Below are 122,538 nucleotides of genomic sequence, written 5' to 3' on the forward strand. Positions count from 1 at the left end.
CACTGCACCTGGAGAACCTGGAGAAGGTGCGGGACTGTCTTCCACCAAACAACAACACGGAGGGAGAAACCACGCGCCTCGCTGCCCGCCTCCCCGACTCAAGACACCAGACTCCTTGGCGCGTGTGCGTGTGTGTGTGTTTGTGTGTGTGAGTGTGTGGTGTGCGGCGAGCGTCTTCCCCTTCCACCCCAAGGTCGTCGTCTCGAGGAATGTGACGTCATGAGCAGCTGTTGAAACGGAACGGGGCTTTTCTTTGCGGCGGGCCCTCAATCAGACACGAGATACCTGGACGGGAGGAAGTCCTGAAAATATACTTGAAAAAGAAGCAAAATCTCGCAGGGCGAACAATTGACTCGAGTTTAATTCGAGTTTACTTTCTCTGCCAACTTTCCGAGCAGCGTCCACGACACGAGCGGACCCACTCGGGACGCGTTCATACACGTTCCACGGGCCAGTATTATTTTTGACAGTGCTCCCATATGTCAACTTGATGGAATTTTTCTGCCCGCGATCGCGCGCGCGCGTCTGTGCATGCGTGTGTGAGTGTGTGTGTGTGTGTGTGTGTGTGTGTGTGTGTGTGTGTGTGTGTGTGTGTGTGTGTGTGGTGTGTGTGTGTGCGCGGCACAATGTACCGAGCGTGCTGCAATGTCCGCGAGGGGTGGAAGACACAGCGGAGGGGTTGGTCGGTGGAGAGCTTGCAGCTGCTCCCTGATTTGTAAAAAGGGAGGGAGAGGGACGAGGGGAGCCCGCTGCCAGGACGACGTACAACCCGCGGCGGAGCGCGGCGCGACGCGGTGCGGCACGGTGGCCTGCTGGCCAGACGTCGCGGCGCGGTGGCCGCGCTGTGTGTGTGTGTGTGTGTGTGTGTGTGTGTGTGTGTGTGTGTGTGTGTGTGTGTGCAGGCCGCCCAGGCTGGCCCAGGCCCGGCTAGTGCGGTCCAGAAAGAGTGGCCCGGGTGGCTCCCCCCTCCCCCTCCCCCTGCGAGAGACGCGAACACAGCAGACGGGGAGACAGGCTCCCCCAGCGTGGTCCACCTCGTGTCTTTGTCCCGCTCGGCCCTCCACCCCTTCCGATTATCTGATGCACTGCCATGCCGCGGCGTGGCGGCGGGGCTACAACTTGATGAGCAACAGGAGAACTGGCAGTGGATGACGCGGACGGCCAGGACGACGACTACCCCGTCCCAATGCAAAAAGGACGAACCAGGAACTCGCACCGAGTGTTTGACACCGCCACCACATCACTCCCTCCCGGTTGTCTGAAATGCAGCCGCGCGCGCGGTGCCGTGTTTTGGCAGCTGCTCCGTGGTGCCGTGTCGCATGGCGTCGCACGGCGCGGGGAGCGGAGAAGCCAAACGCCTTAAGCACATTAAGCAGCCAGGTGCTTCACCGCGGCATCACGGCTTTCTGCATTTTTTTCGGGCGCGGAATAAAATACTTGTCGTGTAGGTGCAGGAAAAAAGTGACGCAGAGGATGGCACAAAATGCCGAAACGACGGAAAAAGCGAAGGAAATCCGCATGGGCGAGAAATAGCCCGCACAAACCTAAACCTACACACACGCGCACACACACACACACACACACGCACACACACACACACACAGACTGCACTCCAGCCGACACGCCGGAGCAGCCCATCGGCAGCCCCCAGCCTCCAGCGCTCTCCAGTCCCCTCCAGCCGTTCCATTAAATTCTTGTGTGGAACAGCTGATGGGCAGACGTCCAGGGGGCACACGCCTGCTTGTGTGTGTGTTTGTGTGTGTGTATGTGTGTGTGAGAGTGTGTGTGTGTGTGATCCTTATTGCCTGCAGCCGTGCCTCCACTGGGCACGTGTCTGGACTAATGGTAATTGTTGCACTCGTCCACCTTCCACCTCTCGGACGCCCCACCGCGCCAGGCGGCCGCCCTGGCGGTGCCCCTGCCCCTGGTGCAGGCCCTGGCCCTCGGCCTGGCCCCTCCCTTCCATTCCCCTTTCGCCGCTACCACACCTGGAGACCGCTGGAGTCCGCTGGAGACCTGGAGGCCCAGCTTGGCAGTGTATACGTATCAGGTCCCCGTCTTATCGCGAACCTTCTCCCATTCACTTTCACACACGCACGCGCACACAGACAGACAGACACACACACCTACCTACGTGCTAATCACGGGGGCCAACAAACCGCATTCCGACGCGCTAGGCCGGAAAGGTCCCCGTTGTTGACACACGTGTGTAGCGTGTAGCGTCGCGTCCGGGCAGACGCGGGGAGAAGTATCAGAAAGAGAGCAGACGACGCGCTCCAAAATTGAAAGCGACGGTGTTTTAATTAATTAGCTTGGGGGGGGGGGGACGCACCGGGCGTGTGTGGGGCTGGGGGTTCCGGGCGCCATCTGCCGCGCGCAGGCCCCTCGCCGCCCCGCCCCGCCCCGCCCCCGCCCTCGCCGCGGCCGAACACCACCGGGCACCTGGCCAGGACCGCTGGCTGCTGGAGCTGGCTGGAGCCTCCGCAGACTGACTCCGAGAGTCGTTTCCTTTCTTCGCTCTGTCTCTCTCGCACCTTCGCGGAACGCCCCGTGAGTGCGAGGGAGACAGCGCGGCGACAACGACTCTCGGAGTCAGTCTGCGGCAGGAGCTGGAGCCGCCACCCCGCCGGCAGGCCGTCGGCCGCCAGGGCGTCAGGGCGGTATCCGGCCGGGACTTTGACCCCTACACCCACAAGTCGAGAAAGGAAAGGGGGGTCGGCAGCGGCGGGGCCCAGCCGACTGATGCCGAACACGGCTTCGTCGCTCTGTCTCTCTCGCACCCGACGCGACGCCCCATGAGTGCGAGAGAGACAGAGCGACGAGAAAGCCGTTCGGAAGCAGAGTGCAGTCAGCAGCTCGATTGGGGATTACGCCGCGTAGTGTCGGCGGCCCAAGGACCGTCCCGTTGCTCCGTCTCTCTCGCACTGGCGGGGCGTCCCGTAGGGGTGCGAGAGAGACAGAGCTAGCCGCGGCCCGCGACCAGCCCCAAGCACGCCGCCGTGTGTCACTGGTGTCACTGGTGCGTCATGCCGCCGCGTCACCCTCGCCAGTCACTGCGTATAAATAGCGAGGGGCGTCCCTGCAGGCCCAGCGGGCCGCTGCCGAACAGTGCCTCGTCGCTCTGTCTCTCTCGCCCCCGCGGTGCCGCGCGCTACGCCCCACGAGTGCGAGACACGCAGAGCGACGAGGTAACCGCCCTTCGGCGCCAGCCCGCTGAAGGCCCTGAAGCTGAAGGCGCGGGGGATTCCCAGTACCAGGAAGCCCCGTGCGAGCGGCGCAGCAGCCAAACATGCTGCTAGTCTGCGGCGCGTTGCCGCGGTACAGTTCGGCCAGGTTCTGGCGTCGGCGCACAGTGGGCCAGAAGACCGGTGGAGGCGGCCAAACCTGTAGACGCGTTTTGGGCTCCAGAGTCGCTAAACAGGACTCGAACCGAGCGTGTGACCCCACCAATAGATTCCTGGTTCAAAGAGCTAGATGGGGTCACACGTTCTGTTCGAGTCCCATTTAGCGGCTGTAAGTTCAAAACGCGTATAGAATTCTGGCCGCCTCCGCCGGTCGTCTGGCCCACTGTGCGGCGAGGCAAAAGTTTGTTTGTTTGTCGAATAAGTGTCACCGGGAAAAAGCAAACCTCTCGACAGAGTGCGCTGGCCGCCGTCCACCCCGCGCCAAAACACGCAGCAGCAGCCTGACGCGACGCGACCGAGTAAAAGGAGAGACACAGGGACAACGACCCTGCAGTGACTGCAGGGTCACGAACTCAGCTTCATTGCGCTTGTGCGGAGTTTTCCTTGTTCAGATTGGAAGCCTCTCGAGCGCTCGGGACAATTGCATCGACAGCGGGAAACGAGTTGCTGAAAACTTTTGGACAGGAAACGCACCGACGCAGTGCCTTCCCTCCGTCTCTCTCCCTCCCCTCCCTGCCCGCGCGTCTGTCCCTATCACGGCGCGAAGCAGCGAGCAAGCAGCGCGCGGCGGGGCGGGCTGGCGGGTCGCACCTGCCCGTCGGACAATGAGGCACCGCGCGGCACCGCGTCGTCGGGGAGTCCACCAGTCCGCCCACCCCCGCGGCCGCGACGCCGACACTGCACACCTGCCTCCTCGCGGACACCGCCGGCCGGGCAGACAGACGGACAGAGTCACTCACACTCTGTCACATAGACACGACTTACAGACATAGAATTACAGACACAGACTTACAGACGTAGACTTACAGACGTAGACTTACAGACGTAGACTTACAGACGTAGACTGACAAACGTAGACTTACAGACGTAGACTTACAGACATAGACTTACAGACACTAGACAGCCAGCCAGACAGACAGAGCGGGGTTTGTCGAAAATTGATCGACCTTTCCGATTCCGTTCCTGCACTGTGTTCGCTGAGTAAAGGCTTCATTATTGCAGTCTTTCGCCAAGGCGCCCCGGTGGCGCCGCGCGGCGCGACGGGGGTTCGAAGTGGGGATCGACGCGCAGGCCGCGGCAAGGCCTGGCAACCCCGCGGCGCCGTGCCCACTACCCTCCAAGCTGCCCGCCAGCCCGCCAGGCTGCCCACCTGGTCGCGCTGGCCGCGCGCGTGACTCATCCAGGTGAAGCTGGCCGTGAAGCTCGTAGGGGTGGCGCCGCGCCGCGCCGCGGGGTGGAGGTCGAGGCCCTCGGCCTGAAGACTGATTCCGAGAGTCGTTTTCGTCGCTCTGTCTCTCTCGCACTTGCGGGAGCGTCCCGTTTCGGCGCGAGAGAGACAGAGCGACGACTCGCGAAATCAGTCGATGCTGGGCGACGCTCATCAGCAGCTTCATTCCGCACAGCGCCTTCGACGCTCTGTCTCTCTCGCACGCCCACGGGGCGCGCCATGAGTGCGAGAGAGACAGCGGACGTCGCGCGGTTGTTATTGACAGGCCGGTTGCGTTGAATACCCATGCGCTTTGCGGCGCCGGGCGCGGCGCTCGAGGTGGAAAAGTTGGCAGTTTGTTACGAGTTTCAGCACATAAACACGTCCACGTACACACCCCCGGCATCTGATAAGGAGGCCAGTCGCCGCCACGCCCCGCCGCGCCCCGCCGCGCCCCGCCGCGCCCCGCCACCCCATGCCTTATCGGTCGGTCCGCCACGCCGCCTCGCATTGCCGCGCCCCACCGCGTCCTTCGCCGCGTCGCTGCCCTGGACTCCCTGTACCAGCAGACTGATTCCGAGAGTCGCTTTCGTCGCTCGGTCTCTCTCGCGCCTATACGGGACGCCTCATGAGTGCCAGAGAGGCAGAGTGACGAAAACGACTTTGGGATTCAGACTGCAGTGTACCAGCACCAGCCCGTCGTGGCTGTGGGGCCCAACAGGCGAGCCAACAGGCTGGTTCTCAACAGTGGGGCGTCCCGCGGGTGTGCGAGAGAGACAGAGAGCAGGGGCGGCACTCGTTCGGGAGGCGTGAGTCACAGACCGCGGTGATTCAACGCGGTGGTCAGCACGGCCAGTGTGGTGGGTCGCTGGCGCTGGCAATCATTCCTAAACGAAACAAATCTATTTCCGCCTCCACCTGTTGCCAGCCCGTCGAGCCCTGGCCGAGCCCCGCGCCACCACAGTCCCACAGTGCAGGCCCAACAGGCGGCGGCCGCCACAGCCCGACGCCACCCTGCGGCGCCCCAGCGAGACATCGCTGACTAAGGGCTCGGCCGCGAAAGGGAAGCCGGTGTTTGAACCCGCGCCGGCCGCTTGGAAGCAATGCAAAAGACCGGGATGCTTGCGGCCTTGCGGTAATCGCGCCCGGGGAATGCCTAATACTTCATCATCATCCATCGCAATGGCGCAAGGGACGCGGGGGGTGTGACCGCCCCGACGGCCCCGACGGCCCCGACGGCGGCGTGGCGCGGAACGAGCTACGGCCGCACACAACACCGGGTCCGCCAGGCCCACCACCACAACACGTGTTCCGGCCCATTATTTAAATCACGGCGCCGATAAGGGGCACCACGGGGCCCAAGCGCCCCGCTCCAAATCGAATTAATCTAATTCTAAATTACATTTTAATTTAAGGGTTGGCGCGTAGCGGCGCGCATCGATACGTACGGGGCTCTGTTTAGCATGCAAGGCGCGGGCCTGCCGGGCCTGCCGGGCCCTGCCTCATTTTGCTGCCGGCCAGCCAGGCCACTTGAGCCTGAGCACGGCGGGGCGACACGGCGATACCGATCTCAGTGACCGCCACTGTACAGTGTACTCACGCGGCCTGCAGTGCAGCGCACGGTGTGCATAGCGCCAGTGTGGTCGATGCGTCCGGGGCCTTGTCGACGTGCTGCACGCCGCAGGGCTGCACCGCCGCCACAGTGGGCCAGCAGACCGGTGGAGGCGGCCGAAATTCTAAACGCGTTTCGCGCTCCAGAGTCGCTAAATGGGACTCGAACCGAACGTGTGACCCCGCCAATGAGCTGCTCTTCGAACGAGGAATCCATTGGTGGGGTCACACGTTCGGTTCGAGTCCCATTTAGCGACTGTGGAGCTCAAAATGTGTCTTAGACTTTTGGCCACCTCCACTGGTATTCTGGCTGCGCCAGAAGGCCATTTCCGGCGGACACGTCTTGAGCTCTGGAGTCTTTGAATCGGACTCGAATTGAACACATGAGGGCACCAATGGAAAGCCCTTTGAACAGGGAATGTACTTGCACCCTCATGTTTGATCGAGTCACGCAACGAGTTATGCCCGCCTCGCCTGCCGCCTACACTGGTCTGGCGGTCTGATCGTCTGGCCCACTGTATACGTGGTAATTCCGCGAAATTCGTTTTCGGGGAAGTGGCTCCGCGGTTCGCGAGGCAGGTGTGTGGTGGCGGCGCCGGGGCCGCGACGCGCCGCCCTCTTCGCCGCCGCGGCGTTGTCTCCCATCCCCCTCTCCATCATGTTCGTCATCTTCGGCGCGGCGCGGCGCAAATTCCTCGCCCCGCTTGTGCATGAATAGGTCGCAAATGAAATGATGCCTCTGCGCGCTCTGCGCCGACGGCGGTGGCGGCGAGGCCACCCGGGCCAGCCCTCCCATCCCCATCTCGGGGCGGCGCCTGCCTGCCTGCCTGCCGGGCTTACAGCAGAGTTTACAGCGCACCAACTTGGTCCTGAGGCCGCCGTCGAGAGCGGGGTCGCCATTCGCCCGCTGGGACCGTCGTGCCGCGGCCGTGCCCCTCCACCGACGAGTTTTATTTTATTTTTTTGGCGCGAGAAAAGCGAGGGCTGGCGGGAGGCCTCGGTGGCCTCGGCGCGGCCCGGCCTTGGCGGAGGCCGCGACGTCCCGGCCGTGCACACGTTGATAGATGAGTCCGGAGATTGAACACGCAAGAATCCAGGCAATCCGGGTCACATGCCTTCCCATGCTACGCGAGTCTTCCGCCCAGGAAATGGCTGTTGTTGGGCAGGAAGCGGGTGGAAAACGTTCCTCAGCAGCGTGGCGGCGAATTTCGTCGCCGGCCAGCCGAGCCATTCCGGTCGCTCTGTCTCTCTCGCACACATCGGGGCCGCCGCACGAGTGCGACAGAGACAGAGCGACGAAACGAGTGTGCACGCGATTAGGCGCACGGCGTGGCGGCGGTCGCCTTTTCCCTCGCCCTTGCGGCCCTTGCGGCCCTTGCAGCGCAGCCCGTCGAGGGCGCTTTCAAAAACGCGTCGCGCGGCGCTCGGCCACGCGGCCGACCAGGACGGCGTCGTGGCTTCGGAACGCGACAAGGCCCCCGCGTGGCGCTACACTGCACGCACGCTCCGCCATTCGGAGCGCGTGCGCCGCGTGCACGCCCGCCGGCCCACCGCCGCATTTGCATCTTAATGTGCAAATTGTGTTGTAAGAGGCCGAGAGGCTCGCGGGCACCGGGTGGCGGCCAGGGAGGCCGGCACGGCTATCAAGGATGTCGTCTGCATGTCGCCACGCCAACCGCCTTTGTGGTCGCGGTCATTGTCGTGGTCATGATTATCGTGTTCATGATCGTGGTCGTTGTCGGGGCCGTTGTCGTGATCATGATCGTGGCCATGATTCGTGTTCATTATCGTCATTATCGTGGTCATTGTCGGGGTCGTTGTCGTGGTCATGATCGTGGTCATGTCGTGGTCGTGGTCCGTCATCCGACGGTATTCCTCCACTTTGTTGTTGTTTGTTGGCGCTGCCGCTGCGCGCACGATTTCCGAAATTAGGGAAACGGCCCGGGGCGTAATAGCCCTTTCCCGCGCCGTCCGCGCCGAAAATGCACTCCCCCTCTCCACTGTATTATCATTTCCATTTTCGCTTTTCCAATCGAATCTAACAGGGGAGGGCGCTGCTTGCCCGACAGTCCCCGCGTTTTTTGTTTTTTTCATCAACCGTTTGTTGATCTTTGTCACGCTATTTTATTCACTCGTTTGGATGTGGCGGGAAGGGCCGCTGCGATTACGGTGCCGTGGAGGAAATCGGGCCGAGTCCGGCAGTCTGTCTCTGTCGCTCTCGGGGGCGCTCGGCAGGGGTGCGAGAGAGAACGAGAGAGAGAGGGAGGGCGGGAGCAAGCCGCCGAGCGGGCCGATAAGCATGGCGATGGGAAAACCACTCCCGCCGCGCGGCAAACACAAAATGGAAACAAGGCGCAACAAGGGACGGTGGAGGGCCGTCGCTCTGTCTCTCTCGCACCCATACGGGACGCCCCACGAGTGCGAGAGAGACAGAGCGACGACTCTCGGAATCAGTCTGCTGCTAGGGCACTTACGCCCCTCCTGCGGGATCCCTCGGGGTGCAGCGTCCACCCTAACCTCGTTGCCGAAAGCGTTTCCCGCCATTTTCCCCGCCGACAACGAAAAAGTGGCTCGCCAAACAAGCCGAGAATGAAGTCAGCGCAACCACCGCCAGCACCGCGCTGGGGGCCCCGGGCCCCGGCCAGCCCAGGCGCGCCGCCCCAACCCTGAATCTCAGGCTGAGGCCCCGAGAGTATGCCAACGCCGCTGAATTGCTAAATTTATAGAATAACAAGAATAAAAAAAATCGAATTTCGGAACAAATTTATCCAAATTTACTGGCAAACGTATTTTTACACTTTTTCTCTGGCTGGCTTTGGCTTCAAGCTTAGATCTCCGTTCCTCCGCTCTCCCTACAACCTCAATGCATGACAGAATTTCAATTCTACAGAGTTGAAACCTTCCCTAAATATTCTAACGTTCGCCGAAACCACCTCAGGGATGTCCTCAAGCCGCGCGTCAGGTATAATAATTCAAGGAAAGGTAAGTGCACTGCAAAGGGGCTGCCGGCCGGCCGGTACAACGCGTCGGTGTTACGACGCTCTATCACGGAAGGACCTCCCGCAGGACACGCGAATGGGACGACGCGGGACGGCGACGCGCCCTGGGCTTGTTTGAAAGGGTACCGAATAGTACGTAGTGTGCACGTCACATTCGTGTCTGTGTCATCGTTGTCATCCCGAAGCCAAACATTTCGGGCAATTAACTCGGGCCGGGCAGACGGTTCGGCTTATGGCCGCCCAGAAACACAGCTTTATGATTGTGTGTGAGTGTGGGAGAGTGAGTAGGTGAGAGTGTGTGTGTGTGAGAGAGGGAGAGAGAGAGAGAGAGAGAGAGAGAGAGAGAGAGAGAGAGAGAGAGAGAGAGAGAGAGAGAGAGAGAGACTGTGTGTGACTCTGTGTGTGAGTGTGTCCGGCGCCGCCCCCCGCGGTCGCGCCATGTCACCCTTTCCGAACGCGTCCTTCGAGCCCTTCGGAGCGCCCTTCGGAGCGCACTTCGGAGCGCGCGGGCCGCGACGTGTCAGGTAGTGTCACTCGGCTCGGGGATCTACCAATCCGCCGTGGCGTGACGTCCGTTCGTTATCCAAAACGCGGGGCAGTCCCGCGGTGAATCGGGCCAACTTTGCGCCCGGCCGTGCCACACCCCGCCGTGCCACGCCATGCCCTGCCACGCTCGGCTACGCAACGCCGCCGTCGCCACGCCACGCCACGCCACGCCGTGCAAACAGTCAAGTGGAATACACATAACGGTAATCAAGGGAGGAAAATGTGAGCGGCTCGTATCGTCGCGGCGTGTAGATGGACGTGTAGATAGGCTGCCTTGTTTGGCGGATGTCATGCCGGGCGACACGGGGGACATGACGAGGAGGCCGCGCGCGCCGCGCCGCCGCCCCACGGCCAGCGCGTTGGCGGCCGGACACGACCCGGACCATATTTACAACGACTCGTGCTTTTGGTCGATTTATTGCTGGGGTGGATCTCGCTCCTTGCGGGAGGAGTAACCTGCGTGAACATGGAACGAGGTGAGTAAAAAGCATGGAAATTGATGAAGATTCGTAGCTTGTTGCAATCTTTCCCCGAAAAGGCGGGACTGTTGTCACGGCTCAAACTGGCCTCGCGCGCGGACGAGGTTCCGCGAGTCGCCGCGAGATGGCGCTGCGCGCGCCGAGCCGCCGCACGCTCGCGGTGGCGACCTAGGTTAGCGCAGTAACTAGTTTGTGACATCGGCAGCGTACCATAAATGGTCTGTTCGTAGTTACGCATACTCTGCAGTGAATCTTGAAATCCGCATTCTGCCAATCTAATGCTGTGCTGGATCTATGTTGAAACAAAATCATGGAGGGAACTCTCCAGTCGCAGGGTTTGAGGACTGCAGCTCTATGGCGTGCTCCGCGTCTGCTGCAGTATGTATCTTCGCTCTGTCTCTCTCGCACCCTCACGGGACGCCCCGCGAGTGCGAGTGAGACAGAAACGCCGTCCGGAATGAGAGTGCAGGTGACAGCGTGAGCGAGGCTCCTCTGATTAGAGACGAAGGGGATGCAAGCCATTAGTCGAGGCGGGGCACTGCAGACTGAGAGTCGTTTTCGTCGCTCTGTCTCTCTCGCACTCGCGGAGAGATCCCTACGGGTGCGAGAGAGACAGAGCGACGAAAACGACCCTCGGAATCAGGCAACTGACTGCAGCGGAGGTGTAGCTCCGGAAGACTCGAAGACTCGACACAAAGAAAGGGTTCTAAGGACGTCTCCGCGGGGGGCGGGGCGGGGCGGGGCGGGGCGGGGCGGGGCGGTCGGCATTGCAGGTGACAGGTCCACAGGGTCTTCTCCCGAAAGCGGTGAAGGGGAAAGGGAGGGGACCTCCACCGATCGGTACCACCACGCCGCCAGGTCGAAACAGCCAGAAAACATTCCAAGGGGATGACTCAGGGATGCCACCAAGGCATGCCAAAGGGTGCCAAAGGGTGCCAAAGGGATGTCAGCGACAGCGGGGGCAATTACGCGTCCTGGGCTCATTACAATTCCTTCACCAGCCAAACAGTATCTCCCTCTCTCTCAGACAGCAGGTCGTGCCCCATCTCACCAAGAATACCGTCTCTCTCTCGTCCCTCTCTCTCTCTCTCTCTCTCCCCTCTCTCTCTCTCTCTCTCTCTCTCTCTCTCTCTCTCTCTCTCTCTCTCTCTCTCTCTCTCGCATCGTTGAGTTTTTACAGCGTCGTTGTCGGAACGTGATTATGTTTTTCTCGCGGAGAGGAGCCGCGCGTCTTGAGGATGCCTAAATTAGCGCGGGAGAAACTGTATTCGACTTAATCACCAACGGACCAGGGCACCAGGGCGCACCAGCAGACTGATTCCGAGAGACGTCGCTCTCGTCTCTCTCGCACTCATGGGGCGTCCCGTGGCGGTGCGAGCGAGACAGAGCGACGGGGCGAGACTGGGCTGCTTGCTGGTATGACTGACTTCGCCGCCTTGATGAGGCGCCTTGTTGTAACGAATCGAGGCGGGAAGGCCGGAAAACCTGCGGGACTTACTGCATTTCAGCGCCAATTACCGCCTGATTTCATTACTCATTGTGAAATTGGAATTCTCCTCTCGGCTAGAGAGCCTCCGAGGCACTGATAGTCCTGGCCGGCGCTGCACCGCCTCGTAGTTCGGGCCAAGTGGCCGGCTGGGAAATAATTACCAAAGAGGGGAGCAGACGCTACCGGCCGAAGCCGCGGCAGCAGACTGATTCCGAGAGTCGTTTTCGTCGCTGTCTCTCCCGCACTCATGGGGCGTCCCGTGTAGGAGCGAGAGAGACAGAGCGACGAAAGCGACTCTCGGAATCAGTCTGCAGCACCCCGGGCGCTACTTCGTCGCCGTCTCTCGGAAGCAGCCCGCAGCGGCAGCGCAAAAATAAATAATCCACTCGAGATGAGAGTATACAGTGTAGTGTATCACACACGGAGAGCGCCTCTGCAAACAGACAATGGGGGATCCACCATCGAGACGCTCCGGCAAGGCGAGCCGAGCGACGCCGCGGCCGGTATGAGAAACTGGGCGGTCGCACGGTGCTCGCCATTGTCCGCCTGGAGGACACCGCCATCGGCTGGAGGGCGCCCGGACCGCCGGCCAACATGGCGGCCAATGTGGAGCAGAGGGTGGCAACTCCACCGGAAACTCAAACAGGAGAGGAGGGAAGGAGCCCCGGTGCCCACGCTTAAGTATTGCCTAAACTGTCAGTCTTGTAGAGCATAAGATACATCAGATTGAAAATTTTATTTCTAAATTCAGTTCAGGATAAGGCCATGTGTAAATCAAACCCTATTCAAAATTGTCCGTCGAAGCAGCCGCAGTTTGATGAGAAGGGCATGGAGTGCAGGGACGAAAACAACGCAGAAACCGAACCGCCTTTACGGCTGAAGTCCCCCCCTCCCCCCACACCCACACGGAGCGAGCAGACAAGTCTCCGGAAATAACTGCGGAGACAGCGATGCCAAACGAAATCGGCAATTGATATGTCTGCTTTCCTTTCTCCCAACCCCTCTCTGCATTTGTCGGTGACCGTGCGTTCTTCCGGTCCGCCAAAAAAATTCTTCTAGCGCACCGTTAACCGATCCAAACTCATTTTTTCTCGTTTTTTTTTTTTCCTTTTTGCTGATCTTTCGATAAGTACCTAGACGCTGCGCCTCGGATGCACCGCTCCCATCATCGTGTAATAAGCCTCGGGGTGGTTTGAATGGCGCGCCGCGACGCACTTGTGCGGCCCTTTGTGCTCCGCACTCGCTACACTGCGAGACCCGCCACCACACTGTGAGCAGGCCCGGTACACTGTGTAGTTGCCCGCAGCGCCGCGCCGCCGCGGTCCCGTCATCAAGCCGACGCACTTCGATACATGCAAAGTGAACGACAGTCCGCGGCAGGTGGCCGCCGCCGGGACAAAGCCGCGACGCCCCGTAACTCCTGCTCCTCCCCCCGCCCTTTTCTCTTCCCTCTCTTCTCTCTCTCTCTCTCTCTCTCTCCTCTCTCTTCTCTCTCTCTCTCTCTCTCTCTCTTTTTCCTCTCTCTCTCTCCCCCTCTCCCCCCCCCCTTTTCGGTCATTATCCGCCAGAGAATATGCAACTGTGGCGGGCCTTGCCCCCCGCGCCAACTTCCCCGCAACCCTTTCCCAGGGCCGCGAGGGCCCACTGGGTCGCCACTCCGCACTCCGTCCCGGCCCACTGCGCGTTTTCACACCTTGTGGTTTTCGAGGGTCGCCGCCGTCGCCGCGTGCTGTAGTGCGGGGAATAACGTCAATAAGGGGCTTTTATCTTCAAAATATGATCGAAACGTTTTTAAAAGGGGAAATCGGTAGTTTAGACGGCCCTGATGAGAACTGGCTATGGAGACATTCCGCCAACCGCCGGAACAGGGTGAAAAACGGGTTGCCTACCTACAGGCAAAAAATTTTATAATTTGGGAACAAGAAGTCGCATCGAACCCGTTCAAGCGGCGGAGTGTTCACACACAGGGAGAAGCTTCAATTAAATTGGCGCGCTTAAATCTTGAGAATTGTGGCGTCCACAGCAAAAAATTGTTTCTAGTTTCTATAATTGCAGTTATTTGAACTTTTTGCTTACACACCGTAAAATATTTTTGTACCACGAGATGCGCTGTTCTCTTGCCCGTCCGTGGAGTGTTCCGGATCGCAAATAGGAGCAAGGTTCTCGATCTACAGCGTTTTTAGTGCCGCGCGGCGGCAGTTCCGCCGCTCTGCCGACGCGCTCGCCTGGCCGGCCGCGGCCGGTGGCGGCAGGCGGCTGCAATGGAGCGGACCGGCCACGCGGTTTTCCTCCGGAAAAGCACCCTAAATTTTAAGAATCAATTTAAAATTTTGGCGGGGGGGTCACTCACTGACTCCCCCATCGAGTCCCCTATAGAGACATGCTGCCAGGCGGGTTGCCTACTTCCAGGGGGACTTGACGGGAAATGGGCGATTTTGACTGCTTTTCCCTCGGAAAACCTTCTACCAAGTGGAATCCCCAAAAAGTGCGCTGTTTTGTCAGCTTTCCATCGAGTGGTCTGCGGCATTGCTCGCCCTAGCGAGGCCCACAGCGCAACGTTCAAAGCGCCGCGAGGTGCGCGGTTACAGGTGCTGGCGGGGTCGCGCATCCTGAGCCGGGAGCGTTCTTTGGCTCCCTCGCAACCGTCGCAACCGTCTGTCATAGTAGACTATCCCTACACTTAAAAATGGGAAAAGCACCTAATCTCTAGATTGTATGCGTGTATTTGAACCGTATTTCGAAGGTTCGATCATCCACGCCACGGGCCCCAAGCCTTTGAACGCTGCTACTCGAGACCGGCCCTGTCTTCTCATCGTTTTGCGTCGGGAAATTATTTTGTCGTGTTCACCACCCAATACTATAGCATGGCGGTCAAAGAGAGGGCCCCTCCTTGCCATAGTACCCGCAAGGCGCTAAAAAGTTGTGCGCTACACTGGAGTAAAATGCCTGTGACTTCAACGGCATTGCGCCGTGCAACCCCGAAGAAGCCGATGGCCGGCTTCTGTTATACACGTCGCGGACGCAGAGTGTCACGGGGCTGCAGCAAGGTGATGGTTCGGACAGTGGACAACCGAAGTCCTTGTGCTGGCAGTCCTCTTTCCGTCACATTATATTTGATAGAACTATGTGCAAACTGGGCAAAATCCTGTGTTGGTATCATCTTGTGGCGCTGTCGGCTCCCATGGACACCCACAGCTCCTCGATGCCCTGAATGTGACGGAAAGAGGACTGCCAGCACAAGGACCTTGGTGTCCACTGTCTGAACCATCACCTTGCTGCAGCCCCGTGACACGTCTGCGTCCGCGACGTGTATAACAGAAGCCGGCCATCGGCTTCGCGGTTGCACGGCGCAATGCCGTTGAAGTCACAGGACATTTTACTCCAGTGTAGCGCACAACTTTTTAGCGCCTTGCGGGTACTATGGCAAGGACGGGCCTCTCTTTGACCGCCATGCTATAGTATTGGGTGGTGAACACGACTAAATAATTTCCCGACGCAGAGACGATGAGAAGACAGGGCCGGTCTCGAGTAGCAGCGTTCAAAGGCTTGGGGCCCGTGGCGTGGATGATCGAACCGTTCGAAATACGGTTCAAATACACGCATACAATCTAGAGATTAGGTGCTTTTCCCATTTTTAAGTGTAGGGATAGTCTACTATGACAGACGGTTGCGACGGTTGCGAGGGAGCCAAAGAACGCTCCCGGCTCAGGATGCGCGACCCCGCCAGCACCTGTAACCGCGCACCTCGCGGCGCTTTGAACGTTGCGCTGTGGGCCTCGCTAGGGCGAGCAATGCCGCAGACCACTCGATGGAAAGCTGACAAAACAGCGCACATTTTGGGATTCCACTTGGTAGAAGGTTTTCCGAGGGAAAAGCAGTCAAAATCGCCCATTTCCCGTCAAGTGCCCCTGGAAGTAGGCAACCCGCCTGGCAGCATGTCTCTATAGGCGACTCGATGGTGGAGTCAGTGAGTGACCCCCCTGCCAAATTTCAAATTGATATCTTAAAATTTAGGGTGCTTTTCCGGAGGAAAACCGTCGTGGCCGGTCCGCTCCATTGCAGCCGCCTGCCGCCACCGGCCGCGGCCGGCCAGGCGAGCGCGTCGGCAGAGCGGCGGAACTGCCGCCGCGCGGCACTCAAATCGCTGTAGATCGAGAACCATTGCTCCTATTTGCGATCCGGAACACTCCACGGACGGGCAAGAGAACAGCGCATCTCGTGGTACAAAAATATTTGTACGGTGTGTAAGCAAAAAGTTCAAATAACTGCAATTATAGAAACTAGAAACATATTTTTTGCTGTGGACGCCACAATTCTCAAGATTTAAGCGCGCCAATTTAATTGAAGCTTCTCCCTGTGTGTCTGAACACTCCGCCGCTTGAACGGGTTCGATGCGACTTCTTGTTCCCAAATTATAAATTTTTCGCCTGTAGGTAGGCAACCCGTTTTTCACCCTGTTCCGGCGAGTTGGCGGAATGTCTCCATAGCCAGTTCTCATCAGGGCCGTCTAAACTACCGATTCCCGTTTGAAAATCGTTTCGATCATATTTTGAAGTTAAATGACGTTATTCCCCACACTACTGCACACCAGACTGATTCCGAGAGTCGTTCTCGTCGTTCTTTCTCTCCCGCACTCGTGGGGCGTTCCGTAGGGGTGCGAGAGAGACAGAGCGACGAAAACGACCCTCAGTCTGCAGTGGCTGGGTCCGTGTGCACAAGCACAATGCCGGCCTTCCGCGACGTGCCAATGCGCGGCGCGGCGCGCGGTGCGCCACATGGTGGAGGCGTCGCGCATCATTAACCCCGTCGCCCTCCTCCGAGCCCTCCGCGCCCTCCTCGCCAGCAGACTGCTCTGTCTCTCTCGCACTCACGGGGCGTCCCCTATAGGTGCGAGCGAGACAGAGCGACGAGAACGACCCTCGGAATCGGTCTGCTGCGGGGCGACACTTTGTGGCTTATGGCGAGTCGAACATGAACATGAATACGAATAGGGCGTCTCATTACCGCCTTGGCGCTGCTTTCTGTCTCTCTCGCACTCACGGGCTGTGGCGCACTGGTGCGAGGGAGACAGCGCCTCGCCTCGGGGTGCTTCGCGGTGCTTCGCCTGCTCCGGGCCGTTCTCACGAGCAGCGCGTCAAGTGCACGGCGACGTTGTTACGCGTTTTGCGGTGGCGTGGGATCTCCAGGGAACCGCGACGACCATTCAAACAGGAGTGTTTCAGTTCAGGTGAACTGGAATGCCATACAACAAGTGCCAAACTCATCCTGTTTAGCGACTCTGGAGCTCAAAACGTGTCTAGACTTTTTACCGCCACCACCGGTCTTCTGGCCCACTGTGTGGTACTCGGCGAGGTAATCGGAGGGCGTGCCGCCACGTGTTTACCTTATCTGGACGGTCTGCGGGCACCCCGAGGTGTCCTGCACGCCGATGTGTCGCCCCACTGCCAAGGCCACTCCGCCACTCGAAGATCCGAGACGAGTACGGTGCCTACGGCGAGCAGCAGGCGGATTCCGCACAGTGCTCTCGCCCGACTGTCTCGCACTCTGACGGGACGCCCCGTGAGTGCGAGAGAGACAGAGCGACGGAAAGGACTCTGGGAATCAGTCTGCTGCCTGCAGCGCGCCTGGCTCCGCGCGCCAGGCAGACCGAGCGCCCGCGCGTCGAAGGGGTTGCCTAACCTGCACACCGCAGGGGCGCCCGCCTCAACCCTAGGCACTGCAGCCTCACTGTGAAAGGATCGTTCCGTCGCTCTACCTCTCTCGCAGTCCCACAGGGTGGCCAATGAGTGCGAGAGAGACAGGGCAGCGACGAAAACGATCCTCCGGAATAGTTTCGCGACTGATGGTGATGGTCCTGCAGTCCGCCGTTCGATACACTGGGACTTACTTCGCGCCCGCGGACCGCGGACCCGCGTGTGTGATGGATCGCCAGTCCTGTTCGTCAAAGGCGTCCGTCTGAGTCCGAGTCCTTTGAATGCGGTGCAGTCGTTGGCCGTCGAGTGCGCGACCGTTCCAAAAAGTGGGCGAGGATTGTGCTAGTGAGCAGTCACACAAGTAAGTACACACACACACACACACACACACACACACACACACACACACACACAGAGAGAGAACATACCCACAGGCACCTACACACCTCACACTCACTCACACTCACACACACACACACACACACGAGCAGAGTGCTATAATGCCGCGACACGGGCCATGCGGGCCCTACACAAAGGGCAATCAAGGTGAACAGCGACACACACACACACACACACACACGTCGAGGGCCCCCGCCTCGCCCCTGCCCCATCAATCAGCCCACCATTTCACGCGGGGCGGCGGCACGGCGCGTGCGTGCACGGTGCAGTGGCGTGCATGGCGTGCATGGTGGGCCCGTGTGCCACTTCTTGTCGTCTGCTGGTATGCGCCCAGCGACCCGCATGTGGACGCCGCATTTGCATAGCAGCGCTCGCTCGCGGATACCGTAGACGATTTTTTTTCTCCTTTTCTAATTTTTGACAATGTGCCTTCTTTCGGTTTGATCTGACGAGCCGTTATATATGGTGCTGTCGTAATGGGGTTTTCGAGGGTTGATTTTGGTTGGTCCGACTGGCTGGAGATAGAGATGAGCAACAGCTATATCGCGCACGTGTGGGCGTTATGGAGTTGGCGTGTGTGTGTGTGTGTGGGTGTGTGGGCGCGTGTGTGTGTGTGTGCGAGTTGGACACGCGGGTATGTTCGATATCGGACACCATAATGGACAGGCAATATATACACTACACTGCAGTGGTCCGGCTTCGACAAACACGGCTAGTGCTCGACCAGACCAGGGTGGACGCTCCTCCATTCCCCGCCCCGCCCCGCCCCCGGCCCGCGGTGGTGGCCGTGGTGGCTCACCGGGAACCTATCCACTCAACCGACTCTTCCAACCCCCAAAGTGCTTGCTTTCTGTGCCGGCGCAAGTTTCCGTTCTCTGCGGAGATATCCTGTGCCTCCCCTCGCCGCCCCGCCCCGCCCCCGCGCGGGGCAACAAGTAGTGCGGGCCGCCCTGTGCTGCTTTGTCCGATTCCGCTTCGCCACCAAAAGGGTCTCGACGGGCACGCTGACGCGCGCTGACGTCGTCGTCGTCGGCGTGGTTGGCGTGGCCGCGCGATAGCGCTCCGCCGCGCCGCCGCGACTTGAATTTTTACACTCAGTGCCCCGCGACACGACGGCGGTGGCGTGGAGGGCGTGGCGTGGGGGGGGGGGGGGGGGTCGTCGGGGCGCGCAGCGGAGGGATTAACGCGAACCTGTTGGCGTTCCAGGTGGATGTAACGGCCCATGTGCACACATTTCCAGGGAAAACGGCATAGCGCTAAGTGCGTGCCGCTGGGCGGGGCGGGGCGGTGTGACGGGTGACGGCGTGAATTTGAATGGGGCACGAGTTAGGGGCTGGCTGAGTGAAACCTCATCAAGCGGCCGGTCGGGGGGCGAGCCGGGGGCCATGAGCCGCCAGGAGCGAGCATAAGGCCACAAGGCTGCAGCGCGAAGGCTTGAGGGAATGCGGGGCCAATGGGCCAACCCGCTCCTCCAGGGTCGCCGGCTAAAACGGTCGCCCGCAGGCGGGCCACCGCCCCCACCCCCACCCCCCGGCGTGAACCGCCGAAGGGGTTGGTCGGACCGTAGGCCGTGAAATGTCGCATCACGCCCCCTGCCTCTCTCCTCCTCCTCCCCCTCCCCCGCGGCGGCCAGCGTGCGGCTATCTAGAACGGGTTAGTCATCTAGAGTGGCGTGCGTACACAGGAGCCGCCGCCACACTGTGCGGGATAGGGAGGTGCCGCACAGTGGGCCAGAAGACCGGTGGAGGCGGACAAAACTCTAGACGCGTTTTGAGCTCCAGAGTCGCTATGCGGGACTCGAACCGAACGTAAGACCCCACCAATGGATTGCTCTTCGAACGGGGAATCCATTGGTGGGGTCACACGTTCGGTTCGAGTCCCGCATAGCGACTCTGGAGCTCAAAACGCGTCTAGAGTTTTGTCCGCCTCCACCGGTCTTCTGGCCCACTGCGTGCCGGGCAGGTGTGAACGCGGCGACAACCCGGCGCACGTGCGGCGAAGCACCTCCTGGAAAAGCAATCGAGTTGTCTCCTCAAACAGAACGACGTCACGGCTCGTCGCCTCAAATCCATAGCGGCGCTTCAAATCCAATATTTACTGCGCCTCGTGTATCGTGTTGTTATGCGTGAACGCAGCTGCGGCGCGCGGCCGCGCCACTCATTCGTGTTGGTCGCTCTGTCTCCCGCTCGGACTCCCGGGGCGTCCCGTCCAGGTGCGAGAGGGACAGAGCGACGAGAACGACTCTCGGAATCAGGGTGCAGGTGACGGTTGCCGGCTGGGCGGGACTGTACGGGACGGGGCGGGGGTTGACGCCTGATAACCGCCCGGTAACCTGTCGCACTCGGCACTCCCCTGCGCCCTATCTAGCGCGCTCCCTCGCACTCGCAGGGCCGCGAGGCCGCGGGGGTGTGCGGCGCAACTGCACAGGTGACTGTGCAAACACGCCCTCGCCTTTTATCGCCCCCAAGTGCAGAGGCCCGCGGTGGGGTTGGGGTGCGTTCGAGTGTTCAGGCGGTGCACAGTGGGCCAGAAGACCGGTGGCGGCGCCAAAAACTCTCGACGCGTTTTGAGCTCTAGAGTCGCTAAACAGGACTCGAACCGAACGTGTGACCCCACCAACGGATTCCTTGTTCAAAGAGCCATTGGAGGGGTCACACGTTCGGCTCGAGTCCCATTTAGCGACTTTGGAGCTCCAAACGCATCTAAAATTTTGGCCGCCTCCACCGGTCTTCTGGCCCACTGTGTGGGACGGGGCATCGCGCCCCAATCGGCCAATCGGTCAGAAATGGTCAGAAAGCTCCGCAATCGGTCAATCCGTCACCGGCAGGATTCTGCTGCGACCTCCTGACGCCGACGCCGGTCGCCGATCATTTCAGGCTTCCTTATCGACCGTTGATACGATACGAAGAATTATTAATTATTGTTTTCGATATATCGAATAGAGCGTTTCTCAGCAGCTACCCCGAATAGTGATGTACGGTCTGCGTGGGTGTTTGCTTTGTGTTTCGAGTCGCGGTGCTTTGTGTCGCTCGCGGGGGGTGGAAGTGGAAGGGGTGGAAAGAGGGGGAGGGGGGTCGCACTGCCACTACGCCTGTCAATTCGATTACCGCGGCGTAAATGAGATTAATGAAATTGGTGCGTCGTGGGAACAATATCCGTTTTGCCGCCCGCACCGCGACGCAGCGAAGCTCTCACCTCTCAGGGATGCAGGTCTGCAGGCCCGGCGGCAGGTACGCGGTGGGAATAACGACTGACCCATTGGTGGGCTATCGGCTCTCACGCTACTCGCGACTGGCGAGGGGTGCACTACCAATGGCATGCGAATCGTTGGAAATCGAGTCTAATCGAAGCAGCCAGGGATATGTGAAATTAAAGATTCGGGGCCGCCAGTACAACAAAAACAGTTGATTACATTTGGAAGCAAAATGGTCTTGCGTTTACGTGTTTTTTAGGCGTGATATGGCTCGACAGATACAGCCTGGAAGGTAGGCAAAAAGCCATGCTTTGCCCCCTGTAAGTAGGCAAAAAGTGCCACTTTGTCCCTCTTAAAGGTCGCCTCTGGACCCACCACTGGCACACTGTGCAGCCGGGTGCAGCCTGTCGCATCGGTGGAGGTCGTGCCCACTGCATTTGCTGCACACTCGGATGGATTACATTATTTTGGCCCGGAGTTTGCCTCAGTGAGTCGGCGGCACGGCAGGGAGGGGCGTCCTCATCCCGACGACGCTTCTGTTCGCGATCTAATAACCCGCACATACACACACACGCACGCACACACACACACGTACACAAACGCACGCAGACACGCACACAGCGCACACAGACTCATCGCCGACGAGCACGGAGGCACGCACTGAAAGATTAATAATTATTGTTGGTCCTCCTAACACGATGAAGCCCTCCACCGCCTGCCTAATGATTGGCCATCTCGCGGACCGTGGGGGAGGCGGGGCGGGGCGGGGCGGGGCGGACGGAAATCAAAATGACCCCCGCTGCGCGGCGCTCCGTCGTGCCGTCAAGTGGACACGGGGCAGCGCGCGGACACATTCCCGACGTAAACGAATTTAGACGAATTTCTCACCCGCGTCATTAATGATTTGCTTTTAATTGGTGCGTCATTTTGCTGGAGGGGAAAAGGATTCCCCGTTCCACGCTGCTGCTGTGGCGGGGGCGTGCGTTTTGTTTACGCAGTGGACCGCGCGGCCGAGGCGTCAGTCACGGCGCGCCGCTATGGCAGACCGAGAGTCGTCTTCGTCGCTCTGTTTCTCTCGCAGCTACGCGGCGCGCTCACGAGTGCGAGTGAGACAGAGCGACGAAGACGACTCTCGGAATCGGTCTGCAGCACGCGGCCCGAGGCACGTCCACCAAGGACGCCGCGTCGCGCCGCGGGCCCGATTCGGCGCGCACCCTTGCCGCCTCGCCTGCCTCGCCCCGCCGCCACTCAGCGTGTGGGAACCGCGGCCGCAGCTCAAACACGGCGCGGAGGCCGGCGTGGCGCCGCACACCCTCGCCAACAACAACAACACCGTCAACAACAAGAACGTCAACAACGCACTGGCAACTGTTAGAGCGGCACCGCGCACCGCCACTGCCATTATTGTCTTCCCGTCCAAGTCCATCCCCCGCGAGTGAGGCGTGGAATGCTTGCGCGGCTCGCGGGGGTGGGTGGGACTGGGAGCGCGGCGGCCAGAGAGAGACAGAGAGAGCGCAGGATTCGTGGGACCGATGGAGTGCAGCCCAACTAAACTAATGAAGCCTCTCTTGGGGATTATTTCTGCTGGAACAGTGGGATTTGAAAAGATTGTAAACATGATGAACGATAGATCATAAACCACACCAACGGTGTGGGATGAAGTAAAACCATTATGATTTGATCGAATTTCACTCTCATGGAACAGGAATTAGAAAAGTAACAGAGGTGCGCCAAAGTCAAGTTCAGGTGCACGAGGCCCGATTGTTTTTCTGACTCGAACTGCTGAGGTCGAAAGCCTAGGACAGGAAGCTGAAACGAGTCTTGTCTCTCGGCATGGCCAACCTCAGCCTACTCGGCCCTCATGTCCGTCCAGGCGAGTGCGGCGGGGCCGCAAGGCAGGCGCAGCCTCCAGGGTGCAGTGCGCCGCGCCCCCGACCGCCCCCGACCGCCCCCGACGCCATTGGCTCTGATTTCCTGAAACTCGGCCGGAGGGGCGTGGCGACCGGCAGCCGCCCCGCCCGGCCCCGCCCCTCGACGCCACCGAGAAGGCCTTGATGATGGCATTCCGAACGCCGGCAGTTTGATTCCGAACCTCTGCCTCCCTCGCACCCCGTGGGTACGCCCCGTGAGTGCGAGAGGGACAGAGGGCCGGCCTCGCGGGACTCTCGTGCCGCCGCCGCCCCATGAGAATGTGCACACATTGAGCCGACCATTACGCCACCGGAAAAAAGTCTCCGCTTCGGCACCAGTGCGCCACCACCGACACACCCTCCCCGTCGAGCTCCTCGTCGTCCTCCCCTCCGCGCGGCCAGCAGGCTGCTGTGTCTCTCTCGCACTCATGGTGCACGCCGTAGGGGTGCGAGAGAGACGTGGTTCGGCTGCCGCCACTCGGGGTTCTCCGTCACCCCGACGCGACGGCCGCACGGCCGTTCGCTTCCTGTGTTATAGTTCCGCAGGAATTCCCCCTAATAATGATGCCGGCCCGCCTCGGCCCGCGCCTTGCCGCGCCTCGCCGCGCCTTGCCACTCCCCTCCTCCGGGCATCCAGACGGGATGACTCTATCACGGACCCAAAATGAACACAGCCGAGCGGTCCGGAAGATCGGTTCGTCACTCCGTCTCTCTCGCACCCTTACGGAGAGCCCCATGAGTGCGGCAGAGACAGAGCGACGTCTGAGTGGCTCGACGGGTCCACGACGATGACGAGGAAGGAGATGGCTATCTCCGGGTGGAAAGAAAAGAACACACGCAGCGTCCGGCCGTTGCGGCAGCCTGGCTCCGACAGGTGCTTCTGTCTCTCTCGCACTCACGGGGCGCTCCGTAGGGGTGCGAGAGAGTGCCACTGTGCTTTTGGCTCCCACGTCGGCGTCTTTTGATGCAGTGGCCCCGCCATGCAGCCACGCCCCCCGCTGGTCTGTTTTGGAACCGGCACGCTGGCCACGACAGTCGCTTTCGTCGCTCTGTCTCTCTCGCACCCATAGGGGCGCGCCGTGAGGGCGAGAGAGACAGAGCGACGAAAGCGACTCTCGGAATGAGTCTGCAGCGCCGAGGTTCGCGTTGCGGCCAGCCCTCCGGCCGTCTCGTCTCCGTGACGGGCGCGTCGTCGCGCGGCACAGATTGCCCACCAGCAGGCCGATTCCGAGCAGCCATGTCGCTGTCTCTCTCGCCCTCATGGCGCGTCCCGTCTGGGTGCGAGAGAGACAGAGCGACGTCGGCGGCCGCGGCGTGCGGTGCGGCCCGCGCGGTGTGGGAGCGCGCACCGCGCAGCACCGCGTGCCCGGGGAGGAAACCTGAGAAGTCCCTCCGCCATCCGACGGTCGACGGCGTCCTCGTCGTCCCGCGGGAGAGGCTGACGACGGCGGCGTGCACTTCCACCATTCCTCTGCCGTCGTTATGGTCACCATCGTGTCCTCCGCGCTGTCCTGCAGTGCTGCAGCACGCGCCGAGTGATTATCCCCGCTAGCATTACGGATTATGGCGGCGAACGGAGGGGATCATCTTTTCCCCTTCGACATGACGCACAACCCCGCTGAGCAATATGCTCATTTTTCTCCTTCTAGAAAAAATATAATCCGCCTTCCAGTCAGCCAGCCAGCCAGCCTGCTAGTCAGCCAGCCATCTAGTCAGCCAGCCTACTAGTCAGCCAGCCATCTAGTCATCCAGCCAACCAGTCAGTCAGTCAGTCAGTCAGTCAGTCAGCACAGTCAAGTTATTTTGCGACGGCCAGAGAACCTGCCCGAGAGGGCGGCCTGCAGGCTGAGTCCGCTCTGTCTCGCTCGCGCCGACGCGACGGAAGGCTCCCCGATACGGTGCGAGAGAGACAGAGACAAGCCCGCGTGCCACTGTCCGGCCCATCAGAGTGCTCCCGAACCTCGTCCCGAGCCCCCGTCGAGGGGTGGACAAGGAGGCGGTCGCTCTTTTTCCGCAAATTGTTTCTGTCCCGGGGAGGAAGAATCCTGTGGCGCGCAAGTGCCGCGCGCAGGGCAAGGCGAGGGCCGCCTACCTTTCAATCTCGTCGCTTCACCTCCGCGGCTCCGCGAGAGAGAGACGGAGACGGGGAACCTTGGCGAGGCGGAAAAGGAGGGGGCAGCGGAAACGACGGGGTGGCTGGCGGATGGGACGGAGCTCCGCCAGCGCGCGGATTGACGGAGTGATAGAGTCCGCGGTTCAATAGCCGTAATACTGTAATACCCACGCGCAGCAGGCTGCTTCCAAAAGTCGCTTTCGTCGCTCCGCCTCTCTCGCACCCATACGGGACGCCCCGTGAGTGCGAGAGAGACGGAGACACGACAACGACTCTCTGAGTGCGGGTGGAGCGCGGACTGGCGGCGAGCAGCTGCCCTCGCCCCGCCCCGGGGAGGGGAGGGAGGGAGGGAGGGGGGGAGGGGAGGGAGGGGAGGGGAGGGAGGGAGGGGAGGGGAGGGGGAGTGGAGGGAAAGGTGTACTCATTTGGGCTGTGCAATCAGCAGCAGCCGGTCGTGGCGGTACACTGCCGCGGTCGCCCCCGCCTCCTCCTCCGAGCCATTCGAGCCCCTCTCCTCGAACGACACAATCAGCGCCTCTCCGAGGTGCCGCCGGTGTCCGCAATGTGCCGGGCGGGGCGCCAGCAACAAAGAAAGCAAACGAAACGCCATTTAAAAGAAAGAAACGAGCCAAGTTTTGCGGTTTCCCCTTTTAATTCACCGGAAACAAGACTCGGAACAGATTTAATTCTGAGATTGCGCGGGCGGCGTCCGATTTCTTGGCAGGTCCGGCACGCTGATAGAGGCGCTGGAAGGCCCCTGTTGCAGGCCGTGTAATTTGTCATTGTGTCGACACACATTTCGTGACCGTCCAGTGCGGCTATACTTGACCACAACGAGCCGAGCCGAGCCGGGCCGGGCCGAGCCGGAAGGGTGAAGGGTCTCGCGCTATTCTGGCGCGGTGACACGGCAACTAACAGTTAATTTTTCAGATGTAATCGGCCAGCCTTCACGTGACATTCCGAGATAGTTCTCATTTTGTGGCGGGCGACACAAGCTGACATTTGGGCGGACGGGGAAACGTGTTCAATAAATGAACAGCCCGGGGAAATGCTACGACACTGGAAAGGCTGGCCGACATCTGGCCGCACTCGACTCGGCGAGGAAATAAAACCAAAGTGTAGGAGCAGCCACGCCCAGCCCATCAGGCGCTCTCTCTCGCACCATCGCGGATGCAATGGCCAATGAATCTCTTTGCATTTTAAGCAGCAGTGCCGTGGCCCCGGGCGCCGCGCCGTGTGTGTGCGGCCGAAGCTGTTGCTCGCTTGAGTGGCGCCTCCAAGCCCCTCCAAGACGGCGCGGATTTTGTAGATAGAAAAATGATAAAAAATGAAGTTTTGGGGAAAAAATGAAATTGGCGAAACCGTGCAGTTTCCATTTTGATTTACATACGCCATAGTATAAGACACAAATAAGACATCCATCGGAAATACTGTATCATTGCACTTTCAGATTGCCATTTCAAAACACAACTCCTAAAAAGGCAATATTGTAATTTAAATATTTTTTTGAAACTTTGAGTGCTATTTAGGGCGCGAAATGGGGAGTGACAACTCACTGACGCTCGATCCAGCGGGACGCCGCCCCGTGCCCTGGAGGTGTGGAATGTGCGGGGTGGAAAGCCATCCCACAATAAGTTTCCAGTCCAGCGAGCACACTGCAAGTGATATTGCCCGCCTGCTCCACTTCAGCGCTCCCCCCGGAGGCCCGGAGGCCCAGGGCCGGAGCTGATGACTGATTCCGGGAGTCGTCTTCGTCATTCTGTCTCTCTCGCACCCTACGGGGTGCCCCATGAGTGCGAGAGAGACAGCACGACGAAAACGACAGGCGGAAAAGGTCTGCTGCTGAAGATGCTGCAGGGCCTTCGGGCACTGCAGCGGGGCTGATTCCGATCAGAGCTTTTGTCGCTCTGTCTCTCTCGCACCGCTGCGGCCCACCAAACGAGTGCGAGAGAGCGACGAACCAGCCCGCTGGAAATTTAAGCGCGACGTAATCCGGCACGGAAGGGGTCCACAGGGTCCACATCGCGGGGCACTTGTGGCGGCAAACAGCCACTGCTTCTTCTGGGAACTGTTTACACGGAAGGAGCAAATATTGCGAGAAATGCGGGCGCCGCTTTTTATACGGCGCTCTCGACAGGCACACTGGAAAACACATGACACAGGAAAACGGTCTGGAAAAAAAAAGGTTCAATCTATAAAACGATTGTCTGGTGGCAAAATGAAATTTAGCGGGTGTTGCTCTGTTGTTGTGTGGAGCACACCCTTCGCTTCGCGGTCCCACGTTGCCCGCCCGCGGCGCCACCCCGCCCCCACCACGCCCTACCCCGCCTTACCCCGCGCCGCCCCCGCACCCCGCCCCCGCGCGCCGCCCCCAGGGGGTGTGTGGGGATAAGAGGTCATCGAGGAAGCTAATGGCCATAATGCAACACCATGTTTATTTCCATGCAAAATGCTCGCAGAGAGAGAGAGAGAGAGAGAGAGAGAGAGAGAGAGGCGCTCCCCTCGCCCTGCCCTCGGGGAGGATTGGCCGGCGAGGATTTCAAATCCGGAATATATTGGCATGTCTGTGGGGTCGGCGTCGTCGCGGTGCAGTAGCGCGTGCGGTTTGTAGCGCCGCGGCACGCGCCAGACAAGGACAGCCGTGCAGCCGACGGGCCCGTTGCCGATCCGAGCAGTGACGAAATGACCGCTCTTCCGGCGTTCCGGCCGCTCCGGGACTCCGGGGCTTGACTCCGGGGCTGTGCTGCGCCACCACTGCTAATGACGCGCTTGTGCTGCCAACACGCTGCTAACTCGATTGCCGGCCGTTTATACCAGGGCCCCTGCCTGCCTGCCTGCCTGCCTGCCGGCTGGTGACTTTGGCCCCCGGCGCCGCCTGCAGCCCGGTTCCGAGCTCGCTTTTCTCTCGTCGCGCTGTCTCTCTCACTCGCGGGGCGTTCCGCAGGGGTGCGAGAGAGACAGAGCGCCGCTCGGCAGCAGCCGGCCGCCGTCGCCGCCCCGCGTAAGCGTATCCGTCAAACTCGATTTGCGCCGCCAATTGTCTGCGAGGCGGAGTGGCATTATTCGACTGAATCAGATCGCAGTGTCGTGCCTCTGTCGTGTCACCGACTTGTAAAGCCGCGCTGCCGCCCGCCTCGCCTCGCCTGGGAATGCTCTCGCTCGCTCCTGCCTCCCACATTCGCTTTCACGTTCGGTTTAGAAGGGAACGGAGTGCCAGCAAGTGTGAACACGACGGAACAAAAATATTTTCACTGCAGAGGTCTGTATTCCTGAAACAATGAGGGTCGCGGTAGTGAATGCGTAGCATGAGGACATTAAGATAAATAATATCAGTAAAAAGCAGCCTTGTGGTGACACACTCGTCTGTTAAAAGGAACAGTCACAGACTTTGGAGTTTTCTTTCGTCAGGTTGGTACTCTTTTTGGGTAGGCCACGCGGCGGGCACGGACGAGCGCCGGGCTACCTCGCCGGTCGCAGGCGCGCCGCTCGCCCGGATCGGGGAGCTCACGGCAGGCAAGCCACGCCGCTGCTGGGCTGCTGCATGAAGCCGGGCGGGGCAAGGCGGGGGCTCCAGGCTGCAATTCCCCATTCCTCTGGCCAGGGATTTCGCTCCTCCTTTCAGCGATATGTATATTTGATGCGATTTTAATGCTCGCGGTTGGCGGGGTTGGCGTGGCCCGGCCCTAAGCAGCTTACGGATTTAGGCCCCATTTCGCCGTGTGCTGCTGGCATCCCGGGGCCCCGAAGGGCCGCCAGGGCCGCCGGGGGGAGAGGCGCGGGGCGTGGTAAGCTGCCTGGCCTTAATCTACGGATGTTGTTCGGGAAGCAGCCGTTAATGACACTTGCCAATTTGGTATCATTAACGAGGGCTTTTTCGGACACTCACGTCAAGGACTGTCGCAGTCAACTATTTTTGTGACCTCGTGCTCGTGGGGATTGAGGTTCATTTTGCTTTTCGCGGCAGTGTATTCGCTCTCCCGGCTCGGTGTCGAATTGCGGTGTGGATCCCAGTCCCGCCTCTCACTACGCCCCACCGCGCCCCACCACGCCCCACCACGCCCCACCACGCCCCACCACGCCCCACCACTCGCATTCCAGAGCGCCAACCAGCCCGAGGGGCGTGGCATCCTCGAGGGGCGCAACGCGGCAGCCAAATGGCGGCGCCATTCATTCCGGACGGCGTTCCGTCGCTCCGTCTCTGTCGCACCTCTCCAGTGCAGCCCATGAGTGCGACAGAGACAGAGCGACCAAAGTTGTCGTGAGTACACAAAGGACGGGGGCGGGTGTTTCTCGGACCCGCCTTCTACTCGGGGTGGCTCTGCCCTCTGCCATGCCGGGTTCATGAAGCGACACGCCTCCAGCCCCCTCGCACTCATGGGGCATCCGTTGGGGTGCGAGCGAGACAGAGCGACGAAATTACAGCTCAGATAATAAGTCACCGTGGACAAATACGGATCCATTGTCCGTCGACCGGCAGCAACAACAAGCAGCTCAATTTTTAATCAAGAGCATCGCGGCCCATCAAAGAGCCATCGCGGTGGTGGAGGTGGTGCAGGGCGTGGCGGCGGCGGCGTGGCCGCGCTCCTCGGGGACGCCGTCGAGAGGGTCGTGGTGGTCGTGGCGGTGGCGGCGCGAGTGGCTCGCGGATTTGATGACTCTCGCCGGGATGCTCCGCTCCGCCAGGCTTCGCTTCGCTTCCTCCCCCTCAACTTGAGCGGAATGCCATCGCCGCTTCTGCGCGATTTAAAATGACAACAAACGAGAAGAACCAAAACAGACTACAAAACGGAATTAATTTTGATTTTTTTTTTCTCTCTCGTTGCGGTTTTGCCAAATTTTTCGTCTTCCTTCTTAGATAAAAAGACCTGTAGAAGACATTGAAGCGGATCACTAGGCAAACAAAATATTTTCCTGATTTTACCTTGTCCTGCACAGCGTTATATCTCCGCTCTCTCTCGCTCGCACGGTACGCTCTAAGACTGCGAGAGAGGCAGAGCGACGAAAACGATGCTCGGAATCGCTCTGCATGGTGTCTGATTTGTTTTCGGGTACGTACTGGCGGTAAGTACAAAACGGCCGTGCGAGGCCTGAGACGCCGCCGTCCGGGGCGGGGCGGGGCGGGGCGGGGAGGGGAGGGAGGCGGTCCTTTGTGTTGACGGATTGAGGGGGATGCGGCGGGGGTGGCGCGGCGGGGGTGGCTGCGGATGAAAATCCGCGTGGGGGAGCGGCTCAGGCGAGGTTCCCACACACTCGCGGACCCCAGGGAGCGGCGCGCCGCGGCCGCCGTGGCGCTGAGCAGCGGGAGGGGATGGGAGGGTGCCAAAAGGATCACCTTGAGGACCAAGATTGAATCCCGGTCCATCCGAGAATTTTTGACCTCTTTCGCAGAAGATCATGCCACGCGGCTCCACTGCCACGCCTCGGCTAGCCTCGGCGAGCCGCCGCCCTGCCATAAAGATACAGCAAAGGTTGCCGCCTAGAGCCCCGCGGCCCCGCGGCCCCGAGGCCGGTACGCTGTAAGCGTGCACGTGGCGGAACGAGTGGCTCTGGCTCGGACTGTACTTTGCACTAGACTTTTCTGGCTCGTATCTTGCTGTGCTTTCCGCACTTCTCGCGGACTTGTTACGGACGTGACTGGCCGTTTACTCAGAACCGCAGTTTCAAAAAGGCAGCTCTCCGAAAAAAAAAACCTTTTTATTTCTGCTCAGTAATTTTTATTGATGAGACACAATCCTTCGGTGAAGTTCTCAGTTCATTTCTCTGGGTTTGTTTTTCGAAATTAGTGTGGACAAATGGGATAAGAGCAATTTTGACACCTTGGAGTCTACCATCACTCCAACTTTCCTGGCAATCGGGGTGTCCGGCCTGAAAGTTCGTCAGACGACGCACTGGCCCTGGGCCTCGCTGAAGGTGGTGCCGGTGGGGCAGACCCCCGGCGTGGGCGCGCTCAGCTTGGAGCTGCTCAGAGCCACGCAGTCCACGAAGCCGTTGCCACCGGCCGCGGCGCCGAGCTGCGAGAAGCGGCCCTCCTGGTCGCAGCGCTCCACGCACACGCCGCTCTGGTCCATGGTGAGGCGCTGGTCGCCGCAGGTGCCGACCAGGGCCTTGGAGGCGTCCTTGCTGGTGCACACGGCGTAGATCCAGGGCGCCGGGGTGTACACCTGGTACTGCACGGGCTTGTTGGGCTTGGGGTCGGTGCAGTGCAGGGTGTAGCAGGTGCCCCTGCTCTTGGGCACGCAGTGCGTGGTGCGCTGGTCGTACACTGTGCCGGGGAAGGCGCTGCAGTCGAAGCGGTACGCGTTGTTGCCCACGCACAGGTAGTACCTGGTGCACGACGTCAGGTCCGGCCAGTAGCCGTCCGCCGAGCAGTTGTACGCGTTGGCGGGGATGGGGTCCGGCGGGGCCGGGTTGCAGGTGGCGCCGCTGGAGGGGGGCGTGGCGGTGCAGGAGGCCGCGTTGCCCTCCAGGGTGCAGTACGGCGTGGCCGCCGGGCACTTGGACGTCACCACGTACTGCCACACGTCCGTCACGTAGGCGCACTTGACCAGCGAGGTGCAGTCCGCGGAGCAGGACGTGGCGCGGCCCTGGCACACGGGGTTGTTGACGAGGGCCTGCAGGAGGCCGCCGAGGGGGCGCGCCTCAAGCGACTCCTCCGCCGGCACCTCCACGTCGGCCTGGCACCGCGCGGCCGCGACCAGCGCCAGCAATCCCTGCGGACGCCCAGAACGGTCAGTTTAGCACACGAGCAAGCACAGGAAACCAACTTCAGATTTCGAAAAAAAAATTTCAAAAACAGTTAAGGCACTGCAAGACCTTTGGCTGCAAAATGCCTTTCATCGTCTGAAGAGGAGCACTCAGGAGTGGATCCAGGGGGAGCGATTCCTTGGGGCACGTGGCACCTCCCCCCCCCCCATATCTCCTAAAGGCTTGCCCCAATAAGTAAGTAGGCAACTTTTGCGACATCGCCCCCTTCTCAACTTGTCTTTGAAACCGCCCTTGGGAGCTCTCACCAAAAGCACTGCTTGTCTCGACATGGTGCTGCAGACTGGACCGACCTGGAGGCGGTGGTGGCTTTTAAAGCTCCGCGCGGGAGGTACATTTCCTCTTAGCGCCCTTATCACGTTTACTGTGCACTAGCGTCAGGCGGTGCTCTGTAACGTTTCTCCTTAGCTGCAGCGAGGTCGAAGTACAACATAGTAGAGCGCCCCGCGCGGCACCCCGGCGACAAACATTTGGCGTCGGATCAAGTTCTACGGCAGACTACGAGGAAAAAGAAGGAATCGTCGAGAAGCGCTTACTTAGAGGAGGATGTCGAGAATTTTTATCCAAATATCTACTCCGAAATGGCAGGCAAACAGTGTAGGCCTCTGCACGTTCCTTCCTTGGCTGCAAATTTCTGACCCAAGCAGAGTCCCCGTCCCCCAGTGACCACTTTAAGTCTGTCTGGGATTCACTTATGAGTTCGCGTTTTCCCGGTATCGGTATCGCAAAAAGTAACTTTGGCCGTTCGAAAAATGCAACTCCTTTCGCTTGTGTAACAAGCACTCACCAGAAGTACTGTTTGTCCCAACATGGCGCTCCTGACTGGACGGACCATGGCGTGGCTGAGGTGACTTACGATGCAGCCGTGCTGAGGTTCTTCCGATTAGCAGATGCCCTTATCGGCTGCACTTACTTAATCAAGCAATTACTTTATTTACTGTGCTCTGACGTCAACCCGTTCAGACTCAAAGCCGGCTGAATTTGCCGACCCGAGCTATCCCTGAGCGGCTGGTTGGCCAAAAGAGGTTGTTTTGAAGTCGCAGGATGATACCACCTCTTTCAAATAAAGAGATATTGCTGTGTTCAGGAAAAGTCTCCAAATAATATCAAAAATTTTAGATTAAATTGTCTTCCATACAGAGGCGCGTTTGGGGTTGCCTGCTAGTAGGCGTTGTAACTTACACTAAAACCATCACTGTTCAGATGACCTCAGATCACTTTTCAAAGACGCCTACGTATGCGTTATGTTTCAGAAATGAGTAAATGTGTAGGAGTTCGTCGCGTAAGCAGTTTTATAGCGCCCTCATTTCACTCAAGACAGGAGCTGACAGAAAAAGTTAATTGAAGCAGTTCACAAGTATGGAATTGAGTGTCCTTCAGGTGGAAAAAGAAGTCAGTGATAGGCCTGTAGTGTTCTCAAGTACAGTGAAACAAAACGGAGTTCAGGGTAAATTTTTGTATATTTCACAGTACAAAAAGAACGGAGGTACACTGCAGTCCACCTAGTCCTGGCAGAGCTGAGTGGTGGCGTCGAATTTGGATTTTCCAGGACAAGTCTTGCGCACGGGAGAGCTGAGCTTGTTGCCGCCCAGGTCCACGCACTCGGTGTAGTTCGTGTCGTCCACCCGGAAGCGGCCCGCGCTCAGACAGCCCGGCACGCACTGGCTGGTCTTGACGTCGTAGGCCTGGCCCTCGTCGCACGTCCCGATGATGGCGGTGGCCGCGGTGTTGTCCACGCACAGCGCGTAGATCCGCGGGTCCGGCGTGTACGACACCAGGGTGTCGGGCTTGCAGGTGGGAACGAAGCACTGCGCGCTGGCTGACGGCACGCAGGTCTTGGTGCGCTGGTTGTACACGGTGCCGGGGTAGGCGCTGCAGTCCATGGGGTAGGCCTCCCAGTCGGAGCAGATGTAGTACTTGGTGCACGAGGTGAAGTCGGGGTAGTAGCCGCTAGCTCTGGGGCACTGGACCGTGTTCACCGGCTTGGGGGTGTTGCATCCGGCGGGTGCCAGCTGCGTGTCGGAGGTGCAAGTCCCGTTCTAGAACAAGTAACCCCAAGGTAGTGAGTTCAGCCTTCCTGAATGCTGTGTTGGCAGTACTGTTTCAGAGAGGGTAAAATTAGCAGTAGTCCTTGGTGCACCGCACAAAATGAAGTAGCGAAGGAATAAGAAAACAAAGTTGCCAAAGGATCCTTCAAAAATTCCACTTACCGTTGGGTTGCAGTAGGGAGAGCTGCCGCTGCAGGTGCTGTTGCTCACGAAGTGCAGGATACTGTTTACCGTTCTGCAGGTGACCTGGACGTTGCAGCCACTGCAGGAATGCTCCACGCCGTTGCACCGGGTGTCGTTGGATGGAGGGGCGCCGACGAAGGAGGACAGCTGACCGAACTCGCCCTCCTCCACCTCGTCCACCCACAGCGACGCCTCGACCGCGAAGACGGTCGCGAGCGCGGTCGCGAACACCACCTTTGACATTGGCGCAAGGATGCGGAGTGGTCACAGGAATTCTAGGAAAATTGAAGCCTAGTTGGATGCCTGAATAATGAGTTCATTGATCAAGCATACAGCTACGTGTGGTCAACCGTAGAAAAGAAATTCCTCCGTGCATTCATATAGGAAGCGAAGGTGGAGGTGTACGATTGGTGAAAGGTGTCATAGTAGGCTTTAGTTCTGCCAGTAGACCAGCGGCCTAACACAGCGGTTCTCAACCTTTCTCGGCTCGCGACCCCAAATTTGAAGCCAAAAATTTCCGCAACCCCCAGGAAAAATTTCGCGACCCCACGGGACCCCTCCTTTAACATGCCACGGCGTCTGATCCGAGGCGGGCATTTTGCTCCCTCAACGGGCAACTGGTCTTTGGACCTTCCTTTAGCATGCCTTTGTTACGGAGTGCAATTATCAGTCTTAGTTTGGGAGCAGTATTGTCTCAAAGTTGGCCAAAACGCTCAGAAATGTCTATGAAAAATCGTGTTTTGGGCTGATTTTAAGCAGCCACAGCGTCTGATCCGAGGCGGGCATTTTGCTCCCTCAAGGGGCAGTTGGTCTTTGGACCTTCCTCTAGCATGCCTCTGTTACGGAGTGCGATTATCAGTCTTAGTTTGGGAGCAGTATTGTCTCAAAGTTGGCCAAAACGGTCAGAAATGTCTGAAAAATCGTGTTTTGGGCCGATTTTAAGCAGCCACTGCGTCTGATCCGAGGCGGGCATTTTGCTCCCTCAACGGGCAATTGGTCTTTGGACCTTCCTTTAGCATGCCTTTGTTACGGAGTGCGATTATCAGTCTTAGTTTGGGAGCAGTATTGTCTCAAAGTTGACCAAAATTGTCACAACGATTTTTCAAAGACACTTGCGACCGTTTTGATCGACTTTGAGACAATACTGCTCCCAAACTAAGACTGACAATCGCACTCCGTAACAAAGGCATGCTAAAGGAAGGTCCAAAGACCAATTGCCCGTTGAGGGAGCAAAATGCCCGCCTCGGATCAGACGCTGTGGCTGCTTAAAATCGGCCCAAAACACGATTTTTCATAGACATTTCTGAGCGTTTCGGCCAACTTTGAGACAGTACTGCTCCCAAACTAAGACTGATAATTGCACTCCGTAACAAAGGCATGCTAAAGGAAGGTCCAAAGACCGATTGCCCGTTGGGGGAGCAAAATGCCCGCCTCGGATCAGACGCAGTGGCTGCTTAAAATCGGCCTAAAACACGACCCCAGCATCGCCGCGACCCCTTAAAAAAATTTCGCGACCCCGCTTGGGGTTGCGACCCTAAGGTTGAGAACCACTGGCCTAACACCACGAAAGTGGACAGTGGCGATTCCAAGTCAGGTTTGGAAATCGGAATAAGACGTTCACGTTTCCTGGGGCTCGCAAGAAGTAACTCAGGCTGTTTGAAATATACGACAGACTTCTTTTCCTTGCCTAAAAAGCACTCACCAGAAGCACTGTTTGTCCCAACATTGCGATGCAGACTGGTTGGACGGTGGCGAAGGTGAGGTTTTATATGCTGCAGCGAAGAGGAAGTTTCGGTCAGCATCTGTGTTCTTATCGGCTGTACTTACTATGTAAGCGCAATCAGTTAATTACGCAGCTTGTCCAAGGGACACAAGGAAGAAAGAAAGATTGTCCCGCGCTGCCTCGCAGAGAGACGAATGTCAGACAAGTGTTACGCCTCCAAATGCGTTGTAAGTTTAATACCTGATTAAATGTTTAGGAGTTTGTTGCGTAAGAAGTTTTGTTGAGCTTTTGATTCAAAAGAGATATAAAAGGACCTGGGCTGTTCTCAAGTTTGGAAAGTGTATAGTAGGGATGGGAAAGCGCAATGTCTCGAGATTTCTCGGGAAAAACAAAACGGAGTGAAGAGTAAAGTATTGTATTTCAAAGAGCGAAAATGAATTGTGGCCCGGTCCGGTGCGTGCTTCTTGGGTGTGTCTAGGGGTCCTTGCAGAGCTGAGTGGTGGCGTCGAACGTGGATGTTCCGGGGCAGGTCCTGCGCACGGGGGAGCTGAGCTTGTTGCCGCCCAGGTCCACGCACTCGGTGTAGGTCTTGTCGTCCACGCGGAAGCGGCCCGCACTCAAGCACGCCGGCACGCACTGGCTGGTCTTGACGTCGTAGGCCTGGCCCTCGTCACACGTCCCGATGATGGCGGTGGCCGCGGTGTTGTCCACGCACAGCGCGTAGATCCGCGGGTCCGGCGTGTACGACACCAGGGTGTTGGGCTTGCACGTGGGCGTAAAGCACTGCGCGTTGTTCTTGGGCACGCAGGACCCGGTGCGCTGGTTGTACACCGTGTTGGGGTAGGCGCTGCAGTCCATGGAGTAGGCCTCCCAATTGGAGCAGATGTAGTACTTGGTGCACGAGGTGAAGTCGGGGTAGTAGCCGCTAGCTCTGGGGCACTGGACCGAGTCCACTGGTTGGGCCGACGTACAGTTTGCGGCCACCAACGTCGCGTTGGACGTGCAAGTCCCCTCCTGGAACACAACCAAATGCCGTGAGCTCAGCCATCCGAACCACATGTCAGCAGTGCTGGAGAAAATTTTTCTAGGCACCGAAGTTGAAAGGATGGCCAACCTCGACCAGCCATAATATGCAACAATTATGCAAGAATTATGTGCGAATGTCGGCCAAAAGTTTAAAAAGGGACTTGGTTTTTACTCACAGCTGCGCTGCAGTAGGGGGTGTTTCCGCCGCAGGTGGTGCTGCTCACGTAGTACAGGAATCCGTTGACCCTCCTGCACGTGATCTGGTCATTGCAGCCGTCGCAGGACAGCTCCGCGCTGTTGCACCGCGCATCGTCGGTCGGGGGACCACCGGCGAGCAGGGACACCCTGTGGGCTATGTCCAACCACACTGACGCCTCCACCGCGCTCAGCGTCGCGAGCACCACCTGTAATAATCACGTATGTTGGCACCTTCCAAACAGAGCTTCGTGGTCACAGCAACGCTGGTACAGTTGCTTCATGAACGGCCTCATTCAAGCACACAAGCCATTGAAGACTTTACGCTAGAAGTAAAGCCTAGATTAGAAGTTCTTCCTTGAATGCGGGTAAGCGGGTGAAGAGCTGTACGGAGAACATCTGCACTGTGAGAATTTGTTGTCACTTTACATCAAAATCGTGGATGACATTTTCATCACTTGGAAATAATGGCACTTTAATCACAAATTGATGACATTTAAATTGAAGCTCCGATGTCATGAACAGGTTTGATGCCATTCTGGCAAAGAAAGTCCTGAAATTGTTAACTAGTGACAACCTTAATTTTCTCAGTGCGTGCGGAACAGAGCACGAACGTACCAGAGCGAATACAGCTGTTGAAGTCGCCATGATACCACCACAATGTACAATGTGCTGGCATTGGGAAGCGTCTTCCTTTTAAAGATGCCTAGCCCACACTTATCAGCGAATAAAATCCGCGGGTAAATGACGCTACTCGCAAGGTCGCTCTCTTATCTGCTTTAGTGGCGGACGGACGGTAAGCCCGAATCAGACGAGCTTTTTCCTCAGGAGGAAAAAACCTGTTAAAGCGTCAAGTAATAATAGCATGTTGCGGCTACAGGGCCATAGAGGACTCATTAATGAACTTTGCTCTGTGTGCAAATCTTTGTTTGTTTTTTTTGTGTTTTTTTTTGCCGTCACAAAATGTGGGCTGGTCTTATGTATGCAACAATTGGTAAAAAAAAATGCACTCCATTCTGAGCGTATGATACTCGATGTCAAACCATTCATAGAAAAGTAAAAACACGTTATTTTTAGGAGAAAAAAATGCCACGATCATAGAATTTATGTAAGTGCATGTGTCCTCTTTTCCTCGTTTGATTCATATTGCCCGAGCCCTCGTCCATGCAATCAGAGCAAAACCGTGCGTACACGAGTGTGAGCCGAATCGGTACGAATTGCAACCGACACAGACTGGCGCAGTGCCGGTTCCTCTTTATCTGCTTAAGTGGAAACTCATTATCTGGCGAGCTCCGAGAACCGCGTTCATTTTCCTGTTTTCGTGGTTTGAAGAGCAAAAGATGAGCAGCTGCTTCGGTTTTGCAAGGGTGCTAGAAGAAAGAACTTCTGACGGCATTTCTTTATTGTAGTTAACTTATTGGCCAGGTCGATCCTGATTTATTTCGTGTGTGCTAAAGGAAAGCTTTTTCTCCATTTGACACTCCTTTATTCAACGGGTGTGACGTCACATTCGTTGGTTCAGACGTGACGCGGCCGTCTAATCAACATTCGAACAAATGTGACGTCATATCCAAACGAACGTGAGTATAACGTCAAAGTCCTTGAATAGCGGAGTAAGGTGCGGGGGAGGGGGTGGACAGGTAAAGTAAATGTAAAGACAACAGACAGCTGTGGTTTATTCGCTATGCCAGCCAGCCGGCCAGGAGCCTCTCCACGGCCTTGCGGGTCTTCTTCATCCATGGCGGGTCGTAGTCGTCCCTCGGGAACAGGTCGTGGGCGTGGGACGCTCCTGGGAACAACAGAGGGATCCTCAGACCACGCCGACGGAAGGCCTTCGATGGATCGTTTTATGAAGCGCATCGATACGACGAAGGCTCGACGTATCGCAATGCAATGTCACATCACTCTATACATGACATGACTTCCGCACAAAATTTGGCAGTAACGAGGTTCAGCGGTGTCGAGACATCGCGATGCTATCAATCCGAACACTGACGAAATCACGACAATCCTCGGTATGTATCGCGATAAGACATATCGATGATCGACCATTAATTCGATATATAGACGTACTCAGTACGGAGAAGACGTGCACGCCAGCGCCGGTGGCGGTGTCCGGGGAGAGCCCCCTCCACGGGTCCAGGTCCCCCTTCACGAAGATGGCGTTGGAGATGTCCGGCTTGAGGCCACCGTAATGTTTATTCAGGTCGGAAATGCTATTGATGAGGTTGTCCTTGGTGACGCTGGGGGCAAAGCGGTAGCAAAACCCCTCGTTATGCAATAAGTGGTATAGCTTTTTCATTTCTCGATTTTTTCGCTGCGTTTTCTTACGTTTTATCGAACACGTCTCTGCAGAGATTGATGTAGAAGTCCGGGGTGATCCTCGTGGAGTACGGGAAGGTGTCCGTAGAGCCGGTGGTGTCCGGGAACTGGCCGAGCTGCGTGCACTGCAGCCACAGCCAGGGTCGCGCTGGGGACAGAGAGGAGTCAGAGAGACCGCCTCAGCACTCCCCCGCCTTCCGCCGTCCGCAGCTCACTCACCACCCCCTCGGTTGGCAGTGTCGCTCCAGCCGCTCGGGGACAGCGCCTTCACCAGCCCCGAGTAGGACGTGTCCAGGCACACCCCGGGGTGGGTGTACGAGACCAGCAGGCCCAGCATCCTGAGCGGCGGGTCCGAGGGATTGAACATGGTCACGCAGTACGGCCGCAGCAGGTCGCCGCCCGGGAGGGGGTAGTCGGGCTCTTGCGGGCCGTCGACGTCCTCCTGCACCAGGTCGGCGAACACGCTCGCCACCAGCCCCAGGATGTGCGCGCGGTCCAAGTCGGACACCACGCCGTCGGTGGTCTCCGGAAGTGGGGTGCACGGCCTGCGTGGAGGGGCGCAAGGTGAGCCAAGGAGGAGTGATGGGGGCGTCGCAACCAACCAGCCGCACATAAAGCTCCCTGACTGCCCTGAGCCAGCCTGAACTTTCAAGACAGGTTACGGTGTACTGACCCAAACGCTCGATTGAATTCGTTGCGGCCATCAGCCGTGGACAAGCCGCGCTCAAGCGCCTCGAACGCTTCCTGCAGCAAGTCCGCGCAGTGGTACCGCTTGTGGTACCAGTCGGCCGCTCTGCTCACGACGGGGAAGTACGCTGCAACACGGAGGGCGGCCGGGAGTCAGAAGGCGGCAGAACGTCTACGCTTCAAAAGTCTCGTGGCGAGGATTCTCCACATTATGGTGAAAATTAGCTCCGAAAAATAACTGTATCTTCCAGATATTTTGTCGAATTTCTTTTGTATTACAGGGGAAATCGATAGGATGGTGCTGCCAGCCTTTCACCGTGAGAGAGGCTTTTGCAGGCTTTTGCAGTGGACGTACATGGGACGGAGAGCCTCGGCTCCAGGGTGGCGCTGGACGCCACCACGCCGTGGATGACGTCGGGGAAGCGCTGCCGGGCCCACGCGGCCACGGCGCCGCCGAAGCCCGCGCCGAAAAGCACCACCTTCTGCTGAGGCTTCAGCACCCCGGCCTCCCTGAGCTGGTCCAGGAACGACGCCACGTCCAGGAGGACGTTCTCCACCGTCAGGTGCCGCAGGCTGTCCACCGAGGTGTCTCTGGAAAAACAAAAGGAAACAGGTGTGGCTAAGCCTGAGGCTGCGGTTATCGGATTGGGTATCACAGTCGTGACACTCACGCAGTAGGGTGGCTGTTGGCACTGAAGAACCGCGTCGGCAGGAAGAAGCGGTCCGCCTTGTACTTGCGCGCCAGGGTGGCCATGAACCCCTCTCGCAGCCAGTCGCCACCAGTGACTTGGTAGTCCGCCGTGCCGGACAGCATGACGAAGGCGGGGCCGCCCGCCTCGTAGCTGTCGCTGCAGCGGAAGTACCTCTGAAACAACGTCAAGGCCGCCGTCAAGGCCGCCGTCAAGGCCGCCGTCAAGGCCGCCGTCAAGGCCGCCGTCAAGGCCGCCGTCAAGGCCGCCGTCTAGGCCGCCGTCAAGGCCGCCGTCAAGGCCGCCGTCAAGGCCGCCGTCAAGGCCGCCGTCAAGGCCGCCGTCAAGGCCGCCGTCAAGGCCGCCGTCAAGGCCGCCGTCAAGGCCGCCGTCAAGGCCGCCGTCAAGGCCGCCGTCAAGGCCGCCGTCAAGATGGCGTAGGAGCACTGCGGCGGACGCAAAGCCTTGCTCCCGAAACACCCACCTGCTGCCATGTGGCGCTGTCCTGGTCCTCGTGGGCCAGCGGCTGGGTCAGGACGGCCTCGGTGACGGCCTCGTTGGTGTGCTCGGGCACGCTGGTGATGAGCCGCGGCTGCGTATAGCGCAGCCACTGCACCCGCGACAGCTCCTCCCCCAGCTTGGCGCCACGCCCCGCCCCCGGCGCCGCCCCCACGCTGTCATTGGAACTGCAACAGGGAGGCCGCGGATGCCAGGAATGGAGGCTGCCCCGACTCCGGCGAAGCGCCAGCAAGCGCCAGCCCAGCGCGGCAGCCGCGGCAGCTTCAAAGGAGGAAGCTCTCTTCTGAAGGCCCGCGCGACGCCGGTGTGCCCCGGGTTGCCTATCGCCCGACGCGCAGGCGTTCCACTGCGTTCCGCAGCGCGAGGTATCGACATCACGCTATCATCTTGCTTATCTCGATTCAAGGTGGCCGTGCCGGCCGTGCCTGCCATGCCTGCCGTGCCTTGCCTCCTGCCGACTTGTTTTCCTCTGTACGCACCTCGCGTTCGCCGGCCGCCGCTGCTGCAGCACGTGGTGCAAGGCCCTGTCCAGTGCCTGCTGCTTGTCGACCGTCTTGAGGATGTTGGCGGAGGCCACCCCGGAGCACGTCGCCAGCCCCGCCAGCGCCACCAGCAGCGCCGCGCCGCGCATCTGCAGCGAGGGCACCATGAACCAAGGGCGTGGGGACTTTACTTTAGCGCGGCTTTGGGTCCGCCGCCGACAAGCTGACAAACACTGCTAGATAAGGTGTTACAGTGCAGAGGGAAAGCAACGCCACCAACCTTCGCTAGGCTGGCCGTCGTCGGAGAGAGAGAGACAAAGAGAGAGGCCGCACTTGCAGTGGTGCGGAGCCATGCGGAGCCTCCATCCGACTTACTGTGCGAGCGTTTCCGGCGGTCGTGGTGGGGGTCAGTGCCTTCGCCGGCGTGCTGTTGCTGTTGTCTTGCTCGAAGACGGTGTCCAGGAGCTCGCCAAACCGACTACGCCGGCCGCCCTGCCGTCCTGCGGGGCTGGCCGGGAACGCGGGACGCTCACTCCAATTGGCGAGATAAGATACGAGCGTCGTGCCGAACAGAAGGATGTGGCGCGGCACGCGCGGCACGCCGCGGCACGGCGGGGCACGGTGGCGGCGTGGCGTGTCCGTGACTCACAGTGTGAGTGTGCCGCTGGAGCCGAGCGCTGGAGCGCTAGAGCGGGGTAGGGGCAGCACGGCGACGGAGGCCCGCCAACGCCCACGCCGACGCCGTGCCCGCCGTGCATACTCCGCGCCACAGGGGCGCTACTCCCGCGGCGGCCGCGGCGCCCCAGCGCCATCTCGCGGCGCGCGGCGGAACCAGCGATGCGCGGCGTCGGCGCGCAGCGTCTTGGCGCGAAAGGGTTCAATTGGAGCGCGGGAAGAGCCTGCCTTCTTGATGCCCGCGTCAATGTTGTCATCGAGTCGACGGGAAAGCGAAGTCGACAGAGCGAGGTGTGGCGTGTGTTGTGTGGTGTTCGGCCGTTTCGGACTGGCGGTAAGCCCCCAGATCCTCGGGCGAGCTCGTCGCCGCCCGGAGCATCGTGCAGTGCGCGCATCGCGCAGCCCACCCACTCGGCCGCCGCGGCCGTCGCGCCCGATGCACCTGGTGCGGCACTACGGCGTGCTCGGCGTGCTGCACGGCCCGCAGGTGCGCGTGCTCGGCGGTGTTGGCGTTGTCATGACGACCCTCCCCGCGGCGTACACTGTGCCCAGGCCGCCCAGGCCGCCCAGGCACGCCGAGGACGTCATGCTGGCCGAGAGGGCTGCAGTGCCCTGACAGTGCCCTGACAGTGCCCTGAGCCACCGCGCGGCCGAGCGAGCTGAGACCGCCGTGACGACGACGGCAGCAAGATGATGTCCCGCAACCCGCCCCTGCCGCTGCTGCCCGGCAATGACTTCAACCGCAAGGTGCTTCACTCAGTTTTCGCGAATCCGTGCCACCTGCCAGTCGCTCTGTCTCGCTCGCACTCGTGGCGCGCCCCGAAGGGCCCGCACGGGTGCGAGCGAGAAAGAGCAACGGAAACACTCGTGATTCCAGATCGGCCAGACGCGCTTCCACAAGTCGCAGCACTTCGGCAATGTGCACAAGCTGTCCATGCTGCTGGACAAGGCGCTGCCCGGTATTGGCGGCGCCCCCATGCCCCACACGGTGCACTCACGGTGGCCGTCGGTGTACTGCCGCGGTGACGTGGCCACCCTGCCGTCGTGGCTCGCCTTCGACAAGGAGGTGGGAGGATAATGATCCATTCGGAAAGACTCGGTGTCTCCCTGAGGACGCCGTTCGGGGCCTGACACTCGTTTATGGCACTGCCTCAATTCTCGAAAATCTCAGTTTGAAAACAGTTTGACGGTTTCTTCGTCTCCAGACGCTGGTGTTTGACGCGTACTTCAAGGAAGCCCTGCGAGAAGTGGAAGGAAGTCCCTTTCTGCCTCGCTACGTCAAGATCTACTTCTACCTGGAGGACGGGACCATCCAAGTGCAGGAGCCCAGGAGGGTCAACTCTGGCATTCATCAAGGTACGGTGTCGGACACGGTCAGTCGCACAGTGGCCCGGTCGGTGGAGGCGGCCAAAACCCTGGGCGCGTTTTGAGCTCCACAGTCGCTAATTAGGAGTTGAACCGAGCGTGTGACTCCACCAATCGGTTCCTCTTTCGGAGAGCAACTCATTGGTTAGGTCGAATCTCGGAAATTTGCTGATTTTGGGTGGCCACTGTGTCCAATCTAGTCGCGCGTAAAAGTCCTCCCTCGACGTCCTAGTATTCTTAAGGCCCTACTCTTTCATGCCCTGTATCGGGAAGACGTTGACCACAACGATTTTGGCTTTGACCGCAACGATTTTCCGACTAAGTTGGTCAAAAAGTGGTCAAATCTTGGAAATTTGTTGATTTTGCTGACTTTGGGTGGCCACTGTGTCCAATCTAGTCACCGTAAAAGGCCTCCCTCGACGTCCAAGTATTCTTAAGACCCTACTCTTTCATGCCCTATATCGGGAAGACGTTGACCACAACGATTTTGGCTTTGACCGCAACGATTTTCCGACCAAGTTGGTCAAAAAGTGGTCAAATCGCGGAAATTTGCTGATTTTGCTGACTTTGGGCGGCCACTGTGTCCTATGTAGTTGCCGTAAAAGGCTTCCCTCGACGTCATAGTAATCTTAAGACCCTACTCTTTCATGCCCTGTATCGGGAAGACGTTGACCACAACGATTTTGGCTTTGACCGCAACGATTTTCCGACCAAGTTGGGTTGTTCCGCAGGGGTGTTCATCTCGCGGCAGCGCATCCGGTTCCCGCCGGACTCGCGCTCGGAGAGCTTCATCGACATCATCGACTTGAACATCGGCCACGAGGTGGAGCTGTACGGGCGCGTCTTCAAGATCGTCAACTGCGACCGCTTCACGCGCAACTTCCTGAACCGGCTCGGCATCACCGTGCCGGACCCCATCGTCATGCCCGAGGACCCGTACATGGAGCGCCGGGCCAAGGTAACGCGGGTTCAAATCCCGCGCTTCTATTTTATTTTTTTGCTATTTTTGAATTTAAATTACCGCGTTGTTTTCCGAGTAGATGCAAGAGGCCCTGCAGCCCAAGAAGCCCAAGAAGGTGAGCTTCGACGAGACGCAGTTCCTGCGGTTCGACCGCTGCGTGCTGCGCTTCTACGGCTACTGGGACGACCGCGAGTCCGAGGACGGCATCCTGCACAAGCTGGTCGTGCTCTTCTACCTGGCCGACGACACGGTGGAGGTCAAGGAGGTCCTCCCCGTCAACTCGGGCCGCACCGGCAGCACCCTGCTGGCGCGGTGCAAGCTGCCCAAGGTTGGAGTCCACCTGGAAGTTTAGGAAAGAAGACTGGTGCTATTGTGATTCTGCAGACTGATTATGCTTTGGACGTGACAGGAGTTCACCAAGGTGGCGACGCCGGGCGAGTACGACGCCTTCACCGTACTCAACGTGCTGGGCCAGAGCGCGCACAACCGGCGCTTCATCGTGGACGCGCTCAACTGCGGCGCCAGGCCCACCAACTTCTACACGCAGCAGGACCTGGCCATCGGCGCCGTCATCAACGTCCTGGGCCGCTGCGTCGTGCTGTGCGACTGCGACGACTTCACCAAGGAGCACTACCGCAAAAACTTCGGCCTGGGTCAGCTCCTCGCGAGGGCGGATCCAGGGGCGGATCCAGAGACGGGTTCAAGGGAGGGATGTCGGAAAAGTTGCCTATCTGCAGGGGGCGAAGTGCGAAATGTTGCCTACCTTTGAGGAGGCGTCGCCGCCTTCTGGTGGAACGACACCCCCCCCCCCCTGGATCCGCGCCTAGCTCCTCGATCCTGTCTCGGAGGATTCGTTTTGTCACTCTGTCTCTCTCGCACACGGCCCGCATTACACGCGAGTGCGACAGAGACAGAGCGATGCGACTCTTCAGAATCAGACTGCAGTAGATACGAAGGTCTGATTTGAAGTGACTGCTTTTGCAGAGGACTTCTCCAAGGTGCCCTACCCCCCGGACCAGGACGCGGTGTACGAAGCGCAGGACCGCCCCCCACTGCCGCCCTACAACGGCTACGGCTCGTACGAGGACTCGTCCTACAACTGCAAGACCATCTACCCCGTGGCGCCCGTCAAAGACCTCAAGCAGTTCCTCCGCAAGGACAAGTAAGTGGCATCGTCGCTCTGTCTCTCTCGCACCCTCGCGGACCTCCCCATGAGTGCGAGAGAGACAGAGCGATGAAAGCACTGTTTGCAATCAGTCTGCAGACTGATTCCGAGAGTCGCTTTCGTCGCTCTGCGTCTCTCTTGCTCCTATAAGGAACGCCCCATGAGTGCGAGAGACACAGAGCGACGAAAACGACTCTCGGAATCAGTCTGCAGGACCTGCCGGGACCTTCGGGTGGAGGCTGACCAGGCGGCGGTTGCAGGGAGGGCATGGATAGCCGCGTCCTCCGCTTCACGGCGCAGATGATCTCCAACATCCCGCACTTCACCAAGAGGCCCTTCATCTTGAGCTACTTCCTGGCGGACGACACGCTCAACGTCTTCGAGAATGTCCACGTCAACTCGGGTGAGGACGATGATGAATCACCGTGAACGCTTCAGGCCAAGCGAAGCAGACACTCGAAGAGAGACGGAAAAGTGGCCTTGAGCTCTACCAGTGTAGCGACATGCCCACAGGCTTCCAGGGCGGCATGTTCTTCGGGAGGGACCGGTTCGTGAAGCCGGGCGAGAACCTCTTCGGCAGCGACCCTCCGGCGTGCTACACCAAGGAGGACTGCTACATCGGGGCGATGCTGGAGCTGCGCGACTTCAAGTTCCTGCTGACGGCGGCCGACGAGTACGCCCTGCGCTACATGGAGCTGCACTGCAGTGAGGTAGGCCGCCGCACAGTGGGCCAGAAGACCGGCGCAGGCGGCCAAAACTCTAGACGCGTTTTTAGTATAAATGCATAAGTGCATAAATGCATAAGTGCATAAATGCATAAGTGCATGCTCGCTGCCCGCAGTTCCCCAAGAGCAACATCCGCCAGATCCTGCAGAAGGTCCGCGAGCGCGCGCGCCCCGTGTACAAGCAGTTCGTGGCGGAGCAGCTGGGCGGCGACGCGCTGCGGACGGGGAGGGTCAGCTTCAAGACGCTGCGCAAGGCCCTCTTCGGCCTGCTGGGCGACCAGGTACGAAAGTCTTCAAGCGTAGTTGTCGTGAAGCATAACTACGCTCCTACCAGTGCACCGCGTTCATCGCGCTGTTTTCGTGCCGCAGATCACGGAGCACGAGGTGGTGACGGTGGCGCGCCGCTTCCGCGTGCAGCCCGACGAGCCCGTGGACTGCGAGGCGATCCGAAGGCTGACGCACGTCGAGCTGAAGCGCTATTTGTACCACGGCCTGGAGCGCCTGCTGGAGACGTTCAAGCACCTGGACGCGGCGCACACGGGCCAGCTCACGCGCAAGCAGGTGTACACGTGCCTGCGCGGCGCGCGCCTGCCCATCGACGTGGAGCTCACCAACAAGGTGCTGGAGTGGTAAGGACGCGTTTTGAGCTCCAGAGTCGCTACACAGGACTCGAACCGAACGTGTGACCCCACCAACGTATTCCTCATTCGGAGAGCAATCCATTGGTGGGGGTCACACGTTCTGTTCGAGTCCCATTTAGAAACTCTGGAGCTCAAAACTCGTCTAGAGTTTTGGCCGCCTGCATCGGTATTCTGGCCCACTGTGTGACGTCAAACCGAGTGTGTCCTTTTTTCGCCTATTTCAGCATGCCGCTACAGGACGGGGGCATGATCTTCTACCAAGACGTCGTCAACTTCCTGGACTACGAGCACTTCCCCACGGCGCCGGCCGAGCCGGCGAGCGTCCGGGTACGTCAGGCCCGTCCGTCAGGGGGGTCGTTATCTCTCGTTCCGATCGTTGTTTTTCGCCCGCGCACTTCTCCGCGCTCTCCTCGCGAGGTCGGGGGGCAATTAAGATAAACAAATAAATGTGTTTGTCACACGCGGACCGCGATATTTCAAGGACAGAAAAAGCACAGTGCCGTAACAAAATCAAAACTTCCTTTTATTTATCACATTCTTTTTGGTTGCGAAACGACGCTGCGGTTCATTGTTTCGCGACGCGCTTGGTTGCAGCACGACTTGAGCTGGATGTCGCACGCCCCCACCGTGGACGTGAGCGAGGTGGCCGTCGACGCGCTGCTCCGGGAGCTGGGCCTCGAGGAGGACCTGCGCGCGAGCTGCGGCGACGCGGGCCAGGACAAGCCGGGCGGCACGGGGACCATCGTGCCCGCCAACGCGCCGGGCATGTTGGGGGCGGCGGTCACGGCGGGGCCGGCCGAAGCCCCTCTGGGGGCGGAGACGTGCGAACTGGTTCTTCGGCGACCCGGCATCTTGTGCAAGACCTCGCCTTGCGGAGACTAGCGCCTCCGGCCCCACATGCTCATTTCGCTTCGTCCAATAATAGTTTTAAAATCAGCCGGTGACTTACATTTCGTTCAAACTGAACCCTCACAAACACAGCGAAGCTTTGCTGTCATCGCGCGCCCAGGGCGATGACCTTGCCGGGGGCCTCCGGGTTGGTGCTGGTGCGACCCAGCTGGCGGAAGGCGCCCTTGAAGAGCTCCCAAGTCGTGGTGAAGCGGTACTCCACGCCGAACTCGGCCAGCGTCTCGCGCAGCACGGGGTACAGGGCGGGCAGGCGGCAGTGGTCCACGGTGGGGAACAGGTGGTGCAGGGCGTGGTCGCCGTACTGCGTCAGCACCAGGTACGGGGAGCCGCCGTGGTCCGCGCGGTCGCGCACCGCGTCCAGCTGCCCCAGCCCCCAGTCGCGGTCCTCGCTGGAAAGGAAAGACAACTCCGTTCACGTTTCCGCGCCAAACGCCGCCAAGGACCAGCCAGGACCTACCGCGCGGCGTCGCCGTCGTGGAAGATGTCGGGGTGGTGGTGCGCAGCGGTGAGCCCGATGGAGTGGAAGATGAGGCTGTGCACCACGCAGATGTACAGCCACATGAACAGCGACTGGAACAGCGGGGCGCCCGCCACCAACATGGTGAGCAGGTACAGCGCCGGCAGGTAGTCCTCAGCACGCATCCTCCTCACACTGGGAAAGGAAAACTGGTGAGGACTGCGGACAGGGATCGCGCAGGCGAGACGAAGCTTCGACCTGAACGCACCGATTCAGCATGCCCATGGGCAGGGCGATGCAGGCGTAGAAGAAGAAGGCCACGAAGGAGGCGACGCGGAACACCAGGGGCTTCTCCGCCGTCGGCAAGAACTGCAGCAGGGGCTCGTGCATGGTGATCTCGATGTCCATCAGCGTGTTGGGGTACAGGTGGTGCGACAGGATGTGGCTCACCCGCCACTCGCTGGGGGGAGAAGTTGGAAGTGGAAAAATGTGTCGGGTGGTCATGGCCCCTTACGGTGTAGGCTAGGCAGTCCCGCCACACAGGTGTGGTCGACGGGGCGCCAAGGCCCCTTCCGGCCGAGGCCAGTTCAGTTCGCACGCCGAGCCCTGACTTACGACAGTGACATGAAGCCGAGGCTCTTGTAGTACATCCTCCAGTTGTCCCTGCGGTGCGTGAAGTTGTGCGCGCACACGGTGGCGAAGGAGATGATGAGCGCGGCGAGGGTGGCGAGCGCGAAGCAGCCGCAGCGCGCGGCCGCGGCCACGGCCAGGAAGGAGGCGGCGACGAGGGCGTCGTTGAAGCGCGGCGCGAAGCCCGGGTCGGGCGTGGCGGCCAGCACGGGCACGGCGCGCCGCTTGAGGGTGCGGTAGAAGCCGTTATCGTGGAACGTGTACGGCGAGTTGCGGCGCTCCGCCGCGTCCCGCACCTCGTACTTGGCCAGGACGCGGGCCGCGTGCTCCACCACGATGTGGTGGCTCTCGAAGGCCTCGGTCACGTCCATGCCCTTGGTGCGGCGCAGCCAGTGGGCGCCGCCCGGGTGCTTGTCCACGAACTTGGTCAGGTCGTACAGCTTGTCGTGCACCCGCCACAGGCCCTCCGCGCCGTCGTCCACGCGCCTGCTGTCCAAGTAGCCCTCCCCCGTGACGGCGCCCTCGGCCTGCCGGTGGCTGGGGTACTTCCACAGCCCCGGCAGCGTGGACGGCGGGGTGGGCGTGGGCCTGAGGACCGCCTGGACTTCTCGTGGCGCCATGGCTGGGAGTGTGGCTGAAGAACACCGAACACACCGAGCTCGCGGACAACACTGAGCTTGAGCCAAGGCGTTAATGTCAACTGTGGACCGATTCGTAGAGTCGTTTTCGTCCTTCTGTCTCTCTGGCACCTTAGTGGGACGCCTCATGAGTAAGAGAGGGACAGAGCGACGAAAACGACTCTCTGAATCAGTCTGCAGCTGATAGCGACGCCTCGATGCCCAGTCGGCTTGGTGACCCTGAGTGACCCGCAGGCTCGGACTGGCCAGGGCAGACAGGCAGAAAAATCTGCCGGGGCCTTTGGATTTGTGACCAGTAACGTCACGAGGATGGTCAAAAAGTGATTGAATCTCCGAAAGTAGCCGTTTTCACTGAATTTGAGCGGCCACTGCTTCGATCTAGTAGCGGCCAACGGCCTCCCTCGACGTCCTAGTATTCTTAAGACCCTACTCTTTCATGCCCTGTATCGGGAAGACGTTGACCACAACGATTTTGCCTTTGACCGCAACGATTTAGGGACCAAAGTTGGTCAAAAAGTGGTCGAATCTCGGAAATTTGCTGATTTTGCTGACTTTGGGCGGCCACTGTGTCCAATCTAGTTGCCGTAAAAGGCCTCCCTCAACGTCCTAGTATTCTCAAGACCCTACTCTTTCATGCCCTGTATAGGGAAGACGTTGACCACAACGATTTTGCCTTTGACCGCAACGATTTTGGGACCAAGTTGGTCAAAAAGTGGTCGAATCTCGGAAATTTGCTGATTTTGCTGACTTGGACGGCCACTGTGCCAATCTAGTTGCCGTAAAAGGCCTCCCTCAACGTCCTAGTTTCTCAAGACCCTACTCTTTCATGCCCTGTATAGGGAAGACGTGGGACCACAACGATTTTGCCTTTGACCGCAATGATTTTCCGACCAATTTGGTCAAAAAGTAGCGAATATCGGAAATTTGCTGATTTTGCTGACTTTGGTGTCCACTGTGCCCAATCTAGTTGCCGTAAAAGGCCTCCCTCGACGCCCTAGAATTCTTAAGACCCTAGTCTTTCATGTCCTGTACGGGAAGGCTTTTGACCGCAATTGTGTGGGAGCGGCAGCCTCACAAAGTTGGTCATGAAGGGTAAAAACAATGATGATCGGGGGCCTTTTGCGGTCTTATCTGCCGGGGCCTTTTGGGGGCCAGTCCGAGCCTGGTGACCCGCGTTATTGTTTTGCCTCTTGGTCGCGGGAGAAGAGGAAGAGGAAGAGAAAGGAGGCAGCGGACCTTGTTGCCTTTTGCTTTTTGGTTCGGCTCATTGCCGGTGTTTGAAAGTGCCGCCACCAGCCACCAGCACCGCGACGCGTGACATCCGGTTACCGCTCAGCGCGAAACGCCGCGAAGTTTGTAGAAACGCCACGGGGGGCGCTAGTGGCGTGGAGACGACAACGTTCAGCGCCGCCACACGGGACCCCAACGAACTACTGTAATGGCGGGAGATTTTGAACTTGCCACATATCAAAAAAGGTTTAGGAAGTGGGTTTTGATCCTGTGATAATAAGGGCGAGCAAGTAGCCATTCTTGGAGGCGTAGTGGATAATGGAGAACGGCTCTGACAAGGAATGGGAAGAGTTATCAAACATGACAAATGGATTGTTTAAAAAAAATTTATAATCTAAGTAAAAACCAAAATCATATGCAACTTCATAATTATAAACTTTGTGGTTTAAAAATAATTAACTCAAAATAATAAAAGTAGACTGTTAACAAAGATATACTATTGTATAGATTATTAATGCCAATGATACAACAGTATTTGTGATGTAATAATACTAAGTGAATGGATATGAGACCGCTGCAATGAACATGCCTCAACAGCTAGGCCCAGTTCTGTTTCAAAAGCCAAGTCTATAGTACAATTTTACATTGGACACAAGAGCTTTGATTCTGAAAAAATCACAGAAAATTGGAATTAGCAGGCGCAGTGAGGTTTAAAGTTGAAATTGCACCTTGGATTTTTAAGTCATTTTCAAAATTTCAGTTTTATGCTTTTCCCTCATATTGAGCGAGTGTGTCTGTCACTTTTTCTATTACACTGTAGATATATGGCCGTTCCATGGGATTTACACGAAGCATGAAGAGGATGAGATCATGTATGTCCTGCAAAGAAGGAGAAACAGTAAGCATCAATTTTGAAAACTGCATAGACTAAAATGCACAATGTAAAAGAAGGGATAGATGCAAACCTCAGAGAAAGGTGTGTTTTCAGGGAAATGTACGGTTCCACTAATAACAGCCAATGCTACACTGTCACCTCGTTCATAGACTGCATCAAATGGTGATTTGAAGTAGCACATTGCGTAAAGCAAACATCCCAATGACTGAGGAAAGAAATAGATTTATGAGTCTATGTACAAGATGAGGTCAGAAAATTCTTATGCAGAGTCTGAAAATTGCTAAGGCTTACCCATATATCTGTTCTTTCGTCAATTATACAATATGATTCAACATTCCATAGTTCAGGGGCCCGATAGGGCATGGAACAACGTTCTGCTGCTAGGTCTTGAAGCTTCTGAGCATCTGAAGTACCTGTTATTTTAACCCTTGCACGAGCTACTGATCCTGTTCAAAAACAAAACATCAAAACCAGTTGTTACATACATTTACAAACAAGTTTGCACAAGTTTTTCTCTTTTGTTTTATTGAGGAGGGCTCACCTAAATCCATAATAATTGGATTGTTGTAATTATCCAATAAGATATTCGCAGTTTTTAAATCTCTGTGAGCCAGAGGTTCTGGTTTGGCCTCATGAAATGCCTTAATACCTTCACAGATTTGTAAGAACATGCACAAAATTTCAGGGGGTTCCATGTGCCTTTGATTTGCTGCCCGTCTTTCCAATTCGTGCAACAAGGTGCCACGCTAAAAATGAAGTCTGTTAATATTCTTTTCTATGATACTGTGAGATCTATTCAAGACAATGAAAACTTACAGGAAAATATGGAAGTACCAATAAGACCATGCTGGTTGAATTTAATACAGGATCAGCATGGCCAGTCAGAGATGAATCCAAGCATTTTAATACATTCTTGTGCTGAAGAACTTCATGATATTCTGCTTCACGAAGTGCAACTCTTTCGTCATCCATACCATGGCAGATAATTTTTTTAATAGCTACAAGTTTTTTTGAACCAGCTTCTTCTCCCAAGTAAACAGTACTAAAACCACTGAAACAGGAAATTTTGGTAAATAATGCTGTCTGTTGACAAACTAAGGTTAAGTGACCCTCTACCAAACTTACCCCTCCCCTAACTGTTCACGCAGGAAATACTTCTTAGAGTTTACGGTGACAGAATCTTTGGAACAAAGACACCCCATTTTGAAAATTATGTTCAAGCCAAGGCTGTTCATGACTTAAAATGTTGTCTTTGGCCTTTAAACAAACATGACAGATGGATCTAGCTGCACAGAACGTTGTCGTGCGTGTCGTCTGCCACGACTGGATCTAATGATTTCTGGACTATTCGCAGAACACTAAACATGGCCATCCTCCAGAGGCTCCTGAAATCAGCTTTATGTTGTGAAAGTAAGTAATTCTTATATTCCTGTGTTGTCTCTCTGCGGCTGGTTCGCAGTTTTTCTTATTCAGGCTTTCAGGACAACAGATTAGCATTGCTGCCTTGTTAACTTTAACATTACGAGGCTTTTGCAAGTAGTGTAGTTTCCATAACCTCTTCATTGTGACCTGCTATGTAACTTCAGATATTTTTAATGCATTTTATAATGCTGTACATTTTTATTTTGTACGTGTGCCACATAGAGTTTGTGTCTTTCTTTTTTCAGAAACACTCCTGGTTCCAACTTCAAGATGCATGTCAGGCCTACAGAGTCGTCTCAGTTTATCAACCAACTCAAACTCCATCCAGAGTAATGGAGAATGGAATGGAAATGCTTCCACAAATATTATTATGAATTTATCCTCCAGTTCTTCTGACCCAAAGAAATTATCTTTTAATTCATTGCTTCAGCGAATAGATGTTGCAATCCTGCCAATGTCTCCTGTGGAACGCCTGATCAAACTTCAACTCCCAACTATTTCAAAGCATGTTAGTCTTGAAATGCCAACAACCAAAGCTTCTTTGACCAATGTCCATATCAACCAAAAGGTAATTGAATACCAAGCACCTCAACGAGGAAAGGTTATAAAACAGTTAGCAGTTCATATGCTTAATGTAAGGCGTCGTAAAATGAAAAAGCATCAAAGAAAGAAGTGGTTGAAAAAATTCCGTATTCTACGCATGACTGTGTCTAAAAAGAGAAGGATGGCAAGAGAGACAATATTCCTCTCTGGGCTGGAGGAGGAGATGAAATTGGCTGAATCTTTCAATGCTGAGCAGTATGCCGCTGAAAAAATCAAACTAGCCTACAGACCCTTACCACAAAAGGAGGAATGGGTGAGGCCGCTGCCTTGGGAATTTCAACCTTTGTACTTTAACTCTGATGCTTACAAAAAAAGTAAAAAGTAAATCCTGATTGTTCCTGAAATTGGATCAACTTATTATGTCCTTTCATAGGGCGCAATGGTTTGTTGAATATGAATGTTTCAGTGTGTTGTTTGATGTGCTAAACAATTGAAAATGTACCATTAAGTGTGATTTGTTCACTGTAAATGTCTTGTGAAAATATAATAACTATCTACCTTACTTTATGTTTTATTGGACAAACCCAGGTCCCCCCCCCCCCCCCACCCCACCCACCCCCCCTAAAGCTTAGTGCCACTGCTACATCTAAGGATGGAAAAAAGGGAGGGTGTTGAATCAGACAATGGGTGAAATTTATAGTCTTATATTTCAAACAAAGCTGGAAGGCCTTGCTAAATAGCATCACCATTGGTCTCTCAATTTAAAACTAATATAAACAAGTGCATCTTGTGAACAAAAATTAAAATATTGACTTAAAAGCACTTAAACATACCACTCAAATTGTTGAAACTATGTAAACTATGAAAATATTGCTTGTATGCAGTTTAGTACTGGCACAATCACAGGTAGACATTTTATCACTTTTAACTAACCTATAGTAATGCTGTAATTCAAGGGAAGATAATGTCAGCACACTCATCACGAATTATCCTAAATTTCTTGTTACATAATTAGTATGTACATTTTTTGGTATGGTAGCAAACTGATTTCACGTTTGAATGAGGGAAGATGAATACTGTCTATTTGTCACTAATACCACAAATAAATTACATGTCAGGTCTCAGTCATAAAAGGTCAAAGCAAGTCTCAAAGCTAAAGAAATGTTATGAATAAGTTTTACTCATTGAATATTATTATGACCTGCTAATAACTTTTTAACCAAAAAGTAGTACGGCACAATCAAGGTCTGAACGCTTCCACGTTCCGGTAAATAGCAAGCGATTGCTTTCTGGAACAACTGGAATAAACTGTATACCAGCCGAGCGCCCGCGAAAGAACGGGTAGGCCAACCCGCCGAACACGCATGTACTTATGCGGCAGTGTTGCCTACGCCTTATTACCATTACCATTGGAGGCTAGACAGACCACACACTCCAGGATCGGAACATCCTATAAAGTCGTCTGCAGGCACTGAACTTCAGGAGTCATCTAGGCCCAAGGCTAAATTAAAACACCCATCTCCCAATGACAAAGTATCACAAAGAGGATCAACTATTTTTATACAATAAACAATAATTACGTTGAAATGAGATCAGAATTTTAAGTAGCTACTCGAAGTCGAACTACGTGAGTCGATTAAGTTACATATTCCTGCACATGATCTATCAGTATAGAGAAATAAATAATGTAAGAAGGATGTGAGGTTGAATGACTAGCCAGCGCCGTCACGTGGTGCACCACGTCAGGGGAGGGCCTGGCCCTTGGGGGCGATGAGGATGTGCTGGTGTGCCCCCCTGCCCGGCGCCACCTCCTCCATCTTGTTCTTCTTGGGCTTGAGAGTCTCTGTCCTGCCGGAGAAGTAGTCTTCGATCTCCTGCAGAGAGCGGCCCTTGGTCTCCGGGAGGAGCGCCCAGAAGAACGCGGTCCCCGCGATGGACACGACGCCGTAGAACAGGAAGGTGCCCGAGTGCCCCATCAGCTTCTGCATCAGCGGGAAGCTCTTGACGACCAGGAAGACGAACATGTGCGCCGCGCACGTGGTGAGGCCGCCGACCAGGCCGCGCACGTTGGAGGGGTACACCTCGCCGATCATGACCCAGGGCACGATGAGGAAGCCCGTGGTGCAGAAGGCCGTGTAGGCGAAGATGCAGGCCACGGGGATCCACGTGGCCGTGCGGGTGGCTCCCTCCGCCGTCCAGAACTCCCACGCCATCATGTAGCTCCCCAGGCCCAGCATGCTCAGCCCGCAGCCGATGGAGGAAGTGAGTGTGAGGGGGCGGCGGCCGCACCGCCTCAAGGCCACGCACCCCGCCACGGTGAACATGAGCCTGACCACGCCCATCAGGATGGTGGCCAGGTACTGGTCGATGGAGGCGCCCGACTCCTTGAACACCTTAACGGCGTAGAACGTGATGGGGTTCACGCCGGAGAACTGGTAGATGCCGAAGTACGCCACGAGGATGAGGAACGGCTTCATGGCGGACGGCTTCACCAGCTCTCTGAACGTGTCTCGCCAGCCCAGCTTGACCTGCAGCGCAGAGAAAGAGAGATGGTGGTCAGGCTGCGCTCCCGCCCGCTGTACCACACAACCTCGCGGCCAAGGCGAAGACACTCACCACGTTGTTGCGCTCGGCGAAGTCCCTCATCGCGTCCAGCTCCTGCTGCACGTCGCAGACCTCGCCGCGCACCCTGAGCAGAGCGGCCCTGGCCTCCTGGTGGCGGCCGCGGCTCACCAGCCAGGCGGGGGACTCGGGGGTGAGCAGGGTGAGCAGCAGCGCGAGCGAGGGCACGGCCGCGGAGAGGCCCGCCAGCACTCGCCAGGTGACGCACGAGCCCACCGCGTACTCGAGCAGCACGCCCAGGGACACGCCCACCTGGGCGCAGAGAAAAACAAGAAAACGTTGAGCCGCCGCCGGGACGCGAACCCGCGGAACGGGCCAAGTGCCGAATCGCGGACTCACCGACGCGAACGCTGACAGTGTGCCCCGCAGGTGCGGCTGGGTCACCTCGCCGGTGTACACCCTGGCGGGGGCGCCCACCATGCCGGAGCCCAGGCCGACGAGGAGACGGCCGGCGTAGATGAAGTAGAGGCCGTGGTTGGCGGGCGCGAGCGCGATCAGCATCCAGCCCAGCGCCAAGGGCACCTCCGTCAGCAGCAGCGCGCGCCGCCGCCCGATGGCGTCCATGAGCCAGCCCGTGAGGATGCAGCCCACCGGGGTGGACGCGGAGGACAAGCTAGCTGCGAGGATGAGAGAGCAGTGAATCAGTCGCGCCACTTTGACTTTGGCGCCTCAGACGCGCGCTAGCACGCGACCTGCCTTACCTATCCACGACGCCTGGTCCTCGTCGACCTGGATGTCCGAGTCGGCGCGCACGAGCTGCGGGATGACGACGGCCGAGAAGCCGAAGGCCATGCCCGTGTTGATGGTGCCCAGGTTGGCGATGATGGACATGAGCACCTGGCGCAGCGCGCTGCCGCGGCGCGGCCGCACCACCGTCTCGGGCAGCAAGTGCGCCGAGCCGAGGTTCTCGGCCCTGGAGCCGCTCCGGGCCGTCTTGATGGCGTCCATGGGGGCGTGGCCGTCGAGGCCGCCGAGGCCGCCGCCCACCAGGCTCTTGAGGGACTCCACGTCCACCGGGGTGCCGTTGATGCTGCAAGCAGGAGCGTGGTCAGTACAGTGGCGGCACGGGCAGCAGGGCGGGGCCCGACGGACCCGACCCCGACTCCTCGACTCCCTGGCGGGCCGGCCGGCGGCGGAGTCGCCACGCGGGGGGAGGGTGGCCGCGGCCGGCTAGCGCCCGGCGCGCTCGGGTTAGGCCGCCCGACCGACGTGGGTGTGTGGCGGGCCAGGCGCCCATTCCCATTCCCATTAGAGGCTAGGCCACGCATTATCGTTCGCTATTTCGGGCCCCACTGCAAAACGGGACATGGCCATCCTTACTGGGGAGACACGCCGTCCGTAACGAGGTAAACAGTCCGGCAGACACGCCCCACGCCCCCGGCACCGAGCCCGGCACGGCCACGCCACCGCGAAAACTCACGGAAAGTCGGCGAGCGAGGAATGCCGCCCGACGGCCAGCACTACGAACACTAAACACTTGACGCTGTTGTTTTCGTCTCCCCGAACCGAAGGCACAAGGACCCGATTATGGGGACACCGATCCCTGCTCTGTATCTCGAGACGGCCTTGGCGGCCGAAAGCCTCGAAAAGAACAACAGGCCACAGGCCGAAATGCGCGACACTGCGTCAACAAGAACAAGACACGCTACTCGCCAGAGGGTCGAGTCACGCGGAGGCCCGCCACGCGCTCGCTTCGTGATCTGGTCGGCTCGCACGCTCCAGGAGGAAGCGAAGCGGCCGCACGGCGCACGCGGGACGATGGCAGTGCCGGCTGGCTCCGAGAGACGTCTTCGTCGCTCTGTCTCTCTCGCACCTATACGGGACGCCCCATGAGTGCGAGAGAGACAGAGCGACGACTCTCGGAATCAGTCTGCTGGAGAGCCTGGCTCGACTGACACCCTCTAGCTCGCGCGGCCCGCGCGCTCGCCGGGCGCCCACCCTGGACACCCTGGACGCGGCGTGTGCCCTGTGCGCCCTTCCTAGTCCCCAGCGTCGTCCTCGTTAACGCGGCGCCCCGGCGGTCCTGGCGTCCTGGCGGCGCAGCCCTAACCTTGCGCAAGGCGCCGTGTGCGCCGCTCCGCGGCTCCGCGGCAATGTCCCGGTGGCCGTTGCATCGATTCGCGCGCGGCGCACTGTACACTGTAAGGGGAGGGGCGCCGCCCGACGCCGACGTGCTCCTCGTTATTTGCTTCGAGACGTGCGACGTGCGGTTTTCAACTCGTCGCGCTTTAAATCTTTAAATCCCGCGCCGCGCGACTTGTTTACAGCGGCAGGCCTTGACCAAACCGCGGCGAGAGGCGAGACACGTTGGCTCACACGACGCGCGTATATAAACACGGCGTGCAGCGACACAGTGGCGGCGGCCCGTCGGCCCGGCGTGCATTCCCTGCGACGGCCACGCCACGCCACGCCAAGCCACGCGGCGGCGCCTCCACAGCTGATTCGGGACGACGACGACGCCCTTCTGAATTGCCACGGCTATTTCGGGCGCCGCGACGCTCTGCCGAGCCATTCTGAAGGATAGTTTCGTCGCTCTGTCTCTCTCGCACCACCGCAGGACGCCACATGAGAGCGACAGAGACAGCGACGAAACGACCGTGCAGCTCGGCCGCGACGCGCTGCGTGGCCCCGCGGGCCGGCGTGATCGCCATGTATATCAGTCCGGTGCACCCGCCGCCGCACAACGTTTGCGTCGCTCTCTCTCGCACTCATGGGGCTTCCCCGAGAGGTGCGAGAGAGACAGTGCGAGGAAAACGACTCTCGAAGGAGGCGAGTCAAGACGCTCATTCGGCTCTCCATGCCTTCAACGGGACCCCAATCAAACTCATAAGAGTGTCATTGGATTCCTCGTTGGAAGGGCAATGCGTCGGCACCCGCATGAGTTTCATTCGAGCCCTACTTAAGGGCGAGGGCGAGGGCGAGGGGTTCCGCTTCTCCAGGCCTACTGTGCGCCACGGCGGCCACGGCGGCCACGGCGGCCACGGCGGCCACGGCGGCACGCGGCCACGGCGGCCACGGCGGCCACGGCCCGCGGAAGAGCGACGGGTCCGAAAGGGCCTCCTTGTTTTCGTCGCAGCCGGCGTAAGACGATCGCGGCTAAGACGCTCGAGAAATGCGCCGCAATGCATGGCGTGTTCGATTAGATAAATAGTGGCGGTCTGCGGAGCCCTGCGGGGCGGACCGCGCGCACGGCAATCTGTTTACGAAAGCCGGGCATCGCTACGCAAATTCTTTTTTACGGGTGTCATTATTTCGGCCGCGGGAAAACACGGCGGCGCGGCGACGAAAGGCGAAAGGTGGGAGCGTTTCTTTTTGTGAGCACGTTTTTGCCGTGCGCCTCCCTGCAGGCCGCTCGGCAGGCCGATTCCGAAGAGTCGTCTCTCCCCGTCTCTCTCGCGCTTACCGGGCCGTCGCGTAGGAGCGTGAGAGAGACTTTTAAGAGTCGCTCGCGCTGCCGGTGACGCGGTGACTGCACCGATGCGACGCCCCGCGTCCCGTGTCCCCGTGCCACTGCATCGTCTGAGGGAGTCGCACGCCGCGCGTGGTGTGCCGACGGCACCGCGCCCCGCGTCGGCCGCGTCGCGACGCACGGTGGAGGCGGAGCGGGGAGGGGGGGGGGGGGATTTCCAATCAAGCGAACTGCGGCCCCGTGATGCGTATGCATGGATGGAGACGCGCCTTCCGTCGAGACAGGCGCCACAGATTCGGAACTTCGGGGGCAACGCGCTCGCGGCAAGAGCGCAGACCTCTCTGTCTCGGCAGGCCGCGGCAGGCTCGGCTGCGACGACCAGGAAAAGCGGTTTGAAAGCCTCCGGTCTTGCGCCACCCCGCGCAAGGCGGCATGGGTCGACGTTGGGGTCCGCACCCCCACCCTGGTCCTGCCTTGCCTCGCTCCGGGCGGAGAATACCCAGGCCTTGTATTGCATCACTCCGGCAGGGCGGGGATGGGGCGGCCGGGGGCGGCCGGGGGTGAGACGGCAGAAGGCCGGCTAGGCGCCACAATTTCCTGGTGGCGGTGCACGGCGCCCGCGCGGGGTTCACTCCCCGGCGGGCGGGCCGGACAGGCGAGGTGAACGACAGCCAAGTGGTGCACCTACTTCTTCATGATGGTGCTGCAGGTGGTGCTGGCTGCAGCCGGCGACTCGTGCCTTGGACCAGACCCGAGCAGCGAAGCAGCGAAGCGGCGAGTCAAGCAACGGATTGGCCGATTTGCAAGTCGTCTCGGAGTCTTGGCCGGCTTGGCGGGGCAGCGGGGCGGCGCGTGGTCCGGGCCGGGGCAGGCTACCTGTTGATGGTCCTCTCGCGCGGAGGGATGCCGGGGTGCTCTCTGACTATGCGAAGCGGCCGGCGCGGGCTGCGGACGAGGACTGCGCTTCCCATGGGAGTGTGCAACCCCTGAACCCTAAATGGACGGGACGGGCCTCCGGACGAAGCGGCAGAGCGGCAGGGCACTGCAAGACCAGCAGCACGAGGGAAGCGCCTCGGGCACAACGCGCACTGAGCCAAGCCTCCAACGTTCTGGCCTTCTGGCCGGCAGGGACATCTCCAGCCCCTCTTCCCCCCACCGGCCGCCCCGCCGCGCCCCGCCGCGCCCCGCCGCGCCCCGCCGCGCCCCGCCGCGCCCCGCCCACCGCGCCCCGCGCCCCGCCGCGCAGCCAGTAGGACAACAGTCATGCACGCGGCTCGCGCGTGGCCACGCGTGGTCTGGCGCGGCTCGCCACGGCCCGACACCGGCCGGCACGGCGTCGGGCATGGCGGGCATGGCGTCAAGGCGGTGGGGGCGTTGGGGAAAGGGTACTGGCCGTCCCCCCAGTCCCCCCACGTGGACCCGCGGACCGCCGGGCCTGCCAGCTGAGCGAGTGAGTGTGGGGCCGCCTGGGCCCGGCGACTTGGCACCGGGACCACGCACCACCCCGACGTGCGCTCCGCGCTTGAGGAGGGGGAGGGGAGCCCCTCGTGGGAAAGGACATCTTCCGAGTAGGGACCTTTGTGCGTTGGCACAATCGGAACCCAAACCCGGCCGGGACGCCCACTCGCATGGGGCGCCGCGCTGGTGTGCGAGAGAGACAGAGGACACTCGTGAGGAATCGCTGTGCGGGGCGTGACTGACAAAGCGACCCGCTCGGGCCGCACATTGAAACTATCTCGCCCTCTCGATGTCGAAACTCGAGAGCCCCCGATAGCTTAGCCCGCCCAGGCTAGCCTAGGCTGTCACCTGGCCGAGCCATCAGCGCGATCAGCGCCCTCCTCCCGCGGCCCTTTCTCGAGTCTTCAGTTGCCATGGCGACGGACGCTGCGGAAGCTAGGCGCGGCGCGCAGCCTCTCTCATTTAATGACGAGAAACAAAACAAAAAATAAAAAGAAGGAAACCGCCAATCAGCCCTACAAGCTTCGTGAGACCTTTTTATCTCTCGAGAAACGAGGAGGCGCAGAGTTATGCGCAGAGGTCGCAGACGGATTATTAGAGCCGTCAGGATGATGAGTGGCGGAAAATTCAGAGCACCGGCCGCCGCCCGGCGGACGCCTGAACCACCGGTCTTCTGGCCCACTGTGCACCGTCTGGGTCTGGACTGTCTCGGCGACTGGAGGTGCCCCGTCACCTTTCCACCAAACTTCGTTTACAACCGCACTTTGTTTGATTGTCATCTTTTCGGCCTTGCGGCATCAGATAGGAGTTAAGTTGATTGATCTCGCCATGATCTCGCGCGTATAAATCACTTTGCAGCAGACAGTTTATACACTGTATAAGGCGCAGTGAGAGTGAGGGTGTCCAAAAAATTCAGACGAAAGTCGAAGTGCTCCGCAGGTAAGCAGGCATTTTGCGGGCAAAATTAGGGAAGTTGCGGGAGCACGCCTACACTTTCCATGGTATTTTTTTCGGGCCGGTCGGACCTCTCCAAGGCAATTAATTAGGCATTCGATTACAGAGGCGAGCATCTTGCCCCGAATGAACTCCACTCCGGCCATTCCCTTCGCGCGGTGCCGGCGGTGCCGCTCTGTGTGCACAGTGTGGTCGACGTCATCCTTCACTCCCAACCGACACAGCTGACTGCATTCCGCCACATGTGAGGGGCGGGACGGCGTGTGCTGCATAGCAAACGTAGCAGACTGCTCGCGGTATCGCCAAACTTATTTTTTCCTTTTTTTGGCGGTTTGGTTAAAGACCACCACAGCCCTGCTGCTACCAGCCAAATCCGTCGATAAAAGTAAGTGTGTTATTTTCCGTTGGATGTGCGCATGTCCCTCCAAGTCGCAAAGTTATTCGGTCCGCAAGCTTTCTTTTTTTTTGCCAAATGGGCGTGGGGGCGACGCCGATACGTCGCGGTATCGCGGCGCGGGCTTCGATATTTGCGCGGCTGGGTCGGCCTTCTCGCTCCTCGCACGGCGACACGTTTCAAGAAACTGGATGCACAGTGCACGAGCGCCGAAGCGATGATTTGATGTTTTTTTGTTTTTGTTTTCAGCTCCACTTACTAAGTGGAGGCGCGCCCATTCCATGCAGCACGTCCATTCCGCGTCCGTCCTCGAGATTGTGGACCGACCTTTCCAAGGGCACGGCCTGCACGGCCTGCACCACTATCTGCTGGGCGCCGGGCTCACCGACCGCCAAGTCAAGGAAGGCCGCGGCCCTGAGGGCACGCCGTCAACCCCCGCGCCGCGGACCCGCTGACTAGACGCCACTGAGTTTTTGGGTGGCCCTGGGTGGGCAGGCTGCATTGCCCTGAATTGCCCGCGGAGGGCGGAAGCAGTGTGCCAGCATTCGGAGTCAACATGTGAATTGGGCGTCACGTCACGCTGGCTGCAGACTGATTCCGAGAGTCGTTCTCGTCGCTCTGTCTCTCTCGCACCCCTCCGGCGCACTCCACGAGTGCGAGAGAGACAGAGCGGGCAGCGAAATCGCTCGACTGGCACACTGCAGGGCCCCGGAGGCCGCGAGAAAGGCGATAACGTGCGAGGTGGGTAAGGCGATATCGAGTATCGGGACGATATCGGGGTCGCGTACCGCTACCGCGTATCGCCCTCTTCAAGTCGGTCGCCGTCATACAGTGGGCCAGAAGGCCGGCGTCGGCGGCCAAAACTCTAGACGCGTTTCGAGCTCCTGAGTCGCTACCCAGGACTCAAACTGAACGTGTGACCCCGCCAATGAATTCCTCTTTCGGAGAGCAATCCAATGGTGGGGTCACACGTTCGGTTCGAGTCCGATTAAGCGACTATGGAGCTCAAAACGCGTCCGGGATTCTGACCGCCTCCACCGGTCTTCTGGCCCACTGTGCGTCGCCTCGCCGGACTACGCCGGACGGGCGGACACGTGGCGCCCGATTTTTCAAGGGGAGCGCTCGGCGACTTTGTATCGATCTCGCAAACAAGTTCGCGCCGCACGCCCACACACAACACGCCCTTCCTGCGCACCTTGACCTTGGGGGCCTCGGACAAGGCCTCGGTGGCCTTGAGGGGGCGCTCCGGGAAGGCTGCCCCCGCCGTGGGTAGGCAGCCGGTGACTGGAGAGAGTCCTGCAGGATGTGCCCGGACGGACGCCAATATGAGACGAACACGGATAGCAATCAAGCGAGAACGTTTTCGCAAATGAGGAAGGGGAGGGGTGGGGGAAGGGCTCGTCGCGCCCCATGCGTCGAGTCGCTGACGGGCTGGCGCTGGCTGTGTTGGCGCAGTGTAAACAACAGGACCAGGGAATAAAGGGTACGTGGTCTTTGAACCCAGAAAGCCCAGCCGTCCCTGTCACTCTGTCACGCCGGCAAGGCGTCGCACAGTGGGCCAGAAGACCGGTGGAGGCGGCCTGAACGCGTCGGCGATTCGGCGCCGAGTGGCTGGGCTAGCCGGGCCGGGCCGGGCCGGGCTATCTCAACCTCAGCGGCGCTAAGCGTGCCGCGGCGTGCCGTGTGAACCGGGAACGGTGGCGGCGAGACTCAAAGCCAATCGATTAGACTTCCCGGCCGAAGAGGCTCGACGGGCCGCGTCGTGGCCGAGCCGGGCCCTCGGCCGGGCCATCCTTCGGACGACGCATCAACGCGGAGGTCCTTGGGGCGTAGCTCGCGTAGCACGCTTCCCCCAACCCAAGGGAGCTGGCCGGGCCGCCTGGTCTTTGCACTTGTGATGATTAGTTTGTCGAGGTGGACCCAGGGCCGAACAAGATGGGCCGCTCGCCGAACCAATCTATTACTCGGCGCGGCGAGCCCACGCCAGCCGGTCAAAGTTTTCTGCTCGTCCGTTCGACTACGTCCGTCCGACTCGCGTGAACATCCTCCGGCTAAAGCCGCCACGCGTTTCGGCCCGTGTTTGAGGACCTGGCCGTTGCCAGGCGACGCCAAGGCGACGCCTCCACACCCGTCCGCCGCCCACGGCCACCCGGGCTTCTCAGCTTACTGTGTACCTGAGTGTGGCGTGTACTTTCCCTCGAACCCCCAGCCAGCACCCCGCGGGGCCCGCGCGCCTACCCCTTGTTTTTCTGGCCTTCGCGTCGCGTCGCGTGGGATCGTGCTCTCCGCCCCGCCCGTGGCCGCCGTCCCGTCCGTGTCGTCGCGCTCCCGGCGGCGAGGCGACCCCGGCACCCCCGCGGCGAAGAAACGCGAGTAGCCGACGAGTGGCCGAGTCGGGGAAACGTCGCGCAAATTGGGCGCGTTGTTTGCTGCATGTTATCAGTCACCATGTGCGCCGCAAAAGCCTCTCCGACAAACCCCGCTCTCTCTTTCTTATTTTTTCCGATTTTGACGTTCGGAACAAAAAGGAGCACGTGTGTGCCGGCTTTATCAGCGCCGTAAACGTGTCTCGTCTGCGGACTGTTTCCGAGCACGGCTTTCTGTCTCTCTCGCACTCGGGGCGCGTCCCGTGAGGGTGGGAGAGAGACAGAGCGGCAAGCCGTTCTGCATCAGCCCGCTGGTGGCCGAACCGCCGCCACAGCCGGGTTCGCACGGCGTTTGAACCTACGGCACCGGCAGCCTCTGGCGGCCTCTGGTCAGGTTGGGTTGGACCAGCGGCCCTCAACCTTTGCCGCAATCCCATTGAAGGTCGCGAAAAAACTTTCGTGGCGGGGGCAATGCTCCTGGCAGAAGAAATGCTCTTGGCTGAAGAGCTGCTCTTAACTGGAGAAATGCTCTTGGCTGAAGAAATGCTTTATGCTCTTGGCAGAGGAAATGCTCTCGATAGAAAAATGCCGCTTCGAAGCACTGACTTTGTGCCGCGGGCTGGCCTGTCGGCCCCCGCGGCCGCGAGGTCGCCGCCGTCCGCGGCCCCATGCAGCCTCCGCCGTGCCCGGCTGTGCCGCCAGCGCCGATAAGGGAACCGCCCTCGTGCGTGCGATTTGGCGGTTCGGCGCTTTAGCGCGTCGCCACTAGAAACAGCGAGAGCGGCGAGAGCGGCGAGAGCGGCGAGAGCACACTGACAGAATGGGACGGCGGTGGCATCGCCCGGGAAAGGAGGAAGTCGCCATTGCGCTGTGAGTCACCTTCTCATCTCCAGCAGGCTCATTCCAAATGACAGCGCCGCTTCGTCGTTCCGTCTCTCTCGCACTGCGGGGCGTTCCGTAGGGGTGCGAGAGAGACAGCGACGAGAGCGGTGCTGGGAGGCAGCGCGCCGGCTGCTGCCGCGTGACGGGGTCCATCACGCCCCGGCGGCGTGTCGCGTGTCGCGAGTGCCGCACGGCGTGGTCCTCGCCGCGCCGGGCCGCGCCGGGCCGCTCCCTCTGGGACAGATTCGTTAACAACTCGGTCAATGGAATCCTTCTGGAAAGCCAGTCCATCCGAGCACGCGCCCGCGACACCAGTCACGCGGGGATTTTTAACTGGGATGCAGCGTGAGCGGGACGACGCGCCGCGTGATCAGGACATGTTGTTGGCAGTTTTACCGTAGACTCAACCAAGAAAATTCTGCCTCGTTTAACGAATGCGGGAAGAAAGGAACGCGGTCCGTCGTAGAAGAATATGTTTATTCTATACAAAGATCATTGGTTTCACAGCTTAAGTACACTTTACAGGCGGGTGTAGGTACACACATAATTATGGAGGCTCGGAATGAGAATGTCCGCAGCAAAACGGGTTTTGCCTTGCAAAACTTGGCGTTCATCCACGAGCATTTACTCTCACACACACAAACACACACTCACACACGCGCTCACTATTTACAGGTGACAGTCATAGTCACGCGGCTTGGGAAGCCAAACGCCGTGCGGCGCCATAAGGTTTTAATCCCGCGGGATTGTTATTGTTTTTGTTTTGTTTTTCCAGCGTCGAGCGGAGGGAAGGGGAGGCGAGGCGGCGATACCCCTTCGCTTTCGAGTGGCGGCCACGGCCTGGCCACGGCGTCGCGGGGTATCTCCGCCCCATGACGCACCCACTGCACTGGCCGGCACGAGCTCACGGCTCGGCCAGCTCGGCCTTCCGCCGGAGTAGCCTGCCGGGGTGGCGCCCCGCCATCTCCTCCTCGATCTCCTGCAGCGTCCTGTTCTTGGTCTCGGGCAGGAAGGCCAGCAGGAAGATGGAGCCGCCGAGCGCCACGGCGCCGTACGCGGCGAACGCGCCGGCGGGGGTGAGCGCGGCGAACAACTCGGGCCCGGTCTTGACCACGGAGAAGAAGTAGATGAAGGCGAAGGCCGAGGTGGCGCCGCCGCCCAGCCCGCGCAGGTTGGCTGGGAACACCTGGGGAGAACGGCGTGAGGTTCAAATACCGGCTCGCTGTCTGACCAATACGCGTTTTCGGCCTGCATGAGGGTTTGGACCGTCCAAAATTCTAGACGCGTTTTGAGCTCCGGAGGCGCTAAATGGGACTCGAACGGAACGTGTGACCCCACGAATGGATTGCTCTCCGAACGAGGAATCCATTGGTGGGGTCACAAGCTTGGTTCGAGTCCTTGAAGCTCAAAACGCGTCCGGAATTTTTTTTTCCGGCCCCACCGGTTTTCTGGCCAACTGGGCATGCCCGCTTACCTCCCCCGCCATGACCCACGGCAGCGGCACCAGCCCGAGCGACACGGCCGTGATGTAGAGGACGAGCAGCGAGGTGGGCAGCCACGGGTACCGCGCGGGGTCGCCGAAGCCCAGCACGGCGCCCAGGCCCAGCAGGGACATGCCCGTGACGGCGGCGCTGAGCACGGCCAGGGGCCGGCGGCCCGTGCGCCGCAGCAGCACGCACGCCACGCACGACATGAGCACGCGCACCACGTCCAGGATGATGGTGGCCACGTACTCGTCCAGGCCACCGCCGACGTCCTTCATGATGCTCACCTGCAACACGGCGCCGCTCCACATTACTATACGGCCGACGAAATGCATTCATCTCAGATCCGAAGCCGCCGCGGCGGGCAGCTGTCCGTTGGGCTGCCTACCCGACGGGCGCGGTGCCCCGCGTGACGCAGCTGCCGGTTGGGTTGCCTACCACCCGGCGGAGCGCGGCTGCCCCCACTCCCGCCCCCCTCTGCTGGTCTTTACCGTGTAGAAAGCGACCGCGTTCACGCCGCTGAACTGCATGATGAAGAAGAAGATGGTGATGATGAGGAAGGGCTTGATGAAGCTGCGTTGCAGGAGCTGACGCCACAGCGGCAGGGTGGGCGCCTTGGCGGCGGCAGTGGGGTGCGTCGGCTGGTCGACGGCGTGCTTAGACAGCAGCCCATGCAGCTCCAGGGTGGCAGCGTCGTCGAAGCCTCGCAGCCACCTGCAGCAGGGACGCGGTCAATGGTTTTTAGTTTGCCCCCGAGGGAATTCCCTCCACCGCCTGGCGCGGCCTGGCGCCTCGCGTGCCGCGGAAAGCGTCACAGAAAGGTTTTGCGAGCGAAAGTGGCGCAATGTGCAGGCCGTCGCGCTCTCTTCGGTTCGTTCTGCAGACGACGCGGTGACGCGGTGACGCGGTGGCGGCGTGTTGAGCAAGCCGTCAACGCGCGGTAAACCAGGTAAACCGACCGCGTCACCGCACCAGGCAGCCAGGCGGCCCGGCCGGCGGCCGCACCACGACCAAGGTCACCATAGAGCGGCAGAGACAGCGACGCGTCGGAAACCTGAACCTGGCCACGCCCGCAGGCCGCAGGCAATGACCGGCGCGCGGAGAGGAAGCAGTCCTGGGTGTCCAGGTACTGCACGGTGGCCTACCTGAAGGCCCTGGTGGCCTCGGCCAGGTTGCCCTTGGCGGCCAGCCAGACGGGGGACTCCGGCGACGGGCAGAGCAGGGCGACGCAGGCGATGGGCGCCGTGGCGCACAGCCACGCCGTCAGCCGCCAGTGCAGCAGCGAGCCCAGCACGTGCGCCACCAGGATGCCGACGGCCACGGCCAGGGAGATGGCCGCCAGCAGCAGGCCTCGGTGCGCGGGGCTGGCCGTCTCGCCGATGTAGATCATGGAGGGCGGTCCTGCGGAAGGACAAGTAAGTCAGCATCGCGTCAACGCCCCGTTCAAGCAGCACCGTCGCTATTGGCGTGCTTCGCGTACCCACAAGGCCGACGCAGAGTCCAGTGAGGAAGCGGCCGCCCAGGATGGCGGGGAGGTCATTGGCCACGGCCAGGAGCACCCACCCCACCGTGAACGGGACGCAGATGACGAGCTGCGACCGCCGACGGCCCAGTCGGTCCAGCAGCAGCCCGGCCAGGAGGCAGCCCAGTGCCATCGGCAGTGGCGCCATGCTCGCTGAAAGAAAAACAAGCGCGTGAACAAAAGTATTCCGATACCGGGAATCGAACCCGAGCCTCCTGGGTGAAAGCCAGAAATCCTAACCACTAGACCATATCGGATGGATGATTGACGATAGGGCACGGCGCGCGCCGTATCGTAAAGGAGGGGGGCGGGGCAGCACGAAAATGGCGCCAAAACTCCGCGGGCCCACCTCCGAGCGTCCCCGAGCGCGTCGCTCGGGTTTCTTCGGGTGCCGGCTTCGCGCTGAGTTCGGCGCTCGGCGCGGCGCCTGCCGCACCGCCTGGCGATGCAGGGGATACAGGGTGTCGCGCCGTCGCGCGCCGGAGGCGAGCGTGTTGCCTATGCTTGAATCGGCGGGCGCTCTGACACTGGGTAGGACGCGGAGAGGGCCCCTGCCCTTGCCGAGTGACTCCGAAGATCGGTTCGTCGCTCTGTCTCTCTCGCACCCTTACGGAGAGCCCCATGAGTGTGACAGAAACAGAGCGACGAAACGACTCGTCCGAATCGCTCGGTTGCACCCACAGTGCAGAAACCGGCATGGACGCCTTGTCAGCTGACGCAAAGAGCAAATAGGCGCTGTGCATCTTGTTTAACCTGGTTATAGTGTATAGTGCAACGGGAGAGACGGGCTTTATCTGGCGCGCCAAGATAAGCAGCGGGTTGTGATGATTGACGTTGCAAAAAAATAAACTGCGCGATGAAAAATAAACAATACTTTTCTGTCCTTATTCTAACGCAACAAAAGGCCCCGGTTACTTTGTCGCAGGTCACCCTCCGGGTTCCTCACCGATCCACGAGGCCTGGTTGCTGGTGATGGGGATGGTGGAGTTGGGGTGCAGCAGCTGGGGCAGCAGCACGGCCGAGTAGCCCGTCGTCATGCCGGAACTGACGGTCGCCATGACCGGGCCGGCCGCCACGAACGCCTGGACAGAGACGCACGCGGGTTCAACTCCCACCGAAGGCACCGCAAAATTTTATCTTCCCGCCTAGCGTTTACAGTTTGCACAACTGGAGGCCGCAGAGTTCGCCTCAGTGATTTACAGTGGAGGGCTGGCGCTTTATGTTTGTGCTCTGAGTGTGTTTGTTTGTGTGTGCGTGTGTACGTATGCGTGTCTGTGTGTGTGAGTCGCGCAAGCAGTACTCACCTGCCGGACGAACGGAGAGAACTTCTTGGCGGGCGCGCCCAGATCATCCTTCTCCTTGCCGGCCTTGGTGGCGGCTGGCACGACGTCCACCTTGTCGCCCAGCACCAAGGGCTGCACCTCGTGCTTGGGCGTGGCCTGGTGCTCCTTGCCCATGGTGGCGCCTGGAAACGCAAAATGCCCGCGGTCAGCGGATCCGTGCGTCCGAGCGAGCGTCGACAGCGTCAAACCTATTTCCCTGCCGATCTAATTTCAGCAGACACGTTCCGACAACGCGTGGATAAGCGCCCGTTATGCAAGTGTGCACGGGGCGGCACGGGGCGAGCGCCACGGGCCACGGGGTGAAGTGAAGGCTGTCCTTCAATAACGCGGCGTGACGTAACAAGAGGTCGTTGGCGGGACGGGGTCCGGCACCCTAGCGCAGTGGGCCAGAAGACCGGTGGAGGCGGCCAAAATTTTAGACGCGTTTTGAGCTCCGGAGTAGCTAAATGACACTCGAACCAAACGTGTGACCCCACTAATGGATTCCTCGTTTGGAGAGCCTCTCTCGCTTCGCTCAGCAGTGGTGCGACAGAGACAGAGCAACGGACCCAATCAAACCCACACGCGGCGGGAGACAGACAAAGACAGTGTGAGTGCCCTAGGCCGCGGCACTGTGTTCTGTGGCTCCGAGGTCGAGCTATTCGGCTCCGTAACCTTGCCGGGCTTGGCCAGGCTTGGCCGCGACGCGTTCCGTCCACCTCCTTATCAGACTGCTGTAGTGCTGTATCATCGGGCTCCGGCCGCCGTCAAAAGCCGCGGCGCTCTGAACAATTTGAGAGAGAACCTTGGTGGTGAGGCGCGTCGCGCGCGTCGCGTGCCTAATTAATAACACAATGTGACAGACTGACGCAATCTTCTTTTTGTTTATTTTTTTCACTAGTGGCGGCGCGTATGACGCCGCACTCTTTGAGCCCTGCGCACCATCGTTGCGTCGCGTCAGCCGATAAATTTGACGAGCCTTCCCCCCGGGATTTCCAAGATCGGAGCGCAGGGCAGAGCAGGGCAGAGCGCAGTTACGGGTGACTTCTGTGCGATTCGGCGCCGCAACTGCGTCCGAACCGTTTCCCCCGACGAAAACATTATTCTCATTATTTCACACGCGCGCTGCCCTGCGGCGCCGTCGTATCGCCGTGAAAAAACACACCGACTTATCGACGTTTTATTCGAGAATGAACGAGTCGGGGCTGCTGGCCGTGCTGGCTCTATGAGGCTCCCAGGCGGAAGCAACCGTTCCGGGGGAAACCCTCGCGATATCACGGCGGACTACGATGTCCACCCTCGCCGGTCTGGGCAGACGAGCGGACGGGCAAACGGACAGGGAGACAGACACACACAGACAGCATCAGACAGACAGGCAGGCAGGCAGACTGCGAGGCGAGAGGGGCGCTAGCTGCTGGGTTGCGCTCCCTTTGCGGTGGTGCGCTAGCATGCAGCGGTACACTACCACCGCACTGCGATGACCTAGCGGGCCCAGTGGTGCGCTGAACTGACAGCGAGTCGGGCCGCGCGCCTTTCTTTCCAGTGGAGTGCATTCCCTGCGGTCGGGTACGTCACCGCCATCGCGCGCCGACGCGCCTTCACGTCGCAACCCTCGCCAAGAAGAGCCCTGGCGCTACCCCACGCCGGCCACGCCCAAGGCCTGGGAGTCTCGCGCGCGCGGGGTACTTCCTTCCATTTTGCGAGCACGTGCTGGACAACTACTCGTATACGCCGCGCACAGTGGGCCGGGCGCGGCCAGCTGGCTGCCCGACTCGGCTAAATTGATTCTGATTGTTCGTCGGCCGCGAAACTGCATTTCATCCCGTCTCTCCATCACAGTGAGGCAGACCGCGGCAAAATGATCAACTCGATCTCGGATCGGAGCGACAACGGAAACACTCACTGTCTGGCGCCGGCTTTTGGTCCAACTGCTGCACTTTCCCCCGGACCTTGGCGTCCTTGGGCACGCCCTGCTCCTGCTCGAGGACCTGCTGCAGGTTCCTCGAGAGCTGGGGCTGCTTTAGGTCCTCGGGCCGAGGGGCTGGGTTGTCGGCAGGAACCTGCTGCTGCCTACTCTGTGCCTCTGGTGGCGTTTGCGGCCCACCATGCTGGACGCCCTGCTCGACACCCTGCTGGACGCCCTGCTGGACGCACTGCTCGACGCCCTGCTGGACGCCCTGCTGGACGCCCTGCTGGACGCACTGCTCGACGCCCTGCTGGACGCCCTGCTGGACGCCCTGCTGGACACCCTGCTGGACACCCTGCTGGACTCGGCGCGCGTCCGGCGCACCCGCGCCGCCCTGCATGCTGGCTGGTCCCGGCCCGCGACTCGGCACCCGAAATCGGCGGTTAGGTCACCAACCCGCCGAACGCGCGCGACAACCCGCGGCACGTCACCACCAGGCGGACGACACTTTTCGACTGATGGCTGCGTATGGTCTTTCCGTCTTTCCGGCCGAGCCGATGAGTACTCGAGGGCCCCCGCCGCCAGTGGCACGCGTCACCCGTCACGCGTGTGTTTTGCCTCGACGCCACCCTGTCCGTCAACAACCCGCCGCCGAGCCGGCTGGCTGGGCCGTCGCCGCGGTTTGGCCGCGGTGGCCATGGCGGAGAGACAACACCGACAGCACGCGAAAGAAGCAAACACGATGCAATGAATGCACCGCGGGTCGGGTCGGGCCTCTCGGCGTGTGTGCTCGTCCATTCGTCCATTCGGCGCTCGGGGCGCACACAAAGCACGCCGTGCACGCGGGGCTGCTGGACGGGTGCCATTGACTCGGCGGCGTGGACCGGCCCCCCGCAGGGCACGCAAACCAACGCAAAGTCAACACGCTGCCGCCACAACAGTCCAATAGCCGAGGGCGTAGCGGCACCGGCTCCCAGGTCTGGGGGAAGAGGTTCAACTCCCCTACTTTCTTCAGATTTTTATTCAGCCGGTTTTAATTCGATACGTCGTCCCCGCCAGTGTGCCCGCCTGGAAACCACCGCGCCTGTTTTCATTCCAGCACAGTTCAACAGGTGGGACTTCCCCAAACTAGAAAAAGGGTGCAGTCTCCGAAAATTCCATCTCCAGAAGATAGTTCGAGCGAAAGGCAGTGTCTCTACGTCCCTTGGACCGAGCTCTGGTTCGCAAGGAACTGACGGTGTCCAGCGTCCCGCCCGGCGACACCGATGTCGGTTCTTCCGTATAATTTCGTAATGACCAAAAGTTGCACTGAGACGGCTTGTTTGGTCCGGTTGTGCCGGCATACACATTATCACGTGCCCCAGAGAAACGGGTTTCCGCCGCGGCCTTGACTTGACATATATGGGCCAGAAAAGTGCCATTCGGAGATGACTTTGGGCAAACTGCAGAGGTCAAAGCCGTGAGATGGCAAAAGCCATCAAGCCACGTGTGTGCTTCTGGGTTCGCAAAAGCCGAGAGGTAAAAAAAGGAACTGTGGCGCACAGTGGTCAGTGGTCCCCCAGAGCTCAAAACGCGTCTCGAGTTTTGGCCGCCGGCGCCGGTCCTCTGGCCCACTGTGTAACGGGATGGCAGACGGCGTCCTGGACGGCGATCGAGGACTGAGTGACGCGAACGTCAAGGAGCTATCGGGCATCTTGTTTTTGTTGTTGTTTGGGCCCAAGATACGGCGATAACGGCCCACGGCGCCGACGCGGCTCGCCTGGAGTCCCTCATTGCCAGAAGCGAATCGAAGCGAAACAATGAAGCCAAGCAGCGTGGCGCCGGCACAATACCGCCACAAAAACAGACTCACGTGTGCACTGTCAACGGGTGAGTGAGAGTGGGAGCGGCGATCTCTGACCCCACGTCACGGCCTACGCGATGAGGCCCCGAAGAGGGCTGCCGCGGCGCACTTTGAGTTGCTGAGCGCCAGGTGGGTACCGCCGACTGTTTGTCACTTTGTCGTCACTTGCGCTTCACTTTGTACCCGTCACCTCGCCACTACCTTCCCTCTGTCGTCCTCCATCAATCACTACTTGTCACTTCGTCCTGCATCAGACACTGGGTCGGTTGTCAGTACTTGGGCGGCGGTGGCCTCTTCGTCGAGTGCTTGTCACTACGGCGTCGCGCGTTCGTCTCGTCCGTCGTGGGGCTGGCGCACGCTGGCGGCGGACGTGGCTGGTGGCCGATGCCGGGGCCCGGATGACTGGTTCTTGAGTGAGGCCAGGACACTCGGAACGAACCGACGAGCCGGCGAGCCGCATACCGCGGGGACGTACCGCACTGTGCCGACAGCGGACGGCGGGCCGGGCCGACGGGGCCCCCGAGGTGGGAGACAACGGGCGGGCGCGGCGCGGCGGGCGGGGCGTGGATAAGCTATGCAACCAGCAGACGGGTTACGCCGCCAGGACGCCGCCGGGAAGGACCATTCAGTCAGTCGGTGGTTGGCCGCATCCTCTGCCGCGTCAGCTGGTGCTGGTCCCCGGTCCCGGTGCTTCGGGACGCCCGCGCCGGCAAAGCGGCAAACGCCGCGCCGCCGTGCCGAAGGGGCTGCCTGCCTCTCGGGCGGCGCGCAACCCGCAGGCCAGCCGCGGCTTCAACGCGGCGCCACGCCAACCTAGAGTCCAACCCAGCCCTGCTGGCTGATTCCGAGAGTCGTTTTCGTCGCCCTTGTCTCTCTCGCACTCATGGGGCGCCACGTATAGGCGCGAGAGAGACAGAGCGACGAAAACGTCTCCCGGAATCAGTCTACAGCGCCCAGCGCGGCCCAGCTGCCGCACATTGTCACCATGACGTCATCTCCCTTCTGATCACGCCCCGCGCCGCGGCCTTCCCTCGGCATGGCGCGAACGCGAAATATAGGTCGGGCCGCTTCCGGAGCGTCCGCCTCGCCGCGTGCCTCGCATACCGCGGCACCGCGGCCCAAACCCAGACCAGCAGACTCACTCCGAAAGTCGCTTTCGTCGCTCTGTCTCTCTCGCACTCACGGAGCGTCGCGTATGGGTGTGAGAGAGACAGAGCGACGAGAACGACTGGCGGAATCAGTCTGCTGAGGCCAGACTCAGTCACTCACAGTATCCGGGCGATAAGCTCGACCCCCACTCGAACGCTAGAGGTCTGCTGAGGCCTAACAGCGCCGATGACGATGACGCTCCGCCTGGCCCCCGCCATGCAGCCCGCCATGCAGCCCGGCGCAGCGGTGGATCTCTTGCAGAATCGGCCGCGCGACGCCGGCGCAACGGCAGACAGGCTGACAGACAGACCGGCTGACAGGCAGACAGACGGACAGACCGAGCACCGCATGGCGAATGACACTCAATGCAAACAAGGGTATCAGCCGCGACTCGAACGACACGCTGACAGCATGCTGTCGCGTAGGGAGGGTTCGTTCTACTGTCTCTTGGTTCTGCGGCTCCTTTTAATTTTCCATGGCACTGAGCTACACCAAGCTGCCATTTCGTTGGCCGTTGCCATTTCACTCCTTTCTGCATCGGCAGTCGGCACTGTAGGTGCACTTTGGACCTTACCTTGGTCTTCGCCATGGTGGGCGAGTAGGGGGGTCCGCTCGTCGTGGTGGTGCATGGTGCCGCCTATGTCTGGACCGCCACACCGCGACCCCGCCTCAGTGCGAAGCGCGGCACGCAGCCTCCCGTTGAGGCGAGACGCTCGCCGACGGCGTCCCCTCTCCGCCGGCAGCTGGACCAGGACCAGGCCTGCGAGGGAAGTCCCCGCCGCGCCGCCGCGCGCAGGGTGGGCTGGAAGAAGGGAGGTTCGCGGACCGGGCGGCCGGCACGTTCACGACGACGTCGTCGCCATGCTGCCAATGCTACGCGACGTACGCGACCCGCTCGGACCGGGGCAGACCGGGGCGGCCTGTTTGACGGAGTGGCTGACCGTGTGCGCCGACGACGGGGCGGACACTGCGGGGCCATCGTCTGGGTGTCTGGGTCCACGCGGTGCACGGTGCGGAGCAAGACGCCAGGGGCAGCCAGGGGCATGGCGATGGCACAGCCATGGCACAGCCAGGGGCATTGCTCTCATCCCTGCCTCGCGAGCCCTGCCCCGCGGTACGGACGCTTGCCTAGCGTCTAGCCCTGTTACCGGCCAACCCGACCGGCAGCCTGCCACCGCGCCATGTTTATTTATTAGTTTTGACTGATAGCTGACGATAGTGTGCGGAACCTCCAGTTATATCAGAGACCCGGGGGCGGAGACCCATGCGTCACTCTGGCCGCGTGGTCAGAGGCACTGTTTCTCACTGTGAGCCGTCGAGTTCAACCCCTCCTCATTCATCTTATTGTTTTCGAATTTTTTTTATTTTGTGAGGTTTTGACTCCTAAGCCCCGCGGCTCTCCCGAATTCCCGCGCAACATCAGCATCCGCGAGGCGTGGCGTATCGACGAATGCGAAATTGACTCGTAGACAATCCGCACAGCGCGGTGCGCACCATGCGGGGGAACTTGCCGCCAATTGTCTTTGTCACGCCTCACACACATGTTCATAGGAGCGAGCAGCGCCATTGCTGGTGTAGATAGCCTTGCACCCTGCTGCTGCTGCAGCTGACGGTGTCAGTGTCAGGCTCAAGGGCACACGCGCCTCAAAAGCGCAGCTAGCGCAGTGAGATAGTGTTTAGGTGTGGATTGTTCAAAACAGCAGTGGTTCGCCATTCTGCAGATGTTGCATAAGCAGTTAATTAGGTAGACATAAGAAACTTCATCACAATTTTATATTACAAATTAAATTTTTTTACATTAAGAGCTTCTATGTATTATCTTCTGAGCAAGGGGATTTCAAAAAGGCATCAACACAAAGTTTGTTCAACATGTACCATTTTTATTATGTGCTTATGGCAAACAACTTACACAATTCCGATGTTTTGTGTGTAAAAATTCTTTGTTTTTCTTCTTTTTTTTCAAATTCTACCAAAAATTGATGATGAGCCAAGACAACTGCACACTTAGATCTTTCCACCCACAACAGAAACTAGAGGCTTTCTGCCACTTCATCCAACCGGAAGCTGTATTGGTTATTGTCTTACATATTTTGAACAACGCTCCAGTCGCTCCATCGGCAGATTGTGGTAGGCAGTATTGTGTGTAGTTATTCTTATTATTATTACAGATCACGAGCAATGCATCTACACATTACGATTAACAAATTAAATGCTCACGTTCATTCATAAACAAGGACAAACTGCACCGTCATATTTGTTTAAAATTCTACAGGCTAAGTCTAACAGTAAATCCTGCAGATCAGATGGTTTTGGTAACCAAGTTTTGTGGTTGACAATGCGTATCATTTTTACAATGCACTCATTCATAGCCAATACAAGGAGGTGGAAATTTCTGATGTGAGTAAGTTCAAACAAAAGAAAAAACAAAAAAATATAATAATTTATAAGTTCTTATTTAAAATATGTACAATATCATCGTAAGAATGATAGAACAACTTTCCAACCACCGTCTCCAGTTTTGGCTGGAGTGGACCGCGCGGGGGGCCCGCCCCGAGCACGGCGTGGCACGGAGCCCCTCGCGGGTCGGCCTGGCCTAGGCAGCCTAGGCTAGGCGTGGAGGCCTGGGCTGGCCTGGGCTCGCCATGGGCCCCGGAATGTGGAATGTATCGAATGGAATGGCGTGAAAAAGGGCGCGGGCGCATCGCGGGCCCAGCGCAAGCACGACCCGAGAAGAGCTCCCATCCAAGCGGCGCGGCGCGGTGCGGCACGGCACGCGGCTCAATCACTCATTCGTACCCCTCCCTCCCTTCTCGGCAGCGACGCGAAGAGACGAGACGAGGAACCAGACGGCTTTCTGGTTGCTGCTGGTCCAACACAAGTGGCAGGGCAGGGCAGGGCAGCTGGATCCAGCTGGCTGGATAGCCGATGCCGCTGAATCTCCCCCCCTCCCCCACTCTCAATTACCATCGTAATTATTCATTATTTTTACATCGCTGGAGTTTGGATCTAGACAAGTAAATTTTTTCAAGTCTCACATGTAACAAGCTTCAACAGTGAAATTTGTGTACTGACTTACATTAACAACATGGTTATACTATCCTAAAAATATATCTACAACCTATCTATCCAGTTTTCCCAAGATACATCAAGCACTTTGTATCCTAGATTGATGGATCCCATCATCATATCAGAATTTCAAAGTCTAATCTAAAGTAAAAATTAGAACATTGGTAATAGGCAGTAAGAGTAATAGGATTGAAGGGGGGAGGTTTTACAAATGTGTTTTTAAAAATCAATACAAAAAAAATTGCTCTCTCGCAAATATCAGCAAGGTAATTTACACATAACAAGAAGAAGTGTTCCACATTCATGAATTAATTACACTGATGATTCACATGACACTGGTGGATGGAGGCAATGTGGTAGGAAAAGCTGTGCTTCTCCAGGTGCCCCATGCTCGCAATTTGCCCTTTTCGCACAATTTTATAAACCACACTTTTATTCAAAAACATTGCAACAAGATTTTGTTTTTTTCATTTTCTTATTTTACTCTATATAAACGAACAATTAAAGTGTTCTATATGCTCTTTCTTTATCAATAAGTAGTTACAAACCATTTCATTATTTTTCTCTGAACATAAGTCTCTTCATGTTAAAAAGAAATATTATTTCTCACATAATTTATAACTAATTTAGCTCTCCAACATGGTTGTCAGATCACTTGACTGGTTGAGAATTTTTTCCTAAATTACTGGAGCAGGCAAACATTTCCTAAAAACTTGAAGCCCGCACTAAAACTGAAAATTAACTAAAAGAAGATAATATCAACAAAAATATTACTAAAAACAAAAAAGGTGGAGATTTTACAGCAGCGTCATATACATCTTGCACACAATAGTAAACTAAATAGTAAATACTCTTCTCTTCTTTAAAAAAAAAATGAAGAAAAAAAAAATGGTTCTAGAATGACAATTAGAATGTGGCATTGGTGTGATGAGGCTTTCATAGGTGTCCATTTTCCATGCTGTACATCTGTACATTCCACACTGCCTGATAATCTTTCACTGACATGGTCCTTCCAGTCGCACCATCCACATGCACACTTGTATACCATTACTGCAACTCATTCTTAGTTGTCCCTAGTGGCTGCCTACTAAAACGTGGCTCCAGCGAAGCAAATTGGTTTCTTAAAATATGTTTCCGATCTTGACTTTGAGGAAAGTACCTCTTCAATATCATCCATTTATGTCTCCCGTCAGGGCTACTTTTTTGAACACTTTTACAGCGTAGTGTGGGTATGAGTCTACTGAGCAACAGCGGCTCGCAGCCAGCATACGGTGGTGTGCTTAATAGTATGTCTCCTGCTCCAACCAGCCGCCAGGGTATCTACGGAGGTAGAAGCGCCGCACCTCGTCATAGATGAAGATAGAGAGAGTGAAGGGAAGGGCGGGCAGCCACCACACAAACCTGTAAAACAAAAATATATATAGAAAACCAAATAGGTCTAAATGCACAAATCACAGAATGCTAGCACTTACTTGAGCGGGTACATCCTGAGACCCTTGTCCATTCCAGGTGTGTACGAAAGGAAGGCAGCGAGAGCAGTCTCAAATACCAGACCGAAGTTCAATGCCCAATTTCTAAAAAGATAACAAAACAGATAAAATTACAGGAAGAACCATAACAGTATTTTAGCATAAAGAAAGAAGAGAAGAGGGTGTCAAACAGCACCATAAACAGAACCAGTCTTACCTCATTCCTTGGTGAATAAGAGAATTACGCCTTGTTTTACAGACAATCAAATCAGCCCACTGCACAATGACAATGGACACGAAGAAAGCAGTATGGCACGTGAATTCAAGAGCTTTCCTGTCCCTGTACGTCTGTAAAGAAGAAAGACACAAGAAAATTTAATTTTTAACAATAAGAACTGTAGGATTGATTTTCCAATTTCATGCGATACTGACTTTAGTATGTTAAAGAAAACTTACCCATTCTTGTCCATATGAATCGGGAAGGTCGTTAATGGCCTTCGAGTCCCAATGCTTACGGATACCAAACAGCTTGATGGGCAGGAATCCATTTTCAGCCATGATCACGAAGTACACAAAGAAGCCAGCGGCAGCTTGGATCATACCAATTTGGCCGTAAGCCATGGAGATGAGCCTGGGAAAGTCCAACACATTGTTATAGGACAAATTTTAAAATGCACTTCTACTAACCAACCACCAGTTAAACCAATATTTAAGTCCTTTTCATCTAAATATGTGTATTAGTTTACTCTTTAAGCAATCTTTAAAGCGCTGCCCAAAACTTACGGTTTTGGATAGTATTCAATTAAACTGACAAAACTAAGGAAACAAGAATGTTTTCCTTTTACCAGAGGGTAATGAATTTCAAAATTGAACTTTATTGGTTCATAAACGAATACCGACATGTAAGCTCAAGATGTTAGCAAGCTGCTTTGTTGGAAAACATGAATTACAAAGGGGAATGTAAGGCTGAACCATGGGAAAGGAAAGCTAATGCTTATGGCCAATATTATTATTAATGGATGCATAGGTAAGATTAAGCAATCAAAGCTTAGAATGAAGGAAGCCACATTAGATCACAGACATCACACCAGCATGATCAGATGACGGATTTTTTAAAGTTTTAAGAAGATTGTTTTCGCAGAAAGATTATTCTAAGCAACGCTGGATGGTACTTGTATAAATAAACCAAAATAGAGGAAAAATTCTTTGAACCACTGACACACAACGGCCTTTCATCCCTCTTGCATTCAAGCCTTGTGAGTATTCAAAGGACGCTTAAGCACCATTCACATTCTTAGGTATGAGACCATTGAAATATAAATTTCAATCAAAATATAAATTTTGATTGAAATGTCACCTTAGAGCCACACATTACCACAAATATCGCACATTTTGAAACTAACAGTTTTAAAAATGAGCTACATTATATTTTTCAATAAAATGTAGAAAATTTAGGGAATCCCAATAAAAATTAGGCCATATTTGACATGTTTCCTTACTTTGTGATAGTTGTGTGGCTTTCTAATGTCTTAAAATAAGAGCGACTTGATCCCTGGCATATACAACAAACACACATTCACTCACTCACTCAGTCAGTCCAGCTCGTGCACACATTTGAAGCTCTTTCACATCAAAACAAACCAACACACCACAGCAACAGATGTATAAAAAAAATACTTCAAAAAAATTGAAAAATAAAAATGGGAGAGGAACACACCACACACACAACATTCACCTCTCTCTGGCACCGTAAAACATAGTGTAGCAATGTCACCTGTTTGTTCTGCTTTGTGTTTTTTTTTTTTTTTACCTCTTGACAATTGATGAGAGATTGTTGGGGACTTTGATGGTAGTTAAAGAGCAAAGTTAAAATAGATATCTTCAACGTTTAGAAGAAACTAATTGGGCCTACGGGATAGTCATTAGCCTACATAAATCACACAATTACAAATACCAACAAAAAGCATAACAACTTTTAAAAGTATAAACCAATACATCTTACATTCACATTAAGTTTAACTATAACATGAAAAAGGTTACCTGGAAGTAGAGCCTCTTGATTCACATGTTACATGTTATACTCCAAATTGCAAATTCAACACAAAAAGAGAACTGCTGCTACATAAGCAAATCTTAAGAAAAATTTGCTTTGCAGTCATGAGAAGAACTTTGACTACTTTTGAAGTGCTGCTTAGAGTGCATGGCAATGCAGGGAGCATTCTTCAAGTGTCTGTGACACAAAATTGTGCTGCATACTTAACTTATGCAACTTAGTTTCAATAGAATTCAAGACAAGTATTAAAATTTATTGTTAAGGTTTTTAAACAATTATCAATTTATTCTTTTAGTGAGGTTATTACTTAGTTAATGGGATGGTTTAAGAAAATAATAATGCATTAATTATTAATGTTTGATAAAAATTACCAAATTGTTAACTATTTTATTGTGAATAGACTAGAGAGAATAGCAAAGGGACTTTGAGTGCTGTTGTGATGAATGTGGGTCTTGACCACTCATAGGTGCATTGAAATGAGTTTGACTCATTTCTGTGATAGTGTAGTACTATGTAGCAGTAGTGCATTAGTCATGATAGAGTTGGAAGGTATTGGGGAGAATAGTAATCAGCTTTACCACAACCAAGCTGTTCATCTTCTTATCCTGCCATGTATCCTGTACGATGTTTCTAGATGTGGCATAATACACATTAGTGGATTACAATAAATGAGGATAACTTGACCTAGATCCGATATAAGCCTTACACACTGAACAGAGCATCCTATATGGCTAGAGACCATGCATCTAGGATGTACCCTCTGATGTATGAGATAAATGATTTCTAATGATAGCTATTAGAGAATAAAAAATGTATGATTTAAACATGAGAGCAATTTTCAGAAAGGCAATATACACATTGCTTTGTCCTCAAAACCCCTTTTGTCAAAGAAGGAAACATGAAAAAAAAAATAAAAAATAACAGGACAATTCTTTTTACCATGCCAGTTCAAGTGTGTATTTATAGCTTTACACTTTCTGAAAATTGTTACTGTCAATCCATCCAATAAAATATAGTTTGAATGTTTAACATAGACCGAGAAAAAATGAAACAAAAGTGGAACTAAACCTGATAAAACATGATGAAACCAAAAATTATGGATTGAATGACACACACGGACAGCAAGAGACAAGATATTTTAAGACCCACCTGTGATTCACCAACTTGTCACTGTACGGGTCACGTGGCTGCCTTTTCATTATGTCTGCCTCTGGAGCTTCATAAGCCAGAGATATAGCAGGCATCTACGGTGTAATACAGTACAATGGTTAGTTCAAAGAGTTCCTGAACACCATGCATCGATCGATATTGCTCCCTGTTACGAAGGGTATCGACCTGGTGGGGACCCTGACTAGTGGACAACTAACAACGTAGTTTTGTTTTTCACTATACTATGAGTTCAGAGTATGGATACACGGGTAAAGAGGTGGAGGAGGAGATGATGAAATGGCAAGATGAAAATGGAAAGTCGTGGAAGCTGTAGTGGAAACTGTCAGGGTGAGAGGTGTGTTTGTACTGTGTGTGCAAAATTGCATGCAAAAAGAACCACACCAAAAGCCACATCAGATTAGCTAGCTAAATATGTGTGTGATATGTAACAACCAAAAATGCAATTTTTATACCATAACATCTCAGAGTACAAAGTAACAGAATTAAAATTCCACTTACCTCATAATTAACTTAAACGGCTATGTAACTTAAAAATAATCTAAGCATAATAAGCAGAGTAATTCAGTCGCTAGAGCAAAAGAATGCCTCCATTCATCAGCCCGTGCGAAGGCTGAGGAGGCATGCTTTTGCTCAATTTGTTAAGAATTATTAAACTTAAAGAGAGAGAAGAGAGAGAGAGACAGACAGACATGTTCCACAATTAACAAAAAAATCATTAATATGAACTCTTAAGTTGTCTCATAATTTACCTTTCGTTTACGAGTTTATCTGTGAAAGGATTTCGAGGCTGTCGCTTCATGATATCTGACTCGGCTTCTTCATAGGCCAGGGAAATGGCAGGGACCTAATAGCAAGGCAACACCATGGTGAAAACAAAACAAATCAATACAAACTAAGGACCAGCTACTAAGATAAAGAACACAAATGTTACAACACAGTAAGCATTCCGACGCCTCTGCAGGGTTTCCTACAAGGCAGGTGGGAATTTAGTGCTGCGGCTGGGACGAAATAACCATGCGCAGCATTGAAAAATTCCATGACCAAAACCAAAGTCGTGCTCCACCATCGAACAGCTTTGACATGTACAAATTTGAACATCCTAAAACGCAAATAAAGTTGACATGCTCCTTCAATGAGCTAGACGCATTCTTCAGCAGACCAACTATCATCATTTAAATTTTCTCAGAACCTTATTGATGGACACGTTCAAACATTACTGAGAAATACTAAAAGATAATTTTATGAAGAAAATTGTAAAAGAACCTATAAGATATAAAAACCCAAATGCATGGAGGAAAACACAAAAACATGCTAAACTCAAGGCAGTCTTATTATCCTCAAACATCATAAAATTAAATATTGAAACAGACCTAATACTTGAACGTCTCCAGACTCCCAAATAAGAACAAGCAAGGGCTTCAAGGCTAGCCTACAGCACTACGTGACAACCAACAATGTACACCAACACAAGCAGTTAGCGTTCCAACTTATAACAGCCTAGCACTAATACTAACATCTATCAAACTATACAAAATAAGAACTTTCAAAAAATGATAAAGTGTACTAAATTATTTAATTTTACAAGAGAAAAATCTGATGAGCCGAGCATGTGAACAGAATGGTTTGGATAGGGAGGTGTAGGGTGCAGGATCACTTGTTTCCACAGTTCCCTCAGCCATGACATCTAACATCCAAACCAATAGTCAGAAAAAAAATATCAGATCCTCTTTAGATGAAGCTGTCATGCATCTATTGTGATATGATTGTGTTTCTATTGAAGGGAAGGGAAGTTAAATCTATAGGGGTAATATGACATGGGATGGAGTAACACCTCACAGAACAGCAAAATACCAGAACACACCAGAACCCCAAACTGCAGAAATGACATTCATAAGACCAGACTTTGCACCACAGTGCCATTTTTTGCACACATTTATACACAGTATACTGACTTCAAATTCTATATCAAATGCCACGTGGTGCAAAATGAGGTTGCAATAAAAGCACTGACACAAAGGCTTCGATCCAGTCAAGCATGAAAGTCAAGTCTGAAAAGTAAGACTAAACATATGCTCCACTGTTAAGCACAAAAAGCTGAACCAAACAAAAGCACTTGGATAGATATTAAGAAGAAGAAGTTCTCTGTATTAAAGTAAACATTATTTTTTATATCATTAGATCAATGACCCAAATACATAGAAGTATTGAAACTTATTTCAAAACACGACGTAGAGACTTCTCCAACCGAAATCATCCATTCAATTCTGAGCCCACAGGCAATGGGTTTCCCCCTTAAAAACCGCCAGTTTAACATTCAAAGCACCTGTAAAGTTTCACTAAATTGACCTCATCAATAATGTCTTCACTGGAATCCCCTGCATGAAGGAGGTATGAAGAAAAGCTTTCATTCAAATAATTGAATTAATGAGGAATAGAAAGAGCTGGCAACACTGTGAACTGTGATTGTAATGGACAAGACAAAAAGGATTAGAAATGAGTACTTGCTTGCCACCAGGCAGTCGTTTCCTCATGCAAATTCAAAATAACTGCACCTGACTTACTCCAAAATTATTCCCATTGCTAAATTAAATTTGCCATAAGTCCCCATATAATTGTTAATAAGCAGACAATAGATGGTCCCCCAGGCAACTTAATCTCTGACATTTCAGTCTACCTTTTGTTGACCAATTTGTCATTCATGTTACGAGGAGGTTGCTGCATGACATCCATCTCTGGAGCTTCATAGGCGAGAGAAATTGCTGGGACCTGGCAAACACAAGTCTTCAACAACGATATCTATTCAAGTGGAGAATCTACTTAATAATGATACAGTGATGTGAAAATAAGCACAAATATTTCATTAAAATATTTTTCTTTTTTATATGCAAATGTTTAAGTCTTAAGTAATTCCCAAACTTAATGAAATTTGAAGTGCTTTCTCTTTAGTGGCCATATTTTAGGTGAAGTTTACTTAATGAAACACAACTACAATTACTGGATTAAAATATTGCGGACTTGAAGGTTTTAAAAATAAAATTATGGAAAGAAATAGCTAATAAGAAAAAGTCAACCATAACCAGATTGCTTAATAAATTGTGATAAAGTTACCACTACTGTAAACAAGACTATATTTGATGCTATCCCTGCACACGTTCATTGAAAAATAGTATTAGGAGAAATGGACAATAATTGATTTAAATTTTTGAGGTAAATATTAGGCTAGGGCTTCTCAGAATTATTAAACATGGTATTTGAAGTCCTAACCACTGTAACAGCAGATATGAAGAGCATCAAATACATGGACACAAAACAAACTACATTAACAACATAGCCACACATGTATGCTGGCAGCCACTGTAGCTGCTCGCAATCAGCGTACACAGCCGCCTCAGCCACCAACTGCACACAACCCACACCAAACTACAAGCTACTCTACATAAAATAAAATAAATTCAGAGCTGCAAGCAGGAATCAGTCACAACTCACTACCCAGCTGAAAACCATCAACATCTTCCTCTAATTCACAAAACCTCTAGTAGGCGTTTCCCCCTATATCCATATTCCACAAAGACCTAATACGAAGACACTCCGAAGAAATAGCTATAAGCGTATCTGCAGAACCGCAAACTGCTGCAAACCTTGAAAAAGTATGTCAGTAGAGAATTTTAGAAGCCAAGAAGTACCAACAAATTACATGATTTTCATTTCCCTGAATTGACATTGATGAATTGAAACATTCATTGTTGGTCATTTCTTGAAACTTCTAGCTTACATACACATGTATCATGTGCACAAAAAAGGAAAAAAAAAAGCACATTTACAAAAATGACGATACGCTCAACAGAGCATGGGCATGGTGGAGTGGGTATGGATTGGAGGTAGTTAACATACAAATCAAATCAAGGGCCATGGTGGACAATTTGAGTGTTGTGGTTGGTATGAAATTGATTTTGCAGAGGAGTGATTACGTGGGGAATTGTACTCAATCTGATATTCTCTCAATTGCCTAGGCTGAAGCAGGAGGATGGATCACATTAATACAAGATACAAATCTAAAGTAAATTATCTCATCAAAAATAAGAATTACTGGTTAATGATGAATTCAATACTTTGCTTCTAGCCTATATTTACCTAGCAAATTGTGATTAACTTTTATCTTTTTCAAAAACTATTTCAATTTTTAATGCTCCACATAAAGAAGAACAATATTGTTACTGGAACTATTGGACTTCTCTAAGCAAAGGTTACCTTTCATTAACCAAATTGTCTCTATATGGATTTCGTGGTTTCCGCTTCATTATGTCAGTCTCCGCCTCTTCATAAGCTAGTGAGATGGCGGGTATCTGATGGTTTCCATTTAGAGGCAAACAAACCACATCAACATCCTTAATTCAAAATAACTATCAGAGAAATAAAAGTTGTGCAACACCAAGTGCAACACCAAGTGCATCTCTGAGCAAACAACAAAAACCATGTGCAATTCATAAATTAAATTTACAAATATACAGAGAGAAATTCAGATATACTGCTATTCTGTCTGTGAACCCTTTTGACCAGTAGTTTTATGTTTTGGAAGCAAGGGCACATAGTAGATTGTTGAATGCACCATAAAATGAAATTGATAGGGATGAAAATGAGATGTAGTGCTTGCAAAAATGAGAAGGTAACCCTGGAGGTGTTCCCACAAAAACTGCATGAGGCAGGTACTTCCACATACAACACTCAATTGTCATTTGAAACAAAAACAAATTATAATTAAAAAGAAAAAATAATAAAAAAAACTAGAAAATGACTTGGTATGGTGTTTGTTTCGTATGAAAGAAAAAAACCAATGGCTGATGCGCATAAGAGAGGTGATAGGTTTGAAATTGGATAAGGAAACCTCAATTTTGCATCAGTTGTACACCAGGAGATGACACTGTCTTTCCAACACCATACCAAGCTCAGTGTTCCAAGTACCTTTCAAACATGATATTACGAAAAAGGGAGACAATGTGCAAGTAAAAGAAATTTGATAACTTACCATGTCAGTTCCCAAGTCAATGCAGAGAATGGTAACTGTACCAAGTGGAAGTGGAATGTCTAGCAAGATGAATGCCAGGAAAGGTGAGATTTCAGGAATGTTGGAGGTCAGAGTGTAGGCAATAGATTTCTTCAAGTTGTCAAAGATGAGACGACCCTCTTCAACACCAGTGACAATTGAGGCAAAGTTGTCATCAAGCAGAATCATGTCAGCAGCTTGCTTGGACACATCAGAACCAGCAATACCCATAGCAACACCTGGAAAGTTCACACAAAACATTAAAAGTAAAATTCCTATTTTTAGTGTTTTTTAATAATAATTTCAAAAATAACACAAACCAATATCAGCTTTCTTCAAGGCAGGGGAGTCATTCACACCATCTCCTGTCACAGCCACAATGGCACCCATGCGTTGGCAACCCTCAACAATGATGAGCTTCTGCTGCGGTGAAGTACGGGCAAACACGATTTCGGTGTGGTGGCTAGAAAGAAACAAAACAGTGAAATTGAAAAATAACTTTCAAAATTAAGCAATTCTTGAAATAAACCACGGAAATTATGCAATTACCGAAGGATATCATCCAAGTGGTCTGAGTCCAAGTCTCGCAGCTCAGTACCGTGAACAACAGCAGCTTTAGCTTCACGAGGGTTAACTTCAGAAACAGGGATGTTCAGTCGCTGAGCAATATCTTCCACAGTTTCATTTCCTGAAATAAAAGAAAAATTAAAACAAGAGTATAAAAATGATAGCAAGATTAACTGAGAACATCATGTTGACATGGAGAGAACTAAGCATACCTTCAGAAATGATACCGACGGACTTGGCAATAGCTTTGGCAGTGATCGGGTGGTCACCAGTCACCATGATGACTTTGATACCAGCAGACCGGCATTTAGCGACGGCGTCAGGGACGGCAGCACGGGGAGGGTCAATCATGGACATGAGGCCCACAAAGCGCATTCCAGTGATGGGGAAGTTAACTTCATCAGCATCGAACTTGAAACCAATTGGATATTTGTCGGATGGCAGCATCTGGTCACAGAATCCAAGCACACGCTCACCCAGACCACCAAGTTCCAGGTAAGCATTGTTGAATGCCTCTTTCATTTCCTCATCCAGAACTTTCTCTTTGCCACCAATGAAAATAGTGGAGCATCGGTCCAGAATACGCTCGGGAGCTCCCTTCATGACCGACAGATGCCTGGGGTCATTAGGATCCTCAGTTTCATGGATAGAAATCTGGGGGGGAAAAAAAGCACATTAAAACATAGTAAGTATACAGTGCGTTGAGAAATTGATGCCTTATTTTTAATTTTTTTAACCATCAAGTGTACTTAGTTGAATTACCTGGTATTTGTTGGTTGAGTTGAAAGGCAGCTCACACACTTTCTTGTTCTTCTTCCTGACTGACATAACATCTCCCATAGCCAATTCCATGCACTTCAGAAGAGCAGCCTCAGAGGCATCACCGGCAACTTCCCTGCAACACACAAGAGACAAAATTAAGTCTGCAATTCAAGAAACTGAGAGCGGCAAACACAAGATAGAAAGAAGAGCATACTTCTTCAAAACAGGAACACCCTCCTGGCCTCCTTTGAACTCAGCTCGGTTGCATAGAGCAGCAATCCTAGACAAGGCTTTGAATCCAGGGCTTGTGCGGTCATATTGAACTCCTGACTGATCCTCTGTCGTATCAGCCTCAATGATTTGGTTGTCAAACCACATGTGTGCGACTGTCATTCGGTTCTGGGTAAGGGTTCCAGTTTTGTCTGAGCAAATGGTAGATGTGGAGCCCAAGGTTTCTACAGCTTCCAAATTCTTAACCAAGCAGTTCTTTGATGCCATTCTCTTGGCTGTTAGTGTCAGACACACAGTTACAGTTGCAAGGAGACCCTCGGGTACATTGGCCACAATGATACCTGAAAAAGAAAATAATGCAATGAGGTGAAGAATGTTGCAAAGATAGTTTGTACAAGAGCATGAGAATTATATTACACACCAATCAAGAAGATGACGGCATCCAACCAATGGTAACCCAGAATGAAAGCAATGAGGAAGAACGAAACACCAAGGAACACAGCCACACCAGTGATGAGGTGGATGAAATGGTGAATTTCCTTTGCAATGGGTGTTTCACCAGTGTCTAGACCAGATGCTAAACCAGCAATCCTACCCATTACAGTATGATCACCACAGCTGATCACAACACCTTTAGCAGTGCCTGAAAAAAAAGAAAAGAAAAATATCAGCCCTGATTTTTTTCAACATATTAATAATTTGTTAAAAACAAACCAACAGAAATACTGACCTTCAACAGCATTGGTTGAGAAGAATGCCAAATTCTTAGTTTCAAGGGGGTTCTCATGAGTGAACTCAACGCTGCGGCTTTGAGGTTCAGATTCTCCAGTCAATGAAGAATTGTCAACTTTGAAGCCACGTGCCTCAATAACACGAAGATCAGCAGGAACTCGGTCTCCAAATTTAACTTCCACAACATCACCAAGTACCAAGTCCTCTGCCCTTACTGTTACCTTCTCTCCCTCTCTTATAACTGTTGCAAACTGAAAACAGAAATAAGCATGTTTACTGTGACTTGCAAGCAGTTTTATAATTATAATTGTAATAAAAAGAAAGCACACTATTTTTTTACTTTTACGGGAAAAAAATTAAAAAAGCTACCTAAAGTCAGAATAGTTCAACAACAAAATAACGCATTAAAAATCTAATAAACAAATGAGGCTGACCTACATCATGCTGGAGGCATCAACACAACTACCAAAATTAAAATAGTGCAAATAAAAATTATGGTGATTGATGCAAAGGATCAAAACTTGGGCAAAAAGGAGAAGAGAGAGGATTTTAATGATTGAAGGTCATGGGTGTGCTCTGTGCTCCCACTTGACAGGCTTGGCGTGGAGAGGGAGCGGGGCCAGCAAGGGCAGCCCCATTCCCCTTGCCATTCATTGAGAGGAAGTGGGGGCAAGTCACGCTGTGCAAATAATGCTGCCAACAGACTGCTTCCCTCATGAGGCCTGCCAGGCCTGCCAATAAATCAATTCCAATGGGGTACATTGCCCCTAGTTTCAATATGAAAACGTTTAAGCTTATCACATTGAGTTTTTGAAGAAGAGAAGGAAGAGGGGATCATTTGATGCTACTTACTTGAGGAACTAAGTTTTTAAAAGAATCCATAATTCTGCCGCTTTTGGACTCTTGCAAGTATGAAAAGGTTCCGGTGACCATGACCACCACTGATAGTACAATACCCAAGTATAACTGTAAAAAGCAGGCAAGTGCATGCAAAAACTGAGAAAATGCAAAAAATTCAACAGAATACACAATTTCTACCGCAAAACTCAAATAAATTGAAGAAAAACAACAAGTCAAAATAATACACAAGCAAATCATTACAATACTGAGAACAGGCAACAAAACGAAGTCAACACCAAATAAAGAAACCTGAGGAAGGAAAATCAAATCGACAGTGACAAGAACGTCTACAGTGTGGTGCAACAAGCAAAAACTCCAACAAATTACACCATGCTGCTGTTCTAGGGAGGTCCTCCTTTCTTACCTGAGGGACCATACTTTTAAATGATTCCATAATTGCTGACGATTTAGCTTCCTGATAGTATGAAAAGCAGCCAGTGACAATCACGACTGCTGATAGTACCACTCCCAGGTAGAGCTGTATTTAATGATAATTAATTAACAACAAACAAACCACAAGTTTACCCCATTCCAGGAGACAAACAACATGGGACTGTAGTTCAGACCGACATATAGCAGCCAAATTCTGGAAATGAAGCTTTTCAGGGGGCGAGCCATTTTCTTTGAGGCACATGGCAGCTGTCGGGTAAAATTTGGATTAAGCAATGAGTATAACGGGAGGAGGGACTTACGTTATCATCAGCAGGTTCCTCAACCGTGCTGGCTTGGATGGAGTATGCAATGAAGCAGAGGATGGCACCAATCCACAGGAGCAGGGCAAAGCCACCAAAGAGCTGCTTGCAGAATTTGACCCATTCTGGCGTTGTTTTAGGAGGTGTGAGAGCATTTGGGCCATCTCTTTCCAAATTCTCTTTTGCTTTAGCGTGTGAAAGACCCTGTCAAAACACAGAACCCGGCATCAGACGCGAGACGCGTCAAGTCACTTTGACTTGATACCAAGTTGAGCAGGCCTCCATTGACAATGCCTCTGTGCTGTGCCAACGTGCACCCCCCTAGGGGCACCCCCCTAGGGGCACCCCCCTAGGGGCACCCCCCTAGGGGCACCCCCCTAGGGGCACCCCCCTAGGGGCACCCCCCTAGGGGCACCCCCCTAGGGGCACCCCCCTAGGGGCACCCCCCTAGGGGCACCCCCCTAGGGGCACCCCCCCTAGGGGCACCCCCCTAGGGGCATGTAAGGTCGCATGGACCTTAGGGGCACGGGCACCGCGAGGCCTCGTATCTCGTTTCGCACTTACTCTGTCTGGGCTAGTTTGGAAACGTTGGTAGAGTTCCTCCGGCGTTATTTTATGAAAGTCGATATCCAATTCTTGTTTAAGGTCATCTAAATCCTCTCCCTTTCTTTTCCCTTTAGTCGGGGATTTCCGCCGCGACTGCAAACAAACAAAAAACACAGTTAGAAACTAAATCTATAAAAAAAAAGTTCAAAAAAAATTAATTTGAAAAAATAAAAAAAAAATTGATAGTGATTTATAAAGTGGCGAGTCAATCCGATAACTGCCACAAAGCATTCTATACCGAGCCCACATGTCACTAGGGCTGTTGTCAGCACCCTTGCGGGCCCTCTAAGGTACACTAGGAGGCGCTTCAATGGCAATGGCATATGCATTTTAAAAAAAAATCTACACAGAGAGCCTACAGTGTATAAACTGAGATTCTTAACTACATGCCGGCTGTTCTAGAAGCCACTTACCTTTCATGCCGTACACACAAAGAGCCCCCTTGAACAGGTACAATGGGCAAATGATTGAGAAAAGAAATAATTTCATTGAATGAGGACCCCCCCTTAGGATGTGAAAACCAACCAGAGCATACCTCCCTCCCACCTCCCTTACAGACGTAGAAATTTTGATCTCATTTTTTTGTGGGTCCAGTTTGGGAGCTTTATACCAGTACCTTTGCGACTCCGTCGAATGTTCTGTTGTCGTCTGCCATGGAGGGAACAGTGGCCACTCGGTACGAGTCCGACCGGCCATGCTGCAACAACCAAGCTTCTACTGAGGGAACAAGCGCAACACAGCCAGAAACTAAAACACACACAACATAAATATGCATGTCGCGCAACATAACAGAGAAATAGCGTGCTACAGCAATACAGCTGAAAACAAAAATAAATAAATAAAGGAATAAATAAAATGAAACATGGTAGGCAACTATATTCCACTGCTTGCAGCATTCTAGTCCAATTCGCCTCGCCACCTGTCTCTGTTCCCCGTCGTTTCAGGGAGTTCAAAGCTTACCAGAAACATTAAAAAAATAAAATTAAAAGTGAATGATTAGATTAAAGTTCAAATGCAACAAATGCATCCGCCACAAATCGGGCGCGGCGTGCACAATGCGGCCAAACAAACAAATCCTGGTCGTGTCTGAATCGTCTAGTGGTCTAGTTTCGTTGGCCAGTCGGCCCGTGGAGACGCTCACCCCAACACAGTTCCGTTCCCTGGCGGCCCCCCTCACAGTGGGCCAGAAGACCGGTGGAGGCGGACAAAACTCAAGACCCGTTTTGAGCTCCAGAGTCGCTAAACGGGACTCAAATCGAACGTGCGACCCTACCAATGGATTCCTCGTTCGGAGAGCAATCCTTTGGTGGGGTCACACGTTCGGTTCGAGTCCCATTTGGCGACTCTGGAGCTCAAAACGCGTCTGGAGTTTTGTCCGCCCCCACCGTTCTTCTGGCCCACTGTGCCCCTCCCCCTCCCCCCGGGCCTCATCGGACATCGGACGGGTCAAACTCGCGACACGCCCAGCCCAGCTCTTTCTGCACTTCCGGTGTAGTGGCACCGGGCACGGCGCGGCCACGCCCCCGATGAGCGTCAGACACCAACACAGAGTGCACAGAGCAGACAGCGAGCGGGTGACACAGAAAAATCCGTGTCCGAGTACGTTGGTGTGCATGTGGGTGGGAGGAGGCTCTCTAGCGGTGTGGTGGTCGCGGTCGGGCCCTCTGGTCGGGCCGTTCCGTTCCGGTGACGTCACCGAGAAGCCACGGCGGTGCATCGCCTGCCCTGCATCGCCATGCCTGGCGCGACAAAAAAAAAAGGAAAAAATTTGCGAGCCACCCCCGCCGCCTGGCAGTCCCTCCTCCGCTAAACGCGCTTTCGCTACATGACACGGGAGCATCTTCGGTGTCCGGTCCGGGGCGACGACGACGCTGTGGGTCTCCTTGTTGGAGGTCAGGGTGTCCGGCGACGCGTGCGGCGCGCGCCGGGCCAGACAGTGTGGCGCGCGCCGAGGTTTGCGTAGGGCTTTATCTAGAGCGCCGTGCCGTGCCACGCGTGGGCAAACACGTGCGTCGTCTGCTGTGTGGGCGGCACGGCACGGCAGCGCGTCCTTTTAATGCCCAGCAAACAGACTGGCCGTCTGTACACAGCGCTATCTACAGAACCTGCCGGTCCGCGGCTCCCGCGGCCCTTGGCCAAGGCAGGGCCGTTGGGGGCAAGACCAGGCAAGGCACAGTGGGCCAGCGGACAAGTTCAGAAATACAAGCCCTGGACACGATTAGCGCTACCGAGGTCCTGAGTCGAATCCATCACGCGAGGGTACCAAAATGAATTCTTTCAAAATAAATGTTTTTGTAAAATTTTAAGCTATTTCATTTTTAAATTGCTAAAAACGTTTTGAGAAATCGCAAGAAAATGTCAAGGCAGCAGCAGGCCCTGCACACAAGGGCTCATTGCCCGGCCGGCCAACCCAACAGGACTCAAGATAAAACAGCGCCCTTCGCCCTTGAGCTCGCCCAGTGGCGTGGCGACCCGCGAGGCGACCCGCGGCACCGCGAAGCGAAGGGCAGTAGGGAAGGGAACTCCAATTGGTGCAAGGGCGGGGGCGGCGCAGGACGCATCCTGCACGCCCATCCCGAGCAGCGCTCTCGTCCGTCCGTCTCGCTCGCACTCGCGGAGCAGGCCGCAGCGGTGCGAGAGAGACAGACGACGCGGCCCGGTGCCTGCATCGCCCCTCTCTGGCGGCCCGGCGGTGCGGCGGCCGTGGCCCTCTGCTCCACATCCTGCACGGGCCCAGCCAGGCCGTGCCTCGCAGCCCCGCGGCCCCGAAGGCCCACAGGCAGCCACGGCGCAAAGGTCAGGAGGCCCGCGAATCGGCGTGCATCCGACAGCACGGCAGGCTGCCCGCACCGTCCGCTGGAGAAGGCCCGACAAGATTCCAGCCGAGCGACAAATTTCGAGCAGTGCTCTCTCGTACTCGTGGGGCGTCCCGCAATGCGTGCGAGAGAGACCGAGCGACGAAAGTGGTGGAACCTCGTTGCCGGCCCTGCGTAGCCCTGCGTAGCCCTGCGTAGCCCTGCGTAGCCCAGCGCGGTCCGGCCGGAAGTTCGGCCAGCCCTTCGGCCAGCCCTTCGGCCAGCCCTTCGGCCAGCCCTTCCGGGCCTCCCGGCCGGAAAGACGACAACGAAGGACGGCAGCGCCGCGTCCCTGAGAGGGGTTCGCGGGGGCGGCGCCGCGGGTCGAGGCGCGCGAGCGGCGGGGCTGGCGGCGGGGGCGGGCCGGGGTGGGCGGGGGGGTGGGGTGGCGGGCGCGGCGGCCAGGGGGTGGCGGTCCCGCGAGGTCCCGCGGCACACCGCGCCGCTTCGCTCGCTGTTCTATTATTCATGGCGGAGGGTTGGCGGCGCCGCCAGGGGCTGCTGCGGGGTGGGGCGGGGTGTGGCGGGGTGCCTCGGGGGCGGGGAGGAGGCCGCGGATGAGAGTAATCGTAGCCGCCGAAGGTACACGCAAAAAAAACCCAACAAATCAGTGACATGCCAAGTTTATCAGAAGTTTCAGACCAGCGCTACTGTAAAAATGCTTTAGGTACAAGACTCACAATTCACCGGCCTCCCGGGCTATCAGAGAAGCACAAATATTTCAACTCAGTTGTCACGTTTTTAATGTTGTTTTTTTGTGGGGGTTGTGCACCGGCGTAGTGCCACAGTGTGTCACAGTGCCACACGCTCGGCCACACGACGAGGGGCGAGGCACTCGGCAAGGCGTATCGCGGCGGACCCCCTGCTAATGGCATTACAGCGAGCGGGGTCCCCTCGGATGGCGGCGGGAAAAAGGGGGAGGGGGGACGGGGGTCGTCTAATTAGGATAAAATCAGTCCAGCAGCATAGCGAAGCATAGCGCGCTGCTCGGCCGCCAATCACACAGTGGCGCGGCGTGGCGGGTCTCATCATCATCGCCACAAACGAGTTAGCCAAACGCAGTCGACGTTTCCGGGACGCACAGATGCAGTTTAACCGCGCCATTACACAGTTTGCCCCCCCCCCCCCACACACACACTCACGCACATTAGCGTGCGTTTGTATGCTCGTCCATCATGATCAAAATGAGCACGAGCTTTGTAAAGGCGCGAGTGAGTGTGCGCGTGAGAGAGAGAGAGTGAGAGTGAGAGTGAGAGAGAGAGAGAGAGAGAGAGAGAGAGAGAGAGAGAGAGAGAGAAGAGAGAGAGAGAGAGAGAGAGCTTGAGTAACACAGGCGGTTCCAGCTCCGCGCGCCCAGAGTCCCCGTCGGTCCCCGTCCCCGGCAGCAGCTTGTTGGGAAACCACCCCTCCCCTTCCCTCCCCCTTTGCCGCGAATAAAAGCAACCTGGCCGGCGGGGCGGCATGCTCCGCCAGCTTCGCGTTTCGCAATCAGAGAGCCTTGTCGTGTCCGCGCCGCACCACGGCGGCAGTGCGCGGCATGGCGGCACCCGAGAGGGAGAAGGGAAAAAAGACCCTGGCGGCGGCAGGACAAAAGGGGGGCTGGAGAACCCGTTTGCAGAGGTTCAAGAGAGAGGGGCGGGGTGCACCCTCCTGCTGGAGGGTTGCTGGAAACCCGGGTCGGGGCCTTGGGACGCACGCACGCACACCGCAAGGCCCCGGGCAAAGGGTGCAGGTGGAACAGCTCCAAGGCGGTGGGCCTGGCGGGGCGCGTGGCTGCACAACAAATGACCGGACAATGGAAGGGGAAAGGGGGGGGATTATGAGGAAGGTTAAGGTTGGAGGTAACGTTGGGGTGGGTCGCGAAAGGTCAGAACCAAGTGAGAGAGGTATATAAAAAGAAGCAGGGGTGCTGCTCCGGTGGAAGGGGTGGGGGAGGGCCGGCCAGGCAGCTCGGCCAACCCCCGGCACCGGCCCGGCACGCACGCCACCGTGACGTCACCAGCCATGCATGACCTTTGCCCGCCTTTGCCGCCACCAACTGTCTAAAGTCGAAACTTGGGCCTCCCCTCTAGAGCTACCCCGCCTGGCAAGCCAGCCCAGCCAGGCATGACGCGAGTTCGCCTCCTGGACGGACATGCAGGGTTGCCAACAGAGGGGTTTGCTGCTTCGACCGGCCGGCCTGCCTGGCCGGCTCCGCGTTCCAACTTCCCTTTCTGTTTTCCTCTTTCCCCCGTCGGCCAAGCCAAAGTTGCCGGGCGAGGGGCGGGGGCGGCCTAGAGAGCCAGGCAAGCCGGCCAGGAACAAGGCCAAGGGGCACGGCACGGCCTGGCCCTTCGCCTGGCCGGACAATGGAATAGCGTATCAAAGGAAGGACATCAAAGAACGGGCTGCGTATTGAACTGTCGGCGTAAGGGCAAACCTCCAACTTTACTAACAACAAAAATAGGGGGATTTTCTACTTTCAAAAATGGCAAGCTATAACCTTTTTTTTTTATTATTAAGAGACTCTGGGGGTTGGACCAGTGGCCAATGCGCACGAAAATTCAGTATACCACCCCCCTTTTCTTTGCTGGGTAAAATCAGGGGGAGGCAGCTTTAGGGAAGCCCCACCTCCAGAAAGGGTGCGACATGACACCGGCCTGGATGGCGGAAAGGGGGGGGGGGGCAAAGGGTGACATGCACCCGGCAGGTGGCTGGGAGGGGAGCCCCGTACATTCCGCTTTGCTTGGTTATCGTAGATTGCAGAAACCTCGCAAGCGACGCGCGCCGTACACATCCGGGGAAGGCCCACCGAGCCCGTTCCCCCCGGGCCGCTTCGTCGCTTCACAGTGTAGGCAGTGGCACGTGCCGACAGTGGAGGTGCCTCGATAAAAGTCCCGCATGAGGCAACCCGGCCTTTTCAAGGGCGCGGCGGGACGCGGCGCGCGGCGCCAAGATATTGACAAAAACCAATTCGTCTCTGAAACTTTCTCAAATAGGTTTTTCTTTATCGTCTAAACCTCGTTGCTGCGATAATTCTGGGAGCGTCACTGCGGGCACATTAACAGCGCACACACTGGCCCAAATTGGGTCCGCCACGCCCCGCCACGCCAGGCTCCACGACGGCGTGGGCGGACGCTGCACCAGTGGGCCAGAAGACCGGTGGAGCCGGCCAAAATCCCAGACGCGTTTCGAGCTCCGACGTCGCAAAATGGGACTCGAACCGAACGTGTGACCCCACCAATGGATTGCTCTCTGAACGAGGAACCCATTGGTGAGGTCACACGTTCGTTTCGAGTCCTGTTTAGCGACTCTGGAGCTCAAAACGCGTCTAGAGTCTTCGCCGCCTCACCGTTCTTCTGGCCCACTGTGCGCCGTGGATCCGCGAGCAGCCCGAAGGCCCCGAAAGTGCCTGAAGACCGAGGACGGGCGCACATTTTCCTCTTCGCGTCCTTCCTTCGTGCGGCGGCGATTTTGTTCAGCCAAGTTGGTCGCCGGCGGAAACTGGCGGAAAAGCCGCAAACGAAGAGACGGAACACAAACTGGAGCCGTCGAGGCGCCCGGCTGGAAAGTTGCTCGGCCGTCTCGTCCCGTGTCCCGTCCGCTGGCTACAGCCTCCAAGTTCGGCGCGCCGGAACTTCGCTCAAACTAGGGGATCGATCTCGAGTCGCAGGCTCCGCGCGTGCCATGCGGGGGGAAACTGTGCCAAGAGAAAGGAAAATACAGTATTCGCGACTTGGGGCGGAGGGGATCTCGAATGGTATCGAGCCGGCCGCGCCGCCTCAACCCAGAGGCAGCAGGCTCAGCGAAAAACTTGGGCTGGCGGCAGTCAGCAGTCCGTGGACCCTCTAGTGACCTTTGCATCTGACGGAGCGGCACGGCGAGCGGCAGCGTGGCGGCCACAGCGGGCGGTGGCGGCTCAGGACCTTCCTGTGACCGCTGGGGCCGCTGGCTTTCGTCCGCATCGTCCCCGTGGTGGTTCCGGGGCTTCACTGCACGTGCGGAGGGCGGAGAGCTCAACGCACCGCGCTACCGGCACACCTGGGCCTGGCCCGGGCCGGGTACCGGCACTCCGCCACTCTCCCGCCACTTTTACCGCGGGCCTGGGCGCACCGCCCGCGCCGCCCGCAAGGCGGTTTGAATTTTGCCGGTCACCGGTCCAGTCGGCACCTGCGAACAAGGCGCAGGAATCGGCCGGCTCGCCACGGCCCGGGGCCGTAGGGCCGAGCCGCGACGCCGTGGGACCTTGTCGTGGGGCGTGGCGGGGCGTGGCGGCGCCAGGGGCCTCATGCCATCGGCCTGCCGTGCCCGCGGTCATCGATTTTTCGCCATGGGGGAACTTGAACTGCCGACGGCGGCAAGACAGGCACGCCCCCCTCCTCCTGCAGGCCAGGCTGCAGCCCGCGGCCCCGGCGAGAAGCCCCTTCTGGTTGTTTTGCACCTGCAGGGCCTGCAGGCGGGGTCCACGTACTCGCTGGCTTGCTGGCGGTTGTCACTTGGTGCGAGACGAGTCGAGCCGGCGCCACCGAGTCAAGCCGAGCCGGGCGGGCCGCGCCTGGGCCGGGCCGTGCCGAGCCGAGCCGCCTGCTGGGCGTGCCGCTCGGCGCTGCCAACTGTGCGGCGGCACTGCGGCACCGTTCCGTTCATTTCCACCTTTTCAATCATTCACTGATTTATCCACTGGCTCCGGTGTCGGCGCACTCTTGCCGGCGACGGCATTTTCACAGAAGGGACGGCAGGCTGCTCGGAAGGGCTCAGGTCCGGCCCAGGCCTCAAAAAGCACAGACACTTGACGCGCTCCAACGCCCCAAACAAGTGTCCAAACAACTCTTGCAACGCGGAATTTAGGCTGCAGGTGAATGAAATTAGGCTCGCCGAGCCCTGAGGCTTGGGCGGGGCTCTTCCGACGACGCCCTCCGGCATTCCAGGGCTTCGGCCGCGTCCAGAAGTCACCGCATTCCAGGTGGAATGGCTTTGTTGTTTGTCCAGCAAGGTGGGTCCAGTCGTGTCAGAACAGTTTGGGGTTAGCAGCTTCACAGGCACGAACCAAGGAACTTGAAACACTACCAGGCCGTAAAACAAGCTCTCTAAAATAACATTCTACACATTAATCCGACGGCGCGCCGCCGTTTCTACGAGTTGCCGATGACAGGAGTCTTGGACTCTTCGACTAACCTTGTCGCTAGCCATGGTTGCTGAGGAAATCCGTCACTGAAAGCCACACAATCCTGCACTCCGGTGTAATCCTTCACGTGGAGAGTTTCGAGACTGTAAAAACGAACAAAACAAAAAGGCGGCACTTAGTCCAGTCCACGGCACTGAGTCTTGACGGCACGGCCCGCCGCACTGCTCGCTGCTTCTACACTGCACTCACTCCACTCCCTTCGCTCTCACTCACACTCACGCGCACGCACGCCCGGGCGCGGCGGGCGCGGCAGGCGCGGCGCGGGGGAGGGGAGGGGGAACGAGGTGGAGTGGGGGAGGGAGGGACGAGTACCGGGCCGTCCGGGCCGTCCGGGAGGGGGCCGCGCTGCCGCGCGTGGACAGCACCCCGGACCGAAACGTAACGCACGCCAAGATCGCGGTGAGCAACGAGCGACGAGACGAGCGCGGCTTCCAACTTTGACACTTTGACACTCACAGCCCGAAAAGCCAGCCCAGGCCAGACGCTGGCCGCGCCGCACCGCACTCAACTACACCGCACCGCCTTCGGCGCCTGGGTGATACGCTGCGCTACGCTGTCCGCTAGCTCTCCTCGGAAGCTCGACCGACTCTGGCCGCCCTGCTCCCTGCCCACCCTCGCCCTTCACTACCGCGAGGCGCGAAGCAGCGCGAAGCCGAGACGAGCCGAGCCGGGCCCGGGATCGATACCAGCCGAGCCAGCACGGAGCCTGGGCAGCCTGGGCCGCAGTGCCTGCAATGGACTTTATTGAACCTTTCCAGCCCCAGTCGCTGACGTCACACTGCGTCACGAACCTCAGTTTGGTCGCTTCGGCTCCGCTCGGCTCCGCTCGGCGCTGCTCGGCGCTGGCCGAGTCCACGTTCGCGCGCCGTTCGGCTCCGCCTCGGCTCGGCTCCGGCTCGGCTCGGACGCGGCCGACTCGGCACGTCGGTACTTCGGGCCGCTACAGCCGCTACGCTACGGGCTGGGCGGCGCGACGGCGCGGCCGTCCCTGGAGGAAGGGTGAGGGTGGGCGCCGGCTTGAGGGTGGAGGCGGCGAGGGCGAGGCGGCGGCGCTGGGGGTGGAGGCGCCGGGCCGGGCCGGGCAGCGGTGTGGAGTTCGCTCTTCGACCAACCGGGACGCCGTTTTGCCATGCCTCCGTCCGGCCCTAAGGCAGGCCCTTAGGTTGGTTTGGCCGGTCAAGCCGACGTTGTCCCATGGCTGTCACTGGGTTGGCATGTTGGCGTTGACAGCGGTCGGCCGCCCTGTCACCCTGTGGCCCTGAGAGGCACTGTCGGCACCGTGCACTCCACCGGGCCGTGGGGCCGTGGGCATTCGGCCGGCCGGCCCACAGTGGGCCAGAAGACCGGTGGAGGCGGCCAAAACTCCAGACGCGTTTTGAGCTCCAGGGTCGCTAAATGGGACTCGAACCGAACGTGTGACCCCACCAATAGACTCCCACCAATGGATTGCTCGTTCGGAGAGCAGTCTATTGGTGGGGTCACACGTTCGGTTCGAGTCCCATTTAGCGACTCTGGAGCTCAAAACGCGTCCGGAGTTTTGGCCGCCTCCACCGGTCTTCTGGCCCACTGTGCGGCCTTTGGGCCTGGGCCCCGCCACTGGAATGGAATGGAATGGAACGCACTCCATCATGCGGAGCCAAAGCTTGCGGTGTCAGGCCAAAGTATGTAAGCGCGGTATTAAATTGGTCGGCCACAACACTGTGGTAAACCCTCATCACCACGTGACTTTCCCCCTTTCGGGACTTGGAGAGCAAGTTGAGCCCCTCGTGGCGCGCGCTGAGCACGCACCTGGGAACAACGCGTGCAGTGACGCACGGAAGGGGATGGGAGAGAGAGAGGGAGAGAGGGGGGATGGAGGCGTTGCTCAAAATTAAATGAAGAGGGAACCGGTCATGCACATCCCCTGGGCGGCCCGCCACGCCCTGCCACGCCCTGCCACTCCTCGCCGCGTCTCGCGCACACTTTCAGTTTGTGCCAAGACAAAGTTTGCTTGCCAGCGCGGTTGCGCTTTGGACCGCGGGTCCCGCAAAATTCCCTAGTTATGCAGTGCAGCCTGTGTCGTCTGTGTGCCGTGCCAGGCCGTCTGCATCGGGGGGGACATGCAGCCGGCGAAACTTTGCAGGTTCCCGCCCCGCCACACAGTGGGCCAGAAGACCGGTGGCGGCGGCCACAATCCCGGACGCGTTTTGAGTTCCAGAGTTGCTAAATGAAACTCGAACCCGCCGTGTGACCCCACCAATGGATTGCGCTCCGGACGAGGAATTGGTTGGTGGGGTCACACGTTCAGTTCGAGTCACCTGCTTTCCGGAGCTCCAAACGCGTCTAGAGTTTTGGCCGCTCCCACCGGTCTTCTGACCCACAGTGCACCATCATCGTGCTGCCGAAAGTCCAGGAAATCCCGCATCGCTTCGCCGCCGTGTTCGCGGAGATTGAATGAATGGCGCCCGACTGCGGCTTCATGGAGCGCTTCGCGGGCTTGGCCGGGCTTGGCCAGGCTTCGCGTTCCCGCCGCCTAAACGAGCCATCAAATTTAAACGGAAAAATCCGCACCTAATGAACCGTTCCGGAATCGCATCGCCGGGGAGCGGGGAGCTTCCTGCGGGTTAATTAATGGTTGGGGGCGGGGGAGGGGGGAGCCCCCGGCCGCCAGCTCCGCGCCCCGCCAGCTCCGCGCCCCGCCAGCTCCGCGCCCCGCCAGCTCCGCGCCGCGCCCCACCTGCTTCGCGCTCCGCCTCCGCGGACAATGCCGATGAAGAGCCTGGCCCTGGATGTCGCAAGGGATTAGCGAGGCGTGCCGTCCCCCGCGACTCGCCGCACGACTACATAGTGCCGGACGACCAGTGGCGGACGCGGGTTAGCGTCATTATCCCCTGGTCGCTGAGTGGCCGCGCCATCCTGTAGCAGCCCGATTCGCTCTGTCTCTCTCGCACCCCGATGGACCGCCCCTGCAGTGCGAGAGAGACAGAGCGACGAGGTTGCGGTTCGAACGCGGCCCGATGGCCGTGATAGAGGCGCGATCTAGAAAACTTCCGCACGCCTCACGCAGGTCACGCAGGGACCCGCGCGGCGTCGGTTGGGTGGCCTACCCACCGGGCGCTACGCTGGAGTGAGGCAGAGGGAGACAGCGCTCCAGGCGGACGGTCCACGCTGTATCAGGCCGTCCCATCACGCGCCGCATTCGGCCAATTTTTGTCCTCTTGAATTGCTCGGAAACGAAGCGGGGGAATGCGAAACTGAGCCGCCCTTGTCCCTCGGCCCTTGTCCGTGGGTCCTCGGCCCTTGTCTGCAGCCTCCGCGCCGCGCCACGCCGCTCGCTCGTCCGACTGGCTAAACTCGTGCCCTTTGAGAGGCTGCATGATGATGAATGGCTCTGAATGAGCTTCCTGCGGCTTGGGCCGAGGCTTGGGCCGAGGCTAGGGCTTGGACCGGCCCTGCTCAGCCTCCCCCGCTACGCCGCCAACCTTTCCAGCCGTTCCAGTGTGGCTGTGCGACACGACAGCGCTGCCACCTAACTTAACCTAACTTAACCTAACCTTAACTGAACTGCTGGAAGGCCGTTTCCAGTGGCGAGGCACCTGCTCGTCCGCAGCCATCTTCTGGAGGAAGCATCGTATCAGGGAGAGAGAGAGAGAGAGAGAGAGAGAGAGAGAGAGAGAGAGAGAGAGAGAGAGAGAGAGAGAGAGAGAGAGAGAGACCAATTAAATAGAGTGCCTGGTATCGAGAGAGGCACAGAAGGCTGGGTCGCCATACCCTGTCCCTGTCCACCGGCCGGTGCCGTGCCAGTCGGTGCCAGCAAGGGTGCCTGTCTGGAGCAGCAACTTTTAATTACATCCCTTCAAAGAGGGCGTAGAGCGCGTAGAGAAACAAAGCAGCCTGTTTTCGCCGTAATGAGGGAATATCCTTTTGCCTTATTACTCAGCTTCAGAGTTATTAGCCGAGTCATCAAGGTCTTGTCTCGGCGACGCTTTAAAAAATGTCAAAAAAGTCCGCGAGGGAAGCAAGACTAACGGTGCGTTGTCACAGCAAAGCACACTGCAAGCGCCCTTTCGCGCCAAGTCCTCCCCGGAACACGTGGCGGCACGAGTCGCCGTTGGACCTTTAGGCTTCCCACCTGCACTGCCTGTCCGCTCGTCAGCCGTCCCACACTGTCCCAGACTGTCCCAGACGCCAGGGGCTGGCAGTGGCAGGCAAGGGCTTTCATGAATTTTCAGCGAAATGTCAAAGTCCTCTTCTGGTGAAGGGCGCTCGCTCGTCCCGGCCGGCGGGCACGCGCACGGCTTGTCACGCAGGGTCATCGTGAAGGCGAGGCAGTCGGGGCTCAAGGCGACGCAGACCCGCAGACTGTCGCAAAAGTGTCACGGCTTGTCCGTGCGCGTGCGCGAGCGCGACGCGGCCATGTGAGTTATATTACCCCCTCGCACTCGCACCGACTTACTCGCTGCAGGAAGAGAGGCGAGGTCCGTTTCGTCATCAGTGACTCTCTCTCTCTCTCTCTCTCTCTCTCTCTCTCTCTCTCTCTCTCTCTCTCTCTCTCTCTCTCTCTCTCTCTCTCTCTCTCTCTCTCTCTGCCGCACCGCTCTCCTGTTCGACCCCCACCCCCACCCCCAGCCGAGGGGCACGGGACCGCTCCGCTGTTGCCAGGGGCGCCAGGGGCCACACCGCGAGCGCGGAGCCTGGACCCGGATCACCGTTCTCTATACCTTGGCCCACTGAAATCCAAACTGCGCGAAGTGCCACAGCGAAAAAGTTATGTCGCCTTGTGTCGTCGTGCGATCGCTTGCGTGCTCATACACTCTGGTTAGAGGCACGCTCTAAATAGCGATGTGTCTGACTGGCACACGCTAAAACAACCAACGAGTCCCTTACGAGTGTGCCTGACAAGCACACACTGTTACCACATTCAAGCAATTACTCCTGGCCTTTTTCCTCTGCCAGCTGTCAGCTGAATTTTTCATACTGCCGGGCCACACGCCCAAGTTCCGTGTAACTTCTTTTTTTCCTCTTTTCCCCTACTGAATGGTGGGTTGGTTCCGAGAGTTTCAGAGCTCCGCTCTGCTCCGTGCCACATTTTTCAATGTCCTTATATTACGGGGACACGGGAGACACCACAGAGCACAGTGGGCCAGAAGAGCGGTGGAGGCGGCCAAAATCATACACGCGTTTTGAGTCGCAAAAGGACTTGAACCGAACATATGACCCCACCAATGGATTGCTCTCCGAACGAGGAAATCATTGGTGTGATCACACGTTCAGTTCGAGTCCTGTTTAGCAACTCTGGAGCTCAAAAACGCGCCTAGAGTTTTGGCCACCTCTACCGGTCTTCTGGCCCACTGTGCTGTGCGCGCGCAGGGTATCATCCCCTGCTCCCCTTTGCGGTGTGCCTGCATACAGCCCGCCCCAGCCCTTGAACCAAGTTGGCCTGGAGCGGAGACAGAATATATGAAAGGCCAGGCCTCTTCACCTTATCCCCAAATCCGGCCCCGCGAGGGCGAGGGCGAGGCTGAGGGCGAGGCCGGCGACGGTCCGAGGATCTGGCTATCTGGCTGCCAGCCGCTCCAGCAGCGAAGCACAGTGAAGCACAGCGAGGCAGCGACCCTCCAGGTCCGACCGCGCCCCGCGCCCCGCGCTCGGAAATTCGTCATGAAAAATTCATCCCTTGTCACGATTTGACGCTAACGCGCGAACCGTTAGTAAGGTACTTTAGAATAATCAGTTTAGTTGCATGCCCAGCGGCGACGCGCCGTCGTCGCCGTCCTTAACGATACAACGCGTTAGCAGACGTTGTCTAAGTTTTTTTTTTACGTAACGTTGACAACCCGGAGCCTGGACGGAGTGCTGGAAGCGCGGGAGGCGGGGGGGGGGGGGTCTCCCAAGGCCACCGAAGAGATCTTGGCGGGGCTGGCCAGGGCTGGCACGCCCATGGCATGCCCATGGCGCCTACGGGCTACCCCTTTCCCCGCGCCTCCCCCGGCCCGGAGCCCGCCGTCAAGCCCTGCAGGCCGTGGGCCGCCCCGGGCCGCCCTGGCCGGCCATGGCACCCTCACCCCGCGGGGGCTCGGGTAGGTCGCGGCGCGGCGGCGACGAGCCCGCTGCCTCGCTGCCTGGCTGCCTCGCGTGCATGGTGGAGTGGCGGCGGTGTAGCGGCGCCACTGTGGTGTGCAGTGTACATACTCCGGGTGCTCCAAGGCAGGTCGGGGGCCGTTTTGACCTGGTTCTTGGTAGAACCGTGGAGCCTGCGTCTGCTTCATGGTGGTGGAGCAGCCGTCTGGCACTGGCTTCAATTAGAAAATCGGACTTCTCTCTGGAAAGCAGTGTTCCCGTGCGGAGGGAAAGGCCGACCAAGTTCGCGTGGGCCGTTGTTTCCCCGGAATGGCTCTCTCTTTCTCTTCCTCCGTGTCTCTCTCTCTCCCTCTGTGACCCGGCCGCCCCGGTCGTCAAGGCGCTTCGTGTGCCTCCAATTCGGTGTCCTTCGCGGGAACGATCGACCGCAGCAAAACACGGTCGGACTGAAGTCCGATTCGGAGCGGTGCCGACGTCCCGCTCGCCCCCATGAGGCGTCCCGCCGCGTCCCGCAGGCCGGCAGGGGTGCGAGAGAGACAGAGCGAAGCGCTGCTGTTTGGGCACCGCGCACGGGCACGGCGGGCACACTGCACGCCCGCCAAAGGCCGCCGGCGGCGTGCCGTACCGGCCTTCGCCGCGACGTGGAACCCGGAATCGATGTCGAGATTCGATATGCGAGTCGGACGGACATCGTTGTCGACGCGATATCCGGTGGGGTCACACGTTTCGGTTTGGGTCCTATTACCGACGCTGGAGCTCAAAACGCGCCTGGGATTTTGGCCACCCCACCAGTCTTCTGGCCCACTGTGCGAAAGGGGGGAGAGAGAAAGACGGCCTGAAGGGGCACGCCGAGGGCTCGGCCGGGGGCCTCCAGGGCTGCGGGGGCTCCGAACATAATTTCAGGGCACGGAGAAGCGATCGGTCGTCATTAACGGCGATATCGACCGCCCCCCTTCCTCCCCCGGGGCGAACACGACAGCCCCATTTTCCATGTGCTCGAGCATCGGGGGCTGCGGGGGCTGCGGGGGCCCCGAGCTGCGTCCTGCGTCTGGCGCGGCGACAGGGCGGGCGGGCAGGGCACTACCAGCTCGCTCGCTCGCCGTGCGAGTCGCCGTGCCACTTAGCGGGCCGAACGCTAAAGGGCCCTGTTGGCACCGTGCTGGCACCGCGCTGGCCTCTGGCCTGGCACTGGGATGCCTGTCGCCCTGTCGCGCTACAGCGTGCCTGGCACACACACGCACGCACACGGAGACGTACACACCGACGATACCATCGACCGCCGTGGATTGGCGTTGAAAAAATGATGGCTTGCAGGCTGATTCCGAGTGGGACTTGGTCGCTCTGTCTCTCTCGCGCCCTGGTGGGATGACCCATGAGTGCGACGGAGACAGAGCGACGAGAGCGATGTCCGGAAGCAGCCAGCAGCCCGGCGTAGGCGTGTCTCGGCCCGGACTTCCAGCCGCGCGTTTCAACAACTGGAAGGAAATTAGCGCTCCGCTCCCTCCCCTTACAGTGTCTGGATACAAGCCGAAATAGCGCCAACTCCGCGCTGAAACCCATATCCCCGGACTTGTCGCGCTGCCTTCGGCTGCCCGCCCCGTCCCCGACGACGACGTCCTCGTCAGGCTTCGGGCACTTCGGCCCGCCCCCGTCCCGCCCCGTCCCGCCCCGTCCCGGCAGCAGACTGATTCCGAGAGTCGTTTTCGTCGCGCTGTCTCTCTCGCACCCATAGGGGACGCCCCGTGAGTGCGAGAGAGACAGCGCGACGAAACCGACTCTCGGAATCAGTCTGCAGGCTCTGAGGGAAGAGGCTAAGCGGCGTTCCGCGCCCCGCTCCTCGGGCGACCGATTCCGGAGAGTCTTCTCGTCGCTCTGTCTCTGTCGCACTGACGGGGCGTCGCGCGGGGGCGACAGAGACAGAGCGACAAATCGGCCCGCCGCCGGTCCGGAGCTTTTATTGCGGGCCGGGTCTGCGTGCGCAGCATTCCTGGACGGTCTTGGGGGACTCGGGCATGTGCGGCGCCGAGCCCGGGACTAGGGGCTTGGTGCCGCCCGGCCCGGCGGACTGGCGGACTCCGGCCGCTGCAGCATGGCTGCGCTGCCCAGCGCCGGACTTACCGCAGCGAAGCCCATGAAAGCCCTCCCCTTCGGGGGAAGGGCCCAAGTGCAGGCGGTGCGTGGCGGCCAGTGGAGCGTGGGGCGTTACGGCGCGGTCCCCACGCCGGCATAAGCGCCGAGCACATACTCGGCTTCAGGCCGTTCAGGCCCTTCGGGCCCTTCGGGCCCCAGGGCCCTTGGCGCTGGACAGGGCTCTAGGCCAGCGAGGCCAGCGGCACGTGGCAGTGGCGGTGCAGGGCGTGGCCGTGGCGTGGCAGTGGCGTGGCGGACTCGTGGACTCGGCGGAGCTCGCATCACAGAGTCATGGCCTGGGCCTCCAGCCTCCAGCCTCCAGCAGCGGGGGTAATCCTGGAGTGTGCCGCGCTGCTCTGCGTGGCATCCGAGCCGACAATGAAAACAGGATTTCGCTTTCCTCTACCTAAACTACATCTTCGGAATTTTGGACCTAACCTATTGCATGCATCTTTTCATTCGAAGGCAGGTTCAAGCAAGATAGGTGAAAGTGAGGAAGGTTTAATAATCTTGTCATTGAAACTCTCTCTTTCGTTGCTGTTCTAGTTTGCAACAAGAAGCATTGTCTCCGTGCCTCTCCAGGGATGGCCCGATGGCCCGGGCCGCGAGGTGAGGAGGCCCTCACGGCGAGGCCCGATACAGACGGCGGACCACACGACTACACTGGCAGATGGATCACATCCTGATTACAGACGGCTAGAGACGGCAGCGAGCCCACCGAGCCCAGGACAAAGGCCGGGCCTGGCCGGGCCCGTTCAAGGATGGCGTGGTGGGGCGCTGCAGGACCGCGTGGGGAGCGCAGGTGCACCGCGGCCGAGGGCGCAGAGGCGTCAACCGTCGTCCACGAGATCCAGCGTTCGACTCCCAGCAAATTTTTGGTGAATTTTTCGACCGGCAAAAAAATAATTCTGAAAAGTTATCAAAGGACAACGCACCCTGGCCCCTCCCTAGATAAGCCACATGCAAGGTTGACAAAAAGAAACTCTTTGCCCCTGTAAGTAGGAAAAGTGCTATTTTGTCCCCCTTCGCTCTGGACCCGCCACTGGCCGTGCTGCGTGCCGCGTCCCACTCCCACGCCCCCTTTGCCCTGGACCCGCCACTGGCCGTGCTGCGTGCTGCGTCCCACTCCCACGCCCCCTTCGCCCTGGACCCGCCACTGGCCGTGCTGCGTGCCGCGTCCCACTCCCACGCCCCCTTCGCTCTGGACCCGCCACTGGCCGTGCTGCGTGCTGCGTCCCACTCCCACGCCCCCTTCGCCCTGGACCCGCCACTGGCCGTGCTGCGTGCTGCGTCCCACTCCCACGCCCCCTTCGCCCTGGACCCGCCACTGGCCGTGCTGCGTGCCGCGTCCCACTCCCACGCCCCCTTCGCCCTGGACCCGCCACTGGCCGTGCTGCGTGCTGCGTCCCACTCCCACGCCCCCTTCGCCCTGGACCCGCCACTGGCCGTGCTGCGTGCTGCGTCCCACTCCCACGCCCCCTTCGCCCTGGACCCGCCACTGGCCGTGCTGCGTGCCGCGTCCCACTCCCACGCCCCCTTCGCCCTGGACCCGCCACTGGCCGTGCTGCGTGCTGCGTCCCACTCCCACGCCCCCTTCGCTCTGGACCCGCCACTGGCCGTGCTGCGTGCTGCGTCCCACTCCCACGCCCCCTTCGCTCTGGACCCGCCACTGGCCGTGCTGCGTGCTGCGTCCCACTCCCACGCCCCCTTCGCTCTGGACCCGCCACTGGCCGTGCTGCGTGCTGCGTCCCACTCCCACGCCCCCTTCGCCCTGGACCCGCCACTGGCCGTGCTGCGTGCTGCGTCCCACTCCCACGCCCCCGCGCGTTCTGGTGGTTCTGGGCCAGCGTGGCGTCCAGCGGACCGATTCCGAGAGTCGTTTTCGTCGCTCTGTCCCTCTCGCACTGATGGGTCGTCCCGTGCGGGTGCGACAGAGACAGAGCGACGAAAAGGACTCTCGGAATCAGTCTCTCTCTAGAATGGAGGGGAATGGAATGGCGGCGGTTCGTGTGCCCGTCGGCCAGACGGACACGGACGCGTCGGGACGAGACGCGACGCGACGGCACTGCGACGAGACGGGACCACAAAGTGTAGGCACGGCACGGCACGGCGTGAGGCACGGCACGGCACGGCCAGACGGAAGTAGCACGGGGCACGGTGCAGCCGGACTGGCGGCCACGCCACGCCGTGCCGTCGAGGGGCTGAGGGGGAGGGGGGCGGTCCTGGTCAAAAGGTCCGGTCCGAGGATAGATTCGCCAATTGTCGGCGTGCTTATATTGCTTAACTCGCCGTTTCCTTGTTACGGGCTCTAGCCCCGCCCCGAGGCCCCCTCCAAGACGCTAGACCATGCAGCGGTGTGGGCCCTGCCGGCCATGCCCTGGACGCCGTCTCTCTCTCTCTCTCTCTCTCTCTCTCTCTCTCTCTCTCTCTCTCTCTCTCTCTCTGTGTAGGTGTGTGTGTGTGAGAGAGAGAGAGAGAGAGAGAGAGAGAGAGAGAGATAGAATGAGACAGAACGAGACAGCGATGCAGCGTGTCTACGGACGGACTGATTCCGAGAGCCGTTTTGGTAGCTCTGTCTCTCTCGCACCTATACGGGACGCCCCATGAGTGCGAGAGAGACAGAGTGACGAAAACGACTCGTGTGCGCGCGCGTCGTGACCTATGGGCGGAGGCCAGCACGCCATGGCCACCGCCACCGTCGATATCAATTTTTGCTTGACGGCTGCGTGCTGTTCGTGTGGGTCGGAGACTCGGTCGGGGATGGCGGCCGGCATTCTTCTTTTTCGTATGGCAACGCCGCACCTCACGCTGGCATCGCAAACGTGCGTGTCGAAAACCGATCCGAGCAACCAGCAGACTGATGATTCCGAGAGTCGTTTTCGTCGCTCTGTCTCTCTCGCAACTATAAGCGACGCCCCATGAGTGCGAGAGAGACAGAGCGACGAAAACGACTCTCGGAATCAGTCTGCAGGTTATCATTTCGTAACGATTAAAGCGCAAATGGGGCAACTCTTGCTCCCCTTCCGGTCGAGTCGGGTCGGCCGGGTCGAGCTCAATTTGTTTCCCATTGGAAAGGGTTGCGTGCCCGTGCCGCCCTGCCGCTGCTGTCACGGCCGTCACGGCCGTCATGGCCGTCATGGCCGTCATGGCCGTCATGGCGTGATCGTCGGGACTGACCCTACGCGGGCCGCGTGCGTTGGGGGCCGGCAGGGCCGAGCAGGGGCCCGAAGGGACCCCACCGTCAAAAATATAGCGAATTGAACGTGAATTCACCGCCAAAAAGGTAGCGAATTGAACGTGAATTCACCATCAAAAAGGTAGCGAATTGAACGTGAATAAAATTAAGATAACTTTTCTCGTTGTCATGACGACGCGAGGAAAGTGGAGAGTTGCCGCGCGCCACAGTATGGATATGCCAGAAGACCGGTGGAGGCGGACGAAGCTCTCGACGCGTTTTGAGCTCCAGGATCGCTAAATGGGACTCGAACCAAACGTGTGACCCCCACCGATGGATTCCTCGTTCGGAGCGCAATCCATTGGTGGGGTCACACGTTCGGTACAAGTCCCATTTAGCGACTCTGCAGCTCAGAACGCGCCCGGGATTTCGTCCGCCTCCACCGGTCTTCTGGCAAATCCACTGTGTGCGCTGCGCGGGTCGTTTCTAACAGCGCCACCTGGTGGCTGCTGGCCCCACAGTGTGGTGCCCACCGCGTACCGCGTCCAGAGGATCCAGAGCCAGCGACCAATCGGGTGCCCGCACTCGCCTGGCTGGGGCAGCGGGGCAGGCGGTGGCACAGCACACTGTTTCCGAAGGTCGGTTTCGTCTCTCTTGTCTGTCTCGCACCTATACGGGACCCCCTTGAGTGCGAGAGAGACAGAGCGACGAAAGGCCACTCGGAATGAGGCGGCAGGCAGCCAATTTAAAGGATTGACGCCGCTCGGTGGACGTGCACGCCCAACGGCCTCCTATATCCTCACTGCGGGTAAATGAGTTGGCGGCGGGAAGGGAAAAGGGGGGGGGGGCACCGCCCCCCACACCCACTGTGCCCCACAGCGTGCCAGGTGTGGCCAGATCGGCGTGTCTCTGCATTCGTTCTTTATTTCCCGCAAATGGGACTCGCATCAAACGTGGCAAATCCTGGTGCCTGCTGCCGATAGAGCGATTCCGAAGAATCATTTCCTTCGATCCGTCTTTCTCGCACCGCTACGGCACGTCCAATGAGAGCGACAGAGACAGAGCGGCGAAACGACTCGCCGGAGGAATCAGCCTGCGGGGTAGGCAACGCGAGCGCACGGCTCCGGCCGCGTGGCCTACCCAGCCGGGCGCTCAGGCCGGGCCGCTCCGGGCCGCTCCGGGCCGCTCCGGGCGGGTGGGGCACAGTGGGCCAGAAGGCCGGTGGAGGCGGCCAAAACTCTAGACGCGTTTTGAGCTCCAGAGTCGCTAAACAGGCCTCGAACCGAACGTGTGACCCCACCAATGGATTCCTCGTTCGGAGAGCAATCCATTGGTGGGGTCACACGTTCGGTTCAAGTCCTTTTGCGACTCAAAAGGCGACGAGTCGTGCCGGTTGGCCTTTCCGAACCCCTCCCCGGTTGGGCCAGGGCGGTGTCGGGGTGCAGGTGCCAGGCGCAACGCCTCTCTGCCCTCTCGGCAGCACGCCGTCCCGCAGCACGCGAGCGAGCGGACTCGTTCCGAGAGTCGCTTTCGTCGCTCTGTCTCTCTCTCGCACTCACGAGGCGTCCCGTGGAGGCGCGAGAGAGAGACAGAGCGACGAAAGCGACTCTCGGAACCGGTCTACAGGCGAGGTCACAAGTTCAAGGCGTCTTCCTGCCGAGCCCAAGAGCCGAAGAGCCGAAAGGGCGAAGGGGGCAAACTCACTTTGATGTTGACCTGACGGACGGACGGTCGAAATGTTCGGCAAGAGCAGCGCTAGCAGCGCTAGCAGCGCGTCCGTCTGCCTTTGAAGTGCGCGGCCAGACGCCGTGGCGCGCCCAGGCACGCCCAGGCACGCCCAGGCACGCCCAGGCACGCCCAGGCACGCCCAGGCACGCCCAGGCACGCCCAGGCACGTCCAGGCACGCCCAGGCACGCCCAGGCACGCCCAGGCACGCCCAGGCACGCCCAGGCACGCCCAGGCACGCCCAGGCACGCCCAGGCACGCCCAGGCACGCCCAGGCACGCCCAGGCACGGACAGCAGACTGATTCCGCACAGTGTGCCCGTCGGTCTATCTCTCTCGCACGGATAAGGAGCGCCCATGAGTGCGAGAGAGAGAGACGTCCCACTCGGAGTCAGTCTGCAGGCACAGCCAGGCACGGTGTGCCACTGGCATCCGGGATTCTGACCTCGGGGCATCAGGTACTGCACTGCTAGCCCGGACGGGGTGGAAGAAGCATGCCGAATGAGGTGCGTCAAACCGACAGTGTGTCCCACTGTGCACTGCCAAATTTTAGCGACCTTCTTCTTTCATGCCACGCCTTGAGAACGCTTTTACCACAGCTAGTTTGGTAGCGCCACCCTCACAAAGCTTCGCGACGGGGCCCTGCCGCATGTGTCTGTGTCTGCGCGTTGGGCGTGGCTGGGTGCATCCCTTGCATCGCACTGCAGCGGGGTGGGGTGGGCGAGTGTCTCAAGCAGCAAGGGCTGCAGGGCGGGGGCTGTAGAGCCCGAGGCACTGTGGGGCTCACGGGGGAGGCCGGCCGAGGGCGCGCCCCGCGTGGGAGGGTCACGAGGAAGGAAAAAATCTCATTCAACGAACGTTAATGAAAGCAGATGATCCGTCGTGTTTCACAACTGCTGTGATAGCCGAGAGGTTAGAGACGTCGGATCGAGTTACCGCAGGCGGGCGTTCGAATACCAGCGTCACATACGTTTTTTCGACTTACTATCCTAAGGGTGGTGGTTCGAGGCCATCGGAGCGGAGCCGTGTGCAACAGACTCACATGCCGGAGGTTCGACTCCTAACAAATATTTCCATTTAATTTTACTGCCTCACCCAGTGCGGTCGAAACCCGTGAACGTGAGCCCACCCCGTGCATGGGGCGTGGTGGTCCAGGGAGTAGAGGCGTCGATTCCCAATGCTAGGGTCGGCGGTTCGACTCCCCCAACTTCTTGCGAAATTTTGACCGGGTCAGTCGACTCCTGTTGCGTCAAGAACCCACCTCACGCCGGTCCCCTCATCATGGGCCGTGGTGGCCGAGAGCGTAAAGTCGTGTGATCCCGGTGGCGGGGTCCGGGGATCGAATCCCATCATTTCATTACATTTTTCGAACGCATTCCTCCCAGTGCAACTCAAACCCGTCGTCCAACACGCTGCCAGACGTACAAGCGTGATAGCGTAGTGGTCAGAGTCACATTCACCTGGCCACTCCGCTGTGGGTGTCTAAAAAGCAATCCGCTTCGGCGGGTTGGCCTCGGCACTGGAGCGATGGAGTATTTGATCCATCAATCCAGACCACCCGGTGTGTGGTTGCGGGTGGTGCCTCCTCGATTCGTCGGGGAGGCGATGATAAGTCCTTTGAAGCTGGCCTAAAACGCTGTATGTTCGGTACGGGAGCGCCGGACAGTGGGGGTACCATGGGGTACACAACCAACCCTACGAAAACAAGAAGCTCCCACCAAACCTCTTCTCTGTCTGAGTCTCTCTCTGTCTCTCTGTCGTCTCACTCTACGTCCCGCCCCTCAAAGAGCTTCGTACTGGGTGCTCTCACCCAGCTGCCTGAGCTTTGGGGTCCTACTGGGTCCCCCGGCGAACGCTTGGGTCGCTGACGGGATTAACCCCAGGTACCTGATAGCACCGGTTCCCATCCCGAACACCGAAGTAAAGCAGGAGGCCTCCCCATTAAGACTGGGGAGGGGGTGTAGAGTTCAAATTTTTTTCTTTTCCCTTTCAAATTTCTCAGTCAATACTCGTTCGGTTTCCTTATACGGGGTAGTATGCGGGCTCATTCCAAAGATAGTAATTAAAATTGTGTATGAAACAAAATATACAGGGTGAGTTTTCTCAATGTGTCAATACTTTGCAGGCAGTTTGGGCATCCCTAGGGGACCATTTTTCACCAATGAACTAGTGGGCGCAAACGTCTAGATACGGAGATAATTGGTGTTTTGGATTTGGATTTTGCGCCTTCAAGGTAGGCACCCGGTGCCACTGAGGGTGGCAGGACCTGTCGAGGGGGTGTCGCGGGACTAGCAGTACTCGCGGGAGTGTCACTTACCTCGCGGAAGTATCCGTGGAATCCCGCCACCCTCGCAAAGACAGCCGTGAGATCCACTGTAACGGGGGCCACCATGACAGCCCCTTGAGACCCGCGGCAACCCCTCCCAAAAGACATTTGAAAGGTCCGCCGCACCCCTTCGAGACTCGAAGCACCCCTCCTAGACCCGCGACACCCCCACGTGAGGTCCTGCGCCCATCAGTGGCAGCGGGTGCCTACCTCGCAGGCGCGAAGGCTAATTACAAAACACCAATTATCTCCGTACCTAGACGTTTGCGCCCACTAGTTCATTGGTAGAAAATGATCCCCTTGGGGTGCCCAAACTACCTGCAAATTATTGACACATTGAGAAAACTCACCCTGTATAGACCCGAGCGAGGTGGCCGGTGTTGACACCTTCATGTGTATAGTAGTTTTAAGTATGTTTCAAGTGTGAAGGTATCATCTGCTAAAAAGGGCGGGGAGTTTGGACACGGTCAAATGGGTCGGCCTCCGTTCTAGACACACCGTGCTCACAGGGCTGTTCGGGGTGAGGCAGCGAGGCAGCTGAGAGGCAGCGAGGCAGCTGAGAGGCAGCGAGGCAGCTGAGAGGCAGCGAGGCAGCTGAGAGGCAGCGAGGCAGCACCCGGTCCGCGCAAACAGGCCAAAGCAAACACCGCGGATACTCTAACCGGCTCCCAGTCCCGCCTGAAAAGGAAGGTAATCATCTACCCGCGGGGTGGACTCCAGTCGCTCTTCATGAGGCTCTTCACTTGCGCTGCTGGTTGTACCGCTGCTAGCGTGGTTGCGAGGCTCGGGGCGGCGGGGGTAGGGCGTCCTTACCCCTCCTTTGTGTCCTTAAAGCCTGACTGATTGCTGCACCCCGTGCTGCTCACCGAGTCCTCGCTGGGGTCTTAGCAACCTGACGCGCGGATTCGCTACACAGCCTGGCGGGCTGATTTAGAACGGGGCTTCCGTCGCCGTCTCTCTCACGCGGCAGACTGATTCCGGGAGGGGAGTCGTTTTCGTCGCTCTGTCTCTCTCGCACTCACGGGGCGTCCCGTATGGGTGCGAGAGAGACAGAGCGACGAAAACGACTCTCGGAATCAGTCTGCAGGGCAGCGCGCGCGAGAGAAACAGCGCGACGAATGCCGTGTTCGGAATCAGCTTACCGTAATGATGCGGCATCGGCGATCGGCGTCGCGCACGAAAAAAATGGCAAACCGTTTTGGATGGCGTTTTTTGCGCAGGGTTGGCGGGGCTGGGGCGATGCTGGCGCGGGGCCCGGTGGCGCGGTCTATAACAAGGGGCTGCCGCTAACGCTAACGAGGTCCAGGGGGTCCAGGGGGTGCAGCGGCGCCGCGGTCACTCTATCCTGCTCTATGACCCCGGGGCCGCGCAGCAGCGCATATATTTCCTCCTCTTTTATTTTATTTTATTGTCTCGCGGGTGTGGGAGGGGCAGGGGGAGAGACCCACGACCACATCGCTGCAATCCCAAGCAACCGGCCGCCCCCGCCGCCACCCCTCCCCGACGGCGCCCCTCCCTCCCGGCCTGAATAGTGCCCCGTCTGTTCGTCTGAGATGCCGTTTCTAGAGGGCCTCTAGCGGGCTCTGGGAAAAACAGCGCTCTCTCTCTCTCTCTCCCCTTGTTTGTCTCCATAATTGCCCGGCAGCACGTCGGGGCCGCAGCTGGCGCCGCCAAGGGTGCCGCGGACCGCACCGGTACCGCTCGCCCTGCATTAAACAGTTGGCACGAACGCTGCGGACATGCCGCACGGACCGGTAGGGACTCTCACGAAACGAAATATTTATCAAGGACCACCCGACCCGACCCGACCTGGCCCGGCCGGCCGGCCGGCAGGCGGCAGCCCCGGCAAGCCCGGCGTGGCGCGGCGGGGCGTGGCGGGGCGTGGCGTGGCGGAGCTCAAGACTATCTCGCTGCTCATCAGCGGCAGCCCTCCCTCCAGCCGCCACCCCGCTCCCCCTCCCGCCCCTCCGCACTTGCCGTTACTCTAGTTTCCACCACATCTTTCCCCAGGAGAGGCGACATGCTGGCGTCCTTGTGGGTCTTGCAGGACGAAAACCTATCAGAGTGGAGGATGAGCGCGGGTGAGGGTGGAAAGGGGGGAGGGGGCACTACCCACCCCTCTGCAGTGGCCCAATTTCGACCCGCCAGGCTGGCGCGGCTGCCTTACCGGCACAGAGCCCTTCGTGCCGCCCCCACCGCCCCCGCCGCCTCAGCCCCGCTTTTGTCCTTGTGCCCCCACCCGGAGCCCACCGCCGCCCCCGCCCCCGCCACCCACCACCCCCCAGGTGGCGGTCAATACTCCAGCCAGCCGGCCGGCGTGGTAGGGCACACTATCTGGCACAGGGCCCCCGGCCCGACCGCCCCCCGGTCGCCCCCGGCCACCCCCGGTCGCCCCCGCGGCCACCCCCGGCAGAGACACCATCCCCCTCGCCGCCAAAGTCGCCATTTCTCCAGCCTCGCGCTTCGGCCGCTTCGCCCGGAGCCCTAGAGGCAAGGACTGGAGGCAAGGCCTGGAGGCAAGTCCTGGAGGCAAGGCCTGGAGGCAAGTCCTGGAGGCAAGCCCTGGAGGCAAGTCCTGGAGGCAAGCCCTGGAGGCAAGCCCTGGAGGCAAGCCCTGGAGGCAAGTCCTGGAGGCAAGCCCTGGAGGCAAGGCCTGGAGGCAAGTCCTGGAGGCAAGGCCTGGAGGCAAGTCCTGGAGGCAAGCCCTGGAGGCAAGTCCTGGAGGCAAGCCCTGGAGGCAAGTCCTGGAGGCAAGTCCTGGAGGCAAGTCCTGGAGCTGGAGCCGCTTGCCTCCCTCCTGGCGGCTTATTTTCCACGGTCTTGTTTTAGCCCCGGAATTGGCAACATTCGCACTCCCTCCCTGCTCTCTCCCGGCCACGGTCCCGGCGGCGGGGCGGCTAGTCGCAGAGGCGTCCCGGCGCTGGAATTGTCCGGGGGAGCGAGAGAGACAGCGCGAGGCGACCCGCTTTCCCTTCCGTGATGAGGAAATTGCCGGTCTCTTCTGGTTCCGCCCCGCCTCGTTCCGGCCGGGCCGCGCCGCGCCGGCCCACTCCTCGCCCGGCAGGCCGATTCCGGACAGTCGGTTCGTCGCTCTGTCTCGCTCGCGCTCTTGCGCGTCGCACAGGGAGTGCGAGAGAGACAGGGCGACGCAGCCCTGTTCGGACCCAGCCTGCAGCCCGGCAAGTTGGTTAATAAACCGCAGTGCACCGTTTCTTGCCGCTTCTTTCGTCTTGCTCGTACCTGGCTGCCCTGCGACGGAGACTCCAGCTGGAGAGCAGTGCTGGCAGCGTTAGTTTTGCACTCGGAAGGCCCCGCACTCTGGTCTCTCTGGGGTCCCCAATCCCTCTGGTCTCTCTAAAGTCTCTCTGGCGTCCCCGAATCCGGTCTCTCTGGTCTCTCTGGTCGGGCGGTGGGGGGGGGGGGGGGGGGCACAGCGAGCTCCGCCTTTGGATGCTGGCGTTGCAGGCGGCGAGGCCCCCTCCCCCCTTCCCCTCGGGCCCTGCCGGCCCTGCCGGCCCCGCGGGCCCCGCCCTGGAGAACCAACAACAGCCCGTGCAGAGTGCATTGTGGCAGACTGCCAGCTCTGCGTCCGGTGCAGCCCGACACAAAAGGGGCCCGGCGGCGGCGGCGACGGCCGCACAGAGGACGGTGGAGTTGCCTACCCGACGCCTACCGCGGGGCTCAACAATGCCACAGCGTGCCACAGAACCAAAACCCGCCGCGAGATGCATCGGCGTCCACATCCTGCCTGCTCACTCAGGCTTTATGACCATGGTACCCATCACACGTGGCTTGTTTTCCAAACTTTCCGCCAAAGAGGTCTAGCAGCCCTGTAAGGCGGCGGTGGCGGCCTCTATGGCGTCGGCGGCCTCTATGGCGTTTGCGGCCTCTATGGCGTCGGCCTCTATGGCACGGCCGCCTCTGGCGCCTCGGGGGTAGGCAGCCCCGGACGCCGGGCCGTCGCCGGAACACCATGAAAAGAATGGCTTTTGTTGGGCTCTGGCTCGGCCAAGCTCGGCTCTGGGGGAGCAGGGCAGCAGCAGGGTGCAGCAGACTGATTCCGAGAGTCGTTTTCGTCGCGCTGTCTCTCTCGCAGCTGTATGAGCCCCATGAGTGCGAGAGAGACCGAGCGACGAGAACGACTCTAAGTCTGCAGGGAGTTGCGCGCGGCGCCGCGCTCATTCGCGGAAAATGGAGAACAGGCGCAGCGCCCGCCAAATTTTCTCTTCGCGTTGTACAGTCACTTTCGCGATGAGGTCTTTTTTTGTCTTCCACCCTCCCGATTATCGCGAGTGTCCTAGTTCAGTTAGCGCCGCGCGGTGCCATTCCCTGCAAACTAAAAAAAACCACAGCAAACAAGAAAAAAAAGCCAAACAAAAAACATGGGCAAATGGGGCTGTGTGGGGGACCGGCGGACGGGGAGGCCTCGCCGCGGGGGAAGTTTTGGCAGTTCGACAGTGCTATAAAGAGTCCTGCTAACCCATCCTCGATCGGGGCCCGGGGAAAAGGGAAGGGGGGTTCCAATCAATCCGCTCGCTTACTGTCTCCGTGATCCCCGCAGAACAAACGGACAAACACAGAAACTCACCAACAGAGGGAGAGGGGGTGGGGCGGCGGGGCGTCAGTCCCCACGCCACTGCGGCCGACTACGGCGGCACGGCCTGCGAGATGGTTGGGAGGGCTGCTTCAGCCAGGCGTAGCCGGGGCTCTGAGGAACGGCCGAACGGTCCTTTTCTGGAGAATGGCTCGGGACTGGAGCTCGGAGACAAGACCCGAAACAAAACAAAAACACGGCGAGGTTCCGTGCGCTGCGTCTGCAAGACCACCCATTTGCACCCGAAAACTTGGTGGGCCGGTCTCTTTGCTGCACTCGGGAGTGCCCTGAGAATAAAGGAGTCGTAATCAAGACTTAAATTTTGGGCGAGCTATTCTTAAACGCCAAAATTTGGGTAAGAATCATTTTACCACCCAAATTTGGGCGAGGAAACCATATCCTCGCCCAAATTTGGGTGAGAATACTATCTGGCCTATTTCTCCCTACTACTCTCTTTAGCACCCAAAATTGGGTGAAGTATTTTTTCTCCCCCAAATTTGGGTGAGAAAAAATACCTCACCCAAAATTCGGTATTGATCAAGACTTTTTCATTATCAGTGTGCGGGGCTCTTGGGAGAGAGAGAAAGACCAGAGCGACCCTCTGCAGTGGTGCATCTTCGACCGAACAGGCGGAACTGTCGTGCCGCCATTGAGATGAGGGATAATCTGAAGAGTCGTTTCTCCGGGCGTCTCGCGTTTGTCTCCTACACCACTTCTTGTCGATGGCGCCGTCCGAGCCGAGCGAGGAGGACCCGGCGCGGCTCCTCCAGCCGAGCCATTCCGAAGTACGCTCATTCGGTCACTCTGTCTCGCTCGCACCCCTAAGGAACGAGTGGGAGAGAGACAGAGAGACGAAGCTACTCTTCGAAACCGGCCCGCGGGCCCCCAACTCAGGCTGACGGGGTGGAGACGAACAAATTCATACAGCGGGTGGGGCCCTCGACTCGCTCTTGGACTGGAGGGGCGGGTCCGAGGCGGTGCGGGCGGTGGAGGGGGCTGTAGGGCAGTAAGACGGGCCGGGACGAAGACGAACAGGCCCGCTCTGCACATTACACAGCCGGGAAACGAAGCAGAAGTGGAAAAGAGACTCGCGACGACCAAGAGAGCGTTTCTTATTAGAGTGGCCCGCGCCGGCAGACTGATTTTGAACCCTCTATCTCGTCTTTCAACAAAACCGGAGCGAGCTTCGGGCCAGGGCACCACGGCACCAGGACACCAGGGGCACCAGGACACCAGACCAGGACACCAGGACACCAAACCACCATGACACTTGGACACCAGAACGCCAGGACACCGGGACACCAGGGACACCAAACCACCAGGACACCAGGACTTCAGGACACCAGAACTCCAGTACACCAGGATGCCGACGAGGATGTGGGCGGCGACGGCGCGGCGCTGGCCGGTCGCCTGGCGGTGGACGTTCCATAATTTACACTTAGTCCGCGGTCCGCGGCCACGCCAGGGCCACGCCGTGCCTCCAAATGGGCCGACAGGTCGCCCATCAAGGGGGCGGTGAAGCGCGGGGAACACCATGCACGCCGTTGTCCCGTGGAGCACCAGGGGCGTGGCCATGGCGTGGCATGGCGTGGCCAGCAACCCGCGCCGTGTTTCACACCTTTAAAAAAAATTTAAAAAATCAATGCCGCCCAGCAGAGTTTTCCAATAAGAATTTTTTTCCAAACTTCCTGTTGTTAATATGACATCAAGTAATCTTGAAAGGGATACGAATTTTTGAGGGTATCCAACCCCACGGATGAGGTTGACAACGCGTAAAGCCAATTGAAAAAGTAAAAAAAATTGCCGGGATTCAAAAGCTAGTCCGCGAGGCGACGAGCTGCGAGTGACGTGAACGACGACAGGTGAGAACCGGGAGTTCTGGTTGGTTCGATTCGGAATTGAAACGCCCGTACCGACCAGTGCAGTTGGTTTTTGTGATACACTTTGGTCTTCGTCCTGCCATTTCTAGTTGTT

General features: G+C 57.4%; 11 protein-coding genes and 1 non-coding gene across 30 annotated transcripts; 2 read left to right on the plus strand and 10 right to left on the minus strand.

The window, feature by feature from the left end:
* Positions 1–30,718: 30,718 nt before the first annotated feature.
* On the minus strand, positions 30,719–32,631 carry LOC117643823. Of its 2 annotated transcripts, none has more exons than XM_034382936.1 (2): positions 32,593–32,631; positions 30,719–31,753 (listed from the first exon to the last, which is right to left on the minus strand). In XM_034382936.1, exons 1-2 carry the CDS (start codon positions 32,614–32,616, stop codon positions 30,920–30,922), a joined length of 858 nt encoding a protein of 285 aa, XP_034238827.1. In that variant the 5' UTR covers positions 32,617–32,631; the 3' UTR covers positions 30,719–30,919. The 2 variants fall into 2 exon arrangements, with proteins under 2 accessions (XP_034238827.1, XP_034238828.1); XM_034382937.1 differs by lacking the exon at positions 32,593–32,631 and adding an exon at positions 32,054–32,172.
* Positions 32,632–33,246: 615 nt separating this feature from the next.
* On the minus strand, positions 33,247–35,868 carry LOC117643558. Of its 2 annotated transcripts, none has more exons than XM_034382506.1 (3): positions 35,739–35,868; positions 34,016–34,270; positions 33,247–33,844 (listed from the first exon to the last, which is right to left on the minus strand). In XM_034382506.1, the coding sequence occupies exons 1-3, from the start codon at positions 35,760–35,762 to the stop codon at positions 33,308–33,310; spliced, it is 816 nt and encodes a 271-aa protein (XP_034238397.1). In that variant the 5' UTR covers positions 35,763–35,868; the 3' UTR covers positions 33,247–33,307. The 2 variants fall into 2 exon arrangements, with proteins under 2 accessions (XP_034238397.1, XP_034238398.1); XM_034382507.1 differs by having other exon boundaries at positions 34,016–34,311; positions 35,739–35,787.
* Positions 35,869–36,158: 290 nt separating this feature from the next.
* On the minus strand, positions 36,159–37,748 carry LOC117643559. Its single transcript, XM_034382508.1, has 3 exons — positions 37,599–37,748; positions 36,962–37,189; positions 36,159–36,773 (listed from the first exon to the last, which is right to left on the minus strand). Exons 1-3 carry the CDS (start codon positions 37,626–37,628, stop codon positions 36,234–36,236), a joined length of 798 nt encoding a protein of 265 aa, XP_034238399.1. The 5' UTR covers positions 37,629–37,748; the 3' UTR covers positions 36,159–36,233.
* Positions 37,749–38,632: 884 nt separating this feature from the next.
* LOC117643557 (putative serine protease K12H4.7) lies at positions 38,633–42,286 on the minus strand. Its single transcript, XM_034382505.1, has 10 exons — positions 42,055–42,286; positions 41,677–41,828; positions 41,163–41,364; positions 40,661–40,854; positions 40,345–40,580; positions 39,976–40,117; positions 39,522–39,847; positions 39,312–39,450; positions 39,054–39,223; positions 38,633–38,769 (listed from the first exon to the last, which is right to left on the minus strand). The coding sequence occupies exons 2-10, from the start codon at positions 41,826–41,828 to the stop codon at positions 38,663–38,665; spliced, it is 1,668 nt and encodes a 555-aa protein (XP_034238396.1). The 5' UTR covers positions 42,055–42,286; the 3' UTR covers positions 38,633–38,662.
* Positions 42,287–42,835: 549 nt separating this feature from the next.
* Positions 42,836–48,147, plus strand: LOC117643660 (EF-hand domain-containing family member C2-like). Its single transcript, XM_034382669.1, has 13 exons — positions 42,836–43,101; positions 43,232–43,420; positions 43,560–43,710; positions 44,451–44,677; positions 44,760–45,008; positions 45,090–45,333; positions 45,665–45,842; positions 46,106–46,248; positions 46,359–46,555; positions 46,687–46,851; positions 46,940–47,199; positions 47,436–47,538; positions 47,806–48,147. Exons 1-13 carry the CDS (start codon positions 43,045–43,047, stop codon positions 48,091–48,093), a joined length of 2,451 nt encoding a protein of 816 aa, XP_034238560.1. The 5' UTR covers positions 42,836–43,044; the 3' UTR covers positions 48,094–48,147.
* On the minus strand, positions 47,714–49,944 carry LOC117643661 (cytochrome b5-related protein-like). Its single transcript, XM_034382670.1, has 4 exons — positions 49,193–49,944; positions 48,846–49,037; positions 48,578–48,772; positions 47,714–48,509 (listed from the first exon to the last, which is right to left on the minus strand). The coding sequence occupies exons 1-4, from the start codon at positions 49,825–49,827 to the stop codon at positions 48,206–48,208; spliced, it is 1,326 nt and encodes a 441-aa protein (XP_034238561.1). The 5' UTR covers positions 49,828–49,944; the 3' UTR covers positions 47,714–48,205.
* Positions 49,945–51,447: 1,503 nt separating this feature from the next.
* LOC117643726 (serine/threonine-protein kinase 16) lies at positions 51,448–53,307 on the minus strand. The gene is made up of 6 exons (XM_034382790.1): positions 53,096–53,307; positions 52,787–53,021; positions 52,512–52,716; positions 52,262–52,416; positions 52,041–52,175; positions 51,448–51,954 (listed from the first exon to the last, which is right to left on the minus strand). The coding sequence occupies exons 1-6, from the start codon at positions 53,203–53,205 to the stop codon at positions 51,838–51,840; spliced, it is 957 nt and encodes a 318-aa protein (XP_034238681.1). The 5' UTR covers positions 53,206–53,307; the 3' UTR covers positions 51,448–51,837.
* Positions 53,223–54,497, plus strand: LOC117643727. Its single transcript, XM_034382791.1, has 2 exons — positions 53,223–53,380; positions 53,638–54,497. The coding sequence occupies exons 1-2, from the start codon at positions 53,335–53,337 to the stop codon at positions 54,318–54,320; spliced, it is 729 nt and encodes a 242-aa protein (XP_034238682.1). The 5' UTR covers positions 53,223–53,334; the 3' UTR covers positions 54,321–54,497.
* Positions 54,498–54,623: 126 nt separating this feature from the next.
* Positions 54,624–61,073, minus strand: LOC117643392 (facilitated trehalose transporter Tret1-2 homolog). 2 transcript variants are annotated; one of them, XM_034382257.1, is made up of 5 exons: positions 60,655–61,073; positions 57,259–57,587; positions 56,897–57,174; positions 56,552–56,809; positions 54,624–56,463 (listed from the first exon to the last, which is right to left on the minus strand). In XM_034382257.1, the coding sequence occupies exons 1-5, from the start codon at positions 60,660–60,662 to the stop codon at positions 55,678–55,680; spliced, it is 1,659 nt and encodes a 552-aa protein (XP_034238148.1). In that variant the 5' UTR covers positions 60,663–61,073; the 3' UTR covers positions 54,624–55,677. The 2 variants fall into 2 exon arrangements, with proteins under 2 accessions (XP_034238148.1, XP_034238149.1); XM_034382258.1 differs by lacking the exon at positions 60,655–61,073 and adding an exon at positions 59,961–60,068.
* A 5,403-nt stretch (positions 61,074–66,476) lies between these two features.
* Positions 66,477–76,195, minus strand: LOC117643391 (facilitated trehalose transporter Tret1-2 homolog). 3 transcript variants are annotated; one of them, XM_034382255.1, is made up of 8 exons: positions 75,821–76,195; positions 70,331–70,491; positions 69,973–70,108; positions 68,985–69,179; positions 68,650–68,905; positions 67,996–68,218; positions 67,495–67,791; positions 66,477–67,206 (listed from the first exon to the last, which is right to left on the minus strand). In XM_034382255.1, the coding sequence occupies exons 1-8, from the start codon at positions 75,873–75,875 to the stop codon at positions 66,925–66,927; spliced, it is 1,605 nt and encodes a 534-aa protein (XP_034238146.1). In that variant the 5' UTR covers positions 75,876–76,195; the 3' UTR covers positions 66,477–66,924. The 3 variants fall into 3 exon arrangements, with proteins under 3 accessions (XP_034238146.1, XP_034238147.1, XP_034238144.1); XM_034382256.1 differs by lacking the exon at positions 75,821–76,195 and adding an exon at positions 74,107–74,576; XM_034382253.1 differs by lacking the exon at positions 75,821–76,195 and adding an exon at positions 72,252–72,773.
* On the minus strand, positions 69,212–69,283 carry Trnae-uuc. The gene has a single exon. It is a non-coding gene; the product is annotated as a tRNA-Glu (tRNA).
* A 910-nt stretch (positions 76,196–77,105) lies between the features above and the next one.
* LOC117643915 (sodium/potassium-transporting ATPase subunit alpha) lies at positions 77,106–101,170 on the minus strand. 14 transcript variants are annotated; one of them, XM_034383091.1, is made up of 19 exons: positions 101,011–101,170; positions 100,545–100,637; positions 93,152–93,232; positions 92,494–92,628; positions 91,930–92,133; positions 91,190–91,303; positions 90,336–90,588; positions 90,027–90,248; positions 89,589–89,946; positions 89,375–89,507; positions 88,825–89,266; positions 88,595–88,733; positions 88,366–88,508; positions 88,028–88,284; positions 82,984–83,078; positions 80,238–80,412; positions 79,999–80,129; positions 79,785–79,886; positions 77,106–79,713 (listed from the first exon to the last, which is right to left on the minus strand). In XM_034383091.1, exons 2-19 carry the CDS (start codon positions 100,557–100,559, stop codon positions 79,593–79,595), a joined length of 3,120 nt encoding a protein of 1,039 aa, XP_034238982.1. In that variant the 5' UTR covers positions 100,560–100,637; positions 101,011–101,170; the 3' UTR covers positions 77,106–79,592. The 14 variants fall into 14 exon arrangements, 13 of the variants coding, with proteins under 13 accessions (XP_034238982.1, XP_034238983.1, XP_034238988.1 ...); XM_034383092.1 differs by lacking the exon at positions 82,984–83,078 and adding an exon at positions 83,754–83,848; XM_034383097.1 differs by lacking the exons at positions 82,984–83,078; positions 91,190–91,303 and adding exons at positions 85,679–85,770; positions 91,602–91,715.
* Positions 101,171–122,538: the final 21,368 nt, after the last annotated feature.

The sequence above is a fragment of the Thrips palmi genome, unplaced genomic scaffold (genome assembly GCF_012932325.1).
Source record: "Thrips palmi isolate BJ-2018 unplaced genomic scaffold, TpBJ-2018v1 HiC_scaffold_17, whole genome shotgun sequence".
In the NCBI taxonomy this organism is placed as follows: domain Eukaryota; kingdom Metazoa; phylum Arthropoda; class Insecta; order Thysanoptera; family Thripidae; genus Thrips; species Thrips palmi.

Excerpts from the sequence above, each read along its gene's own strand:
- LOC117643823 (XM_034382936.1), bottom strand. The coding sequence starts at position 32,616 with ATGTTGGGACAAACAGTACTTCTG. Across the intron at positions 31,754-32,592 it reads TGGGACAAACAGTACTTCTG|GGATTGCTGGCGCTGGTCGC; the intron begins GTGAGTGCTTGT and ends GGGCGTCCGCAG.
- LOC117643558 (XM_034382506.1), bottom strand. The coding sequence starts at position 35,762 with ATGTTGGGACAAACAGTGCTTCTG. Across the intron at positions 34,271-35,738 it reads TGGGACAAACAGTGCTTCTG|GTGGTGTTCGCGACCGCGCT; the intron begins GTGAGTGCTTTT and ends CCAATGTCAAAG. Across the intron at positions 33,845-34,015 it reads CTCCCTACTGCAACCCAACG|AACGGGACTTGCACCTCCGA; the intron begins GTAAGTGGAATT and ends TACTTGTTCTAG.
- LOC117643559 (XM_034382508.1), bottom strand. The coding sequence starts at position 37,628 with ATGGCGACTTCAACAGCTGTATTCGCTCTG. Across the intron at positions 37,190-37,598 it reads CAACAGCTGTATTCGCTCTG|GTGGTGCTCGCGACGCTGAG; the intron begins GTACGTTCGTGC and ends TGATTATTACAG. Across the intron at positions 36,774-36,961 it reads CCCCCTACTGCAGCGCAGCT|GAGGGGACTTGCACGTCCAA; the intron begins GTGAGTAAAAAC and ends GTTGTGTTCCAG.
- LOC117643557 (XM_034382505.1), bottom strand. The coding sequence starts at position 41,828 with ATGCGCGGCGCGGCGCTGCTGGTGGCGCTGGCGGGGCTGGCGACGTGC. Across the intron at positions 41,365-41,676 it reads CGGCGGCCGGCGAACGCGAG|TTCCAATGACAGCGTGGGGG; the intron begins GTGCGTACAGAG and ends TCCCTGTTGCAG. Across the intron at positions 40,118-40,344 it reads GCCGAGGCTCTCCGTCCCAT|CGTACTTCCCCGTCGTGAGC; the intron begins GTACGTCCACTG and ends TCCGTGTTGCAG.
- LOC117643660 (XM_034382669.1), top strand. The coding sequence starts at position 43,045 with ATGATGTCCCGCAACCCGCCCCTGCCGCTGCTGCCCGGCAATGACTTC. Across the intron at positions 43,711-44,450 it reads CAACTCTGGCATTCATCAAG|GGGTGTTCATCTCGCGGCAG; the intron begins GTACGGTGTCGG and ends GTTGTTCCGCAG. Across the intron at positions 45,843-46,105 it reads CAGTTCCTCCGCAAGGACAA|GGAGGGCATGGATAGCCGCG; the intron begins GTAAGTGGCATC and ends CGGCGGTTGCAG.
- LOC117643661 (XM_034382670.1), bottom strand. The coding sequence starts at position 49,827 with ATGGCGCCACGAGAAGTCCAGGCGGTCCTCAGGCCCACGCCCACCCCG. Across the intron at positions 48,773-48,845 it reads CCCATGGGCATGCTGAATCG|TGTGAGGAGGATGCGTGCTG; the intron begins GTGCGTTCAGGT and ends TTCCTTTCCCAG. Across the intron at positions 48,510-48,577 it reads CACGACGGCGACGCCGCGCG|CGAGGACCGCGACTGGGGGC; the intron begins GTAGGTCCTGGC and ends TTTCCTTTCCAG.
- LOC117643726 (XM_034382790.1), bottom strand. The coding sequence starts at position 53,205 with ATGAACAGCCTTGGCTTGAACATAATTTTCAAAATGGGGTGTCTTTGT. Across the intron at positions 53,022-53,095 it reads CGTGAACAGTTAGGGGAGGG|TGGTTTTAGTACTGTTTACT; the intron begins GTAAGTTTGGTA and ends TTCCTGTTTCAG. Across the intron at positions 52,717-52,786 it reads TGGTACTTCCATATTTTCCT|CGTGGCACCTTGTTGCACGA; the intron begins GTAAGTTTTCAT and ends CTTCATTTTTAG.
- LOC117643727 (XM_034382791.1), top strand. The coding sequence starts at position 53,335 with ATGGCCATCCTCCAGAGGCTCCTGAAATCAGCTTTATGTTGTGAAA. Across the intron at positions 53,381-53,637 it reads ATCAGCTTTATGTTGTGAAA|AAACACTCCTGGTTCCAACT; the intron begins GTAAGTAATTCT and ends TTCTTTTTTCAG.
- LOC117643392 (XM_034382257.1), bottom strand. Across the intron at positions 56,810-56,896 it reads CACTGTCAGCGTTCGCGTCG|GTGGGCGTGTCCCTGGGCGT; the intron begins GTGAGTCCGCGA and ends CTCTGCGCCCAG. Across the intron at positions 56,464-56,551 it reads TCGCCGAGCGCAACAACGTG|GTCAAGCTGGGCTGGCGAGA; the intron begins GTGAGTGTCTTC and ends TCTGCGCTGCAG.
- LOC117643391 (XM_034382253.1), bottom strand. The coding sequence starts at position 72,654 with ATGCAGGGCGGCGCGGGTGCGCCGGACGCGCGCCGAGTCCAGCAGGGT. Across the intron at positions 70,109-70,330 it reads TCTCTCCGTTCGTCCGGCAG|GCGTTCGTGGCGGCCGGCCC; the intron begins GTGAGTACTGCT and ends GTCTCTGTCCAG. Across the intron at positions 67,207-67,494 it reads CGTGGGTCATGGCGGGGGAG|GTGTTCCCAGCCAACCTGCG; the intron begins GTAAGCGGGCAT and ends CGTTCTCCCCAG.
- LOC117643915 (XM_034383091.1), bottom strand. Across the intron at positions 92,134-92,493 it reads TCCAAACTAGCCCAGACAGA|GGTCTTTCACACGCTAAAGC; the intron begins GTAAGTGCGAAA and ends GTGTTTTGACAG. Across the intron at positions 88,734-88,824 it reads CGTCGGTATCATTTCTGAAG|GAAATGAAACTGTGGAAGAT; the intron begins GTATGCTTAGTT and ends CTTTTATTTCAG.